The 144,179-nt window shown below is 43.6% G+C and overlaps 1 protein-coding gene across 1 annotated transcript; it reads right to left on the reverse strand.

Annotated features, from left to right (window-relative positions):
• Positions 1 to 23,168: 23,168 nt before the first annotated feature.
• VIT (vitrin) lies at positions 23,169 to 119,845 on the reverse strand (the record flags this gene model as incomplete). Its single annotated transcript, XM_079721354.1, has 13 exons — positions 119,803 to 119,845; positions 110,744 to 110,809; positions 89,249 to 89,405; positions 83,866 to 83,999; positions 79,127 to 79,216; positions 71,437 to 71,628; positions 59,022 to 59,066; positions 57,485 to 57,547; positions 52,299 to 52,446; positions 38,033 to 38,136; positions 33,850 to 34,076; positions 27,279 to 27,792; positions 23,169 to 23,347 (listed from the first exon to the last, which is right to left on the reverse strand). The coding sequence occupies exons 1-13, from the start codon at positions 119,831 to 119,833 to the stop codon at positions 23,169 to 23,171; spliced, it is 1,950 nt and encodes a 649-aa protein (XP_079577480.1). The 5' UTR covers positions 119,834 to 119,845.
• Positions 119,846 to 144,179: the final 24,334 nt, after the last annotated feature.

Consider the following 144,179-nt stretch of genomic DNA (forward strand, 5'->3'; position numbering starts at 1 on the left):
CCCAACTCTGAAACATTCAGACTTTCTTTTATTCCTTTGATCAGCCTTTTAAACAAGCAGGACAATAAGCTCCTTGTTTCTCATTGTTGTAGGATACCTAGGAATATATATCTGATGATTACAATAAAAAAAAATAAAACTTGCAAGCAGACTTTTTTCTCTTAGAAACGTCATTGCTTTCTGGAGGCAGAAATAATTTTACTTTTGAACTTGAAGGTTGTAGATCAAGGCAGTTTTATACCCTTGATGTATGCAAGTTATATACAGCTTGCCTCTGCAGATAATCACATTTTGTGTGAATTTTAGAATTGTTTTGGGAGTACAAAGATTGGCAAGGAATATACTATGAGTCTAATTTACATACATATCTTTCAAAATCTTTTGGTTTTTTTTTTTTTTTTGAAGCATGAGGAGCAGGTAGTGATGAGTTTTATTCTGAATGCTTTGATTCTAACCCCATTCTCAACTCAGATTTTACATATTAGGTATTGCTCACTTGTCACCTAAAAAATAAGAGTTGATGGTTATTTGTTTGCTGCTGTCTCTAAGCTCCTTGAGGCAGGGACCATATTTGTTTTTCTTATATTCCTCAACACTTCTCCTGGTGCCTTACCATATAGAAAGTACTCGATAAATATTTATTGGTTGAGTGATCAGAGAACACATTTTGAAACTCTAAATCTATCCAGATCACCAAAAACAAAGGAAAAAAGCATCCCTGCCAGTCCCTTGGCAATCTCAAATGTATTTAGGTCTGTGGAGCTGACAGTAAGGTTGAGGTCTGCACCCTCCTTGGGGAGGAATTTGGACCTCACCTGAAAGGTGGCAACAGAATGCCCAAGTCAGCACCCTCTTCTGCTACACTCTTCCAGTTTTGGCTGCTTTGGAACTGAGCAAAGCATGTCGGGGAGTAGGAGATCTCTCTAAGCCCTGTTGTGGTATCCCTTCTGTCCCCCTATCCTCCTGAACACCAACCCCCTGGCCTCTGATCCCTTGACGGGGAACTCTCCAGCCTGGAACCTAACCCTGCCTTGACTGTCTTGGGCCCAGACAGGGTCCACCACTCTTTTCCCTTGTGACCCTCAGATGGTCCTGCTTTTCCTGACTGGCATTTTTCTCCAAAGAGGTAGGAAGCTTCTCCCAGTAGAAGGTTGTCAAGAAAGACATTTCTCTGGGGAGCTTGCTTTGGAGTTGAAGAGTCTGGGACAAAATCCCTCAGGACGTTCTTAGGGCTGATTTTGTCTTGAAGATTTGATGGTAATTGTCTGAATGTTTATTACCTCTCCTAGGAATAGTTCTGTGTTGTCTTGGTGTGCTGCTACCACTCCAGCAGGGCCCAGGAGGCTTGAGACCTTGAGCTGAACAGCTTAATTGTTTCAGGAACACTAGTTAGGGACAGGGTATTTATATTTAACAGTCAAACGACTTTTAAATCATTAATAGAATCATCAACAGAGCAGTGAATTATGTGACTATGAAATATTCAACTAAGTAAATCTCAAAATAATATTAAACCTATATATTATGTAAGAGCTGTTATCTCTTTTTTAATTATTGAAACATGATTCCTTTACGATCAGTATAGCACAGAGGAGAGAACAGGATTTTGGCCTGGGCACAGGACATTTATTGGCCATGAGACTTTAGATAAGCTAATCTGAGTTGGTTTTTCATCTACAAGATGGGTATTATAGATCTGCCTACTTAGATTGACTTGAGATAATATATAACACCTGATAAAATGTCAGGCAGTGGCCTTCCCTTGTGGCGCAGTGGTTGAGAGTCCACCTGCCGATGCAGGGGACGCGGGCTCGTGCCCCGGTCCGGGAAGATCCCACATGCCGCGGAGCGGCTGGGCCCATGAGCCATGGCCATGGGGCCTGGGCATCCGGAGCCTGTGCTCTGCAACGGGAGAGGCCACAACAGTGAGAGGCCCGCTTACCGCAAAAAAAAAAAAAAAAAAAAAATGTCAGGCAGTAATAAGTATCAAAGAAATAACTATTATTAACTCCCTGAATTCAGTCTTCTTATCATGTAATTCTGTCACTCTCCTGATAGCTTCTGAAAGGTTTTTTAGGAGAAATCAGGTTAAAATGAACATCAAGAGGAGCCCTTAAATTATACATAAAATATTAGTTTCCTCAATGGTTGAGTGCCTGCTATGTGCCAGAGAGTTCTAGGTGCTGGCGTTCAGCAGTGAACAGATAAAATCCTTTACCTGTAGCTGACATTACAGTTGGGGAAAACAAAAAACAAGTAAGTAAAATACATTGAATATTAGTGATAAGCACTGAGGAAAAACAAAGGGAAGGGAGATGATTTGATGTTAGATTAAAAGTGATACAAATTAATAGTACTATAAATTAATACAGTTAATTAAAAGAACATCACAAAAGAGCAATAAATGAAATAATAAAGATGCATAATGGCAAAACTAATCATATCCCGCCATACCATTTCACTCCCACCTCCCTTGTAGCAGCCTGATGTATCTATTCTTATTCCTACGAATATGTATACACAAACATTGCATACAGGGTTTTGTCTTTTTCTACAGTTACTCTGCAACTTCTAAAATGTAATGTGTATTGTGAGCCCCTTACAAGTCTATACATATATAATCGCTTTTAAATTTCTTAATATACACACACAATTTTATATAAAATGAGATTTTTGGGGTGGGTCAGTTTGCTTTAAATGGAATCATATATATCCTCTGCATCTTTTCTTATCCAACAATGTATGATAAAAATCCCTCCAAGTCTGTCTTATAGCTCTTACTCTTTTTAGTGCTGGGTAATACTGTATGATGATGAAGAAGTTATTAAACCTCTTCCATATTGATGGGCATTTACTTTGTCACCATGTTTTTACTGTTATGGTAATTGTGCCTGTGCACATATTCATGACCATGATGATTTTACTTCTATGGAATAGATTCCCTGGTGTAGGATTGCTGGGTTAAGGGGTATGTCGATTTAAAATTTTTAAATAAATGTTGACAGGTTGTCTCCCAAAAAGGCTGGGACAATTTATATTTCCATCAGTAAATGTATAAAAATACTGTTACCCTTTATACCCATTAGTAAAAACTGTTGTAGCATTTTAAAAAAAGAAAAGGAAAGGAAAAAAAGCCTGGTGGTGGGTATAGTGATTTTGCAGTGTTTTTTAATTTGCATTTTCATTACTACTGTAAATCTGGAAAACTTTCCATATGTTCTTTGGTCATTTGGATTTCATTCATAATTTACTTATTGTATTAGTTTTCTATCTCTGCATAACAAACTACCACAAATTTAACAGCTTAAAACAGCACCCACTGATTATCTCATGGTTCTATGGGTCAGAACTTCAAGCAGGCTTTGATTGGGCTCTCTATTTAGTTTCCAATAAGGCTGGAATGAAGGTGTGTGCCAGGCTGGGCTCTTAGCTGAAGGCTCTGGGGAAGAATTCACTTCCAAGCTCATACATGTTGGCAGAATTCGCTTCCTTGGGATTGTAGGATGGTTGCAAGATGGAGGTCTCTGTTCCCTTGCTGACTGTCAACTAGGGTTGTTCTCAGCTCCTAAAGGCTACCCTCCAGTCCTTGCACATGGTCCCCTCCATCTTCAAAGCTAGCAGGCATTCATCGAACCCTTCTCATGCTTTGACTCTGTTTTCTGCTACCAGCCTTTTTAAAGGGCTCATGTGACTAGGTTAGGTCCACCCAGATAATTTCTGTATGTTAAGGTCAACTGGTTAGTATCCTTAGTTACATCTGCAAAGGCCCTTTGCCCTGTAAATATAGCATTATCATAGGAGTAACAGCAGGGGCAGAGATCATGGGGACCATCTTAGAATTCTGCCTACCATAAATATTCATATTTTTATTTGTACCTTTATATTCATTTTAATTTTCATATTTTTGCTCATGTTTCTATTGTGTTTGTCTTTTATTTAGTTTGTAGGAGCTTTTTGTATATTAAGCCTTCCTACTCTTGGTTGCAAACATTTTTTTCTAACTCTTATAAGCTGTCTATTAACCACATTAATAAGTACTTTTTCCATAGAAAACTTAGCCATTTGGATTTCACTCTTAAGGTGAATTGCATATTTGTATTTTTAAATTCACATTTAAATTTTTAATTCATTTTTATTCATTTTTATTTTTCATTTTTATTAACATTTCACCCATATTTGCAGTCTTTTAAAAAAAATTATAAGTGCTCTTTGTGTATTATAAACTCTTTCTCTTATTATTTGCAAATTTTCTCCAGATCTTTGATTTGTCTATTGACCATATTTATAATATCTTTTCTCATTCAAAACTTTATACTAGTATATATCCTATATATTATTTTATTTTTCAAAATACAGACATTTGTGAATATATAAACATTTTGAAGTATTCTGTGTTGTTTAAGGTCTTCACCCCTGAGTGGCATGTATAGTCTCCTGGAATGGCTTCTGCATTTTATTTATTTATTTTTAATTTGTCTACTCCATTTGGAATTTGTTTTTGTATACAATGCAAGCTATGGATGCAACTTTACTTTCTTCCGAGTGAGTTGCCAATTGTTCTAGCACCCTTTATTAAATAAACTATCTTTTCCCAATGAATTGAAACACCAACTTTGTCGTATATTAAATTTTCACATATGATGAGATTTACTTCTCAATATGCTATTCTGTTGCACTTCTAGTTCTCTTTACATATGGCAGTATCATGGATTCAGTTACAGTGGTTTTCTATTCTGTTTGTGAACAGTGGTTTTATAAAATGATCAGGCAGAACATTTTCCTACTCCACACGCCTGCCTACTGTTCTTTTTACTACTTTTCTTGGCCATTTGAAATTTGTGATCACTTTATCCAATTAGGGGTTGAAATTGCATTAAATTTTCAGATTAATTTTGGGAAATTTGACATATGATATTGTCTTCTAAGAACTAAGAAAATTGTATCATTTTCAGTTTGCTCAGTTCTTGTCTATAGCTTTAGTAAGATTTGAGAGTTTTCTTCATTCAAGTCTTGCGTCTTTTTTATTAAATGTATTCTTATTTCTTTGCCTTTTGGTCATTACTGTGAATGGATTCTTTTTTCCATTTCCATTTCTAAAGGCTTATTATAAATAAAGGAAAAGCCTGTTTTTTTCTGTGTACTTATCTTGTATACAACTTTACTATATATACTTGCTAAATTTTCTCATTAATTTCAGCAGTTTTCACTAGAGTCTCTTGGAATTTGTAGAAATATAATGATGACAAAAATAATTCAACGTTTTTTGCAATGTTTGACAGATTCTTTTCTAGAATCTTTATTGTCTGTAAACTCCATCATAGTATTGAGTGATAACAGTGATAGCAGGCATCTCTGTTATTGATTTTAGCAAAAATAGTTTGAGTATTTAGTTACTTAGAATATTTGTGTTGCTACTTGGTAAATAATCTTTATCTTATTTAAATACATTCTTTCCTGTTTTACCAAGAGATTCTGTTAGGTATAGCTGCTAATTTTATCAAATGTTTTTTCAGCATCTTTTGATGTGGTCATGTGTTACTTTCTTTTAATCTGTTGCCTAGCTGGATTTTGTGTGGAGTTGCTGACATGAAACCACTCTTGTCTCCTTGTAATAAAGCCTGCTTGGTCATAATGTGTTATTCTTTTCTTATAAATCAGTATTCCAGTTGCTAATCTTTTATTTAGAACTTTAGCATGAATATTCATAAGTGAGATTAGTCTATAGATTTCTTTAGTGGATTATTTTATTAGGTGTAAAAAATTATGCAGGTTGGCAAAATATGGGAGTAATCAGAAGGCTTACCCACTGCTGGTGAGAAGGCAAATTTTTTCAAATACAGTTTCCAGTTTATTGGAAAACCATTCGGCAGAATCTACTAAAGGGAAAATATTCATACCATGGAATATAGTAATTCTGCTTCTAGGCATACACCCAATAAAATGCATACATATGTTCACCAAAAGATATGTTTTAGAATGTTTATAGCAACACTATTAGTAATAGCCTCAAACCTGAAACTACCTAAAAGTCCATCCACCTGTAGAATGGATAAATACATTTTTGTGTGTTCATACAATGGAATATGATCCAATGAGAGTGAACAGTTTATAACTATGTGCAACATATGGATGAATCTCAGAAGCATTATGATCAGCCTAAAAAGCCAGATATAAAAGAATGCTATATGCTTTCCTTCATATGAACTACAAAAACAGGCAGAACTAATCTATGCTGTTAGAAGTTAGGAAAGTGGTTATCCTCAGTGGGAGGTAGGCAGGGGAGGAGACAGTGTCTGAAAGGAAGTCTGAGGGGGACTTCTGGAGCGCTGGTAATGTTTTGTTTCTTTATCTGGATGCCTGTTTACGGTGCATTGTTTAGTTAATGAAAATTCATCTAACTTACATGTACACATTTTTTTTCAATAAAAAGTTTTTAGAATAATGCTGTTTCATAAAATGAATTGGGGAGATTTTCATCTTTGTCTATGGTTTAGAATTGTTTATATATGAGATCATTGAAATTACCTGTTAAAGATTAGGTGGAACTTGGCTGAGAAATCTTTTGGTCCTGAGGCCTTCTTTATTGTGTAGGACTGTCTCATGCATTTTGCCTCCCTAGCTCTTGGCTATATACACATATACACGTATATTAAGGTTTATTGCTCACCCCTATTTCCCTCTGCTTCCTTTATTTTCCTCTACATTGAAGTCTCTCTTCTAATTAATATCTTGTTTGATTCTTAGTATTTTCCTCAGGTGGGGTAATATACTCTCTGAATCTCTGGTAAGCCACAGTTCTTTTTTCATCCTAATAGGTAAGTGATACCTTGGTTGGGTATAGTATTTGGGATTACAGCTCTTTTTGTCCAGTGGCCTAAAATACATCATATTCTTAGTTGCAGTTGAGATGTGTGATGCTAACCAGAATCTTTTTGCTTCGCACGTCACTTGCTCTTTTTGTCTGGAAGTAATTTTAAAAAATTCTTCTGGTTAAGGAATTAATGTTGACCTATGATTTGAGATACTTTTCCACTTTCAGGCCACAAATTCCCATCTCATGCATGACCTTTCTCCTTTCCTTTTGTTTTTTAAGTTTCAGGGACTCTTTTGTGTATGTTTGTTGTAATTTAATCTACTTACATGGACCTAATTATTTTTGGAAGTTGTCCCTCACATCCACAACCCTATTTCACTGAAAACTTTTTCTGATCTGTTGGTTTTCCCCCCATCTCTGATAACTTGTCTTCTTGTATGTGTTACTGTCTGTTCATAGGGCTCAGCTGCTAGGAACTATGGTGTGTTCCAGAAGTGGTGGAAGACATGGCAATCTCTGCTCTGAGTACTAGTTGTTTGGAAGCAAATGGGTTGTCAGTGTGCTACGAAAGCCATGGAAGGAAGGCTTTCTGTGTCTAAGCCTCCCGATAATTCTTCCTGCCTCAGAGACATACAGAGGACTCAGTTCATCTCTTAGCTTCTTCTCACCTCCTTGAGGATTAGGATAATTAGTTATGCTCAAGTTGGCCAGTGTTGCTTGCCATGTGAAATGCAAATTGTGAAGATGCCCTACGTATATATGAAAGGCTCAGTTTTGAATGAAGCAAAAGTTACAACAAAGATGATAGCCTGGACTTCCCTGGTCACGCAGTGGTTAAGAATCCACCTGCCAATGCAGGGGACACGGGTTCGAGCCCTGGGCCGGGAAGATCCCACATGCCACAGAGCAACTAAGCCCGTGCACCACAACTACTGAGCCTGCACTCTAGAGCCTGCGAGCCACAACTACTGAGCCCACCTGCCACAACTACTGAAGCCCACGTGCCTAGAGCCCGTGCTCCGCAACAAGAGAAGCCACCGCAATGAGAAGCCCACGCACCACAACAAAGAGTAGCCCCTGCTCACTGCAACTAGAGAAAGCCCACGCTTAGCAACGAAGACCCAATGCAGCCAAAGATAAATAAGTAAATTTATATTAAAAAAAAGATGATAGCCTGCTCACTGTTGGGCTCTATGATTATAAATGGTGAACGGTTCAAGCAAAAGAAGTACTCATTTTTCATACTGAATTCCCCATGGCAACTTGAAGGACAAGGAAGAGAAAATTAAGGTAGATCAAGAACTTGTTCAGAATCTCATCTGAAGATTCCTGGATCAGTAACTGAGGAAGTGTGTTACTCTTTTTCTCCATTTCCCTTACCTTTGAAAACTAACGACACCAATTCTTTTTTTCCCCTCTCCTCGAACCTCATTGCTGCATCCAAACCTCTCTTGTTTTCATGCCATTCGGAAGAGTGTGCAAAGTAGTTTGGTTTCTGATACTATACAGTCAGTGGACAAGTTCTCAAGAATTTGAAAACTCTTCTTAGGTACAAACATGTAAAACAAATGGCAAAGAATAATCTGGAATGAGTCATGAATACTAGCCACCTTATCTATCTTATTCCAAGTGCGTTTGGTCATTATTACTGGACCATTTGTTTTCAATATTCAGACAAAGTGCAGCCCTGCCAATTTGCTTTCTGTTTCTGTTTCAGCAAGGAATGGAATTAGCCTTCATGCTTAAGAAAACCAAACAAATAATGGCCTAAAAATTAGGGGTTATTCCTCCCCTATAATAAGAAGGAGGAGGTTATTGGCATTGGTTGTACATGTTCAAAATGTGAAGAAAGATCCAGACTCTTTTTATTTCTCTTCTGCCATTCTTAGAGTAATTTCATCTTTTTTTTTTTTTTTTTTTTTTTTTTTTTTGCGTTACGCGGGCCTCTCGTGGCCTCTCCCGTTGTGGAGCACAGGCTCCGGACACGCAGGCCCAGCAGCCATGGCTCACGGGCCCAGCTGCTCCGTGGCATGTGGGATCTTCCTGGACCGGGGCACGAACCTGTGTCTCCTGCATCGGTAGGTGGACTCTCAACCACTGCGCCACCAGGGAAGCCCTCATCTATTGTTTGGCTTCAGGATGGCTCCCACAATACCAGTCATGTTATACAAGTTCAAGGTAAGAAGAAGGTAAAAAGGGGGAAGGGCAGTACTAGTTAGGACTTTTCTCCTTTTGACAGTAAAGGAAGTATTCCCAGAGGCCCTCCCTCTGGCAGATTTCCCCACGTATCTCATTGGCCAGAACATTGCCTCCCTACATTTAATGCATGTTGATAAAGTGAGTATCTCACTTCTTCAGCTTCTGGTGGTAGGTGATGGCAAGTGATAAGTCAATTTCAAATGCTGTTAGGTTAGACAACAAACCTTTGTCTAGAAGGTTATCTCTAGATAACCTTAGAAGGGAATCTCCTTAGTCACTCATTTCTATTTTGCATTTTCCCTTATCTTTCCTCTCTCAACCTGATTGTGAAAGGTAATATATGTAATTTGTAGACAATGAGTCCTAATATCCTGATATTCTAATATCTTGAAAATAGTGTCTCCAATCACCTCCCAAATGAGACATTTGCTTCCTCCATAGGACATCACAATCATTCTAACCTTGTTTGTCCATTCCCTGCTTTGAATACACTCATTCTCTGAAGAATGATCAAACATCAAAGCCTGGTAAGTAGGCTTCCTTTCACACAAATCTTGAAGAAATCTATCATCTTGCATATAGCCTTGAGTTTGTCCCAAGGTTGTTGTTTAAATTTGTTGTTTAAGGTTGTTTAAGTTTGATGTATGACTCTTCTTGCATTCTTTCTACCCCAAGAGGATTATCTTTTAAACCTTAGAAGAGGTTGGTTTGTTTTCCGGAAGATGCTAAAAAAAACTTAAGAAATGCCATAAAAAATAAACATGTTTAGGCATAAATACTTTGAGCCAAGCAATTTGAAAAAAAAAAAAAATGCAAAACTTTCTAACCTTCTGATATAAAAAGTGGACTTCCTTTGCTCTTTAAAATTAGACCAAGATGGAGTAACATATTTACACAACTTTTAAAAATAGAGAAAACAACAACAACAGTTTTCAGATATTGAACAGCAGCACAAGACAGTAATCCCTGACAGGAAAACAAATAGTTGCCCCAGCTTTCTGCCTCGAGAGACTGTCCATGACTCAGTAGAGGGAGTTAAAACCCAGGCAGAGCCTGGATTGTCTCTGTGAGTGAGTAGAAAAGATGGAGTTGAGAGTTTGGTGAGTCCAAAGGCAGCTAGAGTTTGCAAGGTGGAATATACAGATCTCTTGAGATCTCAGCTGGGCCCTCCCCAAGTCTTCAGCTGAGTATAAGTATAAGCATGTGAGGAACATATCAGAAGCTGAAGAAAGAGTCACCCAAAAGGTACAGATAGAATAATCCTATGATGTTACATAGGGTTGGGAATAGCTCATGTTTCCACCAGGCATAGTGGAAATACAAAATTTGAGGCATTAGGTAGAGGACTCAGAAGGGTATTATTGCTTCATGACTGTGAAAAAACTCAGTCCTAGGCTAAAGGTTGCTTTGGTTCTGCCATAAAGCTTAAACATAAGACCTGAAAGGATCAAATTATTTTCAAGTCACTTAACTGTGACCTAGAACAAAGCTCAAATATATACATATATGTATATAAATAAATTTATATATATATATTTGTGTATTTATTTAAATATACAAGAATATCTAGCACTCAACAAAGTAAAATTCATAACATTTGGGATCCAATTATCAGGTATGCAAAGTGACAGGAAAACACAACCCAAAATGAGGAGAAAATGTAATCAATTGAAAATGACTCAGAATTAATGCATATGATAGAATTAGTAAACAATGACAATTAAATGTTATAACTATACTGATATGCTAGAAGGCAGTGGAACAACATCTTTAAAGTACTGAAAAGAAAAAAATCCTGTCAACTTGAAATTCTGTACCCAGTAAAATTGTATTTCAAAAACAAAGGCATACAAGAGCCAAAAGTATTCATGAGTAACAGATGTGTTAAAGCAAGTACTCAGGCAGAAGGAAATTGATACTAGATGATAACAGAAAAAAATTACTTCTTTTTAAATCACTTTAAATGATAATTGACAGTTTAAAGCAAAAAATAATATACAGAGGGTTGTAAAATAAATGTAGAAGTAAAATATATGAGAACAATAACACAAAGACTGAAAGAGGGTAAATACAAGTATACTGCTGTAAGATTCTTATACTATGTGTGAAGTAGTATAATATTACTTGAAGACAGACTGTGATAAATTATAGATGTATACTACTGAACCTAAAGCAACCACTTAAAAAAACATAGCTAATAAGCCAATAAAGGAGACAAAAGATAATAATAATACATATCCAGTTAATCCAAAAGAAGACAGAAGAAGGAAAAGAGTAACAAAGAACAGATACGACACATAGAAAACAAGTAACCAGATGGTAGATTTAATCCCAACAGTAGAAGTAAACACATTAAACGTAGACCATTAAATGTAGATGGTCTAAACACCATAATTAAAAGGCAAGATTGACAGATTAGGTACAAATAATGAGACCTTGCCTACATTGAACGCTGTGTACAAGAAATCCACTTTAAATAAAAAGACTCAAATAGGTTAAAAGTAAAAGGATAGAAAAAGATATGCCATACCAAAAGAAAGCTTCAGTGACTATATCAGACAAAATGAATTTCAAGGAAAAGAATATTATCAGGGATAAAGAGGTTCATTTCATAATGATTAAGAGGTCAATTCATCAAGAGAACACAACTCCTAAAAGTTTATGCACCTAATAGCAGAGCTTCACAATAAATGGAGAAAAAAACTGATAGAAAGAAGGGAGAAATAGACAAATCTACAATGTTGGTTGGCAATTTCAACACTCCTCTCTCAATAACTGATAGAACAAGGAGACAGAAAATTAGTCAAGATATAGAAGACTTGGGTAACACTACCAACCACATTGACCTACTTGACATTTATAGAACATTCTACCCAACAACAGCAGAATATACTTTTTCCCCAAGTGCCAAGAACATTTACCAAGATAAACCATATTCTGGACCATAAAACAAGTCTCAATAAATTTTAAAGGATTCAAGTCATACAAAGTATATTCATGGACCACAGTGAAGTTAAATTAGAAGCCAATAAAAGAAAGATGTCTTGAAAATCCCCAAATATTTGGAAACTGAATAACACACTTCTAAATAACCAAAGGGTCAAAGGAAAATTAAAAAGTATTTAGCCTGGCAAGGATGTGGAGCAACAAGAACACTCATTTATTGCTGGTGTGAATGTGAATGGTACAGCCACCGTGGAAGACAGTTTGGCAGTTTCTCACAAAACTAAACATGCTCTTAGCATATGATCTGGCAATCATGCTCCTTGGTATTTACCCAACTGAGATGAAAGTTTATAACCACACAAAAACCTGCACAAGGATGTTTATAGAATCTTTATTCATAACTGCCAAAACTTGGAAGCAACCAAGATGTCTTTCAGTAGGTAAATGGATAAATAAACTATGGTATATCCAGACAATGGAATATTATTCAGCGCTAAAAAGAAATGAGCTGTCAAGTCATGAAAAGACATGGTAGAAACTTAAATTCATATTACTAAGTGAAAGAAGCCAATCTGAAAAGGGCTACATAGTGTATGATTCCAATTGTATGACGTTCCGGAAACTCTAGAGATAGTAATAAGACCAGTGGTTTCCAGGGATTCAAGTGGAGGGGGGAATGCATAGGCAGAGCACAGAGGGTTTTTAGGGCAGTGACACTGTTTGTCTGATGCTATAATGGTAGGTACCTGTCATGATACATTTGTCCAAACCCACAGAATGTGGACCACCAAGGGTGAACCCTCATGTGAACTGTGAGCTTTGGGTGATAATGACGTGTTAATGTACTAAATTTATTGTAATAAATGCACCACTCTGGTGGGAGATGTTGGTGGAGGCATCTGTGTGTGTGGAGGGGGACTGGGAGTGTATAGGAAATCTCTGTACTTGCTGTTCAGTTTTGTTGTGAACCTACAACTCCTCTAAAAAAATAAAGTCTATTTTAAAATATTGGGGGGAAAAGTATTTTGAACTGAATGAAAATGAAACCATACCAAAATGTGTGGGATGCAACTAAAGAGTGCTTAGAGGGAAATTTATATAGCACTAACCTCCTGTATGGGAAAAGAAGAAACCTCTCAATTTGATGATCTCGGCTTTCACCATAAGAAACTAGACAAAGAAGGGTAAAGTGAACCCAAAGTAAGCAGAACAAAGGGAATGATAAAAATAAGAACAGAAATCAATAAAATGTATAAGAGAAAACCAATGGAAACAGCTGATTTTCTTGAGAAGATAAAAGGAAACCTATTCTGGCAGGTTCTTCAGACAAACTCCTGCCCAAATAGATCAAGGAGGGGGCTTGCAACACCAACTCACAGCCAGGAAAAATGACAGGAGAGGTCTCTGAGTAACAAGAAATACCTGTTTTCCTACATGCTGGGAGTGAATCAGTTTCCAAAATCAAGTAAGACCCAGTGTGTTCTTCAGTGAGGAAAAAGCACAGGATTTCTTTATTTTTCCAGGAAAGTTGTTCGGACCTAGTCATTTAAGAAGTTCACATATATACTGTATTTGAGAGTTCTAAAACAGTATTTCTTTAAATAATTCTATACTCCCAGCTTCATACTTTAGACATCCTTCTTTCATCTTCATCCCCTGTTATTCAGAATTTATGAATTTGAACCTTCTTCAGAGCTTCCCTTTATTTATTTTTAAATTTCTTTTTGGTGGAGGGAGAAAGAGATCATTTGCTATGTTTATTCTTGCTTGAACAGACACATTCTAAATTGATCATCAGTGAAGAATAGGATAAACATTCAGGGGCAAATATGTCTATTCTCTTAATCCTGACATTTGAAGAAAATGTATGAGGAACCTTTATATAAAATAAATCAGATATTCAATAAAGGCAGTATAGTTCAGGAATCTAAGGTCATGATGACTATCCCAAGCCAATGAAGTAATGTTTTTCAATGAAACCATTACTTGATCATTTAACCTCTAAAAGCAGCATCATCAAGCAGACCATCAAAATTGTCCCTGGAGAGTACACTGGACATACAAAGACGAGTGAGTCATGGACTCGGCTCCATAGAGTTTTTTGTTGTTTTTTTTTAGTATTTATTTATTTGGCTGCACCGGGTCTTAGTTGCAGCACATGGGATCTTCACTGCGGTGTGGGGTATATTCTAATTAGTTGTGGCGTGCATGTGGGACCTAATTCCCTGACCAGGGATTGAACCTGGGCCCCCGGCATTGGGAGCTTGGAGTCTTAAACACTGGACCACCAGGGACGTCCCCTCCAAAGAGCTTTCTTTTTTTTTTTTTTTTTTAACTCTTCTTTCCTTATATGAAAGGTAGCACACTATATTCTCTTTTGCACTTTGCTTGCTTTTTTAACCCATAGCTTCACTTTAATTTCTTCCATGGCTTTTTTTAGCTTATTGGCTTTCTGTTTTCTTCTATGAGGAGCAAACCTTAAATGACTGTTGTTTTCCCAAAATTACTGCTGCATAGTTTTATTGCATTTACTAAAATCATACTGTACTTACTTAAATTTTTTTTTTTTTTTTTTTCTGAGAAAAGCTTGGATTTAAACCTGCCACTTATCAGATGTGTGACTCTGGGACAAGTAAAACCTGTGAGTCTCTATTTTTCCTTCTAAAAATGGTGCCTTCACATCTACTATCCCAATTAAATCCCTCAAAGATAGAGCCAGGCTCGTGAAAGCCCCTCGGGAAGGCCAGTTTCTCCCCTCCCTTCCTCCTCATCTCTACCCCCTGCAACCCTTAGGCAGCTGCTAACAGCTCCTGGCCGCAGGGAGAAACTTCACTGTGGAGAATTCTGGACCTGGTAACCAAAAGCAACACATTACAAAGACCTCTTGTTTTTAGGAAGCTGCATAATCTGAATGTCTCCAGGTGATTTATTTAGAAACCTCCTTAGAAAAGGAGTCAAACTAAAGTAAAACTAATTTTCTCCATTCCCAGTTTTTTCCAGAAAATAGATTTATTTAAGAGAATTTATAGGCAAAGCCCTATTCAGAAGGAAAAGCTAAGAAAGCTCCCTTTTAGTTCCCCAAGTATGCTTTGTCGAGATGCAGCCTTACTCCTTAAACCATGGAGAGGGGTGAACACTAACTGGGAGCCGACACTGCCCCATCCCTCTCCCATGACACACATTGAGAATCGATTTTAGTATAGCTTGCTTTAAGGACCTTGGCCTCAGAGCCAGTCTTTCTGCATATGGTTCTTCAGGCAGTGTCTCCTACCTGATCTACCCAGGCAACACCTAAGCACCATTCCAGCCCAAAGGCTGCCAGGGCACTCCAGGTGTGGTGAAGGCAGTGTAGTTGCAAACATTCATAGATCTGAAGAGGGAACTCTTTGTTTGCACTTTGCTCCTTAGTAAGAAAAAGTTTTCCAATCACTGGCAGATCATTTGTAGCCGGGGTAGGTGACTGGGGTAGGACTTGGCATTGTTGTGGATATGCAGGATCAGGGGCACCCAGAAAACTTTTGGGGGACAGTGTTGTGGTAGGGAGGGCTTCCTAGGGCATCTGGAAAAAAACAGCTGCTGTCAAGTGGCCAGGCAGTCCCTATGCAATAGGGATCACTGCCATGGCCAGGTGGGTGCCACGCTGCAGTAGGTTTGGCAGGTCAGACACAAGGACCCAAGTGGATGAGGTCAGTTTGCTCCACAGTCAGCCCCCTTGTGCCGAGGACAACACAAAAGCAAAAGGGGCCAGACGACAGGCAACATGACTGGGGACAGGGCACCAATTCTAGAAGGCAGTGAATTCACTTTATAGGCTGCAGCTGTACCCTAAGGAGCGGCCAGGTGGAAAGTCCCCGGCTGAGAAGAATGTTCTGTGAATGCGTCCTACTAGATGGAGAGGTGGACAAAGTGACTGTGACAGCTCCTCACAAACTGCCCGCCTTGCCATGTTCCTGGGATGATGATCTCAGGCCATTGCAACAAGACAAGGGGCAGCCTGCAGCCGAGCCTTGCCCACGCGACCTATGTGGAGGTGTGCAAGGTTGCCAGGGCGCCACGGCAGAGCCATTTTCCTCAGGTGGCCACCCCATCATGTTCCATGGAAGGAAGTGGATATGAAAAAGGTTTTTACCATTGAGTCTGCAGTTGGAGGGTACGCCTGACAGTCCTGAACTTCCTTTCACCCAAGGATATTATCCGCAGATATAATTAGAGTTTGGTCAGAGGAAATTTCTTAGAGCCACTTGTTTCTAAAAGGCTTAGTTTTTGTAAATGTCCAGAGTCCCTTGAAAGTCAAAACAGTTCATTTACCAAATACCTTCTCTTTAAAATAAAAAGGTTGAGGGAGGCTCCACACTGGGACTCCTTCCTTTTCCCCCTTCCTTCTCCAGATGGATATATAGTATCTGCCACTTATTCTGTGTTTAAGGGCCTGTCAGCAGATGGACTAACACTGCCTGAGCTGGTGAGTAGCTCCTACGTAATGATCAGGAAAATAGGAAAAGGGACACGGAAGGCAAAAGGCAACTTAGAACTTCAAGTAACAGTCCAGCCTCCCAAGATCTTGGATTTGATGCTGCAGAGTAGAAAATAGAGTTTTGTGTGTTTTCAGTGATATGCTAGCACCATTCATGGAACATTGGGACTGTGTAACTGATGTCTCAGATTGATTTTACCCTCGTCACCAGAATATCCCTAGGCACCCCCAGCCTGGGTGCAAACGAAGTCATGTGAACGATAATTACTCAGTGGTGTTGGCTGGCCCTCACTGATATACTGCAGGACCAAGTATTTTGCAGGGGTCGGTGAGGGATGCCCCAGATCCGCTCGTGAACAAGCCTTGCCAGGACCGTCTAGGCTGCCACGCATGTGGGCAACTCCCCACTGAGGCTGCCAGGGCTCGACTGGTATTTGTCTTCAGAGACCTTTGCTAACTGGCCAGGATTAGAGTGAATCTGGGATGAAAGGGTTGGTTTTCCACTTCAAGAGAATGCCTCCTCTCTGTAGGTAGAAGCATGTGGGTATTCCAGGCCTTGCATTTAGGTCAGAGGAGCTGGAAAGATCCCCTGGAGTTTCCACACTGTCCCCCAGTTCAATGAGGGTATTCTCCTAGGAGGAAACTAAATTACACCACCACTTTGCCATTTAGAAAACCTCGTCTGCTCGTTTATTTTGCTTGGTGCATGTCTTAGTCATAACCACAGCAGTTTGTAACCTTCGACTTGTCCCTGTTCCCTCTTTGGCTTTAAAATGCCACACAATCCCCCTACTGAGATTGGAAAGAAACTCCCTTTTACTCTAATTTCAAGGAGAACTTGTAGAGTATTAGGATAATTGAAAAAAAAAATCGATATCATAATATCAGCGTACAGGTTTACAGAGGCCTTGGGGATGTCAGACCAACAACAATTCAATTGATTTGGGGTTTTGTTTTGGTGTTTGCACAGTTTCTATGGCTTCCAGAGCCTCACAGTTTCTGTGTCCTGGGCAGTCATGTAAAGGCTCTTTGTTGAGAACTCAGATTCCAGTTTGCCATTAATCTGAATACACCCTGCTCACCTCAACCAAGTGTGAAACTAGAGGAGTCTCAGAAAGGAGCTATTCAGCTGAAATTGTATTTTTTATAAGAAAGTCTCAGCTGCCAAGCCGAGTATAGTGTTTGCTTACTTGGGCAGCTTATTGCCTGTGGGCCCAGTTTGTGTAAGAGGGATGGCAGGGATGAAGTTAAGCTCAGTATTTTTCAATTATAGGACATTTAAAAAACAAAAACAAAAACAAAAAACAAGAAAGAAAGCAAAGCCTGCGTTGAAATTGTGATCTTTCAACCTTATTTGTTTTCCATGTAGATGGTTACTTAAACAGTACTTTTCTCCTCAATTAGGTCTTCATACTAAAAGCAGAGGTGGATCCCAGAGGCAGCACTTCTTCCTCCCTGATGGTCTGAACAGTTTTCAATGGCTAATGGCCTATAAACAAGTAATATCTTATAGCCATTGAGGCCAAGAGAAGTGAAAAGGAGTCTTTGACAGTTACTGGTTTTCTTGGATAAAGCTTCTAAGCAAAACAGGGAGACTGCCGTGCCAGAAGACTCTTATTATTCAGCCTGCATTTGGTTTTCCAAATTCGGGAACTTGTGGACATCAATTTGTCAGCATCCAAGACAATTTAATGCTTCAAGGAACCTCACAAGGTTTTTAAGTGCAAGGTGATCGATAGAATGATGTGAGTGTTCATCCCCAATCAGCCACATCAGCTTGGTTTGCTGGATAGCCCTGCTGAAGGAGGCTGCATGGAGAGGTCAATCCTTAACGGGTGGGAAGTTTCACTCTGTTCCCTCTCTGCAGGGTGGTGCAACAATTTCCAGGTGAAGCTCATTCTGGAGGAGAGGAGAGTGAGAGAGTTACCTGGTCCTCCTGTCCTGCTCTTGTCTTTCCTCTCCTTTCCTGAGACTCTGCCATCTCCCTGACCTTGGAGTTCATGAGTTTCCCCAGGTTCCTTCCAAAAATTCCCCCTTTGCTTGAGTGACTGAGAGGAGAGTTTCTGTTACTTGCAACTGAGAGCACTTTAAATGGCACAGCCTTCCATGGCCTGGCCACTGCCTCTCCCTCCAGCTTCTTTTCCTGACACCCCTGCCTCAGCCTCAAGTTGCATGCTGTCACTGTGTGTCACACTGTCACAAGCCTCCTTGCCTCCCTAAGCATCTTGGGCAGGGACCAGGTCTTATTTATCTTTGTACCCCAGCACCTGTCACAATGCCTGGCACATAATAGGAAGTTAAAACATGTTTGTTGAATGAAAGGAAGGTAACAGAAGTGGGATTTTCATTTCTGCAGGAAAAATGAGAGCGTAAGGTGAGGAACAGAGTTTCCCTGTGGGTAGATACCTGAAGAGGGTTCTGGCCCTAGAAAAACAGTGATTGTAACAGACAGTAATGAACCTCAGAAGGGTTTGAAAGAGTGGTGCAGTCCGCGTGGAATTAGATCCTCTCTCTTTCTCGCCATCGTATCCTGTTTCTCTCTTCCTGAAATATCTCTGCCTCCCATTCTACCAGTGCCATTGTATTAGGGGTTTGGAACTGTCAGGTTACTTAGATTCAGAGTTCTCATTCCCTGCATTCCATGTCCTTGGCGATGTGTGTGTGTTGTGTCCCCTAATGGGGAGGGACTAAGGACATCACTGGAAAATAGGTGGGTCAGGACTGTGCATCCAGAGAGCCTAAGTCTATCTGAGCAAGTCAGGGAAGGCTCCAAAGAGGAGGTGGCATTTGGACTGAGACTTGAAGGATGATTAGGAGTTTAACAAGAGGATGGGGAGCCCAATGTGTTCAGGGAGCTACAAGGACTATGGACTGTAGATTAAGATCACCCAGCTTAAGTGAGGGCAGGTGGCTGTCCAAAGAAGCAGGAGGAGTGATGGGGGGAAGTAAAGTTTGCATTGGATGTTTAACAGACTCCTCACTTTGTACATTTAATAGACCCTGAGATACACTTAGCAGAATTATACATACATTTTAAATTGCCAAGCTTACTAGAGAACCCCCTATGCAGCCACTTTGGTTATTTCGTGTGCCACCATCATAAGAAGCAAAGTCGTTAAGTATATAGACCCTGGAGTCAGGTTGCCTGGGTTTAATTCCCAGATCTGCCTCTCCTAGTCCTATGACCTTGGGCAAGTTACTCGACATCTTCATGCCTCTGGTGCATGATCTGTAAAATGAGAATAATAACAGTACTTCTTGCAATAAATCATAGGGATAAGTGAGTTAATACATGTGAAGCCCTTAGAACAGTGCCCAGCATGCAGCAAACACTCACTAATTGTTCGGCACTTCATGATTATTTCTCTCATGAGGTTGTTTGCAATCGCCAGTCATGCACTCTGTGCATAACCCCATGATATTAATTATATGATTTAAATTGTTCATTTGTGCATGGTTTCCCACTGGACTGTGAATTCCTCACAGCCATTAGTTGAATAAATATCTCTTTCCAAAGTAACTGGATTCATGCATTCAAGCATATTTCCTACTTACTACATTTATATATTGGTAACCCAAGGGAGCACTTCTCTTAGGATGGTGACTAGAAGATAACATTATATTTTGGAAATTCCTCTTTGGGGCTGGAAAATCCTTGGTCACAGAAGCATTGTCTTCTTTATAAAACCATGTTGGTCCCCCTGAGACTGCCGCTGGAAAACTTGCTTCAGGGAGGTTTTGTCCCGTTCAAAGGGTTTAAAGAGCCCAGAGAAACAAGAAATATCTGAACATGGTCAGTTTGGCTGAAAATTTTTAGTAGAGCCTTGTTGCAAAACTTATAGCCAAGAAACCTCTTTCAACGAGGCTTAACTCTCAAGAGATGGGCCAACTAAGATGAGCGGAGTTTAGACATCACTTGCGTCCGGAGAAGCTGGTCGATGCTCCTTGTCCGCTTGTTTTGGTTGACTTGGAGGAGAAAGGGCACGGAAGAGGTTTCCTGCTGAGACCCTGGAATGAAAGATAGAGTTGCCTTAGGAGATTGGCTCCGAGTCTGCAGGACCCAGAGAGCTCCACAAAGGCTGGACCAGAGCCCCCGAGTGTGCAGAAGCAGGTGTGTGTTTGTGGGATGCCCACAAGGCAGTCAGATGAGTCAGGACACTGGAAGACAGGAGATCTGAATTCTAGTTTTATCCCTTCGCATCAGCACAAACTTCTTAAGGCCTGGGTTTCCTTTTTTTTTTTTTCTTTTCTTTTTGCCATTGAAGAGTTTGATGTAGATTGTCTCCAAAGTTCTGTTTCTGGTGTTAAGATTTCAGTGTTGGCCCAGCAGTGCTGGGCACAGTTCAGGTTGAGCAAATTGGCATTTATATGCAAGCCTCCCATGGCACCCATCACCGCCAGGACCCTTGTCTCCACCCTGCTCCGTGGACCTCACCCCGCCCCACCTGCACCGCAGCCTTCCCCCTTGAGCCCCCCCGAGGCCCAAGCCCTTCTTGCCCGCTCTTACCTGAAGCCTGGTTGTCTTCCTCAGCCCCCCGAGTGGGGGCTCCTTGTGCTCTCTCATCCCACGTGTTTCAGGCCTGGAGTCAGGATGGGTCTGCTCCTAGCTCCCTTGAATCCGGCCTCGGCCCTCCAGCCCTGTCACTGCTCCCAACCTCCTCGTCACCTCTGTCCTCTGCTGAGCATCCATGAGCCTGGCTCACTGCTTCTCTCTCCATCCTGACTCCTGTCACCATCTCTGGCGACTTGAACATCCACACGGACAATTCTGACCACACCGTAGCCTCTGAGGACCTCAAGCTCGGAGCGCTTCACCTCTGATGGTCCACACAGCATGTACTCAAATATGTGTTGACAGCATGTCGACAATGGGCACGTTTGAAGAGGTTTCATTTATCTTCAAAATTATGATACCTATAACTAGGGTGACCATATAATTTATTTTCCAAACTGGGACAATGAATGAAAGAGAACACCAAAATAATTAAAATTACGTTATTTTTGGAAATATTTACTTATTGATGACAAATTGGTTTTTAGATTAAGGACCCTGTAAAATAATTATATTCCAAAACTATTTTCCAAAATAAAATTTTTCTTCAAAAAATTAACTCGTGTACATTGAAGCGACATTGAAAAAAAACGTTATATCAATTATCTGCACATTCAAAATCATAGGCAGAATAATTGTTCCTGGTACTTATGTTCTTTAATTAGTTTCCTAGCTTAATCTGTCACTAATAATGTGTCACTGATATCTTTATGAAGAATTTCCTTTTTGAAGCTAGTTTTCGTATTTTGAAGGTTTTGAACAAATCTGCAATTGCTTTCGAAATAAAATCTATGGTTAATAAATTTGAAATTGCTGATACCTTCCTCTGTAGACCACAAAATTTTTAATTGACAATAACTCCTCAGGTATTGAGAATTGGTAAGTTCTATGCAAATTCTGCTAAATGGATGCTATTTTCAATTCAAAATTTCTTATGTAAATATTTTGTCCCAAGTATTGACACAGGTACTGTCTTTTGGCCTCCATTCAGAGTAGCATTCTCCAGCACACATTTTTACAGGATATAACTTGTCAAGTTAGTCATCTCTATTTAGGAGTCTTCTGAATGTTTCCCTATGGTGTATGTAATTTCACATCCTAATAAATGAGTCCTTGGTAGAAGCCAGAAGTAAAAAAAAAGTGGAGTTCAACCAAACCCATGCCAGCTTATTTTAATGCAACTATTAATAACAGTATCTAGTTAACAAATGAAATATGCAAGACAAATGCTAAAGTAAATGGGACTCACAACAACAGGCATAAACAGGGGCACTCCCAGGAAACAGCTCTAAAACTGACCCCTCCGAGGCAGCTCAGTAGTTCCCAATACCGGCAGCATTTCATCAGTACCACCTGCCAATGCTCAGGCTCCCTTCCCAGAGACTCAGCTTTCACTGGATTAAGGTGGGGCCTAGGAACAAGCATTTTACTCTCAAGTGATTCTAATGTGCAGCTCGGGCTGAGAGTGGCTGCACCAGCCTGATGCACCACTTTTAAAGCCAGGTCAGTGTGGTCCTCCAGGGCCATTCCCCAACTGCTCCATATACTGCAGGAACACAGTGATTCTGATAATAGAGAACAGGGAGGTAAATCAGGGACTGCCGTGCTGCTGTCACCTTGTCTCTGCACCCCCGTGGGTGTGCTGTCACCTTGGGCCAGGAGAAAGTGCACGGCAGGTGCTCTGGGGCATAAGTAGAGCAGAGAGGTGGCCCTGCCACAAACCCTGTGAACACTACCCATGACACAGTCAGAGTGATTGCATGAAATCCTGTCAAACATGTAATTAAGCATCTCCTATATTGTCATGACAAAAATGAAACTTGTGGAGAGTTACAGAATTCTAATGGGAAATAAAAATGTTACAAATCTCACAAAAGCTCTAGTTAAGCCTTCGTAAGTGCTGTGTTCTATTCTCAATTTTTATTTTGAAAACAATTCTCAAAATGTAAAATCCCCAGCATTCCCATAACAATGTATTATTTTGGCTCATTCTACAAATTTATGATCACCTTTCTAACTCCGTGTTTCGAAGTATGAAAACCCACACTGGCAAAGAAAAATGACAACGTGGGTTTCCAAGCCCTAAGTGCCTTGCTGCCCCACGTGTGTCCCATAAAGTGTTGGGGGTTGTCCCAGAGCCAGTCGGGAAAGCGGCATCTGCTGCTGCTTTGCCTGCTCTGAATTTAGTTCCGAGGCTGTGAGTTGAACTCTGTACAAATGTTCTGGATGACCTTGGGAACCACTTTGTAGAGGTTGTCGAACTCGTCCACAAAGAAGGCGTGGTCCCTGGCAGGGTGAGTAGCGATGACTTCCAGCTCGTCCTGTGCAGCCCACGCCACGCCTATGGCATAGGTGATCACTCCTGTGGGGACAAAGGGTAGATGAAGCAAGTGTCCCCAAGGGAAAGTACTGAAATGAATCCTTGCCTTCCTGCTGCCCTGTTGGCCATTGTGCTTGAAGGCAACCGAGTCCAAAATCAGAAATGTGCCCAAAGCATGAACATCTGCTGTATGCCAGCAGCAATAAAGTTGGTATAGTTGCTATCTCATAGGAGTTTACAATCTTTTGGAGAGAAAAAACAGGAAAATGGAGTAAATGCATGATAAGAATTTCATGTCCAGGAGAAGCATGGGGATGACATTTGGACAAGTGAAACTTTGGTGAGGTGCAGATTGCACCACATGGCACACACTTGCTCTGTGTGTAGAGGCGCACAAAATTCAGTCTTATATGCATCAAAAGTCGGTTCGAGATCTTTTAAATGAAAATGAAACTATGGGTAGTCAAATCCATTTCACCTGCCTTCACTAATCAAGGTCGTTTTAAGACTTGCAGCATGTCCTCCAAGTGGCACGTAGCCTAAACAGTAAGATGTTTGTCCAAGTTGTACTCAAGAAACTTGGAGTCAGCTGTGAGCTGACCTTAGCGTCAGCTGCGTCTAGCTCAGCTGAGCTGGTTAAGACAGGTTAGGACCACTGATCCTCCAACGGGGCATGCGCGAGTGCCCGCTTGGTGACCTTTAGAACAAGGGCAGAGGCCTGTAGCTTGGTTACGCCTGCGTAGAACAACACTTCCACACCTTTTTCTAATCACACTCCCCACGCCTCAGACCGCCCTGCCCTTGACTTGTTATCCTATAAATACCCCGAGCTCCTTGCCCTTGGGGAGGTAGGTTTGAGGTTGGTTCTCCTGTCTGCCTTGCGAATAAGCTCTCTACTGTAAACCTAGGCAAAAAAACGGTGGCCTTGAATTACTTTAGGCTTGAGGGTGACTTAATAAGCCATAGGCTCCAACCTCATTCCCGGTGCGGGAACCCTGCTTGCACAAGGACCTGGAGAGCTGTGGCCCAGCACCTGCTCCATCACCACAGAAAAGTAAGTGTTTACCGATAAGGAAGTGGCGGGCGGTGTTGACTGATGCAGGAGGTCATGGAAGATGAAGGGGAAAAGCGCTCTTTGGATTCAGAAGAAACAGAAACAAGATACTGGTAGCTTGAAGGGAGCAGCGGCAGGGGAGTAGATGCCAAAGAAAGCAAGTGAGTTGCTGTGAGTTGAGAATGAAAAAGAAATGAAGATGCGGGGCAGCACAAGTGTGGCTATAAAGAGGAGGCAGGTGGTAACCGGAGCTAGAACACGGGGTCAGAGAGAATTATTTCCCTTTTTAGGAAGAGAGGGGCTTGAGCTGGTCTAGATGCAAATGGGAACGAGTATAGTAGGATGAAAGGGTTTGGACTGTAACATGGAGCAGGGAGGAGAGGAATTCGGAGGGCAGGGATCTGTTCTCAGTGGGGAAACAGACTGCCTGCTGTGTGGTTCTTGCCTGGTGAGCGGGAGCTTGACCTATCCCCATGCCCCCTCCAGGCTGGCCAGGGTGGGGTTAGCAAGATGGCCATGAGACCGGAGGGCAGAGCCTGGGTGAGGGTTTCCGGTCAGGCGCCTCTCCTCCGCCAGCCACTCACAGGGCCCACATCGCTCTCTCCAGCACCTTCCAGGTGCCCTATCCTGCTGACTGGAGAGCCATCCACACCTCACGTGGTTCTGGTCTAAGCTGGCCTTTTTTTTGGCCGTGCCACATGGCATGAGGGATCTTGGTTCCCAGACCAGGGATCCAACCCATGCCCCTTGCAGTGGAAGCTCAGAGTCCTAACCACTGGACTGTCAGGGAAGTCCCTAAGCTGTTCTTCTATTGTGGCTCATTGAGCTGAAGTTAAGCTGCCAGTTCCTTCCCTTACTTCTCCAGTGTCTTTTCTCTGAACACTGTCCACATTGGGAAAAGCCAGTGTTGGGCTTTAGACCCCTGCCAAGTGGCTGCAGGAACAGCTTGGCTGCAGAATGGGGCTCAGACTGACTAAGCCCTCGTTTCTGTTCAAAGATGGAAGGACTGCCCCCCAGTAAAGACAGCATAAGCAGTACTAGAGATTTCTACTGGCAGCCCAGCCTCGACTTGGACACTCCCACAGTGCTCAGTGCTTCCATGTCACTTGCATCTATTGGTGCTTGTTCTTCAAAGCTGCCCAGAACATAACAGCCCTGATAGTGCCCAGGACATCTCCCTTGATCTTCACTTCTCCTGACGAGTAGGCCAAGGCTACCCTCTGGGTGAGGTGCAAAGGAGGGGCATCTAGGAAAATGAGTGAGTGGAGCTGAACATGAGTGGGACCAGACGTTTGGAAAAAGCAGGAGAGCCCTGGGCTTGTCGAGAGCTGCCCCACCTGCGTCCTCCCACTCACTTTGGAACTTCGGGCAGGTTGCTTCTGAGCCGTCAAGCATCTTCCCTCTGCTGACATGAGCCCAGGGAGCCCCGTGAAGGCCAGCTTGCGGGCCACCTGCCATCCCACCATTATGAGCGCTCCCCCCAGGGCAAATCACTGGGAAGACCGTCTGAGCCTGGTGTCTGGTTACTTTGGTTTCCAGAAGCCAGAACTGCTGGTTCCTAAAGGCTTTTTTATTTTTACACCCCTCCTTGTTTCAAGAAGGATTAAATGCAGCTTTAAAGAATATGGAAAATCTTGCACCTGAACCCAAGTTTAAGGTAGGCAGACAAGAAAACTCCCCCCACAATGAGTGAGTCTGTTCACTAGTACTTATCTACAGGTTTTTGGTTCACTGACCACGCAGTTTACTTTTGTTATCATTACTATTATTACTATCACTTGGGGTTTTCTCCAGGTTGTTTGTATTTTCCTGGTATTTTGTGGCAGTTTCAAAACTGATCATACATAGATTCTGTCAAAAAGTATTAAATATGACCGATTTTCTAAATACTTACAAAAATACTTTGCTCACTTTTCATGGTTGTAAACTTTCTGTTGCCCTTTTCCAAATTTTCATATGAAAATATCTCTTTAAATATTTTGAATGAAAATTTCTTTGAGGTCTCCCCCAAACCTCCAATATCTGGTTAGCAGTTGCTTACAAAAATAGCACTTTTCTGGGCTTCCCTGGTGGCGCAGAGGTTGAGAGTCCGCCTGCCGATGCAGGGGACGCGGGTTCGTGCCCCAGTCCGGGAAGATCCCACACGCCGCGGAGCAGCTGGGCCCGTGAGCCATGGCCGCTGAGCCTGCGCGTCCGGAGGCTGTGCTCCGCAATGGGAGAGGCCACAGCAGTGAGAGGCCCGCATACCGCAAAAAAAAAAAAAAAAAAAAAAAAAAAAAAAAAAAATAGCACTTTTCTTTTAAAACATCCATTTTCTTCAAATTTCTTTCTTTTTTTTTTTTTTTGTGGTATGCGGGCCTCTCACTGTTGTGGCCTCTCCCGTTGCGGAGCACAGGCTCCGGACGCGCAGGCTCAGCGGCCATGGCTCACGGGCCCAGCTGCTCCGCGGCATGTGGGATCCTCCCGGACCGGGGCACGAACCCGTGTCCCCTGCATCGGCAGGCGGACTCTCAACCTCTGCGCCACCAGGGAAGCCCCCATTTTCTTCAAATTTCTAACACAATTTTGTGGTCTTCCATGGAGATGAAAGCCATGAGTCAAATTCCTCTTCAATGTGTCACATGTTGGCGTGCCCTGCCTCAGTGTGGGACGTTAACATCCACAGTCACCCACAGGCCGTGGTTTGCCGTGACACTGTGGAAGCCAACACGGTGCCCCCTGCCTGACCCTTCTCTGCTGCCCAGTGGGGCCTGCAGTGTGGAACTACACCCCTAACACTCTCCCTGCAGTTCTCAACAGTTTATTAGGTGATAGGCAAAACCAGCGCATAGAGAGACAGTCCCTTCCTTGCCCCACTGGTCCACCAAGCCCCAGAGGGATGCTCAGCCCCAGGCTGGTCAGCAAGACTGGCTCACTCACCCTCGTGATGGGCGACCATGGCCGGTATTCGGACGTCGTCATAGGACCTCCCGTCAGTGATGAGGATCATTAATTTCCTCTTGTTGGGCTTGGACTTCTTGAAGAGCTGTTCCAGGGCGTAGTTGATGGCAGCCCCCGTGCTGGTCCCACCACTCCAGTACCCCACTCTCTTGATGGCGTTGAGGACGTCAGGCTTGGTGCTGTACATGTCGAACCCAAACTCCAGCCGCTGCTCGTAGGTGTACTGCACGGCCCCGATCCGCGTGTCCGTGTCGGAAATCTCAAACTCTTTGCTGAGGTTGGCCACAAACTGGAGAACCGTGCGGAAGTTGCCCGTCCCTACGCTGCTGGAGCCGTCGATGACGAAGCCGATGTCGGCCGAGTTGAAGCAGGTCTTGCTGCAGGCCAGTCGGTCAGTGTCACAGACCCGCTTCACCAGGGGCTGCACGGTCTTGTGGAGGCTGAACCAGTTCTGCACACTGAGGGAGTAGAAGCCGTTCGTTCTGCACACGGCCTGAAAGACAGGGGGAGGCCACCCGCCAGGTCAGGGGCCTGGCCACGACCACTCGCCACAACCCCTGACCCCTAGGGCGGGGGAAGGAGCTGGCAGATGCTTGTTTTCTGCGCCAGGCCTCCTAATGGCACTCTCTCCATCTCGGTTCACCCAGTCAGGTGCTCACTGGGGCAGAGACCCGTCAAGTTATCCCTAGACTCACTCCACGCCCTCAGCCAGGTCTCTGCTTTTGTGGAGAGCCATAAGTCAAGCAAATCCACAGGGAGAGGGAAATCACTGGTTTCAGCTTCATATTTATGCCTCTTCAGGCCCCTCTGTTCATTTGTACTGGCAGCCAGCCATGAAGTTGGCATTGGTGGGCATCAACCCAGGAGAGATTAAAGAAAACTTTAGTCCTGATTGGGAAAACAAAAGACACGCATGAGACATAGCTAAAGAATTGTTTCCAGAGCAGCCCTGCATCCAGCGGGAAGGGGGTTCCACACATGTGTCAGGCACCACGCTAGATGTTCTTAGATTATCTCACTAACCCCCCACCTTAACCCTACAGGGTGGAATTATAACCCCCTTGTCATGAAGGAACAAACTGAGGACCAGCTGTGAAGTGACATCCCTTGAATCCTTGAGGCCGGAACACAAATCTGTCTGCTCGTAGAACCCAAGCTGTGTCCTCTGGACAACCCTGTCTCCAGGCAACTTAATAGTTACTTGTGCCCAAGTTTGTTCCAGAAAAAAACTCAAGGCACCTGCAAATAAACATTGAGCAAGCTGGTCGGTGTGTTCCTGGAAGTGACCGTTTCCCCCTGGCCGCTGCCTCTCTGGGGGATGGGGTGGGTGTGCATGGGTCACAGAGAGAATCACAGACCTGATGGCTACGATCGAAGGTGTATAATTAAAACATTATTTTAAGACAAGAAATGACTTTAAAATGTCCTAGGAAATATACTTTAATTGGTTTGTAAAAACCTAATGGGGTTCATAAAACTTTCCATGGCTTAGGTGGCATATGAGATGGGTGTTGAGGCTGAGCTGAGTTGTAGCCAACAGATGGAGAGGAGGGATTCCCCACCAGGCAGCCTGAGTAAGTTACAGCAGGACGCCAGGTGGCTGTGACGCCAGGAGCTAAGAAGATACGCTGGGAAGCTGGGTTAGGACCACACTCCAGAAGACCTTGGGAATAGGGAATAATGAAGGATTTGAAGCAAGGACCCCACAGGACTGGAAAAACTCGTCATAAACATGAGCTTCATTGTGAAATCTAAACTGGAGAGACCCAGGAGGGAGAAATAATAGATGTAAAGTAGTAGCTTGAACTGGGGAGGTGGCTTTGGGCATGCGAAAGAGTGGACAGATGTGAGATACGTGACATGGGAGCTGACAGGGTGTCCTGGGGTGACTCTGAGACAGCTGTGGGGCCCGTATGTACAGTCCAGAGGAGGAAAGAATTTGGGTGGGAAAGATGATGCACTTGGCATTTTGCATGTAATGTTTAAGGTTCTTGGGGACATCAGGTGGAGACTAGTCAATCAGCTGGAAACAAATGGCTATTGAGCTCCGGAGAGACCAGGGAGGGAGACATATGAGTGTGTCATTGCCTGTGAGCAAAGGTTGAAGCTGTGGCCCTGGGAGAGGTTCTGGAGGGAGAAAACCTAGTGAGAGTGGAGGGGAGGGCCAAGAACTGAGCCCTGGGGAAGTCTACACTTAGGGTACAAGACAGAAAAGAGGAGAGAGCAAATGAAGTAAGAGCCACACCCTGTCCTAGAGGTTAAGGGAGATGAGAATTTCAAGGACAGTGAAGTGCAGGATTCGTGCAGGGAGCTGAGCCCTAGCAGATCTGGAGACATAGAACCCTAAAGCTGGCGGGCATCCCCCCATCCCTCCCTCCTATCCTCTTCCTTTCCTTTTTTAAAAAAATTTTTTTATCATCTTTAATTTCTTTCATCAGTGTCTTATAGTTTTCTGCATACAGGTCTTTTGTCTCCCTAGGTAGGTTTATTCCTAGGTATTTTATTCTATTGCAATGGTAAATGGGAGTGTTTCCTTAATTTCTCTTTCAGATTTTTCAACATTAGTGTATAGGAATGCAGGAGATTTCTGTGCATTAATTTTGTATCCTGCAACTTCACCAAATTCATTGATTAGCTCTAGTAGTGATTCCTTTTAATTCTTTTTCTTCTCTAATTGCCATGGCTAGGACTTCCAAAACTATGTTGAATAATAGTGGTGAGAGTGGACATCCTTGTCTTGTTCCTGATCTTAGAATGCTTTCAGTTTTTCACCATTGAGAATGTTTGCTGTGGGTTTGTCGTATATGGCCTTTATTATGTTGAGGTAGGTTCCCTCTATGCCCACTTTCTGGAGAGTTTTTATCATAAATGGGTGTTGAATTTTGTCAAAAGCTTTTTCTGCTTCTATTGAGATGATCATATGGTTTTTATTCTTCAATTTGTTAATGTGGTGTATCGCATTGATTGATGTGCGTGTATTGAAGAATCCTTGCATCCCTGGGATAAATCCCACTTGATCATGGTGTATGATCCTTTCAATGTGTTGTTGGATTCTGTTTGCTAGTATTTTTTTTTTCTTGCGGTACGCGGGCCTCTCACTGTCGTGGCCTCTCCCGTTGCAGAGCACAGGCTCCGGACGCGCAGGCTCAGCAGACATGGCTCACAGGCCCAGCTGCTCCACGGCATATGGGATCTTCCCAGACCGGGGCACAAACCCATGTCCCCTGCATCGGCAGGCGGACTCTCAACCACTGCGCCACCAGGGAAGCCCCTGTTTGCTAGTATTTTGTTGAGGATTTTTGCATCTATATTCATCAGTGATATTGGTATGTAATTTTCTTTTTTTGAAGTATCTTTGTCTGGTTTTGGTATCAGGGTGATGGTGGCCTCATAGAATGAGTTTGGGAGTGTTCCTTCCTCTGCAATATTTTGGAAGAGTTTGAGAAGGATGGGTGTTAGCTCTTCTCTAAATGTTTGATAGAATTCACCTGTGAAGCCATCTGGTCCTGGACTTTTGTTTGTTGGAAGATTTTTAATCACAGTTTCAATTTCATTACTTGTGATTGGTCTGTTCATATTTTCTGTTTCTTCCTGGTTCAGTCTTGGAAGTTTATACCTTTCTAAGAATTTGTCCATTTCTTCCAGGTTGTCCATTTTATTGGCATAGAGTTGCTTGTAGTAGTCTCTTAGGATGCTTTGTATTTCTGCAGTGTCTGTTGTAACTTCTCCTTTTTCATTTCCAATTTTATTGATTTGAGTCCTCTCCCTCTTTTTCTTGATGAGTCTGGCTAATGGTTTATCGATTTTATTTTCTCAAAGAACCAGCTTTTAGTTTTATTGATATTTGCTATTGTTTTCTGTGTTTCTATTTCATTTATTTCTGCTCTGATCTTTATGATTTCTTTCCTTCTGCTAACTTTGGGTTTTGTTTGTTCTTCTTTCTCTAGTTCCTTTAGGTGTAAGTTTAGTTTGTTTATTTGAGATTTTTCTTGTTTCTTGAGGTGAGATTGAATTGCTCTAAACTTCCCTCTTAGAACTGCTTTTGCTGCGTCCCATAGGTTTTGGGTCATCGTGTTTTCATTGTCATTTGTCATCAGGTATTTTTTGATTTCTTCTTTGATTTCTTCAGTGATCTCTTGGTTATTTAGTAACATATTGTTTAGCCTCCATGTGTTTGTGTGTTTTACGTTTTTTCCCCTGTAATTCATTTCTAATCTCATAGTGTTGTGGTCAGAAAAGATGCTTGATATGATTTCAATTTTCTTAAATTTACCGAGGCTTGATTTGTGACCCAAAATGTGATCTATCCTGGAGAATGTGCCATGCACACTTGAGAAGAAAGTGTAATCTGCTGTTTTTGGATGGAATGTGCTATAAATATCAATTAAATCTATCTGGTCTCTTGTGTTATTTAAAGCTTCTGTTTCCTTATTCATTTTCATTTTGGATGACCTGTCCATTGGTGTAAGTGAGGTGTTAATATCCCCCACTATTGTGTTACTATCGATTTCCTCTTTTATAGGTGTTAGCAGTTGCCTTATGTATTGAGGTGCTCCTATGTTGGGTGCATATAAATTTATAATTGTTATATCTTCTTCTTGGATTGATCCCTTGATCATTATGTAGTGTCCTTCCTTGTCTCTTGTAACATTCTGTATTTTAAAGTCTATTTTATCTGATATGAGTATTGCTACTCCAGCTTTCTTTTGATTTCCATTTGCATGGAATATCTTTTTCCATCCCTTCACTTTCAGTCTCTATGTGTCCCTAGGTCTGAAGTGGGTCTCTTGTAGACAGCATACAGGTGGGTCTTGTTTTTGTATCCATTCAGTGAGCCTGTGTCTTTGGGTTGGAGCCTTTAATCCATTCACGTTTAAGGTAATTATCAATATGTATGTTCCTATGACCATTTTCTTAATTGTTTTGGGTTTGTTTTTGTAGGTCCTTTTCTTCTCTTGTGTTTCCCACTTAGAGAAGTTCCTTTAGCATTTGTTGAGGAGTTGGTTTGGTGGGGCTGAATTCTCTTAGCTTTTGCTTGTCTGTAAAGCTTTTGATTTCTCCATGGAATCTGAATGAGATCCTTGCTGGGTAGAATAATCTTTATTGTAGGTTCTTCCCTTTCATCACTTTAAGTATATCATTCCACTCCCTTTTGGCTTGTAGAGTTTCTGCTGAGAAATCAGCTCTTAACCTTATGGGAATTCCCTTGTATGGTATTTGTCATTTTTCCCTTGCTGCTTTCAATAATTTTTCTTTGTCTTTAATTTTTGCCAATTTGATTACTATGTGTCTTGGCACGTTTCTCCTTGGGTTTATCCTGTATGGGTCTTGCTGTGCTTCCTGGACTTGGGTGGCTATTTCCTTTCCCATGTTAGGGAAGTTTTTGACTATAATGTCTTCAAATATTTTCTCGGGTCCTTTCTGTCTCTCTTCTCCTTCTGAGACCCCTATAATGTGAATGTTGTTGCATTTAATGTTGTCCCAGAGGTCTCTTAGGCTGTCTTCATTTCTTTTCATTCTTTTTTCTTTATTCTGTTCTGCAGCAGTGAATTCCACCATTCTGTCTTCCAGGTCACTTATCCATTCTTCTGCCTCAGTTATTCTGCTATTGATTCCTTCTAGTGTAGTTTTCATTTCAGTTATTGTAGTGTTCGTCTCTGTTTGCTTGTTCTTTAATTCTTCTAGGTCTTTGTTAAACATTTCTGCATCTTCTCAATCTTTGCCTCCATTCTTTTTCTGAGGTCCTGGGTTATCTTCACTATCATTATTCTGAATTCTCTTTCTGGAAGGTTTCCTATCTCCACTTCATTTAGTTGTTTTTCTGGGGTTTTATCTTGTTCCTTCATCTGGTACATAGCCCTCTGCCTTTTCATCTTGTGTATCTTTCTGTGAATGTGGTTTTTGTTCCACAGGCTGCAGGATTATAGTTCTTCTTGCTTCTGCTGTCTGCTCTCTCTCTTCCTTTCCTTTTTAAACCTGGGGTCCTGTCTTTGAAGGAAGGTTTATGTGGAGTCCCACTGTACAAAATATACAAAAAATGGGCTGCTTTGGGGGGATGGGTGTGAGGGCCTGGATCCCCATCTCTTCTGCTCCCATCTCCTGCCAGACATTTCCGCAGAACTGAGGGGCAGCTGAGTTCGAAATCCTGATCTCCTGACTTGATTCAATACCTTTTTCTTGTTTATCAGATTAGTTAACTTGCAGTGCATGTGTTCCCATGTGCATGCTCGTGTGAAGGCTTGCTGGGCTGCCCAGTTGAGGTCCCCTGGGGCTATAGGAGGAGCTCAGGGGAGTCTTTACTGTGAGCTCCTCCCAAGGTGCTGATGCTGGGCCTCAGTTCATCAGGTACATGGTGGTTGTCGTGCGGCGGGGGGTTGCTTTGAGAGGATAACTCCAGGTTCCAGACTTACTAGTCTCTCACTGGAGGCCCTCCTACCTAGAAGTGAGCTTAACACCCATTTGAAGGAAAAAGAGACACAGCCTGGATGGCTGTTACAGCTTTTCAAAGTGCAGGGAATTCTTATGTTCGGTGGGTCTCCCACTTACATACCTTGTTTGCAAAGTTGGGCTCTAGCACGTACTGCTTCTCATATTCAGAGGCACCTTCCATGGTGATGAAGAAAATGTTGATTCCTGACTCTCTTGCAAACCTTGATGCCTCCTCCACCTTGTCTGTGGGCCAGCCATCCACCATCACCACAGCCACGTTGGGAGCACTGCCTCTGTTTCCATTAGATTTGGAAAAGAAGTTCTGAGTCACAAAGGAGATGGCCCGGCCTGGAAGAAAAAGAAAACTCGTGCTTGGAGTGATCATGGAACTGATCATAGCAGCATAAAGATATGCAGAAAAATACTCATTCCCTCCCTTGTTGGCTTGTTTTTCTTTTTTAATCACATTAGCTAGTTTTAGGTGTACAGTTCAGTAGTATTAAATGCACTCACAATATCGTGGAACCATCACCACTAGCTGTTTCCCTCCCATTTCATTTTAAGCCTTTAACTTCTAATTCTCTTATTTTTTTTTTAAGTTTTACACCATTTGCGGCAACCTGGATGGACCTAGAGATTATCACACCAAGTAAAGTAAGTTAGACAAAGACAAATATTATATATCACACGTGGAATCTAAAAAATAATACAAATGAATCTATATACAAAAGAGAAACAGATTCACAGACATAGAAAACAAACTTATGGTTACCAAAGAGGAAAAGGAATGGGGGGAGGGATAAATTAAGAGTATGGGATTAACAGATGCTAACTATTATTCATAAAATAGATAACAAGGATTTACTGTAAAACACAGGGAACAATATTCAATATCTTGTAATAACCTATAATGGAAAGTAATCTGAAAAACTATATAACTGACTCACTTTGCTGTACACCTGAAACTAACTTAATATTGTAAATCAACTGTACTTCAAGTTTAAAAGTTAAATTCAAAAAATAATAAAAGTTTTAAAGACCAGCAAGTAGATGAGAGAAACTTTGATAGGAACAAAAGTGTCCGTTCTTTGCCTGGGTGCTGGAACCAACCTCACTAAGCCCCTGCGCCATTTCCCAGAGTGAGGGGTGGGGGGAGCTGAAGTGACGGGAGCCTCTCCTTGGGCTACGGTGGCTTGGGGTGAGCCCGGTGCTCCAGCAGCCACTGGGTGGGGAAGGCTATATTCTGGGTTCAGTGGAATCTTGTGTCTAGTTCCACCAGGGGCACAGGTCTGGCTGGCTCGGGATGCGCTGCACCCACTAAGAACTAAGAGAGGTGTTCTAGCCCGGCTATGCCGTCTACTGGCCATGTGGGCCTGGGTGGGTCACTCGGGGCCTCTGGGCCTGGGTTTCCGTGACGACAACCTGCCTCAGCTGAGAGCAACAGTTGAGAGGGATAGCACAGCCTTCCAGCATGGCTTTCTCAAGCATATACTTCACACTGTCTAGGGTCTCATGAAATATTTTGGAATCAAGGAGGGTGATCAACTGTCCCAGTTTTCCAGGACTTTCCCAGTTTTAGCACTGGAAGCCCCATATGCCCCTGGGCAAACTGGGATGACTGGTCACCCTAGAGTCAGCATAGCTGCATATAGTAAGGTAGGGCACTTAACCTGGGCTCTGTGAACCCCTGGGGCACTGGGAGTGAGTACCCACAAATCCCCTGAATTTATACACAGTATTTTGTGTATATAAGTATTTATTTGGGTACAAGGGCCATAGCTTTCAAAGGGGTCCCCAATCAAAATAAAAGTTAAGAGCTACCTTCTTAAGACATTAGGGTTAATGACATTACACTCAATGCTCCTTTGGTTTTGGCCAGCATCCTGGCTCCACTGGCTAGTATAATCTTACCTGTCAAATGAAAGGATCAAATGGTTACCTACTCAGTTGCTAGAGAAATGTCTTGGAGAACCCATGTGAGCTGGCTGCATAGAACACAGTTGCTAAGGGAAACATTGGCTGCTGAGAACTGCTTTCACACACAGGGCTGATTTCCCTCAAGGCCCAAGGCACCCAGCAGTCCCCCCTGGTTTAATGTTAACTGCCTGTAGACAGAGCACAGGGAGCCATCAGAAGATCACCTTGACCCCACCAATCTTAAATTTGGAGGTCATGGTCAATTTGTGCTCAATACATATTCCATTCACCTTCCAGCATGTCTTGAAAGCAGAGGCTGGAAATCTGAAAACTACATTGTTGAGACTTCCTTGCAGCTAGTTCTGGATTTGTGTTAGTTTCATGAAATGATGCACACACATGAGATTTGATTCTGCTGTTTCTGCTGACAAGTAGAGTGACTTCTCCAGGGAAGTGTTAGCAGAGGCGCCTATGTTTGGTCACCAGCTTCCTTGGTGTTGAGAATGTAGGGTGCAGAGCATTCAGTTTGTGGCTGTGAATGGAGCAGGCAAGGCATGGTTTTGTAGCTGGCAGCTATAGCAGAAACTTCCTGATCATGGTGGCTTCCTGGCTGAAGCAGATTCCTAAAGAGGCTGTGGTGGCAGAATTGAGAAAGCAATTTCCTGATCTTGGAAGAGGTAGAGCTCCTTGGAGGTCCTGGTTCTGCAGGAAGCCTTGGGAAGCCACCTCCAAAAGCTCAGCATGGAATCCATTTCTTCAGTAATTCTCAAAACCATTTAATGCTCTGAAATAAATCCCTTTCTGCTTAAACCAGCTGGAATGGGTTCAGTTCTCTAAACCCAAACCCAGATCAATACAGGGCAGAGATAGAACATGTTACCCACTGAAAGAAGGTATGCTGATTTTATTAATCCTATCAAAGAAACAGAAAGTCTTCTGAAGTTTTAATTTTTTAAACAATTCTTTTTAAATTTTTATTTATTTTTGGCTGCGTTGGGTCTTCGTTGTTGCACACGAGCTTTCTCTAGTTGCGGCGAGTGGGGGCTACTCTTCGTTGCAGTGTGTGGGCTTCTCATTGCAGTGGCTTCTCTTGTTGCAGAGCACAGGCTCTAGGTGCTCGGGCTTCAGTAGTTGTACCACACAGGCTCAGCAGTTGTGGCTCGAGGGCTCTAGAGTGCAGGCTCAGTAGTTGTGGCGCATGGGCTCAGTTGCTCCGCGGCATGTGGGATCTTCCCGGACCAGGGCTCGAACCCATGTCCCCTGCATTGGCAGGCGGATTCTTAACCACTGTGCCGCCAGGGAAGCCCCTGAAGTTTTAAAGTTTTAAAGTTTTACTCCATGATACATTACTGGAATTTCACTGATCTAAGTATTAAATTGAAAAATCAGACATCAATTCTATCACGTTCCTGATGAGGTAATACTGATTTGGTGTCTTGGATAGCAGTGACTTGGCCAGTGTTTATTTAGACTTGTTCAGAGATCAAAGGCTCTTCATTTGCCAGATACTAATATACTGGTCTACAGAGACAAACACTGAGGTGGAGAGGGAAATAATTAATCAGGTTTACTGTAATTTTGAAGATGATCCTTCAAAGATAGTTCTATTCCCTGTGTACACTCCACGTCAAGCAACTGTGGCTCACTTCTCCATTTCCCTGGATTGCGATGGTACAGACAGGTTCCCCAAGAAGTGGACAGCCTTCCCAGTGCCCCCAAAACCAGACTACCATTTATAAATTAGTACACTGGCATGGGCTCATTGGTGGCCTTTGAGCTTGGTTCGTGTGAAACTGTTTCCTAATGCCTGGTCACCTCTGGGGAACTGATAAAATGGAATTTCTGGATCTGCCCCATTGAGGACTAGATCTTGGAATTCTGGTACCCCACTGCCACCCCACCCCATCACCACCACCAAGGATCAGATAGAGACTCAGCTTGAAACAAAGACCATGTCTCTTTTTGCACAGTTATTACTATAACAGGAGCTGATTAGAAAAAGACTCCCAAGGGCACTGTGGAGCTTCCTGAATGGAACTGGTTACAAATTTTACTTATTTTTATAAAAAAAAAAGTTTTTACAAAATATAATGAAAAATAGTTGATGACTCGGAGAACAGTTGGGATAGTCATGATTGCAGTTCTACTTGTCCTGAAGAAAGCTGCCATACTGAGGAACCAGGCGTGCTAGGACTCTCCAGCATGTGTGTGGTAATGATTTTTGCCCCCTGAATCCATGATAATCCTTGAGGAAAGATACAGATATTATGTGAGTCATTTCTTGATGGATTGTTTTGATCTTTTCCTTTTTCTATCTAGCATGTTAGCAGATGACCTCACAGAAAGAGAACCATGGTAGCAAGAAGATTGGCATCTGGATCACATACCTACATTAGAAAGCCCTCCTCTCTGGGTGATTTTCTCTATGGCTATCTTCAGATCCCGGGAATTCATGTGAGTCTTGAGATTAAACTGGGTAACAGGGTTGTCTCTGAAGATTCAGAACAAGAAATAAAAATTAGCTGGAAAGTTATTACACTTTGAGGAAAGCAGAAATCAGAGCTGATTGTTTTAGATATGAACAGAATGGAAGCTGCTTCAAAGCCTTAAGCTGGTGTTTATAAAATGCCCCACTGTGGACAGAAGTAATGGGAGGACTGGGTCCTCCACAGTGTGTGTAGAGAAGATTGGGCTGTTTCAGGGCTCCGAAGGTGTGGGTTCTAGTTTTGACAATGCTGTTTCCTAGCTGTGTGACCTTGAGAAGTCATCTAATTTCTCTGGGCCTCAGTTTCCTCATTTGTGTTGTGTTGTGTTTGTGTTGTGTTGTTAAAGAGCAGTTATGGGCTTCCCTGGTGGCGCAGTGGTTGAGAGTCCACCTGCCGATGCAGGGGACACGGGTTCGTGCCCCGGTCCGGGAAGATTTCACATGCCGTGGAGTGGCTGGACCCGTGAGCCATGGCCGCTGAGCCTGCGCGTCCGGAGCCTGTGCTCCGCAACGGGAGAGGCCACAACAGTGAGAGGCCCGCGTACCGGAAAAAAAAAAAAAAAAAAAAAAGAGCAGGACTGTTGTCAAGTGGGATTTTGCAAATGTCAGGATGTCCCCAGGCTGCCCCAGACCCTCCTTTCCAGGAAGAGAGTCTCAGCTGATAGCCACCCCCGGGTTACCCCAGCACTGGAACTGCATCTTAACAGCCGTGTCAGGGAGAAGACATCCCTTCATCTTTCTCACTCTGTGGCTCCTGTGACTGGGTGAGAATATTCAATTCTTACCCGGAAGGTCAACATCTATTTTATTGAAGGCTGAAAAAGTTAGCTGATGAGGAGTTGGAGTGAATTAAGTGGAGAAACAGAATGAGAACCCTTCTCTAGAGCAGAGTCTCCTTGGTTAACAGGCTTGGGAGCCGCTGAGCAGGGGGTGTGGAATACCTTCATGACCAGGTGGCAGGTGTGTCGGGAGGGACGAGGGCTCCGTGGGGTGGACGTGTGTGGTCACACGCAGGATGAAGTGGGGATGCACAGTGTAATCACATCTCTCGAAGCACTGACACTCAGCCACTGGCAGCGCTTCGTGCAGGTGTGACCTCTAAGGTCACACGGAGCCCCAAACTCCAAAAGAGCCTGTGCTTGCTTCAATGCTCTGATGCTGCTGTCTTGAAATTCTTAATACTTTTTGAAAATGTGGAACTGCAAATTATGTAGCTGGTCCTGGCTGCAGATTACTGAGTCTTCAAGGAGAGGGAGAAGGAGACCTTTAAAAGCAAGTCTTTCCATAAACACCCAGAGTAGATCCAGGAAGAAGCAGGTTTTGGCAGTTTCAGGTGGGAATTCCCGGGCCCTACAGTGGATTCTCAGCCAGTCCTTTGGGAAACCGGGCAGTGCAGTCACCAGGAAGCCAGTTCCCCAGGACCCGAGAGGAGAGATCCTCTGCCTCCCTCCCCTCCCCTGCTCCGACTCTATTATCCGACCCTCCTAGCTATCACAAGGTTATCTATGTCGGAGGAGAGTTCGGAAAGAGGCTGGAAGGAGGCCTCTCTGTCCACCATCTCATTAGTGAATATGAGGGACACAGGCTGGTTCTTGGGCAAAACCAAAGCAAACTGCCCAGGAGTCCACTTCTCTAAGCGAGAGGTGATGTGAAACTGGGAGGACCAACTACCTTCAGCGAAGACAAGGAAAGTTTAAGACAAGCTCAACTAGGGTGGGTGTTGGGGAAAAATCCAACCAGATGAAAAGCCACCAGGTGAAAACCAAGTTCTAGTTTAGGATTAAACACAAACGAACAACAACAACAATAAAGTGCAGAACAGAGAAATGTGGGCATTCTGGCTGAGCTCGACCTCACCATCAAGCCACATGCGAAGGCTGCGAACCGAACCGAGGCTGCTTTAACACACCCCACTGCTCAGGGCCCAGGGAGGGGGAATCACAGCGAAGGAACTCTAGTACTTTCACGGTTAGTCTTCTTTCCCTTGGGGCTCCAGGGCTTTCCGGTTTCTATTCTCACAGATCAATTTCAGTAACTGCTATACTTGCCTCCCGGCCATCTAGGCTCAAAACCTGGACCCCATCTTTACTTGCTCAGTCATAGGACCCATGGGACCTGTCAGGCACGTCTCCTAAGTTCCTCTATCTGGAGCACTTGCTTTTATCCCCTCCTCTGTGTTTCTGTGCAACCCTCTGAGTTCAGGCCCCCTTACTTCTTGCTGGTTCTATTATGAGTCTCTGTGTCAGTCTCTGCAATGCTGGGTATATGCCTGTCTGCTAGAGAACCCTTCCTCATGTTCAGCTCTAACTGTAAAACTTGGCTCAAAATCATCCGAGACTCCTATTGTTAAACTTCATATTTTGGCTTTCAAAGCCCATCCGTAACTTGATTCCAACCTAGCAGGCTCATACCGTTCTCTCTCTCACCTATATTCTACTTAGAATGAGCTACTCACTATTTCCTGGTTTTCAAGCCCTGTGCCTTTGCTCATTGGTTGCCTCATCTGGGAAACCCCAGTTGTGTCCACCCTCCAAGCTCCAGCTACCTGTCTCCCTGGGCCCTGGCCCCAGCTGACAACCTCTGTGCCTGACTGCTTCCTCTAGCTCATGACACCTTGCACAGTATGTGGTACCTGCAGGCACTCCATTAACAGTATTAAAGAGACATACATTTCTTCTTTCCTCTTCTGTGCATCTCTACCTCTAAATGCTGATGTTCCCGGCAGTGCTATCTCCCTCATGCATCCCTTCTTAATTTATGCACAACCCTGGGGGAGCTCATCAACTTCAGCCACCTGGGGTTCACCGACCATTCATATGCCAACAGCTGTTTTGTGCACACTGGTCGGTCCTCTCTCTTGAACCTCAGAATAAATAAAAAGGCTTCCATACGTCTGGAATACTTCCATACATCTGTGGGCCCTGGGTGTGGTCCACAGGCTCCTTGGCTTTGATATTTCCAAAACTGAAGTCAATTATCTTCCGTATCTGCTCCATCAAACCACCCACATCCCCTTCTGTAGTCCCTCTTCTGACTCATCAAGTCATCCCAGCAATATGCATTCCTGTCAGACCAACCTCTTAAATATTTCTTGTGTCTCTCTCATCCTTTCCATCCTCAAGTTTGGACTATGATCTTCTCTTTCCTGAACAATGGCTATAGCTTCCTACCTGGTCTTCTTGCACCACAGTGGCCTCTGCAGAGGATGTTTTATCCAACAGGTGCTAAGTGCCTATCAGAGGCGGATTAACTTGGATGTTAATGATACTTCTTCCAAGGGGCCTAATTTTGTATTTGTAATTTTGTGTTCTTTTTCTTAAAAGAGTCCCAAGCTACATAAGCTTCAGAGTCCCCAAAGTCTGGATCTACCCTTGGTAACCAAGGAATATGAACTTTTCAGGGACTGGAAAAAAAAAAAAAGAATGAGTTAAAACAACAAAAGTATTATTAGCTATAAAATAGAAAATTGCAAAATTGATATTGACAATAACAACTACATAATTGTCTACCAAACATAATGTTATATATGCCCCATTAACTGGAAAATTTTTTTTTTTTTTTTTTGCATTACACGGGCTTCTCACTGCTGTGGCCTCTCCCGTTGCGGAGCACAGGCTGTGGACGCGCAGGCCCAGCAGCCATGGCTCACGGGCCTAGCCGCTCCGCGGCATGTGGGATCTTCCCAGACCGGGGCACGAACCCGTGTCCCCTGCATTGGCAGGCGGACTCTCAACCACTGCGCCACCAGGGAAGCCCAACTGGAAAATTTTTAACTCTACTTACATTTGAAAATGATTTTGAGGCTAGATTTTCTCACTTTGAAAGATTTCCTGAGTGTGTCTGACGATTGTGAAGAAATCATAGCTGATCATAAATTAAGCATTGCTCATAGACAAATAATTTCAAAAGCAAAAATATAAAATTTTCTTTCAAAAGTGTTTACAGAAAAAGTATTTAAATGTGGAAGCCAGTCACCTAGTCACATCCATAGTGTTTCCCTGCTCATGAGGCTGTCTGAATGTCGATCATTTTGTAGAGTGATTGATCACCTCTTTCCCATACTACATGTACTGTCAAGTCTTGTTATCTGCAATAGTTATGTTATATAAAGTTGCTGCAAACATCAAATTAGCAAGTTCTGAGCCATTGCTCCTAGGGAAAATATGGGATTATGTTCCTGTGGGGCTCTGGTCACATTTTCATCAATAGATCAGTATATAAACTTGTTTTATGTATGTTTCTGTTTCAAGGTACCCAATTTAGTATATAAGTTTCTTACAAATAATTATATGCAAATTTTCCGTATAATGAAATACTAGCTGGGAAGGGTTTAACATTTTCTTGACCCTGGGTAGTGCTACTGTAAATTTTTTGGCTTTCAGTCTCACAGTGCTATCCACTGTGCTTAAAAAAAAAAAATCAGTCATCATTTCATGAATTCCTAACTTCAGCCTTTTTCCATAGCTTCAGCATACATTATAGATATTAGGTACTTTAGCACTTTCTCGAGCAGATCAAATCTGTTGATCACACACAGATCAACAAATTTCCTCTTTTTTTTTTGCTGAATATACCAAATCATCAATTCATTATTATTGAACTCATGACCAACAGCACAGTAAGTTGCCTGAAGGGATTTTATCTAACACTTGCAGTTTCTCCATAAGCACATCACAGCCTTCTTGTGCTTAGAACACTAGGTCGCACTTCAGCACTACACTTGGGGCCATTAAAAATAGTGGTATTGGGGCCTCCCTGGTGGCGCAGTGGTTGGGAGTCCGCCTGCCGATGCAGGGGATACGGGTTCGTGCCCCGGTCTGGGAGGATCCCATATGCCGCGGAGCGGCTGGGCCCGTGAGCCATGGCTGCTGAGCCTGCGCATCCGGAGCCTGTGCTCCGCAACGGGAGAGGCCACAACAGTGAGAGGCCCGCATACCACAAAAAAAAAAAAAAAAAATAGTGGTATCACCAATGAGTAGCAGAAAAATGAGGTGCTAAATAGACTGTGAAAAGGACACTTGTTTACAGTAACAAGCTGAAACTAGAAGGCAGAGCATCGCCTTGTTGAACCTCAGCTGGGAATGTTGTATATTTCATACCCTCTCTGTGCATGTCCACACAACAACTGTGAAAGTGCCATAAGTATTGATTTTGGAGATACAAGTACATCTTAGGGAGTAGGTGAATTTGCAGATATGGGATCTGTAAATCATGAAGATTGACTGTAACCTACTTGTGAACAGGTGCTATGTCCCAGTGTTTCCTATCCCTGGTGCTTAGCATACAGGGGGTAATAGAGAATTATGGGAAGGAAGGAAGGAAGGAAGGGAGGGAAGGAGGAAGCTCAGATGTCCTCTCCTCTCCTCTTAGGTCATCCCGGGTAGAGCTGAACACTCCCCTCTGAGCTCCACACCCCACTCTCTTCCCCTATTACATCATAGCGGTAGATGAATCTATCTTCAGAAGCAGACAGATGAGCTATTCATATACCCAATGAATAGATGCTTTTCATTTTATTTAATGTTATGTCCCTTAAAGATATCGCCTCCCTTACTAGCTGGTGAAGTCCCGAAGAACAGAATCTCTGTCACAGTTATTTATTTTTAATGAATTGAAAGGTTGGATCAGAGGACCTCTGAAACTCTTTCCAGTTGCTAAAATTACGATTAGGAGTAAAGCCGCAGAGCTCATCCACCAAGGGATTTACAGGCAAATGTAATCAAACCACTTAGATGAATTTTACATTAGTATCCCCTGCAAATGGCATAGTGCTTAGACCGTGGTAAACACTCAATAAATCTTTGTTAAAATGTAATGTAATTAAATTATAGGAATGAATGGTAAGTCTTTAACCTGCAGACTGTGGCAGCCCTCAGTACCAGAGCACACGGGTGTATGTGTCCTTTTTTAGGATATATGGGCTGGTGGCCTTTTATTTAAAAGGCACCAGGCTAGGGGTAGGGATTTTTTTTGAATAAAAGGAGAAGCCTTTTATTCAAAAAAAATCCCTACCCCTAGCCTGGTGCCTTTTCAGAGATGAAGATTATTTTAAAAGTTCAAAGAGATGTGCCACTATATTTTAATGTAAGCAACATTTTAATTTGTAATTTTATTAGAAGATCTCATTAAAGGAAAACACATTTTTCCCCTGAGTGATATCAAAGATTTCCTTTGAAAATAAGAGAAGAAAATAAAGATTTACAGCTCAAGGGGAAAATATCAAATTGTTCTATGTTTGGAAAAAGAACTAAGACTAATGAAGAGAAATGACAGGGAGCCAGCATTTGACTACGCATAGAATGGGATAATTCATGCAATAGGAAAGGACTATCCTGCAAGTGTGTGAGAAGAAAGAATGCCTGTTAGAGATGGGCACAGGTGATTCCTAGGAAGGCTGGGGCCTGGGGGCAGGGAACTGGACAGAGCATCAGTGTCTCCAGGCCTCCCTGATGACAAGTCTCGCCTCTGTCACCCTGTTAAACTACACAGGTTACCAGGTCTCCTCCCAGCAGAAGCTCAATTCAGTAGGTCTGGGCTGGGGGTAGGGATTTTTTTAAATAAGGGATCCAGATGAATCCCATCCTTGGGACAGTTTGGGAAGCCCTGGATTTTAGAGGACTTCTGAGGCCCTTTCAGTCCTAAGGTTCCCATTTGGTTAAAGTCCCAGAGTCTATTGGTTTACCCCATAACACTTTGAGTCACATAGAGTGAGCCTCTCAAATGAATTTATATGCCAGTAGAGACACATTAACTAACCGTATTCCCTATAACAAGAACCTTTTGAAACTGTTTCCTACAATAAGGCATCATCACCTTAAGGTTACAATAAAATAAATGACTATCCTTAGCCTTGTAATTAATGCTAAAGTGTGATGATTTATGGACTTAGTCATTGAGATGAACCATGCCTGTGAACTCAGGAGGATGTTCTAGGGTGACCCTGGTTGCCTAAGGGCATGCTGCTGGCTGCAAGTCAGGTGGCAGACTTGTCCCTTGAGGGTATTACCCACTTGGAGTGAAAATGATTCTGCCCCTCCCTACAAAGGACTGAGCATGGGGCCCAGGCCGACCTGCTGAGGGAATTAGCACAGGTAGCCTCTTTTGAAAGGACACTGGCCTTTCTCACATTTCCTAGGATCAGAGCTGCGGAGCAGTCTTATAATCAAATCTTGTTTTTAGAGGAGTAGGGGTTTTTTTTTGGTAATTAGCAACAATAATTCCACCCCTCCACCAAAAAATAGAAAATTAATCTGCAAGCCTCTTCCTGCTGGAGGAAATGTGGATGAGTAATCTGCTGTTCTAAGAATTACTCTGGAGCCAGGGGGCTGTCCGGCTTGCTGTCTGTTACCACGTCGCTGGGCTAGTTAAGTCCAGGGACACGGAATGTCTTGGCAGCAGACACAGTGTTTGGTGCTTCCCAAACTTAGCCGTTTGGCCCGGTCACCTGGGGATTTTGTTAAAATGTAGATTCTTTTTTTTTTTTTTTTTTTTAATTTATTTTTGGCTGCGTTGGGTCTTCCTTGCTGTACACGGGCTTCCTCTAGTTGCGGCGAGCGGGGGCTACTCTTCATTGCGGTGCACGGGCTTCTCACTGCGGTGGCTTCTCTTGTTGTGGAGCACGGGCTCTAGGTGCACGGGCTTCAGTAGTTGCAGCATGCGGGTTCAGTAGTTGTGGCTTGCAGGCTCTAGAGCTCAGGCTCAGTAGTTGTGGCGCATGGGCTTAACTGCTCCACAGCATGTGGTATCTTCCCAGACCAGGGATCGAACCTGTGTCCCCTGCACTGGCAAGCAGATTCTCAACCACTGTGCCACAAGTGAAGTCCCTAAAATGTAGATTCTAACTCTGCAGGTTGGGTGTGAGGTCCGAGGTTCTGCCTTTCTAACAGCCTCCCTGGTGAGGCCGTGGATCCCATTTTGAGTGGCAATGTCTTAGAGGATGCTGTAAGAATCAAGAAAATCAGCAGTGGGGCTGCCAGTGATAAGGGGAAGGGAGAAGAATAAATAAGAAGTCTGGATCAGGCATAAGAAAGGCTGAGAGGAGGGAGGAGGATGGAGCTCCTGTAGCCCTAGGGTGGCAACCTGGCGGGGAGACAGGAGGGGCCCGGGACACAGCGTTCACCAGACGAGAGCACAGCCCCGTGGGAATATTTGCGCCTTCACATTCTGGTTGTGCAACGGAATCACCTGGGGAGTTTTAAACATGAATGACGCTTGGGTCCCACACTCAGAAATTCTGATTTAATCGATCTGAGGTTGGGTCTGGGCATTGGGATTTTCAGATGCTCCCAAGTGGTTCTAACGTGCATGGGGGTGGCCACCTACTTCTCTAGCAGAATGGTCCAGGGGTCTAGGGAGAATGATCTCAGCATGGGTGGGGGGCATTGGGAAAAGCCCCAGCGATGTGCAGTGGGGGGTCAAGGGGAGCCGTTGAGTAGAAGAGTGGTGCAAGTCGAGGGCAGTGTCCTCATTTCCTTTGTCCCTCTGGGAGAATCGCGCGGTGGGGAACAGGAAAAGCATAAGATGCTTGTGTGAGCTGTATTCCCAGCTCATTCAGCTTTGAGACTGTGTCCCCGAGGCCTGTGGCTCAAGGGTTCACCTGCCTTGAGAGAGAAGTGGCAGGGGGGTCTTCGCAAGTGCCATTAGGCCCTGGAGAGCCCTCTCAGGCAGTCAGGTGGCTGTTCGGGTGCTGTTAGTTCCTGTAAAGGCAGAGTAGGCTGAGGGCGTGAGGAGAGGACGGGGCAGCAGTTGGAGAGACCTGTGCTCGGCCGGGTGCTGCCCTCTCACGTGGGAAGCCGAGCTGTCCCTCGCTCTCTCGGGGAGTTGGTGATTCTCACCTTGGCTACAGACTGGAATTACAGATGAAAAGACCAGCTTCTGGGTATTTGCAGGATTCTGGTTTAATAGGGCTGGGATGGGGCCCAGGCATCAGCATCTCTAAAAGCTCCCCTGGTGATCACAGTGTGAAGTCGGGGCTGGGCACTCCCTTCCTGCTCTGAAGTCCTGAGGTGCTGAGACTTGCAACTCCCAGGCCCCCTCCAGCCGGGGCTCATGCCCCAGCCCCTCCCATTCCTTCCTTTGCTGCAGGCTCAAGGAAATGTGACAGAGTGGTCCTCCTCGCTGGGGGTATTAGTTGCCTATCTCAGTTGTAAACTTAGGGGCTTCAACAACACACTTATCAGTTTACAGCTCTGGAGGTCAGAAGCCGGAATTGGGTCTCCCTGGCAGGGCTCTGCTCCTGGGAGAGGGCGAGGGCGAGGGAGAGGGCGAGGGAGAGGAGGGAGAGGGAGAGGGCGAGGGCGAGGGGGAGAGGGAGAGGGCGAGGGCGAGGGCGAGAGGGAGAGAGGGAGAGAGGGGGCGAGGGCGAGGGAGAGGGAGAGGAGGGCGAGGGCGAGGGCGAGGGCGAGGGCGAGGGCGAGGGAGAGGGCGAGGGCGAGGGAGAGGGAGAGGGAGAGGGAGTCATTGCCTTGCCTTTTCCAGCCTGCATTTCTTGGTCAGGGCCCCTTTCCTCCAGCTTCAAAGAAAGCTGTCGCATCTTTCTGACTAATCTTCAGTAGTCACATCTCCCTCCAAATGATAATAGCTGGGAAAGGTTCTCTGCTTTTAAGGACTCAGCTGATTAGACTGGGACACTGGGTAATCCAGGACAGTCTTCCCGTCTCAGGGTCCTTGACTTTGACCACATCCACAGAGCCCCTCCTGCTCTGTGAGGTAACACCTCCAGGGGTTCCAGACGTGGGCAGCTTTGCGGCCATTATTCTGCCCATCACACCAGACCCGACAGCTCGTTGCTTCTCCCTGCTCTAGTTGCCCCACACTCAGTGGCTCAGCTGATCCACGGGAGCCCTTGGGCATCCTTCCCGCTTTTGGGGGCAGGAAGGGAGGCTCAGCTGAGGGTGCTCAGTCAGGGCTGAGTTGGGTGGGCTGTGAAGTAAAAAAGTAAGGAGAGGGCTTCCCTGGTGGCGCAGTGGTTGAGAGTCCGCCAGCCAATGCAGGGGACACGGGTTCGTGCCCTGGTCTGGGAAGATCCCACATGCCGCGGAGCGGCTGGGCCCATTAGCCATGGCCGCTGAGTCTGCGCGTCCGGAGCCTGTGCTCTGCAGCGGGAGAGGCCACAACAGTGAGAGGCCCGTGTAATGCCAAGAAAAAAAAAAAAAAAAAAAAAAGGAAGGAGATGCAGCCCACCTCAGAGCCAAAACAGCGGGCGCCTGTCAGAGAACCATGAGCAAAGAAAAACGGATTTCACTTTGAAATGAAGAGAAACCGATATTTGGCTTTATTCTACAGCTGTTTTCCAATGTTGGTATCCTGGGGTTGATTACAAAGTTCAAAAGAACCTGTGCAATTCTGTTCCATTTATACTGAAATCAGGGATAAAAACAAAATCCTATGGAAGGTCCAGCGGGCATTCAGCCCCTGTGGATCCAGGTGGCGGCTAAAATGTGAGCGGCTTCTCTTCCTTATTCTGTTTGCTGGGCTTCACCTAACAGCGACTTGCTCTGGCCATGCTTTCACCTGGCCTCTTAATGTTCCTGTTGGTTGTAAGCGCGATCACGGGCATGTTGGCTGTTTAACTGTAAATTAGAACACGTATGCAAGATGGGGGCTTGAGCCTTGGCTTTGTCTTCAGCCGTGTCTCTGTCCTCAGTTTGGTGGAAAGCCTCCATTATCAGGAGCTTTCTTGGCAGAGGATCAAAATCTTGAAGTCAATTTGGTTTGACATTTTAGGGATTAACCCAAGATTTAACATCTCTCCTCTCCCCAGTGGTCATGCATTTAGCTGTGTGTTCTTAAGGAAGTCACTCAACCTCTCTGCGTCTGTGTCATACGCTGCGTCTCTTACTGGAGGTGCATGATGACTGTGGAAGGAACGCTGTGGTTGCTGAAAGGTTAACGCGGGCCTGGGCTCTGAGCCTCTGCAGGTGCGGGTGGGGGGATGTGGGAGAGGGAGCATGCTGGCACCACGGGGGCTGAGGGGCTCCCCCTGGTCTGGACCAGAATTAGGAGCCCAGCAGGGCAAGGGGGAAGTTACAGAGGAGCAGAAACCACGAGCCTGGCAGGGGATGACGCTGGTCCACTGAGGAGAGAACGGAGTGGACAAGCAGAGAGACGAGGAGATGCAGGGAAAGGAGGAGGGAGGGAATGACATCACTCTCCCGTCACCTGCCTGCCTGGGTTGGTTTTCTGTTTCCTGCATCTAAAATATCTTTGTGTAGGATGCTTACTGATCAGCATCCAGAGCGAGCATTTTGTACATCAGGTCATTTTTATCCTTCTCGTATTTTTATTTCTTATTTGCCTTCTGTTTCCTGTTAATAGTATGAGTCTTCTAAATTCCAAATTTAAAAGTCTAAGTTCTGCCTGAGCTCTAAGGAAAACCAAGGGAAGGAATCTTCTGGGGGGGTGGTCTCCCATGTGGACCCACGGCAGCGGTGACAGAGGGGAGGCCTGAGAGCAGGAGAAAGTCTGAGCTCGGGAGTCCTCCAACCTTGGCCAGCGCCTTTCCAGCCCCGGTCTCACCTTGAGTGCTCATTCTTGCCAAGGTGGTCATTTCTTTTAGAGCCTTGTTTCCTCATTGTAACACGAGGAGGTGGAACCAGGAGCTTTCTAAGGCCCCACTGCTCTGTGATTCTGAGGGAGCGGGGCTGATTCCCTGTGGTTGTGAGCTGGGCACTAGAATCCGGTGAGAACCCAAAGGACCAGTAGAGGAATCCGTTTCCCAGCCAGCCAAGCACTGGAAAGCCCTTTTCCAGGAACACTGGCCCCATGTCTGCATTGACCTCTGCCCCCATACCCTTTCCTACCCGACCCCCTGCCCTCTCTCGCACTAAGACCATTTGCTGAAGAAAGGACGGATGGGAGCCACCCAGGTGGCTGACATAAAAGCAATTTCGGCTGGGTGTGTGGATTTCCCATCAGCCTCACCACACCTTCCTAATGCCTCTCTCCACCTGATTTTGTTCCCCACATTCCCCTGACGGATGTATAACCTCTGAGCAGCCATCATTTCATTGCTGAGCATTCACCCACCTAATCAGAACCTGAGGCTGGAAGGGAGAGGATGCTCACCCAGCATGTTCACCCAACATTCATTGACTGGATGTCTTCTGAGTACAGAGCCAGTCCCTGGATTACAGAACAACAGGGCTGGCAGAGCCCTAATAAATCATCTGGTCCGACCGGCCTGTACTTTAGAGATGGCAGCTCTTACATGGAGAGGTTAGGTGACTTGCTTAGGGTCACACAGCAGAGCTAAGGCTAGAATTCAAGACGTCCTGTCACCAGGTCATTGTGTTTTCCACTCCACCCCGTGGCCGAAGGAGGGTGAAGATGACTGATCGCTTTGTATGAGCATAAAGTAAAGGAAAACAGACACATTTCCCTTAAGGGCTTTAAATTAATAAGGACCCTGGATGGAAAAAAAGATGAATAGGGAAGGCATTTTTAGAAAGTGACGTTGGAAAGCGTGGAGGTAAACTCTTCCCTGTAAATGGTGATCACATTAGGAACACGTGAGAGAAAATGTCTTTTTGAGGGAAGGAGTCTTTATTGAATTTTTTCCTTCCCTGCTACATTTGTTCTTTAATCCATGTTCCCATCAGCACACAACACAGTGCTCCTGCCATTTTTCTTTTCCTTGACATATTTATCACCTTATTTTCATATTCTCCTATAAACCTTGGTATACACAGCTTTTAAAGCAGCTATTTTTAATGCAAGATGACATACCAAGCTTTGAACCCCCCAATAAAACTGACCGGGAACATCTGGCACTAAAACGCTTACATTTCCTCCCCAGAGAAGCCTGCTATTCATCTGCTAACTTTAAAAAGTAACACAGGAATGAAAATAGGTTGACGTCTTGAAAACAAGAAAACAATGACCAAAACCACGTATTTTCCTATTTCAAGTTAAAATCCTCCAGAACATCTGACATTGAGAATTAACATGTGTAGCAATTGGTTATTTTCATATATTTGGCTCTGACGTGCAACTTAGCTATTTTCCTTCACAGAAATAGAAGATAGTGCTAAATATGTTATTGGAATTTAACTCTAAAAATACAAACATTATAGGTTCTTATGAAAATAAAGCATTTTTTTTCTTTGGACATCTCAAAACTAAATATTCTAGTGTCTGTGACATAACAACCTCGGTTAAAATGCTGTTCTGGGATGTCCCCGGGAAACATTTGAAGGGACCAGAGACGGCCCCAGATGTTGTCAGGTGTGTGTTTTTTACTTTTAAGACTGTGGCTTCTGAGCAAGAGGTACCAAGGCCTAGGTTAGTGTCCAAGGCCGAGGCTAAGTTGCAGGTCTGGGAGAAGGAGGGGCGGGTTGTGCCTGAGATCCTTTGTGGAAAGTGAAACAGTTATCCTGCCCTTAATGGCTCTTGATCAAAAGCCCACCTGTTATTTGAGATTTGTGCTTGTTTACGCCTTTGATTGCCTATTTATTTTCAGTTGATATCTGTATATCTGCTTTAGCAAGAAATCTATTACATCTGAAATAAGATTGACTTATTATCCCCAATGAGAGAAAAGCTGAGATTGGATGTTAGTATGAGCCCTCAATTTCTACCCTACGTAGAATAGTAAAATGGACTGGGGACAGTCACCTGAGTGAGTGCTGGGGGCCATCCCTTCCCCCCCCACCCCAGTCCTCCCCATTGCCGGGTGAGCTTTCCCAGTACCAGTGTAGAGGCCTAAGGTTGTCCAGAGAAAGGAGAAAGCTCAACCTAGAGCACCATGTTTTCTGGGCATCCCACCTATAGGTGGAGCGCAGGAGACCCTCAAACAAATATTCTAATAGTCAGGGTTGAAAGGGAGCCAACCTTGATGAGGAAACTGACCTTGAGAGAGGTGAAGGCCTAGCCCAAGGCCACAGCTTGTTATTGGCTGAGCAAAAACTTGAACTCGGCTCTCTTAATTCCCAAACAAATATTCTCTCTACCAGTCAGGAGTGCAAATGCCATTTACTTTCAAATGTGGATTAACTTGTCCCTCCTTCTGGAAGCCTCAGATTTCTTCAGCTTGCTCCAGTTTCTTTCATTTACATTTGTATCAGGGAAGAGGATGAGTCTGCTATGCTCTAGGATGTGTCGGTATTTTTTTCTGCCACAAAATTAAGCATGGGACATCCCTTGATTTCTGAATTCAGAGCAGCACTTACCCATACTGAACAACACCCATCAGTGGACCAGCAGGGCCAATGTCAAGAGCTTGGGCAACGTCGGACAGGAACTGCTTCTGGATTCGGAATCGACGTTTGCCAATGCTCGCACTCCCATCAATTAAAAATGACAAGTCAATTTTGCAGCCTAAGGAATGGAAAGGGACTCTGTTATTCTGCTTCTCTCTCTCACTGCATTCACTGCTCACTCCCCGCTTCCTCCACCAGAGCCCCCTGAGATGCCAACGAAAAGAAAGTTAAAAAAAATAAGTAGCAAGATGTAAGGTATACTTATTTATTTATATCCATAACTGATTTTCACCGGGCACCAAGGTCCTGGACACTGGGCTGGTACTTATTTCCATGACTGTTGTAGAAGTCTCTGTATCAGCCACAGTTACAGACTTCAGAAGCAGGGACCTCCCAGGCAAGTCTAAGAAGGCCCTCAAAATGGTCTCCTAGTTCAGACCATATAAGTGCAGACCCCCAGATGCGGGCATTCACCCAGCCTGAGTCCCTGGAGCTTATGGTCTTTTACTCTCATCCTAACTTTTTAGAATTGTGTGTTGGCTCTCTATAAAGGTGGGAAGAATCTGCAGGGCCAGTGCTGAGGGGAGGGCAGGAAGTGTAGATTGAGAAATGGATACTTATCCTTCAGTTCCCTGGGTGGGGCAACCATAGAAATTATCCACCTGTATCGACAGATACCTGTTCTTATTTGTGGCTACCTTAGATTTTTGCCCCTTCTTTTAGTTGTAATAAAGACTAGGACAGCTCTGGTTAGGACCTCGGGACCTCTGCAAGTAGATGAAGGTTAGGATGAAGGTGGGGGGATGGTGGGGCTGCAAGCTGGTTCAAACTTTCAAACACTGAAAGGAATTGATGGAAAGCCACGTAAGCAAGTAGAAGTCGGTGTCTTTTTTATTTATTTATTTTTGGCTGCGTTGGGTCTTCGGTTGCTGCGTGCGGGCTTTCTCTAGTTGTGGCGAGTGGGGGCTGCTCTTCGTTGCAGTGCACGGGCTTCTCATTGCGGTGGCTTCTCTTGTCGCAGAGCACGGGCTCTAGGCACGCGGGCTTCAGTAGTTCTGGCACGCGGGCTCAGTAGTTGCGGCTCGCGGGCTCTAGAGCGCAGGTTCAGTAGTTGTGGTGCACGGGCTTAGCTGCTCCGCTGCATGTAGAATCTTCTCAGACAAGGGCTTGAACCCATGTTCCCTGCATTGGCGGGCGGATCCCTAACCACTGCTCCACCAGGGAAGTCCAAGTTGGTGTCTTCTTTGCTCTCGACTGAAATTATATCATCTCAGGATGATAAAACTGATCAGAAGTTCAATGCTGATCAGAAGTTTCTTATTGGGAGGTATATAGTCCCTTGATTAACAAAAAATGAGGAATGAGTTTTTTAACAACTGCAATTTGGGAGACAAAAATATTTCAAAGCAGAGTTCCGTGGGCGAAAAGGAGAGAGACAGTAAAATTAGAAATTTCTGGACTGGAGTGTCCAGGAGGACATGGGGGACAGCTCTGCCCTGTGTGGGAAGGGTGCAGCTGTCCAGACCAGCCTGGATCTCTGAGCTGCCACACGATCGCCCATGAGGCTGCTCTCGACTTCTGTTCTCTGCACTGTGTTGCTTCCATGGGACTGGGGTCCTCCCATTCCCCAAAAGGAGAAGCTCCATGGCAGGGAGGGATATATATATATATATATTTTTTTTTTGAATGAAAGCGAGAAATGAACATGAGTTGATACAGTTTTAAGTAGAATTGTTGAGAAATTTTTAGTAAAGAGTGATACTACAGAATTGGCAGGTTAAGGGAAAAAGTTCTGAGAACATGCTTTATTCTGTTGCTGTGGTGCATGGCAATCAAAACCAGAGGAGAAGTAGGTGATGACAGGGGCCTCTCTGGGCCTGGCTGACTCCGCTCCATCTGGAATCAGTGCCTTGGCTCACTAGGGACCTCGCAAGCGTTGAGACCCTGTGTGCCTGGATGGTCAGGGCCTGCCGTCTCTTCCTGTGCAGCTGGCTTCCCCTGTCCTTTGCTGACCCCAAACTGTCTATGCTCAAGCATGATCCTCGAGATGAAGATTGGAAGAAGCAAATAAAATCAAGAAGCAGAGTTTAGAGATGCCACTAAAGCCTGGGATAAAGCAAAAGAGAAGCAGAACTGCTCTATGGCTTGGCATGTTCCCCACACAGGGCCAACCCTCTCTTTCCTCGGTCTGGGCTTGCGATGTGAATTGCCGCCAGCAGGTGGCAGTGGTGCTCTTTAGGGCTTGCCGCCCACTGGCACCTATGCTGGAAATGTGGACGGACTCCCAGGCTCCACCCCGACCTATAGAAACAGATCTCAGTTTAGCAAGATCCCCAGGTGATTCCTATGCACATTAAAGTTTGAGAAGCACCCCTGAAGAGAGGTTTTCCTTCAGATGTCAGCAGATCATAGTTCAATATGCCTTTTTAAATGAAAACCTTTAAAAAAAAAAAAACTTAATTACAGTAAGGGCCACAGGGGGTTTTCTTTTTAAACGAAGAAGAGTACATGTTTTGTAGCAACTATGTTAGTTCTTCCTAGACCATTTTTTCCTCATTTATTTATTTATTGTTTTGCGGTACGCGGGCCTCTCACTGTTGTGGCCTCTCCCGTTGCGGAGCACAGGCTCCGGACGCGCAGGCTCAGCAGCCATGGCTCACGGGCCCAGCCGCTCCGCGGCACGTGGGATCTTCCCGGACCGGGGCACGAACCCGTGTCTCCTGCATCGGCAGGCGGACTCTCAACCACTGTGCCACCAGGGAAGCCCTCTCCTTATTTTTTTAAAATTAATTAATTTATCTTTGGCTGCGTTGGGTTTTCGTTGCTGCGTGTGGGCTTTCTCTAGTTGTGGCGAGCGGGGGCTACTCTTTGTTGCGGTTTGTTGCGGTGCACGGGCTACTCTTCGTTGCGGTGCATGGGCCTCTCATTGCGGTGGCTTCCCTTGTTGCGCAGCATGGGCTCTAGGCACACGGGCTTCAGTAGTTGTGGCGCACGAGCTTAGTTGCTCCACAGCCTGTGGGATCTCCCCAGACCAGGGCTCGAACCCGTGTCCCCTGCACTGGCAGGCGGATTCTTAACCATTGTGCCACCAGGGAAGTCCCTCTCCTTATTTCTTACATCTTGAACTGTGTTCAAGATTGACGTGTTGATTTCATAGGTTTTAAGGAGGTGAGGTGTTTCTCAGTTTCTTCTGTTCTCTTCACTCATTAGCCTGATGGCTGATATTGGGATCACCTTTGCTCCTCCTTTCCAAGAATGTTTTAATGACAATGGCTCCCGCTCAGGGCATGTGCTCACTGAGACCCTAGTGGCTTTCTCATACAGACATAAAAACACGCTGATGTGGGGGTTTCCCTGGTGGCGCAGTGGTTGAGAGTCCGCCTGCCGATGCAGGGAACACGGGTTGGTGCCCCGGTCCGGGAAGATCCCACACGCCGCGGAGCAGCTGGGCCCGTGAGCCATGGCCGCTGAGCCTGCGCGTCCGGAGCCTGTGCTCCACAGCAGGAGAGGCCACAACAGTGAGAGGCCTGCAAAAAAATGCTGATGTGAAGATGACAACAGCAATACGAAAGGACAGTACTGGGTTATGAAATGTCCAGCATGAGCAATCATTACGGTCACTGAGATTGCAGCAGGAGGAGGAAAAGGTAAGACAGAGTGTCTACAGTAATCAATCTACCAGTTTTCTTAATTGCTTGGTGATACAATTTTATAGACTAATGCTTTTTGTTGGCCAGTATATTAGGCCAGTGTTTCTTACCCCTGGATAAGTATCAGAGTTGCTTATGCAGCTTCAATAAATAAAGATGCCTGGGAATCACTCCAGGCGGTGCTTCTCAAGGGTTAGCATGCAAAGGAATTGCTTGATTCAGTAGATCTGGGTGGGGGGGAGTCTGAGATTTTGCATTTCTAACAAGCTCCCAGGTGATGCCAATGCTGCTGGTCCTCAGACCACACTTTGAGTAGCAAGATCTAGGGAGAGACTGATTCAGTAGGTATGAGTCAGGAATTGGTATCTTTCCTTTTTAAAAATGTTTTCAGGTGGGACTTCCCTGGTGGTTCAGTGGTTAAGACTTCGCTTTCCAATGCAGGGGTTGCGGGTTTGATCCCTTGGTCGGGGAGCTAAGATCCCACATGCCTTGTGGCCAAAAACCCAAAACATAAAATAGTAGCAGTATTGCAACAAATTCAATAAAAACTTTAAAAATGGTCCATGCCCCCCAAAAAAAAAAAAGTTAAAAAAAAATGTCTTCAGGTGGTTCTCACCCAGAGGTGAGTTGAGACTCACAGCCCATTGGTGGCTGACTCGTCGCAACTTTCTGGGAGAATTTGCAGGTGCTCTCCTTGGCTTGCAACACACAGCTCCCTCCTGGTTTTCCTCTTTTTCTCTGGTCCCTTCTTTCTGGTATCCTCAGGTGGCTTCTCTTCCGCCGAGTTAGTCTTAAAGGTCTTCAGGTTTAAGTCGTCTGTTTCTTCTTACTCTATCCTATCTCCCTAGGTCACATTTTCTGTTCTGACAGCTTTGGCCTTGAGCTATGGCTCATCATCTTCCAACTCTAAATTTCTGGCTGGGCCGTCCTTTCAGAATGTCAGATCTGGGTAGTTAACTCTCTGATAGACCAAACATCTTACAGAAGATGATAGATGTAAACACTCTCCTGCCCCAACGTGCTCGGTCCCCAGTAGTCCTCATGGCAGCACCATTTGCCCTAGTTGTCCAAATCATCTTTAACGGCTCCCTCTCTTGCACTTCTACCTCTAACCCTCTAGATTCTTCCTTCTCTATCTCTTGAATTTGCCCATTTCTCTCCATTTACGCTTCCCTCTCTGAGCTCTGTGTACCATCATCTCCACTGGACCACTGTCCTCGCTGGCAAGCGAGTCTCCTCCTTTCATCCGCTTTGTCACCCCACTCCACCCCACCCTGTTGCCATAGCGATGTTTTAAACATCTGATCCTCTCCCCCTCTTGCACATAGATAGTGTAAATCCTTCAAAAGCTTCCCTTTCCCCTTAGAAAAAAGTGACAGAAGAGAGGAGATAAATAGATCCAGGGTAGGAGAGAGGCGGGTTAGGGTGGGAGTGAGTGGGGAGAGGGGAGAGAGAGCAGATCAGATGTCAAAGCCACTATGCGTTTCTAGTTGTCAATTAACTTACTTGGATCTCCCTGGGATACTGGCTCCAAAGACTGTGTGCTTAATTCTTTTTTTGGAACAAATCCTGGAAAGAGCAGTAAAACTTTTGGTGACTTACAAGAACAGGAAGCATCTGGCCTCACCCCAGGGATGGGGACAAAATGGATATTCACACTCAGCTCAAGGGGCGTGGCTTACTAAGTGTACTCTTCTCCATAACACCCCCCGTCTTAAGAGAGAAGAATGAATGCTTACCGACAGCCTACTAGAGACACAGTGCTCCCCTGGGTGCTTACAGGCATTTGAAGTCAGGAGACGAGATTTGTCCCCTACAGCCATAGTTTCCTTATCTGAAAGCATTAAGCACTTTGCCAGTGTAAATTATCCCTCTGTAAAATTCTGAAAACCTTGAGGTCAGGGCGCGTGTCTCACTCATCACGTGAACCTTTCCTGTGGTCCTCAGTCAACATTCAGTGACTGAGTTGATGAACAAAGATGAGTGAGACCGAGGACAGTCTAATGGGGGTTGGGTGTAGACTGGAGGGGAAGAGATGAGACACAAGCAACTCAAACAAATAAGAGGGTCTGTAATGCTTCCCTTCCCCTCCAGCAGTCTGAGACCAGAGTACAGATGCAAAAGGGTTTAGGGCTTGGAGAGGGCGTGTATGTGAGTTGAATTTCAGCCTCAGGGGTCTTCTTTAGAGCTGTTTACCTGGGAGCCAAGTTCACAAATATATAAGGAAATAAAGACAATACATACGAGTCTTTTTAGGCTTGGTAAGGCCAATGAGTTTCTTGGGCAGAGTGAAACTTGCAGCACCAACCAGAAATGAGTCTCCCCATTTCTGGGATGCTGGGTAGAGCCCACTGAGAGTCTCCCCCAGTGGAGGAAGGTGCTAAGGGCTCTGCTCGCTCCTGGCTGTGGTGAGCTTTCTCCTGGCTTGTTCATTTTTTCCAATTTGCAAAGCACATGAGTTCATCTTCCCATTAAAGGTCAGCTTGCTCACATCATTTAAAAAATTCACAAATGGCATTTCTCAGCCAGGAGCTCCGGGAGGGGAAGAAATACATGTCCAGAGGCCGGGATCCTCTCCTCCATCTCCCCCACCCACCCACCCACCAGCAAAATCTGCCCTTGAACCAAGAGTCAGAAGGCCGCATTTGCTGTTGGAGTTTCAAACACTTAACGCAGTAAACAGGGAACAACATTCATTCATGTGAAGGGAAAACCTGAATCCCTTGTGCAAAGAAGGAAGAAGAAACAGAAGGAAGTCAAAGTGTGCTCCCAGACGGACTGAGGGTCTAACTCATTTTGGGGGCCTGGAACTCACTCCCTTCTGCTTTTTTGTCTTCACATTTCCTTCCCTCTTAGTGATCCAGTCTTGTCCCTTACCCAGGCCTCCCTGTAGGAGTTTCAGTGGGCCCTTCGCATGGTCACCAGACCCTAATGTCGGAGGTGACAGTGTTGGAAAGCCATCTCTAGCTGAGCTTAGTCTCTGTGCCACCTGCTGTACGAATCTTGATCTAGTCACGGCCAGGAGGAGGGGCTGCATAATTACCTGCATCTAGAAGCACCGATCCAGGTTTCCACAATTCAGGTTCCCCTGATTTTCAAAATTAAAAAGAAACAAACTCATTACTTAGATGAAACCAGCAGAAGCTCTCAAGTGAACTGCCAGGATGATAATGTTTTCTAACTGTGGCAGAAAATTCAGTAAGGAAGCATGAGACCAGACTTTGGGATGAAGCAACCTGAAATCTGTGGGATTTTCTCATTTAAAGCTCTTAAAGCCAAAGATGAAAATATCTTTACTCTTTTCTTCCTTTCCCTATGCACCAAGAATCACGGAATAATAGGAATCCTGGAATTCAAGGGGACCTAAGAGCTCATTCAATTTGAACCAACCTCCTAACCTGCTTCAATAACGTCTCTACCTAAGCGAGTGGCTGGCTGGTGCTTGGATCCCTCCAGAGACAGGGAACTCATTACATTCGCAACCAAAGTAGTGTATTTCTTCTTGGACTATTGAGACTTTGAGAAAACTTTTCATTGTATCAATATGAAATCTTTATCCATCTATCCAACCTTCCATCCACCCATCCACCCGTCACACTCAATAAGCACCCAAAATATGCCCAGCATCATTCTGGGTACCCTTGCCTTACCCATCTGTTTGTGTTTCTTTCCTTGGAACCACACAGAACAAATCTGGCCCCTTCAGGGAGCAGGCAGTACACTCATTTCCTGAGGCTCTGCTTCTCATGGTGTGCCTCAAGCAGAATAGAGCAAAGTGGCACCTGGCATCCTATCTGTTTCATGCCCTTCACCACAAACTAGTGCTGATGAAGTGGCAGCGGTGGTCGGGAGGGGGAGACGCTTACCCAATCTCCCTGATCTCTTTTGGAGAATTCTGGCTGGGAGGGGCTCAGAGGCAGCACAAACATATTAGAAAGCCTCGTAAGGACACCCTAATGGCTGTTTCTCTCCCTCTCTCCTTGCCTTTAGCTCTCAAGGCTGAGAGCATAACCAACTGTTTGATTTCTTAAAGCCCATCAGCTTTCCAGCACACTGCAATTATTAACACACTCAAGTGAAGTGCTATTTTCCTTTGCATGATTAAAAGATGCCAGGCTATTTTGAAAGATAGTCTGTGTTCTTGCGGGTTCTGGGTTAATGGTGAGAACTGAGGTGAATTTGGCTCAGCCATTAACCAGGTGTAGGACCTTGAGCAAGTCACATGCCCTCGACGAACCTCAGTTCCTTTTTGAGTAACATTAGCAGTGTGGGTGGGATGATCTCCAAGTTCAAAATATTTATGATGTATATGTTTAAACATTCAGCTTCTTTAGCCTCATTACTCTATCGCCACCTACTGGTAAAAATATGCGCTTTGCCCTTTTCCTTAAAAAAAGGTGCTGGTGACGTCTCCGTTTTTGCCCAAGGCTTTCAGGGTGTGAGGAAAGATTAGAATGCTGGAGGCTCTATTACTTTGGCAGGAGATAAACAGTTCTCTGACATGAGGGATTTGCAAGCCTCTTACTCCTGTCCTGGTGGCCTGTCCTGCTGTCCGTGCCACTTTCATTTGTTTGGGACAAGTTTGAACCAAATCGCTTTCATCCAAAAGCCAAAGGCTGAAAAAATATTTGGACAGCTCAGACTTGGTGTTTTGGGATTTGGTAGTAATGAGAAGTAGATTTGTGAGAACATTTGTGTTCTGGCGTTGAGGTCTGAGGGCGTGGTGTGGGGAAAACAGAAGTCAGAAGACCCATCCTGGGTCTACCAAAACACTAGCTCGGGGTCTGGGGGGCTCACCTACCTTCTCTGATCTCCAGTTTTCTCCTGTGTAAAGCCGAACTCATAAGGACTTCTCCTGCCCTGCCTCACATGAAGGTAAATGTGTATAAAATCACTCTGAAAAGTGTAAAAGGTGCTCGTAAAAAAACAGCTAATTATTTTTGTGATAATCCTGGCTCGGTCATCTTATAGATACAGTCAGTGTCTAAGAGAGGTATTGATTTTGAACACGCACTGACCAAGCTCCTTCTGAGCATTAAGTCACAGTAACCCTGTGGGTCAGGTACAGCTATGATCCCACCCTACTGGTGAGGAAACCGATGCACAGGGAGTGGCAGAGCCCAGGCAGGCAGGCTCCACCTGCATGTAATCACCACCTGTTTATCACACGGGAGGCGTCATGGTCGCTTCAGCATCTCAGGGTACTGGGTGAGGCCACGGAAAAGCTAGGCCTGGAACTACACCTGTAACGCACACGAAGCGTGAGGGCCCAGAACATTCCTGTTTTAAGATCCGTGACGACCTTTGCGCTGGTTACAGCTCCTTCTGTTCCCTGCACATCTGGAAGTCACCAGCCCGGGACCCAAGCAGGAGCCCCCTAAGGGAGGCCCTTAGGGCTCTCAAATTTTATGGGGCAGAAGCACAGGTGACCCTTTAGCCCCCTGGCTTCTCCCCAGTGACTCCCGGTGCAGCTTTTAGGAGGTGGTCGTCTAAGAGGCAGCAGCCTCTGGAGCCAGGGGATTCTGCACACCTCCCTTCTGGGGCCTGGCTTCATGCCCCAAGGGCTGCACATTTCCCTTGGAGAACTTTCTCTGGCTGCAGTGAGGTGGGGGCACTCGGAGAGCAGCTGCAGCTGTGCCAAAGGAGCCTCGTGCCTGCGGCCCGACGCACAAGGGCTGTCAGAGAAGGCTGAGGACAGTCAGAGGTTCTGGGCACGGGCCGTCGCGCCGGCGATGCGTCAGCAGTCCCGGGTTGCAGGTGGGTTCCCTCCAAAGCTCCGTGTGGAATATTTGTTTGGCAGCCTCTTCTTATGGAAACATCAACTCCACCGTTAGGTTTCCAGGCCAGTGAAGCTTATCTGATCAAACAGAGCTCATGGTACCGTGAAGCCAGGCAGCAACAGGATGGTTCCAAGGAAAAGTCTCCGAGTTTAGCTTCAGTCACTCCAGTCCCGTCTCAGAGGGTCCCGGTAGGAGGGGCGGGGGTCTGCCTATGGGGGCTGGAGGAGGCCCCAGAATTCTAGAATCTGAAAATATCTGAGTCATCTTTGTAGTTCTAACAACATAGTGTCTGACATAGAGTACGCTCAGTAAATTTTTTTAAAATTAAAGAACAGTTCCCCTGCAGTGGAAGCGGTGGCTTAAACTGGGGACGTGTCAAGTTACACCTGTGGGCAGAAAGCATAGTGGGAGGAGGAAGCAGGAATCACTCGGGGTCATAAGTTCGGTGTCCCGTGGAGGAGAGGATGAAATATTGAGGCCGACGACAACATCATTAGGTCCATACATAGCTGCCTGGGTCTGTTAATGTTTTGCCCTAAACACAGATGGGATATTTAATGGGGCTCATGAAATTCCGTCCCATGTGATGTAATTTTATCAGTGACTGGAAGGGAGACAGGTGGCATGTTCATCAATTTGGTGGATGACAGAGAAGTTGGAAGGTTGTTAATATATTCAATGACAGAATTAAGATTCAGGAAGACTACAGGATTGGGGTGACCTGCTTCTGTAGAAATACCTGAGAAAAAACCCTGGGAACTTGAGTGATTGCCAGTTCAGTAGGAGATGAGCTGATGATGAGACAGAACCTCCCCCCTACAAGGAACTTGGGATGTTTTCATGGAACCAGAGTGTTTAGGGCGAGAGGCAATTCCCCGGGCACAGCCCTTGAGGCATCGTGTCCTGCTCTGAGTGCCCTGTTCTCACTCACTGACAGACTGTGGTTTAGCTCGAGAGTGTGATGCTGAGTCACGTAAGGACCTGTTGGAGGGATGAGAGAAATTTATCCCGGAAAAGATGAGACAGAACGGAGGACATGAATGCTATTTTCATATATTTGAAAGGCTTGCAAATTTATGCTCTTAAAAATATTGAAGGGCTTCCCTGGTGGCGCAGTGGTTGAGAGTCCGCCTGCCGATGCAGGGGACGGGTTCGTGCCCCGGTCTGGGAGGATCCCACGTGCCGTGGAGCGGCTGGGCCCGTGAGCCATGGCCGCTGGGCCTGCGCGTCCGGAGCCTGTGTTCCGCAACGGGAGAGGCCACAACAGTGAGAGGCCCGCGTACCGCAAAAAAAAAAAAAAAAAAAATCGAAGACCCCCAAAGAGCCTCTGTTTGTGTTGGCTACATCTACTGATTTTTCTCATATTAGAAATTAAAACTGTGCATCCTCTCATCTGAAACAGAGTATTAACTATCCATCTATTTCACTATTTATTCACTTAAAAATAACAATAGACCTATCTATTCTAACATTTTTTATGAAAAATAACTGTTTTCTGAAACAAAAGCATTCAATGAGAAGAGTGGTGCATTTCTTCAGTGTCTGACGTAATAGAAGGCAGCTAGAATCTGATGTCAGTCCCTGCAGTCAATCTGTGGTGAAATCTCGTTTTTGTTGAAGGGTATGAAGAAAATCTGGCCTCACACAGTTATGTACGCAGAGAAGTGAGGGCCTCACAGAAGGCCTGAAAGCAGGTCCCCGGACCACACTTTTAGAAGTACTAGTTTAGAAAAATTAGGAGCAGCGGGCTTAAGTTCTAGATAGTATGTCTAACAATGGGACTGGGAAGTTATCCTACACAGGGCAAAGGTCTCTGTCATGCCATAAGGGATGCATTTGTTTGGTGGGAAATTAGATCAGAGGCCCTTTATACAATTCTTTCCAATTCTACGATCTGCTGCTCTTCTAGCTGAGGAATTGGGTGACTTGTCTGAAATGCGTGATTATGTGGGAAGTGAGAGACGGTCGAAGAGTAGCTAAGACCCAGCGTGCGAGTGCTGCCCCGCCTGCGGGAGCAAGCATGGGGCTTCGCCACTGTCCAGGCCTGTGTGCCTTGGGGGAGGAGGGGCCCCAAGGCAGGGGTCCGCGGGGGTCCGCAGGAGGGTCTGAGGCGCTGAAAGCAAAGCTGCAGGGGTGACGGTGGAGGGGGAGGAGCTGCAGAAAGGGGCAGGATTTGAGGGTGAGAAAGGAGCTGGGATCATCTGTGCGGTCAACGAGATAGAGCTTTCGTTAATTACTGGAGCGTGAAGAGAACGGAGGAGAAAGGGAGGCTCAGAGCTACAGACCCAGGGGGAAGGTTATGAAGGGGTATAAAAAGGGAGTGGACTCAGGGTTTCCCTGGTGGCACAGTGGTTGAGAGTCTGCCTACCGATGCAGGGGACGCGGGTTCGTGCCCGGGTTCAGGAGGATCCCGCCTGCCGCAGAGCGCTTGGGCCAGTGAGCCATGGCCGCTGAGCCTGCACATCCGGAGCCTGTGCTCCGCAACGGGAGAGGCCACGAGAGGCCCGCGTAACGAGAAAAAAAAAAAAAAAAAAGGGAGTGGGATCAAATGTTCAAAACAGCCTTGGGTTGCTGGGCAGGAAAGAACACGAGCTGGAGGTCAAAGAAGCGCCTTGTGACCATCATCCCCCAAGCCGAGTCTGACTGGAGACGTGTGTCTGGGTCTTTGCTCTATGTCCCGGAGGCGGGTCCTGAGATGGCACGGGGGGTACCTCTCCAGCTGACCCAAACCCCTGACAGCCCTTGGGTGTCTGGACTGGCAGAGACGTACTCTCGGCACACTGAGAACGACAGAGCAAACAGATGCTTACTAGGGTTAAAACAACTTGGCATGACCTGGAGGTGAGCGGCAGAGGCCAGCAGGTGTGGGGAGAAGGTGTTTGTTAAGTGCAGCAGAGCAGGGACGGCAAGCAGTGGGCAGCCTCGCCAGCTTTCTGGAAAGCAGCTCCGGAGAATCCTGCCCTTGGATACCCGGGGGGGGGTTACACAGGGTCAGTTGATTTACATGCAACCAGCAGTCTGCTTTCTCTTATTTTGCCCCCTGATGAAAGTGCCTTGGAAGTCAGCCGAGCTTTCTGTGGTTGGCCTTACTTTTGGGGGTTGCAGAGGACGCACAGATCCTGGCCAAGGGCACTAGAGGAAGCAGTGCCCCGGGCTTGGCTGCCTGAACTGTCCCACGGGCCTGTTAGGGTCTAAAATGGCCTTGGAGTCCTTGGCCTGCCCAGCGATCTGATCCTTAAGCCCTTTGTCCTGAACAGCAGCTTGTACGTTGCCAGAGGTGCAATTGTGAAGCCATCGAAGCTCTTAGCCCTGTCCAGGGGACCCGGTGGAGCCCCTACTCCCATCTGGAATCAAAACAAAACAGAATGTACAGTCTCTAGGACTCTTTGAACTTGTGGGGGACAGACAGGTATCCCCCAGCAAGAGAAAGGCCTGGACTCTTCTTGTTCCTAGTGCCCCAAGGCTACAAAGGAAATTGTCTCTCAAGTCTGTCAACTCATGGCCCAGGCCCCAAGCAGAGTTTGTGGAAAGCATCTAACCGGGTGAGATTTTTCTTTCTCATCTCTGCAGGCCTCAACAGCATCTCAGAGAAGAGAACTTGTTTCTTCTCTCTGCATTCCCAGTTCTTGGGCCAAACCTTGGAGATGCACACAGAAGTGAAGCAAGGGGAGCCAGGGAGTGTCGTAATTCATAGGAGAATTCCTGGAGAGAGAATGTATTTCTGTTCCTCATATCACAGAACTACTCAGGCAAAACTGGCTCTGCCCTTTCCTGGGAAATGATAAAAATGTCTCTCTTTCTTTGACCCTTGTTCCTCAAGTATAAACCCGAGAGAGTATCCCTTTTCAGGTTTGTAAGAGCCTAGTTACTGAATCCTTAGGAATTTCTATCACAACCTCCACAAAATTGCCTCTGGGGGATGACGATTGTGAAAGCTTTGCTTATTTAACGGCTTCCTTACTTTCCTTACAAGTTGGGCCCTTGAGCAGTATCTTTTGTTGGCATATCTGGTTTAATGCTTTCGGTCCAAATCTGAGTCAAATGACAAGGATTTGGAAAGACAAACCCCATGTAAACAAGCTTAACTTTCGTCAGTAGCTAGAAAGGTGAGTTCAGGTTCTTACCTGAATTAGTTCAGGTTCTTACCTGGATTCGTTCAGGGGCTATTTTGGCTGTTAGTGTAGGTGGTGGTGGACCAGAAATCTGTAATAATATTTGACTGGTCAGAGCATGAATTTTAATCTAACTGTTCTCATTCTTTCCTTGATCCATCCTAGCAAGACATTACCAAGGTCAGAACCAAGGTAAAGTTTGTCCTTGGGTGGTCTGAACCTGCCCTGGAGGAGGCATTGAAATGGAAAAAAAAAAAATGGATTTAACTCAAAACACTAACTGAAAATTCCAGGTAACAGTAACCCTTGTACTTCACAACTGTCAAAGTAATCATGAGTTGACAGTTGACACTTTTACTAAAGTGCCATATTTCTTTATACTTCATTATTCTTTTTTAAAAATTAATTAATTAATTAATTTATGGCTGTGTTGGGTCTTCGTTTCTGTGCTAGGGCTTTCTCTAGTTGCGGCAAGTGGGGGCCACTCTTCATCGCGGTGTGCGGGCCTCTCATTATCGCGGCCTCTCTTGGTGCGGAGCACAGGCTCCAGGCGCGCAGGCTCAGTAATTGTGGCTCACGGGGCTAGTTGCTCCGCGGCATGTGGGATCCTCCCAGACCAGGGCTCGAACCCATGTCCCCTGCATTGGCAGGCAGATTCTCAACCACTGCACCACCGGGGAAGCCCCTACTTCATTATTCTTACAGTAATTCAGCTGTGCCACTCCTGAGGGGGTTAAAGTAATCCTTCAATAGAAATGTCACTTAACATTTAGCAATTTGCTTAAACTGTATTAACATGGTATCGATGCAAATAGCATTAGCTTTCCGTCATTTTTAAGGGTACACAATGGGTTATCCTTAATTACTCTGTGGGAGAATCAAATACACTTCAGCATTCATTATTCACTGGGCAATTTTTCTGTAGCAAGGCTTTAAAAGGGAGAAGGGAGATGGGAGATTCTGTAAAGAGAGATGCAAAGTCCATTTTCGGGGAAAGAGGACCACATAAAAAGCAGCTGAGGGAAAGAACCAAGTTTCATGGAAGGGAAGAGATAAGAGGTCATGTGAAAATATCAGTTTTTCTTAGAATCAAATCTATCTGCCATAACTTTTCATTCCCTTTGTCTTCATTCCAATTATTTGGACACCAACTCAAAATAGCTCTGTTTTCTAATTATAAAGCGAACACAGGCTGACTGTCAAAATATACACTATGGGTAATAAGGAATCATCTGCAATCCCTCTATACAGCAGTGGCTGGTTTACAATTTCGGTATATAGTGTTCTATCTCTTTTTCTATGCACATGTTCTCATGTGCAAAAACATAATTATAAAACATGAGATTGCTACCCATCCTGTTTTGTAGCCTGCTTCTTTGACTTAACAACCTGTCACAGACCAATCTTCTTTTGGTAAGTGCACATATATATATATATATATATTTTTTGCGATACGCGGGCCCCTCACCGCTGCGGCCTCTCCCGCCGCGGAGCACAGGCTCCGGAAGCACAAGCCCAGCGGCCACGGCTCACGGGCCCAGCCGCTCCGCGGCATGTGGGATCTTCCCGGACCGGGGCACGAACCCACGTCCCCTGCATCGGCAGGCGGACCCCCAACCACTGCACCACCAGGGAAGCCCAGTGCACATATTTTAATAGCTGTATAGTAATTTCTTTAGCTGTTCTGACAATGGACGATTAAACCGTCTCCGTCTATTTTTCTATCATGAACAATATCTGTGTCCAGGCTTCCTTTGACTTTGGCTGATAGTTACCTTAGGATATATTCCTGTAAGTGCAAATGCTGAGTCATTTCTCCATACTCGGGCCCAAACTGTGTTTTATCAATTTCCAATGTTAATTGGTGAAAAATGACATCTTACTGTTTACTTTGCATTTATTTGACTCCTGGTGAAGTTGAACGCCTTCTGTTATATTTATTGGCCATTGATAGTTCTTCCGTGGCCTGCCTGGTCATGGCCTTCACCCATTTTTCTTTTGGAATATTTGTCTTACTGTTTTGTAAGACTGGATTTTAAGAAAAACCTTCTCCTGACACCTTAAGGAAGATAAACATTCAGAGATGAGATACATGTTGCTGAGAAGGGAAATTGCACGTGGAAGGGAAGGGCAGTTGTAGATGCTGGTTCCTTCCTGTCCCAGGTTTCACCACTTCCTCCTCCTTAGCTGCCCTTGGTCAGGGGGTGGCTTGGAGTAGAAAGGTGCATCACCATGCCTTGCCACTAGGTAGCGCTCTGCTCCCCTCCCTGGTTTACCCTTCAAGGTGGACATTCTGATGATATGTTAGATCAGCGGTGGCAACCATGGCACTTCTTGAGACGAACCAGACCAGGAAAACAATGCCAGGCGAAGCCACGTTCCACCTTCCAAGCCCGTGGTAGATTCAGCAGGCCCTGCAGCTGGCCCTGAGGCATTCTCCATCTTTTCCAGAACTCTTTGCTCAGCATAGCTATGGACCTCATTCTCCAGGCTGCCCCCTCTGGCCCCGGGATGCAGCACTGCGACCTCCTGGCTCCGCTGGGTGCCGAGGTAGTCCTTGGCAGGCTCTCCCGTGAACAGCCTCGCCTCTGCCCTGTGGGTGGTCTCTGTCACTCTGGCTCTTGGCTCCCGGAGCCCCAGCCTTGACTTGTCCCATGCTCCTCTCTGCCTTGTTAGGTTTGCACATCCGTGGGGCCGTTAAGGGGCCATGAAGTGGTCTTGGTGTCCAGCCCCATCTTCCTTGGACTCCTGCCACCTATATCAGCTCCTCTTCGTGGGCTACGGCTTGGGGAGCCCCTTGCTTTTCCTGCTACAAAGTTTCTATTCTTTCCTGGACTCCCTCCAAGCTCCTGTGTCCTGTCTGAAAGGGCATCTTTACCTCATCATAGAGCGAAGACGACTCACAGACCCCCAAATGCAGGCTGCTCCTGTTCCAGCTTACACTTCTCAGGTGTCCTGCTGCAGGGATCTGGGTGGGATGTGTTCACCAACGTAGCCCAAGACCCTAAAATGGTGCCTGACACACAGTGGGCATTCAAGAAATGGTCCTGAATGACCAAATGGATCAGGTTTTGCTTGCACGCCCCATCTAAAATCACTTCTAGAATCTTTTGACTACAGTCACATATATGAAAGGAAAAAACCACTTCATAAATGCATCAACAGCAACGTGCTTGTCCATCAGCAGAAGAGTTGCTCTCATAATTAACAGAATATTTTCAGCTGTTTGAAGGAATAAAGAAGTTATCTATATATTAAATATTATTTAATATGGTTGGGCTAAAATATCACAGCGAGTATCTGTAGCCAAGCACTAGGACAGGCATTCATGAAAGTAGACTGGTGGTTATCCAGGGCTGGGGGAGGGAAGGCTTAGGGGGACACGGTGAGTGACCATCAGGGGATGTGGGGATCCTATTTGGGGTGATGAAAATGTTCTAGAACTGACTGTGGTGATGGTCGCACAACCCTGTGAGTATACTGAAAACCATTGAACTGTGCACTTTAAATGGGTGAATTGTATGGTAGGTGAAAAGTATCTCAATAAGGCTGTTATTTTAAAAGAAACATAGGCATTCAAACACCAATCTTCACTCTTCTTCATTCCTACAGAAAATCCTTTGAGTAGGCCATACCCATTTTAAAAAGTCTTCTCTTCCTTCCTCCCTCCCCAGTTTGGCTCCTTTCTTAGCAATTAGGGCACAGGCTGCACGGAGTGCTTGCCCTGAATATTTGTCTAGCAGTCTGTGGGGCAGCATGGACGTGGGTGCTGGACCAGGATGAAGGGTGAACACTGATGGGCTGTGAGGCTGCTGCCCAAAGCTCCTGTCCCCAGGCCAGGAATAAGGAAGCTTTGCCAGGCTGGAGGCCACTGCTTCAAGTTGCTTGAGGTTTTCCATAAGCACAGGACCAACTTGTAACAGGATTTCCAAGCTCCTGGTGTAGCCAAATAAATATGCCCTGGGCTTAATTATATGTGTTATGTAAAAACTGACATCCTCTAAGGAGCCACCCACTCACTCAGCTACTCAAAAGTCTTTGAAAGAACCAAGATGGTGGGGGAGTGTCTAATATATTTCAGAAATTATTTGTATGGTATTTTTATTTGGGGACTTTATATTATAGCTTCTTCTATGAGTCATTCATCCAATGTAGTAATAATAATCCCTATTTCATAGAGTTTTGGGGAAGAGTAAATAAAATAATGCATACAGGGTGCCTGGCACAGGGAGAGAACGGACTGTGCATCCTGTTACTGTTGCTTACCAATCACAGCGGGAATTGGCTGTGTCTAAGACCCTCGAATCTTGTCACCCCACTGAGGTCAAGGCAGGTCAGGCCCCTGATTCTGTGCTGCATCGTTAGTGCCTCGGGTGTTCGTTTATGGCAGGGATGCCTCCTGCAAGGGGATTCACGGAGAGCTGGCTGCTGGGGGTGAATCGCGGCTCTGCTGCTTCCCAGCTGTGTGGCTGGGGACCAATTGCCTCACTGACCTACTCCTTGGTTTCCTCCTCAGTACGATGAATTAGTCAAATTAGAAGTAATGTATCTACTTTCTAAGGTTGTTCTGAGGATTTAATAGGTTAATATTTGTCAGGTGCTTAGAAGAATGTCTACCACATTGAAAGTGTTTGGATTTGTTGGATAGAAAGATGACTAGAGAGCTGGGCTCGGACATGGAAGGCGGGGAAGGGGTCGTGCTACAAGGCACTGATGTTAGGAAGCTGGAGGTGAGGCTGAAAGAACGAGTCCTGGGCACTTCCTCCTGGGAGAAAAAAGCGGCACCAGGTGGGAAATATTTGGAAAAAGTAGCTGAGACAACAGGGACGCTCCGCTGTGGAATTTCCCACCCTCTTGCCAGAAGACCTTTAGAGCTGGGATAGGTGCTCATTGCCCAGGAAGCCTGGTGTAGAAGCCTGTGTAAAATGGGTGTTTGGATTATCAGATGGGCTCCTAAGGTCGTATCTGATGTAATACTGAGATTAATTCCAAAGCTGGACTTTGGTAAAACCTAAAACATGATTTAAGAAATGGATACAGGTGGGCAGACAAAAAGCAATCAGAAAAGGAATAAAAACTTGAGCTATCTGGCTTTTCCTAAAGGGATTCTTTTTGTTTTGTTTGCTTCTAATATTTGAAGACTTCCAGGAGTATTCAGTTTGTCCCTTAAAACAAAACAAAACCCAACAGTGTTTACATAGAAATCTATTATCCCTTCAGCTGAACTTTTGGAGAAATGGGGATTTTGCAATGGGAAAGTTTCACATCATATCCTACCTTCCCAAGTACGATTAACAGCAGTCCTATTTTCAAATCTATATTAAGTCCCTTCTACATAGTTTGCTTAGCTTTTAGCTTGGTTCTGAATTATTACTGGGCTCAGGTTTACCCCTTGAATCTGGGAGGGCATGACACACACCCCTGGCCCAGGTCTCTAGCGCTCTCCCCTCGCTCAGCTTAAAAGGTGGGAGATGGGCTCATACACAGGCATTCAGACAAAACTACTAACTCTAAAAACCCAGTCTTCCACTCTTCTAGCACATGACAACGCAGTCTACCTACTGACCCAGCTCCTGGCTTCTCTGGCCCACGGGCTGTGGTCTGAGGCTGCTGGTGGTAGAGCCTGCAGATGGGGGCGGCTTTGGCAAGGTGGTATGGGTGCCTTCAACTGCTGTGGTCCCCAGTACTTGCATCAGGGGGACTGGCTGTGCGGTTGTCCCTGGAGCTGATGGGCTCTGATAGGCTTTTGTGGTCTCACCTGTAAGAAAGTGGAATTACACTGGGTCTTATAAAACAGACGGTAGGCTCTTCAGGGCAGAAATAAATATTTCTTGAACACTAGCTATGAGGAAAGTCCTGTGCTAGCTGCTGTGGAGGAATGTACAATCTGGATGGAGGAATAAGCCAATAAACAAACCAAAGATGAAATAACAAAATAGTTAAAAGACAGCTCAAAACAACATTAACATAGACAAGGCCAAACATGATTAACTGTCAAATTAATTTTCCATACACCAGAAGCAATGGTTCATGAACGTATTTTTTTGCTGTTTCAGTTAGTGTTGGCCTGGGGATAGGGCGTACTTTCAGGGCTTTCATCATTTTAGACAATGTGTCTTAGATGTTCTAGTTTAGATTTGGTTCATGACTAGCCGACTAACTCCTCTGGACCCCAGTTTCCTCATCTATAAAATGGGGTATCGGAACTAATTAGATGGTAAGGACCATCTAGATGATTCTTCTGAATTGTGCTCTTCATCCCCGTGTGATGATTTAGATTGTTTCCATAATTTTAAATGAGTCTGAATTTGTTAGGTTGAGAGCATGGGGACAAGGGGCCCACTGGGCCTTGGCGTTGTATCGAGAACCGTGGGTCTGAGCCAGAAGGAGACAAAACATGGTCTCCAAAGTGAATGGCACCGCAGCCCTGGGAGGGAACAACAGCCACCAGTCACTTGTGTCTGCTGGACCCATGGCAGGTATGCCAACTTCTACACCTGTGCATCTCTATTTGTTTCCTGGGGATGCTATCAAATTACCATGTGCTCAGTGGCTTAAAACAACAGAAATTTATTCTCTCACAGTTCTGGAGGCTGAAAGTTGGAAATCAGTGTCACTGGACTGAGCTCCCTCCAGAGGCTCTAAGGTAGAATCTGCTCCCTGTCTCTTCCATTTCCTGGTGGCTGCTGGTATTCCTTGGCTTGTGGCCCCACCCCTGTGGTCTTCAAGGCAAGCATCTTCAATTCTCCCTCTGCTCCATCTCCATGTGGCCTTCTCCTCTCTGTGGGTCAAATCTCCCTCTGCCTCCCTCTTTTTTTATTTTTTGCGATACGCAGGCCTCTCACTGCTGTGGCCTCTCCTGTTGCGGAGCACAGGCTCCGGACGCACAGGCTCAGCGGCCATGGCTCACGGGCCCAGCTGCTCTGCGGCATGTGGGATCCTCCCGGACCGGGGGACGAACCCGCGTCCCCTGCATCGGCAGGCGGACCCCCAACCACTGCGCCACCAGGGAAGCCCTGCCTCCCTCTTTTAAGGATACGTGTGATTGCATTTAGTCTCCTCCACAACCCTGCCCCCAGACAATCCTGGATAACCTCCCCATCTAAAGATCCTTAATCACACCAGCAAAGCCCCCCTGCCTTCCTCCCCATTCCCCTTTTTTGCTGTATAAGAAAACATTCACAGGTTCCAGGGATTAGGACATGGATATATTTTTGGGGGTCGTTTTTCAGCCTATGACAGCATCCCAGCTCTAGCCTTAACTCTGCTTAGGGATGAAGCGTCTTTGGTCACAGAGCAGCAGGCCGGGGTGGGGGGTAGCATCTGAGATAGAAGGAGCTGCACTCTTCCTGGGAACCACCAAACCTCCTCTTTGACATTGAATAGCATGCTGGGCAGTGTCAGACCACAGCCCTGCCCAGCCATGCAGACAAATGTGAGGTGGCCTCAGGTGTTTGGACCCACTGCTCAGCACTGGCACCTGCTCATTTCCCCACCCTGACGCTATTGCCTCCTGTGGGAGAGCAGGTCAGCACACAGCGCCCTGGGATTGGGTTGGAGTTGGGCCACCCTGTCTGCTCTTGCAGGCATTAGCCCGGCAAGGCAGGAAGTGCATCCCTCATTTACCCTGATGTTTGCTAACAGTTGGTTGCCTTTAAAGCCACCTGGAGACTGTGCCAGACAGATTGCTAAAGAGCTGGCAGTGGCCTCGGGGGTTCAGCCAGTCTTCACGCCATCCTTGGGCAAAACTAGTGTGATTTATGACATTTCCATTACTCTAAAGGAATTGAGCTTTCATAACAAGTCCTAGGGAAGTTTCTAATTTCTCTAAGGTACTCTTCTGTTATACCCTCTGGTAAATGCTACCAGGCAGTAATGCCTCTTTAGGGAGATGCAGGCCCAGGTTCATACAGGGAAAAGCCATTTAATAGAATCACTTGTATATTTTATGAAATAGGATATAATTACTAACTTGGAGAGAAATATATAAATAAACTGACAGTACGTTTTACTTGCAAAGTATTGATTAAACCACAATAATTAAAAATAAAACTTCTACTTGTAAATAGTCAATATTTTTGCCACTTTATACTCATTGGCTATGGAGGATCTGGATTATCTTTTTCTCACACCATTGGCTAATTGTGAGGTTTCTGAATCCCCCCAGTTTGCCTTTGCTGGTATTGCTTTGCTAGAGAGCAGATTAAATATCCTGAGGGCAGCCATTTATGTTACTTGCATAGAACACAGATGTTTTCAAGCACATCTTAAATTCAACCAACAGAGCCAAATCCCTGGTCTTCCACTATCTTCCACACAAGACCTAGTCATTTTTGCCTGCTCTCCTTCACAGAATATAACTGTCTTTAAGAGGGAAATAGAGAAGATACTCTACCCCAGTGCTTCCAGTTCCTTGCTGAGCATAATGCCTGATGTGACCCAAAGTGAATTCTTCACGGGACCAGGTTCTTTTTGAGCAATTTGAAATAAAACCACCAGAATAATTTCTTCGTACAACCTCAGATACATGGAAGTTTGGTGTTTTTTCAACGATTTTCATGGGAAAACATTTCAAAACTTCCCTTAGACTCTTAACCTATTACTCTTTGGACAAGGTCAAGAACAGCTCCAGACAACCACCTTCTCAACAGCACCAAGAGGGCCTCCCAGCTTCCTACACCTGGTCATCATTAGCATCACAGTGGAGGTGATCCAGGGCCCTATTCACAGAGATTCTGATTCACTGATCTGGGCTGGGCCTTGGAAATCTGATTTGAGAACCACAGCCAGCACCAGGCTGGAGTCTTGGCTCCAGCCTTCACCTGGCCACTAGGCTTTCTTCAGCTTTCTGAGCCTGACTCCCTTTGCTGGAAAATGGGGATGGTCAGACCTACTTGGGGGACTGTTGTCACAGGTAGAGATCATGTCTGTAAGGGGGCCACACAGTGCTTGGCACATGGTAGGCCTTCGATAAATGACAGCTGCTGACATCATCGTGATATGCCTCCCTCTCCCCCAGTAGAAAACAGGGCTTTCAGTAGGTGTCAAATGTGAGGTGACTGAAGGAAATTGAAACCAGTTTAGCAGCAACACCTTGGGGTCAGAGCGACAGGGAAGGATTTGGCTCTTCCCATGAGAACTTACAACATGCCTCAGGGTTCTACATGAGGGCAGGAAACTTACTATTCACTGAGCATCTACTATGCACCTCTTTTACAGAAGCATTCACATGTGATATTAATCACAGTCCTGAAAGTGATCCAACTATTCCCATTTTTAAGACAAGGGACAGATTCTCCAAGAGGTCAAGAAACGAGTCTCAGGTCACATGGACAGCAGGTAGTGGAGCCAGGATTTGGACCCACATTTGTTTGATGCCAAGTTCCATACTTTTTCCCACAAAAGGGGAATGAAGTAGAAGTCATGAGTCACTTCAAGATTCCTGAATGGGGTTCCCCTCAGAGGGTGGCCTGAGGTCTCCAGAGTTCTGGTGGAAGTAATCTTACTCCCAAGACAGGGTGAAGGGGTGGCCTTGGAGGGTGTTGGCAGTGAGGGCAGAAGGTCTCTGAACAGTCAAACTTATTACAATAAACTTGGGCTGGATTTTCTTCCAGGGCAAGGCCTGACCAAGGGGAGTCAGGAGGGGGTTTTCTTGACACTCTTGCTCAGCAAGAGTAAAGATTTTCTTTCCCTTCCCTTGTTGCGGTGCCGGCCATGTGCCTTCTCAGCTTTGGGGGAACTTCTACAAACCGACACTTACCTGTTTTTATTGAGTGCAGAGTAGCTTGAGACTCCAGCCGAATACCAGCTGCCTGTGTAATGGTTGCTAACTGCCTTGGGAACAGCGTTTAAATCTCAGGAATGTGTTTTCTCAGCAGGAGCTGCACACGGCAAAGCAAGATGCATCCCTATTTTGTGAGTGAGATAATTTCCCATGAAATAGGGTTGCTATGCTTTGGGGGGGTCGTCCTAACCCGATTTACCTGTTCACTCACATTCTTGGAGAGATCAGGAAGTGTCTTGCAGGGGCATGCTGGGACCTGAGCGGCTGCTGGCCCTCACATCTTCATTTCTTCTGCTTCCTTCCATTTCTAAAGGAATTTTATCACTGAAGGAAGAGTAGCAACAAAGGGAGCCACCCTTTTACGGTTCTCGTTGGAATTTTTTATTTGAATTGGTGAAACTCACTCCATGGTGGGACTGTCACTTGAAAGAGAGGTTCCTCTAATCTTGAAGCTGGATGAGACCCCAGTATCCCTTTTATGTTGGATCCTTATAGCTGAGCTCAGAGTCTGCTGCAGAGCAGGTGCTCACTACATGGTTATTGAATGAGTGAGTGAATGAATGAACTTAAATTTTCAGACTCTGACAACCATGAATAATCTTGTGATAGGAGGCTGATAGTGATACATGGTGATGGTGTCATCGAAGATGGAGTTGTTTTGGTAGAGGGGACAGATGACAGTAGCAATGCCTGATGTTCCGGCTATGGCTTTTGCTAATTTTAAATGTACGTAGCAGCATGGGAATTCCCTGGCAGTCCAGTGGTTAGGACTCTGTACATTCACTGCTGAGGGCCCGGGTTCAATCCCTGGTCGGGGAACTAAGATCCCACAAGCTGAGCAGCGTGGCCAAAAAATATAAAACAAAACAAAACAAAACAAAATAAAACAAAATAAAGTAAAATAAAAATAAAGTACGTGGCAGCAAAGTGTGAGAAGGCACCCTGTCTCCTCCACACTCCTCCTGGCCGTCAGTGAGTCAGGCCTGCTGGGGTGGGCAGTGCTAAGCTGGACCACGGTGCCTGGGGCAGAGAGAGAAGTTTTGAAAATGATCTCTGCTATGGAGGACGTAGAAATCAATGGATTTTATCAACTAAGTTGTCATTTGGCTGTAGTTGTCTTCTCTCCCCTCCACCCACTCTCCCTTCAACTTGACCTGCTTTGAGAGGATGCGATCAGATTTTGAGTGCTGTAGGGGCTGGTCGGAGTGGGGCCCTTGGGCAGGGGCTGAACCTTATCTGAAACGGGGGTGACCCGGCACCCTGCCTCAGGGTCACTGTGTAGGACAGGTGTCTGACACAGAGAAAGCACTTGCTGATTGATGGCTACAGTCACAGGAGGTTGTGCAGCACTCTTCCTGTTGCCCAGATTCTGGCTACGACTAAAGTCAGAGGGCCCCAGTCCCCCTTTCTGCATGAGGAGAGGTGCCACTGAACTTCCTATGGGTGGGGCTGTCCTAGCAGAACCTGCACCATCACCAACCCCACCCGACCCAGGCTCGTCAGCAGAAGGACAGGACCAGAAGAGGGGGAAGGGTCCGAGACCACCTCTGGGGGAGAGCAGTGTTCAGGGTAAGAGGATATTCCCTTCCTTCCTTCACGCTTTGTCCTCCCCAAGCCAGAGGAAGGGGCTTCAGGAGAATCTCTCATCAAGACCACGGGGCCTGCGGGGTGCGGGTGGGGGAGCGGGGACAGGCCCCCGTTTCCCGCTGGCCTTTCTGAGCTGCAGCACCGACAGGCTCACCTGGTGCACTGCAGGAGCGGAGCTCAAAGAGGAAGTCTGGGGGTGTGTTCTGGGAGTCGAGAAGTATTCTCCCTCTCACGGGAAAAACAGGGAGTGCTTGGCATGTGGTTCCTGAAGCTGGAGGGCTTCCTTGAACATGGGGTCTGTTCCTGAAGTGGGGGAAAGGTGCTGCTGGAGGGGCTCAGGAGGCCAAAGGTGAGGCGAGATAGGACAAGAAAGGCGACCAACCTCATCCCCTCCTCAGGTCCCAAAAGGGAAGAGGAGAACCCCAGCCACTCCTGTGACTCTATGTGAAGGTGCTACTGCCAATGGATGGGGCCCCTAACTCAGAGAAAGAGACAGGGCCAGGATACAGTGGAGCACTGCCCCCAGCTCCAGATACCCACACACAAAACCTGCTGAGAAATCACTGAGAGCTTGGACGAGACAACAGAGAGAGCAGGGACACTCTCCCTCCACCAACTGGCCAGCCACTTAAGGAAACCTCTGTGCCCTAGTCCTCTTCCCCGGCCCACACCAGAAGAGGACAGGTGACATCTCAGAAATGGTCCACAGGGCACCACCACCCGCTGCCAGCTTGTGGGCGGGGTTACAGAACAGGTGGTTCCTTGCAATAAAACAAACAAACAAACAAAAACAGGTCTAGATTACTGGAATAATTAAGAAGTCATTAAAGATATAGTTGGAGAGGAACTGGGGTGGACCAAATAGCATTCCCTATTTGAATGCTAAGGTACCTCAAATCAGGATTCTTTATATACACTGAAATTAGCATAAGAAAACATAGGATAATGGTGTAGAGAGGGGTTTCTGAAGCTGGATTGTCTGGATCTGATTCTAAGCTCTGCTACTTACTTGCTGTGTGGCAAAGGGCAAGTTACTAAACTTCTCTGGTGCTGCATTTTCCTCAAACTGTAAATTAGGGCTAAGAGCAGTACATACCCATGGTATTGTTGGGGTGAATAAATATAATAATCAGATAAAACTCTTGGAACAGTGCCTGGCACACAGCGAAAGCTCAATAAATGCTAGCTTTTATTGCCTATTCTTAAACCATATTCACCTTAAGTACATGAACAAAATCAGCTAGCTCTTCAACTTTCTGGAAGTAATGTTAAATCCCACCATAAAACAACTCACAGCTTCTCTTTGTGTGAGAAATCAAAGCATACCTTCCCCCAGAAAAGACAATAATGCATAGTATAGTTCTTGCTTTCACACAGAAACCTAGAAAAAGGTATTTTCCTGTCCTGAGTTTTACTGTACCCCCTTGGTGATTCACAGGAAGCTGGGAGGGCACAACCTCACAGATTGTATTTTTGGCTTGGGTGGTTGAGATGAGCTGCTTGCTGCTATCACATAAGCCACATCATCCTCTTTGCTTCCCTCCATTTCATATGTAAGTAGAGACAGTCTTTTCCCTTTCAGCTGCCAGGGAACATTTCCACACAGAATGTCATGTCATCTTCTAAAGTAACTATACAGTAAAATTCAGGGCAACAGTCATTCTGGATGAAAATGACACAAACTCAGAGATAATCTCAGAAGTGCAAAACAAAAAATAAAGCCTCACTCTTCAGCACATTGACTTCTGTGCCCATGTTCCTGGCATCTGTTAAAATATTACTGGAGTCAGCGGAGCTTGACCGGTTAAGTTGCTAATTTTTATCCTATCTCCTAAAACACAATATTGCCTGTTTACAAAATCAGAAGATTTAAATGAAATCACACCTGGACACTTGCCTGCTTTGGCAGCTGGGCTTTTAGATGATGAATATGTAAGAGATGATGGGTAGGTTACACCCTTTTGGGGTTTACCTTCTGCAAAAAAAAAAAAAAGGAAAAAACCGCAATGATTTATTTCTAGAGCTAGAGGTTTTAGATGGTTGCATTCTGTTAAGTTGACTCCCTCCTGCTGATTTGTTTCTCTTGAGTTCAATGAAATCAGTCAGTCTCCACACCCCTCTCCCTTGCTGAATTGTTGATTACAATGAGAAAGTCAAGTGGCATTATGTTTTCCTGTATCACCTATGTTTTATTAATATTATAAAGGAGGTAATAAAACCTCCATCAGAATTAACAAGAGCAACACTTATTTTGCCCTTGAAGATGTGAACTGGAAGTGAAGTTTTCATATAGGGACTTTCTGAATGTTGAATCAGGTCAGTAGATGAATGGAAAAACCCTCCCCACGTTCTTTTCTTGGTTGCTGAGAGCTCTGGCCATCGGCTGGCTATATGTGAACAGCAACCTCTCACTTCCACAGACCCCGTGGGACCCATTTGAATTCCACGGCACTAGAGAAACTTGTAAGTAGGTAAATAGAGATCGGCCTTGAAAATGACCATTTGTTGTCCACCCAGGGAGTGAAAGTTTAGATACCAGGCGAGGAGAAGGAATGCTAATGTGTATCAGGGAAACCACGGAGGCATAAAGAAGAAAAATGATCAGGGCAGGGGAGGCAAGCCGCAAGCCTGGTGTGACTGAACGTGCCTGAGAAGGCTGCAGTCCGCAGTCCTCCTCTGCCAGGGAGTGCGGCTTGAAATTCCACCAAGGAGCTTCATTCCATACGAAATGGAAAGTGCCACTAGAACGTAGAAGCCCCCCTGAGGCAGGTAATTTGTCTCACTTGGTGGCTGTTAAATCCCCAGGGCCTGGAACAGTGTCTGGGATGTAGTAGATGCTCAATAAGAATAACAGTGGAATTATCTTAGTGCTTAGATCTCTGTTAAAATTTAAATGCTCTTGGGAGGGGTCTCACCTGTTTTTCGATATTTACACATGATAACGAAAGCATTTTAAACTCTCAGCCTGAGGGAATATTTTTATAGGATGGGCTAGGGGAGGAGAGGTGAGGAGTGTCAAAGGGGAGGTGGGAGGTGGAACACAGTCTGGTGCCCAATTTCGCCAAAGGTCCTCCTGGCACAAGGGACTGCAAGAGTCATGAGGCAGACAGAATAACAGGGTCTCAGGAGGGGCTTGGGATTGGGAGCAAGAACATCTAGGTTTCCCTTTCTGTTTTACCATTCATTAACTGCCTCAATATCTGAGACTCTGGGTTTTTTTGGTTTTTTTGTTTTTTAATTCAGAAAATATGGATAATGTAGACCAACTTACCATACAAAGTTGTAGGGATCTAAAGGAAAAAAAGCAGTTAAGAAGTTTTGGAACTATGTATCACCACAGAGATGCAAAGAAGTTATTCTGGTGTTACCTATAAATGTCACTCCAGGTTGGGGCTCATGGGAGTTACTTCACCTCACAAAAGCCACCTGGAAGCAGGGCTGGGCACCTGCATGTCCTCGCCCTGGGCCGGCCCTGCTCCAGGTGGACAGTGAGTGAGGTTATTTCAGACCCAAGGAGGGCGCCTTGGCTGTGGGCCTCACTTTATCCACAGCGCGCGCCGCAGAGACACCAGATCGCTCAGCTTCCTATTCTTCTCGCATCTAAAATCCTATGGTTCTCTCTGTTTCTATTCAGAAGGAAAAGGAGCCTGAGCTCAGTCTTCTGCAATGTGGATCAGGGGACAAATGGGCACCATTAGGAGGTCCTTGCTGGACCTTTCCCATCCCTGAACTATGGAAAGATTGTGCTGAACAAAAACACACCTCCCCTCTCCTGCCCCCTCCCAGCCCGCCAAAGTGAATTAATTAAAGACGCATAGCAACATGTGAAAAGTGGAAATAAAAGCCTAGAGAAAAGTCATGGAGGCATCAGAGCCTTCAGAGAAGGACTCTGAAACGATCCACCAAAACTTATTGGCCAGAAGCCTCTGGACCATGGAGAAACTGCCCTGTCCACCGCCAGCTGAGACCTGTAGCCAGCACTGCACTCTCCTAACTCATCCATTGGAGACCCCTAGCCATTGCAGAAGCACATGTGTTTATTATCATTGGCAGAAAATGTTTCCGGTTAAATGTCACTAGGTTGAATGAGAGGACATGGAAGTTGAGATTTATAGGGAATAATCACAGCAGATTGATTTTCATTTAAAAAATCCAAAACATCTCTACTCTCATGGAATTAATTTTCCTTGTAAACCTCTTTTGGGATTCTTGGATTGCAGGCTAGGCAACAAAGATTGAAACCCTCTTATTTCGCCAGGAGCTACTTGGTAAACATCAATGTGGAGATTATACGTCTATGATTGGCAAATTTGTATTCTAGACCTTAGCATTTTTATATGGCCCCAGTTCTGAATGTTTTGTTACAGGGCAAAGCTTGCGGTACTATGGTTGATAACCTCCTATTATTTGACATAGAAACCTGTGTAATTTGAACCCTAGGTGTGCAGAATTCCACAGATAAGAGGAAACAGGGATTGCTTAAATAGAGAAGAATCTTAAAAGGTCTGATAGCAGTCCTATTAAAACTCTGATCAATGGATAGTAGAGGTTGGGACATGGGGTGTCTAAAGGTGCAAAAAACCCACCCAGATTGGAAGCCCTGATATATTATGAGACATTTCTCTTTTCCTTGCTTTAGTTGGTCTTCCGTAGGTAGTTCTTTCTCAGGAGAGTCACATGGCTCCTGATTTTGTGGGGATGCCAGAAAGGTTTGCTAGAATGTAGTTTAAAATCCTGAAGTGCCTCTTTGGAGAAGATGGGAGATTCAAGGTCCAGTGTAGGGTAAGTATAAGGTGAGGATAGAATGTTGTGTTGTGCTCAAACGCTAATGAGGCATGTCAAAAGCTGGAAGGGCTCCCACTGGCCAAACCTGGAAATTTTGAGCAACAGAAAGAATAATGATGATAATAGACTATAACACATTGTACTTTAAAAAAACAATCTGTGAGTCCATAGTGGTACTTGAAAAAATAGTTGTGGAGAGAGGTGGGAAAGCCCTCTTCCTTGTGTAATAACACTAGCTAATAAATGTGGAAGAAATGACAGAATTAGAACAAAATTTTGCAATTTCTGATGTAATTCTTGCTACAGCAAGGCTCATCGATAGATGTTAAAATCATTGGGTGAAATTTTGGAGGGAGCAAGATATTCATGCTGTTTTGAAGTATCACCCTACAGGTTGCTATTAATTACAAAGTATCTTTACCATGAAGAGATACGGTAAAGTATCCAAGTAATCAAATTTAGCATCAGTGACAAATGGACAAAATGATATTATGTGTCTCCTGATATGGCCATTTGTGATGCTACACAATGGATATGCTATGATACCACCTATGTAGTATCCTTGACAAAATATTTAACCTGAATCCAACCATGAGGAAATAGCTGGACCTGTTTGTGGTCCAGACTGTGGGACATAGTACTAGATGACTGGCTGGGACTTCAAAAATGTCATCACTATTTATGACCAAAAAAGGAAGTGTGGTGGTAGACAGTTCTAGATAAAAGGAGACTAAATAGACATGACAACTAAATACCATGGATGATTTTTGATTGGATTGTAGATCCCCCCCCCCAAAAAAGAAGAAATTACTGTGAAGAATATTTGGGGGATAGTTGGATACAACTGAATAAGAAATTTTTCTTATTATTTCATATTTATTAATATTTATTAATATTATTGTATCAGTGTTAATTTTTTAGATGTGGTACTGTGGTTATTTAGGAAAATGTTTTAGCTCTTACCATATGTGTGCTGAAGTATTAAGGGATAAAGTGTCATCATGCCCACAGCTTATTTTCACACAGTTCAAACAAAATATAAATAGATAGATAAAGCAAGTATAGCAAAATATTAACAATTGGTGAATCTGGGTGAAGAGAATATGGTATTCATTGTACTATTCTTTTAATTTTTCTGTAAATTTAAAAGTTTTCAAAATAAAAAGTTAGGTTGGGGAAATTCACAAAAATAAAAAGAGGGGAGCAGGCAGGTCATGATGATAGTACAAAGACCTTGGTTATCTTTTTACTGTGAAATAGCACAGCCATGAGTTCATTGATATTACCTTGTTGGAAGAAAGGAAAAAAAAAAAGAGGGAAAATGATTATCTATAAAATCCTGTGGAGCCAGATAGTGAGAATGGACTAAACAGTGAACAGTGAAACAATTAATTAAAAAAAAGAAATCTCAAATAAAATTGTAGCTCAGTGTTCTAAAAACCAGTCCCTATCTATCCATTTACCAGAATTCTCAAGGAATAAGCTTCCAGATATGAGGCACATTTGGCATAACTAATGGAGTAGTTCAAAAATCCAGTTATTAAATGTAATTCACTTAACTAAAAGTTTGATTGGACTTACTGATAGCTGCTGTGTGTTTAAAATGAGTAATTGGAGCCTTGTAATATTTCCAGACTTTGTAGTGATTTATCACTTTAATTATAATTCATTGTTTCATGATCTTAACTATCAGAAGAACTAATGCTTCAGATTTTTATGAAATGAGGTGGGCCATAAACTAAAACTAATGGCACACTGAAAAGAGCACATTTCATCCCGTGAGGTCACTTAACCGAAGTGCCAGTTGTAGGGCAGCATTTCTCTAGGGTGTGGGCATACCTGAGACGACAAAGGATTCTCTCCATCGTGGAAGGGATAATGATTGGACACCATTGGAGTAACTCCCTTTATAGCCAGACTGTCCAGCAACTTTCCGAACAAGTATTTTCCCTCCTGAATTATCGAGCACACCACTGTGAAGAGAAAAAAAAAATTTTTTTGAAGAAAGGACAGAAAAATATTGTTTGACATATAACAGACTTTGAAACCAGCCACCATCTTTATTTTTTTTCTTGTTCTACATGTTATACATTTAAAAAAGTTTATTGGAGTATAGTTTATTTACAGTGTTGTGTTTCAGGTGTACAGCATAGTGATTCAGTTACACATATACATATATTCATTCTTTTTCAGATTCTTTCCCTATATAGGTTATTACAGAATATTGAGTAGAGTTCCCTGTGCTATACAGTGGGTCCTTGTTGGTTATCTAATTTATATATAGTAGTGTGTATATGTTAATCCCAAGCTCTTGATTTATCCCTCTCCCCTTTGGTAACCATAAGTTTGCTTTCAAAATCTGTGAGTCTGTTTCTGTTTTATAAATAAGTTCATTTATATCATTAAAAAATTAGAGTCCACATATGGATGATATATTTGTCTTTGTCTGACTTAGTTCACTTATGATAATCTCTAGGTCCATCCATGTTGCTGCAAATGGCATTATTTCATTCTTTTTTATGGCTGAGTAATATTCCATTGTATACGTGTACCACATCTTCTTTATCCACCCCTCTGTTGATGGACATTTAGGTTGCTTCCATGTCTTGGCTATTGTAAATAGTGCTGCAATGAACATTCTCTTTCTCAAGATTGCTTTGGCTATTTGGGGTCTTTTGTGTTTCCATACAAATTTAAAAAATTTTGTTCTAGTTCTGTGAAAAATGCCATTGGTAATTTGAAAGGGATTGCATTGAATCTGTAGATTGTCTTGGTGGTCTAGTCATTTTGACAATATTGATTCTTCCAATCCAAGAACATGGTATATCTTCCCATCTATTCATGTCGTTTTCGATTTCTTTCATCAGTGTCTTATAGTTTTCAGAGTACAGGCCTTTTGCCTCCTTAGGTGGGTTTATTCCTAGGTATTCTTTTTGATGCCATGGTAAATGGGATTGTTTCCTTAATTTCTCTTTCTGATCTTTCCTGATTAGTGTATAGGAAAGCAAGAGATTTCTGTGTATTAATTTTGTATCCTGCAATTTTACCAAATTCATTGATGAGCTCTAGTAGTTTTCTGGTAGCATCTTCAGGATTTTCTATGTATAGTATCATGTTATCTGCAAACAGTGACAGTTTTACTTCTTCCTTTCCAACTTGGATTCCTTTCATTTCTTTTTCCTCTCTGATTGCCATGGCTAGGACTTCCAGAACTACGTTGAATAAAACTGGTGAGAGTGAACATCCTTGTCTTGTTCCTGATCTTAGAGGGAATGCCTTCAGCTTTTCACCATTGAGAATGATATTAGCTGTGGGTTTGTCATATATGGCCTTTATTATGTTGAGGTAAGTTCCCTCTCTGCCCACTTTCTGGAGAATTTTTATCATAAATGGGTGCTGAATTTTGTCATCAATTTTCTGCATCTATTGAGATGATCATATGGTTTTATTCTTCAGTATGTTAATGTGGTGTATCACACTGATTGATTTACAGATATTGAAGAATTCTTGCATCCCTGGGATAAATCCCGCTTGATCATGGTGGATGATCTTTTTAATGTATTGTTGGATTTGGTTTGCTAGTATTTTGTTGAGTATTTTTGCATCTATGTTTATCAGAGATATTCAGCCACCATCTTTATTTAGAGATAGGAAAGCAGGGAGAGTAAGAAAACCTTCACCTTGACCTGCAGCCCAATCCCCAAGAACGATGCTTCCATCACGTGGCTTGGCATCTGACTTCCCACGTTCGATGTCCTTCTCTTTTGTATTACAGGACCTGACCATGCCTCAAATTTCTTTTCTTTTCTTTCTTTCTTTTTTTTTTTTTTGGTACGCGGGCCTCTCACTGCTGTGGCCTCTCCTGTTGTGGAGCACAGGCTCCGGACGCGCAGGCTCAGTGGCCATGGCTCACGGGCCCAGCCGCTCCGCGGCATGTGGGATCTTCCCGGACCGGGGCACAAACCCGTGTGCCCTGCATTGGCAGGCGGACTCTCAACCACTGCGCCACTAGGGAAGCCCCTTTTCTTTGGTCTCTTAATTCCTACTAGTTCTTCCTGAAGTAAAACCTCTTTCCTTACAATTTCCAATTTGGTTTTGTGACATCACAGAATGACTCCAACTATTTCAAGAGGTGGTACCTTTTTAAAAGCAAGTTATTCCTTTTATTTTGGGCTAGGGAACAAAGGTGTGTAGCTAAATTAAACTCATTTAAAAGAGTCCCCAAAGGCTGGAAATTGTTTCTTTAATTTCTAGGATTTTGAAGAGTTTAGATCCTGATGTGATAGTAACTGACATATCTACCTCTTTGCCTCCATTGAAGCAGGGGCTCCAGTATGTCACTTCCTTGCCCCAGAGCCTAACACAGCTCCCTTGGGTAGCTGTAATTTACAGCACAGGGGAGCTAAAAATGTCCTTAGATTTGTTCCCATCAACACCCTTCCTTCCCTACAGGAATGAGCGTTGCCATTTCCTGCCCTCCCACCTTCATGGTGAGTCAACAACTTTCAACACTCAACTTCCCAACAACTTGGAAAGAAAGTGGTAATAATACTTGACATGTAAAGCCCTTAATTGCTTTAGAATCATCCCCGCTAATGGATCTCACTGAGTTCTCCTAGCAAACCTACTGGCTGTGGAGCAGAGGGAATGCTGTTATTCCCACTTCACAGAGACAGGCTTAGACAGGTCGAGGGACTCACTCCAGATTTTGTAACTTCTAAATTGCAAGGTAGGGATTTGAACCCAGGTCTAAATGACCTGGAATCCTGGGTTTGCCCCACTTGGTCACAGTTGCCTCTCAGGGTTCAAAAGCCATGGGCATCTCCCAAAACCAAGTCCTCATTCCTCCATCATGTCTTTGCAACCCTGCCTGCCCTTCTCCAGGCAGCTCTTAGTCAGGGCCCCTCACTTCTTCCAGCTGCAGCCAGGCTGGCCTCTTCTCTCCTGATGGCCCACTTGATTCCCACTCCTGTGGCTCTGTTCATGCTGTTCTTTGCTCTGGAGAACCTGTGCCTTCTCTCCAACACCTCCTTCTCCATGACTTTGCCATGCCCCTTCCCAACAATGCCTTCGAATCTTGTCTTTCCATGGAGGCTCTGATTTTATTTGGTCTTGTGCTACTTCCTAAAAATTCCTTGAGTTAACTTTGTCTCCCAACTAGATTAGAAATTTTGTTATGGGAAGACGGTGTTTTTGCTTCTGCATTAGAAGGCCTGTTGGTGTGCGGACACCACTCATGCTGGCTTGGGAAAGCCAGTTATTAGGCTTCAGGATTGTGCCGGTTCATTTCACAATGGTAGTTTGAAATCAGCCACAGTGGGAGTATTTATACTGCAGATGTTGGTAAATCAATACCCCCCAGCCCTCCATTTAGGAGGGCTGGTTGGTGAACCTTTACCACCACACCACTGGCATAGGCTGAAAATTCAGATTAGTTTTTAAAAAATTACCCCGATTATCCCATGGTCCCTAACTGATAAGTGGGGGAAACAGAAATAGCTCTTATCTTTTTATTCCCCCCCTGGAGAAATTATTCTGCCCCTGGATTTATATTCCATTGTATTGAGGAAATGTCCGTGCACTCATTCTTGTTTAAAAGTCAGAAGCGCTGTAGCTGCCACTCAGAGTGGAAAGTGGGGTTGAACTTCCTTTTTCTCAGGCTGTTTAAAGGGAATGGGGTGGGCCCGGGGGGTTCTCAGGCTGGACGGGGGGGCTGAGATCCCTTGTGACAGTTATATAAGACCCAAAACCCAGACTTTGGGAAAGGCACGGAAACAGAACTCTTGTCTTCTCATGAGATTTTCCTGTTGCAGAAGAGAGTGATGCCTTATCTTGTGAGTGGACTTCACTGGAGGCCGTGCACGTTCCCAGACATTGTCCTAGAGGAGGGCAGATCCTGGGGCAGTCAGTGGTTTATCAACTCCAGGAGGCGACAGAAATCCCAGGGGAGGAATGCACCGGACGCTTGTTCACCACAGGAGATACCAGAGGAGGGAGAGAGTCTGAAAGGCTGTGGTTGTACTTATGAAGCAGATGGGGGCTCAGAGCCATGGTAGTTTGGAGAATTTATATAAATGCAACCTCATGTGTACCCTCATTGAGGTGGAGGCCCTTCATATATATTCTCTCAAAGAACAAAACCAGTTCCACTCCTTTGCATTCCTCAGACACCCTGCATGATGCTGAACATGGCTTTGAGGTTCACCTCCTCCCTGACTCTGGCACCAGGGCACTGGGATAATCTGAGGGTCAGCTTCGTGGCTCAGAGAAAAGGGACTGCCCACAACGAGGCCAGGTTTTGAATGGCTGCCATTCTCAAGGTGGGCGTCTGGTTAGAAAGCCATGCTCTGCATGGAGATGGCCTCTTCGTTGTCCCATCTCAGAGAACTCTCCCCTCTCTCCAGGCCTTGGTCCCACTTTAAACACAGAAATTAGTTCAGGATAAGACTGAGCCAAAATATGATGCCTCAAATATGTTCATTATCCCTTTGGTTTGAAAGAATCAAGGGGATCACTCATAATAAGGGATCTGATTGTCATACTTTGTACGAAATTTAGATCCTTTAAGCTAAATCTGAATTTCTAAACCAAAGTGTGCTCTCTCCAGTTTCCCAGGTCTGACTGCAGGGGACTCTGGCAGGACAGTGATGGGAGGTCCTTCACACATTTTCCACTCTATTCTCTGTCTTAAATCCTGCCTTCTAAAAACAGACTCCGGGCTTCCCTGGTGGCGCAGTGGTTCAGAGTCCGCCTGCCGATGCAGGGGACACCCGTTCGTGCCCCAGTCCGAGAGGATCCCACATGCCGCGGAGCGGCTGGGTGCGTGAGCCATGGCTGCTGAGCCTGCGCATCCGGAGCCTGTGCTCCACAACGGGAGAGGCCACAACAGTGAGAGGCCCGCGTACGGCGAAAAAAAAAAAAATGCTTTACATCATCAAGAACTTTGGTTTCCTCATTATGAACACAAAAGAGTAGGATTCTCCCTCCCACCCCCACCCATTAAGGTGTAAAGAGAAGTCAGCCCTCCTTTCTAGAGAGATCTGAAAGGAGATCCAGGACCACGAACAGATTCTGGGTCGTCCCATGGGATAGGGCTGCCAGACAAAATACAGGATGCTCCATTAAGTTTGTTTGTTCTTGCTTGCTAATCAGACAACCCTGCACCGGTGGCTCCCTGCCCACACCCTGACTGCTCCTGCTTAAGAAGCTCAGTGCTACCCACCTGTGAACCGCAGCAGCACACACGCTGGAGTAGGATGCATAGACGTCAGTGCCATAAACGTGGTACCTGGGGTCTTGGCATCCTGCTGGACATTTCACAATGAACTCGGGATTGATTATCTTTCCAGCTCTCACATCACAGTTGATCTGAGGCACAGCTGGGGATGCAAAATGAGGTCAAGATTACACCTTGTGGTATCAGCTTATATATGGGGTGACTGTTAGGTCATAACTGTTCATTTACTTAATCTCTAAAAGCCAGAGCCTGGGCTGACCCTGGATCCCCTCCGTATAATGAAAGCAATGAGGTAATTAAGACATTCCTCAGACCAAAAGAGCAATCACCATCCACTGCACTTAACCTGCTGAGAGCAAGAACAAGAGGCTCATTCCTGTGTGTATTCAAACAATTCATTGAAGAAGAGAACGCTGGGAAAAGACCTGCCTCCAATGGTCAGAAATGTCAGCCTGAGTCCACAATTAGAGAATACTGGGTATTCAGATGCTCTGGAGCTAGCCCAGGAAAAGAGGAAACTCTCAGAAAACCTCGCAGGAGGAAGAAAGGTATCGGAAAGGGCAAGCGAGAGAGCATGGGCCTTGCGTCGGGACCAGCCAGGACAAGGTGGGCTGCTGCAGCAGAGGCCCCGGGCTGGAGCCTGCCGGGAGCGTGGGGATGGTCAGGGTTTGGCCAGGTGAAGGAGGCTTGAGTGCTTGTGTTCTGTTCGGGAGGTGGAAGGTTTTTGGACAGGGGATATAGATAATGAAAGTGATCTTTTGTCTCAGTCCTAGAGGCTGGGTCCTAGCTCCAGGGTGATGGGAGTGATCTTTGCTCATCTGCCTCCACACTCGGTGGAAAGCTGGGGACTGCCCTGCTAGGCAGCCAGGGGAAGCTCATTCATTCTGTCCTGCCTCCTCTCCGGCTTGGTGACGCCATTGACAGGCTAGCAGTATCGACTAGACAAGGCTGCTGGAGCCCGAAGCTTGCTTAGGCATGAGACAGTGTAGATGCTCTAGTGGCAGTACCTAAAAGCGGGTGTGGTTGCATCTTCCCTGAAAAAAATTTCCCTTGAAAACTCCTGAATGAAAAGGTCTCCTAGAGGATCTTATATTGATGCCTGGGAGCCAGGATTAGATTCTCTAGAAGGGACTCTGAAACATAAGCACTATTCAAAGAGTAAGCAGGCTCTGGAGGGATCTGGAAACCACCAGAAGGGAGGGCTGCCTGGCAGAGATAGGGTGTTTGGCCATAAGAAGGCGAGCATTTGGAGGCAAATATAGCTGTTTCACAAGTAGGACTGTCGTGTGCTATGACATAGAGGACTGAGCTAGAACTAAGGGGGAGATTTTCTACGGAGGCATTTTTTGCCAAAAAGAACTTTCTAGTAAATGAAGTTGTCCTTGAAGGAAGGGGCTGGAAGTATGCAAGCAGGGACTGAACAGTTGAAGAGGGGATGTCTCCACTGGGTGGGAGGTAGAAAGCAAGCCCCGCCCAGTGGTAAGAGTCTGTGATTACAAACATGGATTCAGGATCTCTGCCAGGCCACCCATCCTCTAACTGGGTTACTGAGATGTTCTCAGAGTTGTTAATAGCTTCCAGCTGTATCCAAAATGCACTTTTTTTTTTTAACCCTTATGTATCTGAATGGAGCAGAATTGCATTTCATTCAGACTGGAGAGAGAACTAAAGTTAGAACTCCTGCTCTTTTCCTAAACACCCCTCCCAGACAGTCTTGGTCATGCAGGGCTGGGCCAGCATGAAAGTCCTTCTCCTGGGAGCCCGGGGGCTGAGTGTGATCACAGGCTAAAACAATTTGTGGTCTGCATTAAGGAGGGAAGCGCTGCGCTTAAAATGGTTTTGTGGTTTCGTCCTTCCCACCACAGGCTGCTTCCTCTCCAAAGTTATTTTCTTTTTATCTTTCATTCTTTTAAACCCTGATACTCAAGGCTGCATTGACTATTTTGAGTCTTGGATTATTGTTCTAAAAGGCCAATTTTGGGACTGAAGATGCCTGTGTAGTCTCTCCTTAAATTAGTTAGTTGTTGGATCACTGGGTGTAACTAAATGCTTTCAGCTCTCCTCCCTTCCACAGATCACTGCCCCACTCCCGAAGGCATCTCCTCCCTTAGATGTAAAGAAAATGGAAGCATTCCTTCTCAGCTCATAGTTACATGAAATAGGAAGTGACGAGCTCTGTGACCTGGGATTCAGTTTGGATGTGACTTTGTCACCCTGAGGGTTTGGATCTCCTGGTAGGCCAACCCAACTCTCCTGGAGTTGTAAACTGGGCTCTATCTAGAAGCTTATTGCATGAGTGTCATACAATGGTCGAACTTATTGCAAGACAGGTGCGGATGTGGTAGAGTTTTCCATGAAATAGTTGGTTTAAAAAAATAAGGGGAAAAGTGTTACATGGGAATATTTTGCTTCCGGCTAATCAATTCCCATCCCCCCACCCCGCCCCTTCCTGTAGGGGGAATTTGTTTTCTGTTTTTCTTTTTGCTTTGTCTTGTTTTTACAAAGGCCTGGGCAAGCCCTTAAATAAGATCTGCTGCTTTATCTGCACCCAACTGGATTAGAAGACTTGGTGAATTAGCTCATCCCACGGGGTGGGGGGCTGTAAAATGATATCAAGCACATATGCTCATGCACTTTGGAAGAACAGGGTACAATGACAAAGTTGGCTAAAGGTCAAATATTTGTTCAATTTGTACAGAAAATTCAGCTGGAGAGAGTGAGCTAATTACAATTTCAGAGTAATTGCCAAAATCATTGGAAAGTGTAATATCTTAATCCAGCTGGCAAGAAGCAGTCATTTGCATCTTTTTTGGCTGCTCTTCTTTGAGTATATGGAAACCACGATTTATTCTTTTACAGTATTTTCTCAGTTATTTGTGAAGTAGTCTGTTTTCTTATAACCTTCCAGGAATCTTCCATCCATCCACTTAAAGCTGAAATGAAATGATTTATCTTTGTATTTCCTCTAAATATATTTGAACTATTCCACCTTACGGCTTAGGACTTCCTTTTCTCTCTCTCTCTCTTCTGTCGTATAGGTTCATTTTCTTTTTCTTTTTTATTTAACATCTTTATTGGAGTATAATTGCTTTACAATGGTGTGTTAGTTTCTGCTTTATAACAAAGTGGATCAGTTATACATATGTTCCCATCTCTCTTCCCTCTTGCGTCTCCCTCCCTCCCACTCTCCCTACTCCACCCCTCCAGGTGGTCACAAAGCACCGAGCTGATCTCCCTGTGCTATGCGGCTGCTTCCCAATAGCTATCTATTTTACGTTTGGGAGTGTATATATGTCTATGCCACTCTCGCACTTCGCCCCAGCTTACCCTTCCCCTTCCCCGTGTCCACAACTCCACTCTCTACATGTGTCTTTATTCCTGTCCTGTCCTTAGTTTCCTCAGAAACATTTTTTTATATGCTACATATATGTGTTAGCATAAAGTATTTGTTTTTCTCTTTCTAACTTACTCTGTATGACAGACTCTAGGTCCATCCACCTCACTACAAATAACTGAATTTCATTTCTTTTTATGGCTGAGTAATATTCCATTGTATATATATATGCCACATCTTCTTTATCCATTCATCTGTCGGTGGACACTTAGGTTGCTTCCATGTCCTGGCTATTGTAAATAGAGCTGCAATGAACATTGTGGTACATGACTCTTTTTGAATTATGGTTTTCTCAGGGTATATGCCCAGTAGTGGGATTGCTGGGTAGTATGGTAGTTCTATTTTCAGTTTTTTAAGGAACCTCCATACTGTTCTCCATTCTGGCTGTATCAATTTACATTACCACCAACAGTGCAAGGAGTTTCCTTTTCTCCACACCCTCTCCAGCATTTATTGTTTGTAGACTTTTTGATGATGGCCATTCTGACTGGTGGGAGGTGATACCTCATTGTAGTTTTGATTTGCATTTCTCTAATGATTAGTGATGTTGAGCATCCTTTCATGTGTTTGTTGGCAATCTGTATATCTTCTTTGGAGAAATGTCTATTTAGGTCTTCTGCCCATTTTTGGATTGGGTTGTTTGTTTTTTTGATATTGAGCTGCATGAGCTGCTTGTATATTTTGGAGATTAATCCTTTGTCAGATGCTTCATTTGCAAATATTTTCTCCCATTCTGAGGGTTGTCTTTTCATCTTGTTTATGGTTTCCTTTGCTGTGCAAAAGCTTTTAAGTTTCATTAGGTTCCATTTGTTTATTTTTGTTTTTATTTCCATTTCTCTAGGAGGTGGGTCAAAAAGCATCTTGCTGTGATTTATGTCATAGAGTGTTCTGCCTATGTTTTCCTCTAAGAGTTTTATAGTGTCTGGCCTTACATTTAGATCTTTAATCCATTTTTGAGTTTATTTTTGTGTGTGGTGTTAGGGAATGTTCTAATTTCATTCTTTTACATGTAGCTGTCCAGTTTACCCAGCACCGCGTATTGAAGAGGCTGTCTTTTCTCCACTGTATAGTCTTGCCACCTTTATCAAAGATGAGGTGACCATAGGTGCGTGGGTTTATCTCTGGGCTTTCTATCCTGTTCCATTGATCCATATTTCTGTTTTTGTGCTAGTACCGTACTGTCTTGGTTACTGTAGCTTTGTAGTAGAGTCTGAAGTCCGGGAGCCTGATTCCTCCAGCTCCGTTTTTCATCCTCAAGATTGCTTTGGCTATTTGGGGTCTTTGGTGTTCCACACAAATTGTGAAATTTTTTGTTCTACTTCTATGAAAAATGCCATTGGTAGTTTGATAGGGATTACATTGAATCTGTAGACTGCTTTGGGTAGTATAGTCATTTTCACAATGTTGATTCTTCCAATCCAAGAACATGGTATATCTCTCCATCTGTTTGTATCATCTTTAGTTTCTTTCATCACTGTCTTATAGTTTTCTGCATACAGGTCTTTTGTCTCCTTAGGTAGGTTTATTCCTAGGTATTTTATTCTTTTTGTTGCAATGGTAAATGGGAATGTTTCCTTAATTTCTCTTTCAGATTTTTCATCATTAGTGTATAGGAATGCAAGAGATTTCTGTGCATTAATTTTGTATCCTGCTACTTTGCCAAATTCATTGATTAGCTCTAGTAGTTTTCTGGTAGCATCTTTAGGATTTTCTATGTATAGTATCATGTCGTCTACAAACAGTGACAGCTTTACTTCTTCTTTTCTGATTTGGATTCCTTTTATCTCTTTTTTACCTCTGATTGCTGTAGCTAAAACTTCCAAAACTATGTAGAATAATAGTGGTGAGAGTGGGCAACCTTTTCTTGTTCCTGATCTTGGAGGAAATGGCTTCAGTTATTCACCTTTGAGAATGATGTTGGCTGTGGGTTTGTCATATATGGCCTTTATTATATTGAGGTAGGTTCCCTGTCTGCCTACTTTCTGGAGGGTTATTTTAATCATAAATGGGTGTTGAATTTTGTCAAAAGGTTTTTCTGCATTTATTGAGATGATCATATGGTTTTTCTCCTTCAATTTGTTAATATGGTTTATCACATTGATTGATTTGTGTATATTGAAGAATCCTTGCATTCCTGAGATAAACCCCACTTGATCATGGTGTATGATCCCTTTAATGTGCTATTGGATTCTGTTTGCGAGTATTTTGTTGAGGATTTTTGCATCTATGTTCATCAGTTATATGGGCCTGTAGTTTTCTTTCTTTGTGACATCTTTGTTTAGCTTTGGTATCAGGGTGATGGTGGCCTCTTAGAATGAGTTTGGGAATGTTCCTCCCTCTGCTATATTTTGGAAGAGTTTGAGAAGGATAGGTGTTAGCTCCTCTCTAAATGTTTGATAGAATTCGCCTGTGAAGCCATCTGGTCCTGGGCTTTTGTTTGTTGGAAGATTTTTAATCACAGTTTCAATTTCAGTGCTTGTGATTGGTCTGTTTATATTTTCTATTTCTTCCTGGTTCAGTCTTGGAAGGTTGTGCTTTTCTAAGAATTTGTCTATTTCTTCCAGGTTGTCCATTTTATTGGCATAAAGTTGCTTGTAGTAATCTCATGAGCCTTTGTATTTCTGCAGTGTCAGTTGTTACTTCTCCTTTTTCATTTCTAATTCTATTGATTTGAGTCTTCTCCCTTTTTTTCTTGATGAGTCTGGCTAATGGTTTATCAATTTTGTTTATCTTCTCAAAGAACAAGCTTTTAGTTTTATTGATCTTTGCTATTGTTTCCTTCATTTCTTTTTCATTTATTTCTGATCTGATCTTTATGATTCCTTTCCTTCTGCTAACTTTGGGGTTTTTTTGTTCTTGTTTCTCTAATTGCTTTAGGTGTAAGGTTAGGTTGTTTATTTGAGATTTTTCTTGTTTCTTTAGGTAGGATTGTATTGCTGTAAACTTCCCTCTTAGAACTGCTTTTGCTTCATCCCATAGGTTTTGGGTCATCGTGTTTTCACTGCCATTTGTTTCTAGGTATTTTTGATTTCTTCTTTGATTTCTTCAGTGATCTCTTGGTTATTTAGTAGTATATTGTTTAGACTCCATCTGTTTGTATTTTCTACAGATTTTTTTCCTGTAATTGATATCTAGTCTCATAGCATTGCGGTTGGAAAAGATACTTGATACGATTTCAATATTCTTAAATTTACCAAGGCTTGATTTGTGACCAAAGATATTATCTATCCTGGAGAATGTTCCATGAGCACTTGAGAAGAAAGTGTATTCTGTAGTTTTTGGATGGAATGTCTTATAAATATCAATTAAGTCCATTTTGTTTAATGTATCTTTTTTTTTTTTTTTTGATACACGGGCCTCTCACCGCTGTGACCTCTCCCATTGCGGAGCACAGGCTCCGGACGCACAGGCTCAGCGGCCATGGCTCACGGGCCCAGCCGCTCCATGGCATGTGGGATCCTCCCGGACTGGGGCACGAACCCATGTCCCCTGCATTGGCAGGCGGACTCTCAACCACTGCGCCACCAGGGAAGCCCTAATGTATCATTTAAAGCTTGTGTTCCCTTATTTATTTTTGTTTTGGATGATCTGTCCATTGGTGAAAGTGGGGTATTTAAGTGCCCTACTGTTATTGTTACTGTCGATTTCCCCTTTTATGGCTGTTAGCGTTTGCCTTTTATATTGAGGTGCTCCTATGTTGGGTGCATAAAGATTTACAATTGTTATATCTTCTTCTTGGATTGATACCTTGATCATTATGCAGTGTCCTTCTTTGTCTCTTGTAATAGTCTTTAAAGTCTATTCTGTCTGGTATGAGAATTGCTACTACAGCTTCCTTTTGATTTCCATTTGCATGGAATAGCTTTTTCCATCCCCTCACTTTCAGTCTGTATGTGTCCCTTGGTCTGATGTGGGTCTCTTGTAGACAGCATATATATGGGTCTTGTTTTTTATGCATTCAGCCAGTCTATGTCTTTTGGTTGGAGCCTTTAATCCATTTACATTTAAGGTAGTTATCGATATGCAGGTTCCTATTACCATTTTCTCAATTGTTTTGTGTTTGTTATTGTAGGTCTTTTCCTTCTCTTGTGTTTCCTGCCTAGAGAAGTTCCTTTAGCATTTGCTGTAAAGCTGGTTTGGTGGTGCTGAATTCTCTTAGCTTTTGCTTTTCTATAAAGGTTTTAATTTCTCTGTCAAATCTGAATGAGATCCTTGCTGTGTAGCATATTCTTGGTTGTAGGTTCTTCCCTTTTATCACTTTAAATATGTCCTGCCACTCCCTTCTGGCTTGCAGAGTTTCTGCTGAATGCTGAGCTGTTAACTGTATGGGGATTCCCTTGTATGTTATTTGTTGCTTTTCCCTTGCTGCTTTTAATATTTTAAATTTGTATTTAATTTTTGATAGCTTTATTAGTATGTGTCTTGGCGTGTTTCTCCTTGGATTTATCCTATATGGGACTCTGCGCTTCCTGGACTTGATTGACTATTTCCTTTCTCATATTAGGGAAGTTTTCAACTCTAATGTCTTCAAATATTTTCTCAGTCCCTTTCTTTTTCTCTTCTTCTTCTGGGACCCCTATAATTTGCATGTTGGTGCATTTAATGTTGTCCAAGAGGTCTCTGAGACTGTCGTCCATTCTTTTCATTCATTTTTCTGTATTCTGCTCTGCAGTATTTATTTCCAGTATTTTATTTTCCAGGTCACTTATCCGTTCTTCTGCCTCAGTTATTTTGCTATTGATTCCTTCTAGAGAATTTTTAATTTCATTGATTGTGTTGTTCATCATTGTTTGTTTGCTCTTTGGTTCTTCTAGGTCCTTGTTAAAAGTTTCTTGTATTTTCTCCATTCTATTTCCACGATTTTGGATCATCTTTACTGTCATTACTCTGAATTCTTTTTCAGGTAGACTGCCTATTTCCTCTTCATGTGTTTGGTCTGGTGGGTTTTTACCTTGCTCCTTCACCTGCTGTGTGTTTCTCTGTCTTCTCATTTTGCTTAATTTACTGTGTTTGGGGTCTCCTTTTCACAGGCTGCAGGTTCATAGTTCCCATTTTTTTTCGTGTCTGCCCCCAGTGGGTAAGGTTGGTTCAGTGAGTTGTGTAGGCTTCCTGGTGGAGAGGACTGGTGCCTGTGTTCTGGTGCATGAGGGTGGATCTTGTCTTTCTGTTGGGGAGGGCTGCATCTGGTTGCGTGTTTGGGGTGTCTGTGACCTTATTATGATTTTAGGCAGCCTCTCTGCTACTGGGTGGAGTTGTGTTCCTGTCTTGCTAGTTGTTTGGCTTAGGGTGTCCAGCACTGTAGCTTGCTGGTTGTTGAGTGGAGCTGGGTTTTAGCATTGAGATGGAGATCTCTGGGAGAGCTTTTGCTGTTTGATATTATGTGAAGCCAGGAGGTCTCTGGTGGACCAATGTCCTGAACTCGGCTCTCCCAGCTCAGAGGCACCGGCCTGACACCCAGCCAGAGCACCAAGACCCTGTCAGCCACATGGCTCAGAAGAAAAGGGAGAAAGAAAGAAAAAAAGAAAGAAAGAAAGAAGGAAGGAAGGAAAGAAAGAAAGGAAGGAAAGAAAGAAAGAAAGGAAGGAAGGAAGGAAGGAAGGAAGGAAGGAAGAATGAGAGAAAGAAAGAAAGAAGGAAGGAAAGAAAGAATGAGAGAAAGAAAGAAAGAAGGAAAGAAAGAAAGAATGAGAGAAAGAAAGAAGGAAGGAAAGAAAGAATGAGAGAAAGAAAGAAAGAAAGAAAGAAAGAATGAGAGAAAGAAAGAAAGAAGCAAGGAAAGAAAGAAAAAAGAAAGAAAGAAGGAAAGAAAGGATAAAATAAATTTATTAAAATAAAAAATTATTAAGAATTAAAAAGTAATAAAAAAACAAAGAAAAATTGGACAGACAGAACCCTAGGACAAATGGTAAAAGCAAAGCTATACAGACAAAATCACACAAAGAAGCATACACATACACACTCACAAAAAGATAAAAAGGAAAGAAAATGTCTATATATATTAAAAAAAGGAGAGAGCAACCAAATCAATAAACAAATCTACCAATGATAATAAACTCTAAATACTCAACTAAGATAAACATAAAACCAGAAACAAATTAGATGCAGAAAGCAAACCCCACGTCTACAGTTGCTCCCAAAATCCACCGCCTCAATTTAGGGATCATCCGTTTTCTATCAGGTATTCCACAGACGCAGCGTACATCAAGTTGACTGTGAGATTTAATCCGCTGCTCCTGAGGCTGCTGGGAGAGATTTCCCTTTCTCTTCTTTGTTCGCACAGCTCCCGCGGTTCAGCTTTGGATTTGGCCCCGCCTCTGCGTGTAGGTCGCCGGAGGGCATCTGTTCTTCTCTGAGACATGATGGGGTTAAAGGAGCAGCTGATTAGGGGGCTCTGGCGCACTCAGGCCTGGGGGAGGGAGGGGTATGGAATGTGGGGCGAGCCTGTGGCAGCAGAGGCTGGCATGATGTTGCAACAGCCTGAGGCGCGCCGTGTGTTCTCCTGGGGAAGTTGTCCCTGGATCGTGGGACCCTGGCAGTGGCAGGCTGCACAGGTTCCCCGGAAGGTGGGTGTGGATAGTGACCTGTGCTTGCACACAGGCTTCTTGATGGCTGCAGCAGCAGCCTTAGCATTTCATGCCCGTCTCTGGGGTCTGTGCTGATAGCTGTGGCTCGTGCCCGTCTCTGGAGCTCGTTTAGGCGGTGCTCTGGATCCCCTCTTCTCAGGCAACCTGAAACAATGGTCTCTTGCCTCTTAGGCAGTTCCAGACTTCTTCCCGGACTCCCTCCCAGCTAGCTGTGGCGCACTAGCCCCCTTCAGGCTGTGTTCACGCAGCCAACCCCAGTCCTCTCCCTGGGGTCTGACCTCCGAAGCCGGAGCCTTTGCTCCCAGTCCCCGCCCGCCCCAGCGGGTGAGCAGACAAGCCTCTCAGGCTGGTGAGTGCTGGTCGTCGGCACCGATCCTCTGTGCGGGAATCTCTCCACTTTGCCCTCTGCACCCCTGTTGCTGTGCTCTCCTCCATGGCTCCAAAGCTTTCCCCCCACCCACCCCCCATCTCTGCCAGTGAAGGGATTTCCTAGTGTGTGGAAGTATTTCCTCCTTCACAGCTCCCTCCCAGAGGTGCAGGTCCCATCCCTATTCTTTGTCTCTGTTTTTTCTGTTTTCTTTTGCCTTACTCAGGTACGTGGGGAGTTTCTTGCCTTTTGGGACGTCTGAGGTCTTCTGCCAGCGTTCAGTAGGTGTTCTGTAGGAGTTGCTCCACGTGTAGATGTATTTCTGATGTGTTTGTGGGGAGGAGGGTGATCTCCACGTCTTACCCCTCTGCCATCTTGAAGGTCTCTAGATTCACTTTCATCTCTCTTTGGGTTTCATATCAAACGTGCAGAAATAAGACTTCCTTCAGAGGACAGGTCAAAACTAAGGCAGCTCAAGAAGTGTCCATCTCAGGTCTGAAGGGAGCAGGAAGACACTGATGTGGCAAATAAGACTCAGGGGACGGGGAATGGTGCAACCCCACTGATAACCTTGGTGGAGAACTTAGAAGTCATAAGAAGGTTTACTCCCAGGAGCATTTGAGAAAGCAAGAAGAGGGCCTCTTCCATTCCTTCCTGAGTGGAGTTTTGTTGGTGGAAATGAGAGAACCCTGGGCTAAAGTCGCAGAGATCCTGGGGGAGCCCAGAACTGCTTGAGTGGAAACTGCACAGAGACCTATTCCTCAGCCATCTGCTCTGCTTCCCCCTCATGTGATTCCTCAAGGTTACCTCACCTTCTCATGGCCATTATGATTTTCTCGACAGAGCTCACATTAGAGCACCTCAGAATCTGCCAAGGATTCCTTCCCAGAGGCCCTTGGCACCAGACACAGGGAAAAGAGAACTATTTGCAACCCAGATGGTTAGAATGAAAGGATAACTTTTAGATGCTGCCCACTGAGGTCATGTGTCTGCTGTACTGATCTCAGAGTGTTCCTGGGCAAAACTGGTATTGTTTGAGCCACTATCTTCATGCAACATTGGAATCTTAGAGGCACAACTGCAAATGTTTCTGCTCTAAGTTGGTTCTTCTGCCTGGCCTAATAACAGAGTGATTACTGGGTGATGTCATATACAATAAGCCAATGATGTAGAGGCCAAATCAAACTGTATAATCTGCTTCTTATTTTCCATTCATGTTTTCAGTGAATGTGGCTTTCAAGGCAAGCCACATTGCTTCGGGGAAACAAATTTCTTCATCAATCAGAGGCGGCCATTATAAGCTTGCCTCTTGGCTGTTAATGAGAAAGAATTATTATAACATAAAAGCACTTATGCATAAACAGTTTTGATATGAAACTTAATTTTGTTCTACTGTGATATTCAACTAGAGTAAAATTCTATTTTTAAGAAAATTATGCAAAAATGTTAATTTAATGAAATAAAATGATCATCAAATAAAATTTGAAGATGAATGCTTCCTTCTCCTGACACCAGTGACCAGATCATGTTAATTCTTCCTTGGTAGCAAATTCTTTTGCAAAGCATTCTTTTCCATTTTTCTTTTTTTTTTCTTTTAAAAAAAATATTTATTTATTTATTTGGCTCCGTCAGGTCTTAGTTGCGGCGTGCGGGCTCTTCATTGCAACGTGTGGGCTTAGTTCCCCCACGGTATGTGGGATCTTAGTTCCTCGACCAGGGATCGAACCCATGTCCCCAGCATTGGAAGGCAGACTCTTAACCACTGGACCACCAGGGAAGTCCCTCTTTTCCATTTTTCTTAAAAAGTCTTTGACTATGTTGAATCTTTCTTAAAAATTTGTTTTATTAAATTATAGTTGATTTACAGTGTTGTGTTAATTTCTGCTGTACAGCAAAGTGCTTCAGTTATACATATATATATTCTTTTTCGTATTCTTTTCAATTATGATCTATCACAGGATATTGAATATAGTTCCCTGTGCTATACAGTAGGACCTTGTTGTTTATCCATTCTATACATAATAGTTTGCATCTGCTAATCCCAAACTCCCAGTCCTTCCCTCCCCCACCCACCCTCCCCCTTGGCAACCACAAATCTGTTCTCTATATCTGTGAGTCTGTTTCTGTTTCATTGATAAGTTCATTTGTCATAGTTTAGATTCCACATATAAGTGATATCATATGGTATCTGTCTTTCTCCTTCTGACTTACTTCACTTAGTATGATAATCTCTAGGTCCCATGCTGCTGCAAATGCCATTATTTCACTCTTTTTTAATGGATGAATAGTATTCCATTTTACACACACACACACACACACACACACACACACACATACACATACACATACCTCATCTTCTTTATCCATTCATCTGTCAATGGATATTTAGATTGTTTCCATGTCTTGGCTATTGTAAATAGTGCTGCTATGAACACAGGGGTGCATTTATCTTTTTGAATTATAGTTTTGTCCAGCTATATGCCCAGTAGTGTGATTGCTAGATGACCACGTTGAATCTTTGGTCAAAAGCTGTCGATATCTTTCTGCTGCCTTGAGGAAAAATTCTAAAATCTTTAAGGCGTTTCCACAGTCCCCTCCATGGAACTTCTGGGCTTGCCAGTACTGCCCCTGGGACTTTTCAAACACATGTTATCTCGCACACTTGGCTTGTATCATTCCTTACACCTGGAACCCTTTTTCCTTTCAGCTGTTCAAATGCTACTACTTTTTCAAGGTCCCAGTTTGTTACATTTTCTTTCACCTACTAGACTATACACTCCATGGGGGCAGGAATTTTTGTGTGCTTTGTTCATTGCTGATCAACAGAATGTCTGCTGGATGAATGAAGGGATAAATGGAACCCATGCATTAGCAAGTCCTGCTAGGTTTATTTCCAAATCTGCAATTTCTCTCTGCTTTCGCCTTGGTCCAGTTCACTGACATTTCCTGTCTGGACTATTAACACAATAGCCTCCTAGCTTGTCTTCTTCCTTCCATATTGCTCACCCTTTGCCTCAGTCCTTTCTCCATTGAACAGCCAATGTGATACTTAAAAAATTTAATCACATTTCATCATTCTCCTGCTTAAAACCCCTCATTGGTTTCCTGCTGCCCTAATGTCCAAGCTTTTTAATATGGTCCACAAGGCCCTAAAGGATCTGGTCCCTGTATTCCTTTCTATTTACTCTCTTACCATGGTTACTTGGATGATGAGAAGTTACCAGCCAGCAAAGGTCTAGGAGGACCTTCCAGGCAGAAAGAAGAACCAAGGCAAAAACCTTGATGTGGGAAAGGGCTTGGTGGTTTGAAGAACACAAAGGAGGCCAGGGTGCCTGGAGCACAGTGAGTGGGTTGGGGGGAGGTCCATGATAAGGTCTGGGGAGTCGGCAGGGATCACATCACATGGGCACTGGGTGAATTAATAGCCCCACTGTGACCAAGATGTCAACAGCTGTTTTTGCTAGAACTCTTCTCAGAACTGCACAGTATTATTTTCAGAAGAAATTTCCTTTCTTTTTCTTTCAGGAAAATTCCATTTTTAAAAGTTGGGATACCATTCACGTACCATAAAATAGGTCCTTTTAAGCGTACAATCAGTGATTTATAGTATAGTCACAAGTTTGTGAAACCATCATTATCTAATTCCACATCTTCATCACCTCAGAAAGAATCCCAGTTAGTAATGTCAAAAGAGAGACAACAGGCCCAACATAGAGTCACTTGTGCAAAGCTTGCGTCACCAAACCGAGACAATGCCTAACCTAACTGCAGTTTCATTCTTTCCCAGGAATGTAATCTTAACAAGTCCACCCGGAATTTCCTGGTCAGCACCAGTGAGGTAATCCACCTGACAGACTGCTGTCATCCTCCAAAGGAAGGTGACCTTGCCTGAAACAATCAGCTCTCTGCTAGAATAGTTCCCTGGTTCCCTGACCAGGGATTGAACCCTTGCCCCCTGCAGTAGAAGCTCAGAGTCTTAACCACTGGGCCGCCAGGGAAGTCCCTAAAAGTAACCTACTTTTAATTTAGAAAGGATGTAATACACACTTATTCACTTGACTCTTACAAAACCCTGAGAGGCATATTGTCCTCATTTTGCAGAGAGATAAGTTTATTTGTTCAAGCTCAGGTACCAGGAAAGTGGCAGAGCCAGTCCCTGAGCTCATACCCTCTGGCTCCAGACACAGAGCTTTGCCAGCTCCACCTGGTTGCTTCTCCCATTACTGAAGAAAAGGAGTTAAATGTTTGCTTCCCTACTCTAATCCTATGAGGCTTTTCTGAACTTGAAGATCACTGACAACCACTAGTGGGTAAATATAGGATATGTCTTGTAAATAGGTTGTCTGTCTGGGTGTGTTTGTGTGTGTGTCTGTATACATCTGTGCATGTATCCCAAACACCTGCAAGGCAACTCTTCTAGTGCAATTTTCCTTGCATTCTTTGCCTGTTATTTCTGAGAACTGCCACGGTAGAGCTTATTCAACTGAAAACCTACAACACAGAGAGAGTCCAACTCCCTTCTCACCCACACACCAGAAGGAGGGCTAGAGAGTTAATCCACTTCCTTTTTCATGGTGTGAGAAACGGCACACACATCAATCTGTGTGGAGAACACACTGGTGTTGGTACCAAGTGTCTAAGGAGCAAGCAAACATTGGGGGTTCCTTACAAGTTGCTATAGCTAACGAGATGTGAGCCCAGTGAAGAAGCTGTGTGCTTGCTATACCCAAATCCTACAATCACAGAGCTGTATGTCTTCAACAGTGTCCAATGTACTTAATAACCAAGTCCCAGAACAATTACCTCTTCATGCTGAGGCAGTACCTCTGGGAATTATCCACCCTTTCCCGGTTGATTGCAAAAATCTTTCCATGCCTTACATGGTATTAAGGTTAACTTATTGGAGAGAACTATGTGAATTAAAGGTTATACATTTCACCCCAAGTTAAGACTATCTCAACAGACTCTAATGTAATGGAAATATTTCAGAATGTGGCTTCACTGCCTGTGGGGAATATATTGCTGTTGTTTATCTTGCTGACTGTTGTCTTCATCATGTAGATTTCCTGCTCAGAACCCTCTAAAGAATGGCAGAAAACAAAGCTTCTCAGACTGGCATTGCCTAGTCTTAACCCACCTTCCAGCTGCATCTCCCACGACTCCCCAGCACTTAAACCCAGTCACGCCACTCACTGTTTCCTGACCCCATCTTCCCCATGATATCTGGGCTTAGTGCACCTAGAAAGCCCTTCCACCTACCTCTGCAATTCCACTTATTTTTCATATCCTACCTTAAATGCTCTTTCAAGAAACTAGTATGAATCCTATTGTAGACCCCTTGTTATTCTTTTGTAGCATTCACCACATTTTGCTTTATTTTACAGTGTTTTGTTTTATTGTTGTAGTTCGTCCAACAAATACCTAATGAGTACTCATTATTTGGTCTAGTTGAGAAGACAGACTGTATAAAAAAGCTCTTGGGGCTTCCCTGGTGGTGCAGTGGTTAAGAGTCCGCCTGGCGATGCAGGGGACACGGGAGGATCCCACATGCCATGGAGCAGCTAGGCCCATGAGCCATGGCCGCTGAGCCTGTGCGTCCGGAGCCTGTGCTCTGCAATGGGAGAGGCCACAACAGTGAGAGGCCCATGTACCTCAAAAAAAAAAAAAAAAAAAAAAAAAAAAAAGCTCTTATAATAACGTGCAGTAAGTAGACAGCAGAGGAAGTGTAGTATACACGGGAGCCATCTAAACTGGTTTTTTGTGTGTTGGCAATTGGTGTTGGGTCCAGGAAGGCTTTCCTTTGCATAATTTTATTTTACCTTCTACAAGATCGGGTGCTCACTGAAGTCAGAGACTTTGCAGGATGGCCAGGCAATCATTTGTTGGAGTTAATCATCACAGCTCTCACCTGTGTAGCACTATCTCATCTGACCCCACTTTAGGCTAAGGCCATTGCTTCTGGAGCTCTTCTGGGGCCTCCTTACATGTAGAAAAGCTATTGAGGAGATTTTACAACTTAAAAGCTTTTCTCTCTCTAGCACAAACACTCTGCCAGACAGGGATCGTTGTAGAGTGGTTGGTGGACATAATTTATGGGGCAACATATGATGTGTTTATTACAGTATGGGCTAAAAGCTTCATGAGTTGAAGAGTAGGCATTTTTCAAATGTGGAATCTGACATAAATGAAGTTAATCCTTAAAATCTAGAAGGTATCTTGACTGCCTTAGGAGAAGTGTTTTATGGACACACCTAAACCTTCAACCATTATTTGTAGCCTTCAACAGTCAAGGAAAATGCAACCACATATTGGTCACTTGTTAGAAACTGCTTGAGTAGGTTTAAGCTGACTAAATATACTAGTGAGGTACCTGTGGGTAAGGTCGGATCTATGGCTCCAAAACATAGCAGGAAAATGAGAGCCTTGAAAAAGTCACCTCTGTAAAGAAACTTGGTAAAACTCTCATTCTGTACAGTATGGTAAACTTTACCCTGCACCATACAGCAGGTTAATTTACTAAGACATTAACTTATGCTTATTCTTATTGTATTTTTCCCCTTACTATTCTAAGAAGGTTTTGTGTTCTCCTATCTCTGGAGCTCAAGGTTGCAAGAGGGCGGGCAGGGGTTGCCTGGCAACTCTCCCTCAAGGTTCTGGGAATTAGTTGCTCGGAAGCCTCCTTGTTTGAGGGGATTGGGCTTGGTCAGCCCAAAGAGTGATGGAGAGAAAATGACCTTCCAAGACTGGGAAGGTGGAAGTGGGCAGGTAGGTCCCAGTAAGGGAAATGCCCCTATTCCCTAGCAGCTGCCTTGGATGAACATCACTTTGGAAGAGTACCTGGTGTGGTGCCCCTCTGGGTAGAACCTTCGGCATAGGGCTTCCCCACATTTGCCAAGATCCCACCATTCATGAAACAATGGAGCTACTCAACTACTAGGAATAACATGTGCTTGGACACTGAGCAATACAGGGGCTCTCTCTGAATGTTATAAATTGCATAAGGCTTCCAATGCCTGGAGCTGGGAGGGAGGAAGCCCTTGTAATGATGGAATTTTAATATCTCAGCCCTAGGCAATTGGCAGTCTGGAGTCAGACTTGATTTGATTTAGAAAATAAGATGCTGTGATAAGCCAAGTGACAGAATAAAATTGTACCCAATACGACTGTGTATGTGAGAACAAAATACTAGCTTGGAATGAATGGCCATGTATGGAGCCGTAAGAACTAGTCCCATTTTTTTTTTCATCTTTGCTTTTCCTTTTGTAAAAGCCCCATGCGAAATTATTGTCAACATGTACTACCTTTTTGGCCCAAAGGGCCTCCAGTGGAGCTGAGCAAGGTCCATAAGGGCCCCTGGGGGCCATGGGTAGACCAAAGAAATAGAAAGAAGGAAAAGGAGATGAGAAGATAAAATGAGAAAGCAGAGGAAGTAGGGAGGAGAGAAAGTGACAATTACCTAAAGTAACAGTAACCGTACGCATAGACAGAATAGATGCACTAGTGTGGCATAAGGTCTCAGGCCAAGCCAGAGGAAGAAACTCATGCATTTATTCTTTTTTCTATTTTCCCACATTTCTCCTACTTCCTATTCAGTCAGCCCTTGATTATCTTAACACCTCATCTGCCTCTAGGCAATGGATACTTAATTCCTAAATGGCTAGCTTGCGACAAGGCACTGGAAAAGCATCTGGTGTTGAGCCTCACAGAGACCTGAGTTTCAAATCTGGCTCTGCCAACTCATGGTACCATGTCTGGTCACTAGATCCTCAAGAGCTGAAAGTAGTGCTACATGTGTAGTAGGTGTCAGTAAACTGTCTTCTGGGCAAAAACTCTCAAACGACCTCCTCCTTGTTATTTTACCTTCAGTCCTCTGGGTGGTGAAGACTTTTAGTCCTGAATAAACACTGGTGAAAATTGAGGGCTGGCTAGGAAAGAGGCAGAGGCATTGAAGAGAACCCATGATTTCACATTCACATCTGTAAGCATTCCTGATCTTGGGTACGTCTAGTCCAGCGGTTCTCAAATTTTACCAGGCATCGGAATCACCTGCAGAGTGCAAGGTCTCCAGACTTCTGATCCATGGATCCGCAAATATTGATACCCACCTCCAGAAGGAGTTTAGGGGTCTCCAGGTATACAAAAGACACTCAGGAGGTCCATGTATTTATCTTTCCAGGAGTTAAGAGAAGTTGTAATTGTTCTGTCTTCTACTTCACTGTATAAGTTTGTATGAAATTCTGTCCAGACTTGGTAGATACTTTCATCCTACCTATATATGAATGTCTATCTGTAATGCTTACTCACTAATATACTGTGTACTCTCTCTTCTCTCTTCATATGCTGGGACAAAGGGATTTTTGTTGGGTTTTGTTGGCGGGATTTTTGTTGGGTTTTATTGTTAGGATTGTTTTACTTCCCTAACACAACCCTAACCATTCTACTCTTCTCTGAAAACCACCCTCCCAGTCTAGGCTGATGCAGTTAGAGTTTCTCTCCCAGGAATTTGGCATCAGGGCTGAGAGACATGGTCTGCATGAACCAGGGGGTCGGGGGGTGGATAGTGAGGCAGACATGCAGAGAGAAGCAGAGGCACCAATTCTTGAGATCTTTCCACCTGGGGTACAGTCCCAGTGAGTGCGAGCTGCCCGCCCCACCTTGGGTTCTGCGAGACACCTCATGTCATGTGAGCTACCTCATGTACTGCCAAAATCTCCTTTTCTGCTTAAGCAAATTGGCCTTGGATTTCTGCACCTAAATAATCTGCACTGAGATATTCCCCATTGCCCTCATTGATGAACTGCAGATTCCTAGACACAGTAACAAAGCTCTTCACGATCTGGTGCCTGCTTACCCCTCCATCTCTTATCTCAACACATGTGCCTCCCACTCTATACCTCAGTCATATGGAACTACTTTTTAGCTCTTTCTTTTCTTCATGGGCTTAGGCATGCTTTTTCTTTCTGCTTGTAACACTCTTTTCCCCTTATCTTTGCCTGGTCAATCCTTATTAGGCCTTCAGATATCAGTGTAGGTGTGTCACTTCCTCCAGGAAGCCCTCCCGGATACATAGCTTTTTTCTCCATATTCTTGGAGTACCTTTAGCTCCCGAGTCCTAGCACTTACATAAGACACCATAATTGCCTGGTGACTTGTCTTTCTTCCTCTCCAGATTTTGAGCTCTGTGAGGACACAGTCTGAGTCTCAATCGCTGTTGTATCTGGGTGTCTAACTGTACCTGGTACTTGGCCAGCACCCAATAAATACTTGTCAAGTGAATGAACGATGTGCCTCCCTTGCTATCAGTCACCTGCCCCAGTGGCAGATTGACAAGGTTGAACAGAAAAAATGAAAATTACTTTTGCCTCAAGGTATAGATTACAATTTGGAAATACTCCTGAGGTAAAGAATCAGGTATCGCCATAGTTTGTGAATATCCTATTACTTTCATTTTATATTTTTCCCCCTTATTTAATGACCATGACAGAGTTTCTAATTAGAGAAAAGGCCTCATGCATACATTGATTCAAAAGTGCTGTATCACTAGGGAGATTTTGAGAATAAGGTTAGAATTTAGCATACCAGAAGTTGAATCCATTTGAGATCTCTCAAAGAGGTTTGCCCTTGGGTCGTTCAGCACAGACTTTCATAGTCACTGAAAACTGTTGTCATGGTAATCATGGAACCTTTTATGATTTTTGTAGACGAGTTAATGAAGATACTGGAAACAGCCCAAAGGAATTCATACTTGGGTGTGCATTTGTCTCCATATTAACCCAATCACTGTTTTGAACACACATCTGCCCCTGGCCTGATTCTCTTGGCTCTCCTTCCTGACAGGAATAAATAAACAACTGATTCCTTTTTAGTATTTCAGACTAGGAGGCTGTGGATGGCTGCCCTTTTGGTCTCATTTCAACAGGAAGTCCTGCACAAAGGGCTTAAAGGAACAGAAGAAAAAAAAAATGCTGTGTGAAACAAATCTCTTTTATTTCAAAATTTTAATGTTGCTGATTTAAGGCACCTAAATCTAATGCCTATACAGAAGTTTCTTTTGTAGACAGCACAGAGCACTGAATATACCTAAAATCTTTTTCTTATGGTCCTTCATAAATATACCTTAATTCAAGCGTCCATCAAGTCTACAGATTTACATACAGATAGCTCAGTGTGCTCACAAGATTTGAGTGTGAGATTTTCCATTTATGTCCTGTCCTGCTAGTTCTTCCCCAATATCCATTCTCTCTTCTTTCCTAATAATAGTACTCCTTACTTTTAGCTAGGCATGCAGATGCTTGAGATCAAGACATTTCCCATTCTCCTTGAATTCTGGCCAATGGTATTTAAGTAGAAGTGGTGTATTTGACTTCCTGGACTTGTCTTTAAAGGAAGTAAGTATGTGCCTTTCTTCATCCCTTCCTACTGACTGGAATGTGGACATGATGGATGGAGTTGGGGTAGCCATTCTGGACAATGAGTTGAGAGCCACATTGAGAAAAGCAGAATGACAAGATAGAAGGAGTCTGCGTCCCTGAAGATTGTGAAGCTCCCATAAAAGCCCAGACTATGTTTACAGGAGAGAGAAAGAAACTTCAGTCTTATCTAAGCAACTGTTATTTTGGCTTTTCTGTCATCTAACCTTAACTATCACCCAAAAATGAAATTAATTATTCCTCTTTCCACTGATTGGGTGTGAAACTTTTCTGTGAGATTACCCATTGATTCCAGGGCACGCTGGAAGGTGGGCAGGTTTGCTGGATTTTTGCATTAGCCAGACTGAATTTTCTGGTATGGGGAATTGAGACAGAATGGCAGAAAAATACCTACTCCAGCTTAGGCATAGAGACATAGTGTCGCCTGGTCTTTGTATGTGAATTTTGAATTTTTCTAATATAGTAGAACCACGTATCTACCCTAAAATAAGAACTCTTACTTCAAATGCTTTTTGGAATGAAGTAGATGACAAATAAGAATAACTACTAATTAGTCTGAGTGCAAAGTATTGAGATAAGACACACACACAAAAAAACCCAAAACAGAAAAACCCCAAACTTTCCAAATTACCTGAAACAAGTGTAACAGTCCTCCACATGGGAGATACAAGTCTTGTACCAGTGAGGAACTGCAACTTTACTTACTGAATTTGGGCCTTTTAATCTTCTTTGTCATTTCTTTATTTGAGTGTATTCCAGTCACCAGCAAAACTACACGAAGAAAATGCAAAAAATCTAATCAATATTATTTCACCTAAATGCTTTCTCTCTTTTGACCTTTATGTTTGCTTCAAGCATATGTTAAAGTATTCTCGTTAGTAGAACTAATTTTCCCTTATTTTATGGTTGGGGAAATAAGATGTATACTTTGTGCTTTTCTTAGCCTCTGCTGAAAGGGCCTTTTAAAAATACTTCTTGGATATCTGTCCCGTGTTTTGCTGTCTTTAAATTTCACCACACCAGCTCCACCATCTCCACTTTCCAAAGGCAGGAATGTGGGTCTCGCGAAGCCCACTGATTTGCTTGGTGCCAGGAATAAATCATAGAGGTAGGATGAACACCCAGGCCCTCCCGGTTCTCTCTCTTCTGTTCCACACTGAGTTTCCAAATGGCCAGTTTCCAAATGCCCAGAGAGCCGCATACGCATGCGCGCGTTTGCATTTGAAGCGCGCGCATGTGCGTGCGAGAGAGACGGAGGGCCTGATGAAGCGCGTCCGTACAAAGCCTCAGAGGAGGACTCTTGCAAGACAAGGAGGAGGGAAACTGGGGAGACGAGAGAGACTCCTCACAGGGTATGGTGCGACCTGACTGTCCTTGGTGGTCCTTCCAGCCCCAATTGGTGCAGCGCCCCCTAGAAGCCAGCTGCAGGTAGGTGAGCTTCCTTCTCAGAAACGGAGCAGAACCTGGATACTGCTCTTCGGGAAGCAAAACAATAGGGGAAGAAAGGGGAACTCTTTATGCCTTTAAGTTTAAAGTCGCATTGCTAGTGTGAGCCTTGTGTTTTTTTTTTTTTTTTCCGGTACGCGGGCCTCTCACTGTCGTGGCCTCTCCCGTTGCGGAGCACAGGCTCCGGACGCGCAGGCTCAGCGGCCATAGCTCACGGGCCCAGCCGCTCCGCGGCACGTGGGATCTTCCCGGACCGGGGCACGAACCCGTTTCCCCTGCATCGGCAGGTGGACTCTCAACCACTGCGCCACCAGAGAAGCCCAAAGCCTTGTGTTTTTAAAATATAACATTGACCGAATTTTTCTTATTACCAAAATAATACATGTTCCTTGTAGGAGAGTAAAAAAAAACACTCAAAAACAGTACTACAGAAAATAACGGATGAAAGCAAAAAGTATAATATTTTCAGGCTTTTTCTATATATATGTATGTATTGTACTTTGAAACAAACATTTGATGATGCTTATACTGTTTACAATGTGTCATAAACTTATTTCTACTTAAGGATATAGAAACATTTTTTCTTGTCATTTAATATTCCTCTCATAATAATTTTAACTGCCTACAAAATATTGCAATTCATGGACATACCATAATTTAGCCAATTTTTGCATGGATTCCTTATTATTGCCTTAAAATTCCAAATAGGGTTTCTTGTCTGAAAGATATGCCCACTTAAATTTTTGATATATATTGTGAACATTTCTCATAGCAATTTTTTAATAATGTCTGAAAATGCTCACTTCTCTGTACCTAGACTAATTCTACCTATAAACAGAAAAGCCTGTTTTTCCTTTCAAAAGGCTAGTCAGTCTCTATTCTTCTTCCTTCCTTTCCAGGCCTTCTACCTTACCCACCCAAAGATGATACTGCTCTAACTTACCTCCATTTTAGCTACTTTTTTGAGAAACCCACTTTCTGGATGGAGTTGGAACTCTGGAGGTGAACATGAGGCAGCAGAATAATTAAAATAGGTATTTTACTTCCTACTCTATGTTTTCTTTTTTAACAGAACACAGATGCTTGATTAAAGCCTAAATCAGGACTTAGGCATTCTTGAATTGGTAACTGTCTTTGAAGGAAAAAGTGGCAATGTCACCAAGTGTTTGTTAAGAAATTTTTTTATTTATCTTATGATTAACTAGCTGAGCTGTGCCAGTGATGTAGCTCCTGAATTATCCTGTTTTGACTATTATCACTAGTTGAGGCCTGGACAGTTGACATACCATGTCCTGCAAGAACAGAGCCATGAAAGAGAACTGAGTGAAAACCAAACGTCTAGCCGAGTAGAATGAAGGCAGACATTTTTTAGGTGTTATTTACTTCTGGGGTTTGCGTAGGGTGTGAATGTCCTGGAGGTCTGATTTTTATAGTAGGCTCTGTGTCATTTAACTCTGTCCAAAGACCGCATCTTCATTTTATACACAACAGTAAATAACTAGAATATTTTTTAAAAAACAAGTACGAAATAAATATATAGAAAAAATTAATGCGCGTAAAGCAGAGGGAGTAAGTGAAATAGTAGTAAATTTGGGTATCAGTTCTTGCTGGGAAACCAAATACTGTCTTTCTGGGGCTGTGTACCCATGGCACATGGTTTATAAGTCTTGGTATCATTAGGACTATAAATATTTCAGTAAGACCACCCCATCACTCACATTTTCTCGCCCAAGACCCTCCAGGCTGAAAACATGCAGAGCTGGGTTCAGTTTTAAGCAGTGGTTAATAAAGTCATTATTTTCAATGGTACACAGAGGCCCTCCCCTCAGCTTAGATGCTTGTTAATTAAAGCTCCCCAGAAGCCACTCCTCAAGGGGAGGGCTGGTCAGTAAGGCTGCAGATGTGCTTGTGCCCTGAAGCAAGTCATTCCTCATCTGCAAGACCTCTCTTGCTACCTTGGAAATGGTGACTTGCATGTGGAATTTGGGTGAGAGAAAAATCAGTCTTGTGTTCCTGTTCTCAGGAAGCCTGGCAGAGCACCGAAATGGATGACAGATACTCACTTCAAAGTACAAAGCAGAACACAGGTCTGAAAGCCCTTCCATGGGAGTAGTTAGTTATCTGGCCACAGCTGAGGCCGTTAGAGTCTAGAGGCCTTGAGGAAATGAAGGCTAGAGTCTGAAGTTCCAAGGCAACCATGATTTACCAACTCTGCAGCAATACTTCTCAATTTTTAAAAATTCAATGTTCCAGCTTTGAGTAACATGAAAAGTTCTCACCTTTCGCTAGTCGTGTTTGAAATTTCAAACCACATTAAATATTGAATTTATTTTTTCAAATAAAAATTTTCCTCTGCTCTGTTTCTCCCTACTGTGGCCATCAGTATGATTAAGATAGCTGAGGTGCAATTGTTTTAAAATTCAATTTAAGTAAATTATCGTCCACATAATTTATAGAGAAAATACAAATGAGTTAGCCTGAAACAATGTTCAGTCTCATTAATGATAAAAAAATGCAGGCTAAAGCAAAATGACAGGATATTTTCTCATAGTGTGTACTGAATATTGAACACAAGATTATACTTAATCCTGGCATGGATTTGGGATTAGGGCAGTCCAGTACACTGTTGGTGGAGTCATTCTGGAAAGCCATTTGGTAATACATTTCAGTAGCCTTAAAAAACATTTATATTCTTCGTCCTAGAAAATATATACCTAGTGATATATCCCAAGTTGTAATCAGAGACATAGACAAGGATAATAATATTATTATTATTTATTATACATTAGGGTAATGTATAATAAAAGGTGTTCAGGGCTTCCCTGGTGGCGCAGTGGTTGAGAGTCCGCCTGCCGATGCAGGGGACACGGGTTCGTGCCCCGATCCGGGAAGATCCCACGTGCCGCGGAGCGGCTGGGCCCGTGAGCCATGGCCGCTGAGCCTGTGCGTCCGGAGCCTGTGCTCCACAACGGGAGAGGCCACAGCAGTGAGAGGCCCGCGTATCGCAAAAAAAAAAAAAAAAAAAAAAAAAAAAGGTGTTCATTACAGCATTATTCCTAATAGCAATCGGAAATAATGAAATCTTGGAAATGTCCCAACAGTAGGGGAATACTAAGCATTTATTACAAATGATATTAGCAGAAGATTAAATGACCTGGGAAGTTCTCAGCTCTAACCTTAAGCATGATTCTGACAAAATTAGAATATACGCAGAGAGAAATACCTGGAACAAATATACCAAAATTTTAATAATGGTAGAATTATAATTCCTATTTTATATTTTCTGTATTTTTCCCATTTCATAGTAAAGTTCTTACACATAAATAGTCTATGTTTTATGTAGAATGTTTCTTTTCGAATTAGAAAAAGACAGTTGTTATTTAATTTGGTCATATTGAAATCAGATAGACTTACAATAATGAAAAGTGCTTTCTAAGATCATTGGCATGGTTAATAGGCACTTGTGTTCCACTTTTCCTGTCAGTATTAAGTCATTATCAGAATCCATTTATTTTCAAGAAAAGACATGAAGTACCAGAACATTTAACCGCTTATCAAATCAGTAAGTACTTACTGAATACTTACTACATGTCTAGAACGTTTATAGGAATGCTTCATTCTAGCCCATAAACTTCTTGTTTGATCCCTTAGTGCCACTCAAGATACTAACTCAGGTGGTGTTGACAGGGACTCTCCTTCACCAAACTTTAGTCAGGCTCCTCTAAGCCCTCTTCTCAACTAGGCTTTGACCTTGGGCTTCTGTGTCTGTCCTTGTTGGGCCTGCATCACTTAGTTTCAGCAAGAATCTTGTTTAGAGAGAATCCTCCACCCTTGATATGTGATCACCCTGGTCTGCCTTTAGCAAGAATCCCCTGATTCCCGTGAAATCTCCTCTTAGTAATTTCCATTCCCTGACCCCTGCAAGCCGCTCCTTGGCTATGAATCCCCACTTTTCCTTGTTATATTCGGAATTGAGCCCAGTACAATACTGAGGTCTCCTTTCCCCTATTGCAATGGTTCCTGATTAAAATCTGTTTTTACTGCTTTAAATACTGTCCAGCTCTTGTTCTCTTTAACAGTGGCCACAATGCCTTCCTGAAAACTGATTTATAAAGCAGATGATTTAAAATCAGCTCAAATTTCCCCTATGCTTTGCTTTCGACTTACTTACTCAATTAAACATCTAGCATGAAATATATCAGAGCTTCATTGCAGAGACAGGATAACTTATTCTCTGTAATCACATAAATCACAAAATTATGCTTCAGATCATAGAATATTGAAGCTGGGAGGAGCTTTGGAGGTCATCTTTTTATTTTGTAGAAAAGAAACCAAGGTCAAGGTTGACATCTCAGCTAAAGCTGCTTTGGAGGGGGAGGGGTTAGAAGTTGGAACCAGAATGCAGGTTTGCAGGTGCAGCCTTAGGCTTTTTATGCTACTTTCTCCCCACAGTGCAGTCATTGATTATATGTGGTGCTCCGATGACAGTGGGCAGCGTACAACTCTGCTACATCATAAATTTACACATATTTAGAGTGACCATGCTAGCTCTGATATATACCGATTAGACACTTAATTAACATTAATTTAGAGGGCTTTTGGGGGATCTTTGGATGGTTCTCTGTGATATTGTGATTTATGATAAATATATATTTTGGTGTTCCGGCCACAGTTCCTGCCTAACAGCTCCCAAAACCCTTGGAATGTCCTGAGTGATAAGAGCAATGGGAGCACCTTTTGTTATAATGTATATATTTTTTACTGGAGTAAAATTGCTTTACAATGTTGCATTACTTTCTTCTGTACAACGAAGTGAATCAGCTCTATGTATAACTATATCCCCTCCCTCTTGGACCTCCCCCCCACCCATCCCACCCCTCTAGGTCATGACAGAGCACCGAGCTGAGCTCCCTGTGCTCTACAGCAGGTTCCCACTAGCTATCTATTTTACACGTGGTGGTGTATTTATGTCAAACCTAATCTCCCAATTCGCCCCACCCTCCCCTTCGCCTCCTGTGTCCACATGTCTGTTATAATATTTGATTTCTTGTCCTCAGTTTCTGAAATCAGAGCCATAAAGGTGAAATGGGTGTCTTGTTTTTCATAACAAGCCCCTTTCAATCACAACTGAGTTTATGTTAATGAGGTGGCTTTTGAAAATCCCCTAAAGATGAGGGAGCTGGTTGCCAGGGAAACCCACCGTGAATAGAGAGTTGGAATTTTCAGTCCCATCTCCTGATTTCCCAGGAGGAAATAGGGGCTGGAGGTTGAATCAATCACCAATGGCCAGTGAGTTAATCAATCATGCCTATGTAATGAAGCCTCCATAAAAATCCAAAAGGAGAGGGTTCAAAGAGCTTCCAGGTTGAGGAGTGAGAGCTCGTCCATGTGCCACCGTGCTGGGCCCAAATTCCACGGGGACAGAAACTCCTTTGTTCAGGACCTCGCCCTGTGTATCTCCTTATCTGGCTGTTGATTTGTATCCTTTAATATCCTTTGTAATAAACTGGTAATCTAGTGAGTAAACTGGTTTCCTGGGTTCTGTGAGCTGCTTGAGAAAATTAATCAAACGCAAGGAGGGGGTCATGGAAACCTCTGCTTTATAGCCAGTCAGAAGCACAGGTGATAACCTGACTTGCAGTCGGTATCTGAAGTGTGTGTGCGTTGGGTGGCGGGGGGCGGTCTTGTGTGAGCCCTTACCTGCAGGATCTGATGCTGTCTCTGGGTAGAATGGTGTCAGAATTGAGCTGAGTTGTAGGAAACCCAGCTGGTGTTGAGGAATCACTTGGTGTGGGGAAAAAATTCACACATAGGAATTGGGTGCAGAATCAGACTCTGAAACCTGAAAAATCCAACATCCCTGACAAGAATAAATTTATTTAGCAATATTTCTTGAGTGCCTGTGAGATGTGCTGAGAACTGAAAATGCAACAGTGAGCAAGACACAGCTCCTGCTGTCAGTATCGTACAGTGTCAGGGGAGGCAGCCTCATGACGAGGTGAATGCCATGCAGTCGTGACTAGAATCAATACAGGGCACCAGGGAGGCCCATAGGAATAGGGTCTGATCAAATGGAGAGCAGAGGAAGCTTCCTGGAGGGCCAGTAGGGTGTGTGGGGGTGAGAGGAAGAACATTCCAGGACAGGGAACAGCATAGTCAAAGACCTGGAAGGAAGAAATGACTCGACCTTCAGGGGAATGAGAAGGTCACTTCCCACGTCCCTGGAAGCCAGGCTGGGCTCTGTGGTAGGGAGGAGAGCAGGAGAGGACGGCAAGAGCCATATGAGAGAGGCCTTGCCAGCAAGCAAGGCGCTTTGAGAGATGTGGGCTCCGTCATAAAGACAAAGGGAAAACACTGAGTGTTAAATCAGGAGAGTGGGATCAGATATGGGCTTTAGGGAGATTAATTGGGGTGTGGTAGAGAATGAGTTAGAGGGGTAAGGATTTGGGGCAGGGAGGCTGTCACAGTACTGAAGAGGTTTCGGGGGACTTAAGGGAAATGACCCTGGGATGGAGACAAGCAGATGAATAAGAGAGATGCCAGGGAGGGGCGTATAAGGACTTAGAGAAGAGAATCTGCGATAGGAGTCTCCCTTTTCTACTTTGATTTCTTGCTTTGTGAATGAGCAACCCTGAGGGGAAAACGGTTTTGCAGAAGGGCAGGCTGAGAGGGGCAAGACAAGCAAGGACAGTCAAGTTCTTCTTGGTTCCATGATGTGGGGGACATGCCAGAGTGTGAACCAGCCTCAGGGTTTCTGTGTTTGGTTTTGTTTGTTTTACAGTAGCTAAATCCTTCCTATTCCTAACCCCTGCCTCACCCTCATCCCACCCTGTGTTCACCCCTACTAACCTATAGGTTAGTCTGGGGCTGGGGGGAGATAGCCTCTCAGAAGGGCAAGGTGGAAATGAAGGACCCTGTACTCACGAGAATATTCCTTAGCAAGTTGGTGGTGGAGTCAGGACCAGAACCTTATCTTCCCTCTGACTCCCAGCCCAGTCTCCTTCAACCATGCTGAGGGCCCCTTGCCTTCCCAGCTGTGTCACCTCTTTCTCTTCCAGTCCTCAATTCTGCCACTGTAGATTCCCTCTGCACAGACCTTGCACATTCTGACTATATTATGGGTTAAATTGTGTGCCCCCCTCCCTGAATTCATAGGACTTCTGTTGGACTTCATGTTGAAGTCCTAACCCCCAATACCCCAGAAGGTGACCTTAATTGGAAATAGAGTGGTTGTAGATGTAATTAGTTAAATTTAACTAACTTAATTAGTTAGGATGAGGTCATCCTACTGGAGTAGGTTGGGCCCCTAATCCAATATGACTGGTGTTATAAAAAAGGGGCAGTTTGGATATAGACACAGACAAACACAGAGGTGAAGGTGTTTGGATATAGACACAGACAAACACATGTGAAGGTGAAGGCATAGATTGGGGTGATGCCAAGGATTGCCATGGATTGGTAGCAAACCACCAGAAGCTAGGAGAGAAGCATGGAACAGGGTTCACTCTCACAGCCCTTTGAAGGAACCAGCCCTGCTGACACCTTGATTTTGGACTTGTAGACTCAAGAATTGTGACAGAATAAAATTCTGTTGTTCTAAGCCACCCAGTTTGTGGTATTTTGTTATGGCAGCTCTAGCAAACTAATACTGACTATCTAAAAGGCCTTTTATACCCTTCTGTGACAATAGTTTCACAGTGACCCACAGGATCACTCTGCCTGACACAGAGTGGCCACAGCACAGTGGGGTCAAGATTAACCAAAGATTACCCTTGGGCTTAGTGCTAAACCCATCAGCACTTTTCTTTCTTCTGGTTGACCTGCTGCTCCTTAAGGGCCTACCCCAAATTGTGTTCTCTGTTGATAATATAAGTTTAAAGTGTTTCATCTCTAAAAGTATGAGTTGCCAATGGTACAAGTAAGGCCGTGTCAGTGATAAGAATTTTTTTTTTTGAGAAATTAAGAAATAAGTTCTCTAAATTCAGAATCTGTAAATATACTTTATCTGAAATATTTGCTAGTTGCTGAATAATACACACACACAAATATGTGTGTATATATGTGTGCTTAATATATAATATGTAGACATACATATGTATACATATGTTTGCTTTATATAAAAAATATATAGACATACATTCTGAATTTGATCTACATTTAACATTCTCACTTAAACATTTCTCCAAAATGTTTATCATAAAAAGATACACTGAACTGTTTATATGCTCTGTCTTGGTTTAAATCTTTTGTTGGCAAGATTCTTTGGACATTAGGAGAATGTTAAAAGCGTATCCAGATACACATATAAAAGTACTTACCAAGGAACATTTCAATAACAGATGCCTTCATAGTGAGGACAACAATCCCCGTAAATAACAAAATGGCACCCTAGAGAGGAAGAAACAATAACATCATCATATTTCAGCCAAGAGTTCTGAATTGGATGCACAGAGTGTAGGGCGGGGCTGCCTCATTTTGCATTGCCCTCTGGAGTCTTAGGATTTCAAGCTGCGGCTTTCTGTAAACAACTCATGGTGATCAGCTGTGCTGGTACCCAGAGGCTATTCTCAGAAAACCTGTTCTAGCCACCAGCCTCCTCTTCTTCAGAGATTTGGTCTTAGACTAAAGAGGAAATAATTCCACAGTTTTCAGAATATGTTCAACCAGTCTTCAAGTTAGGACAAAAGCCACACTTATGGTATTTAGAGAACATTTTTAGATTACAAATTGTGGGGTTTATTTTTTGTTTGTTTGTTTTTAATAAATTTATTTTATTTTTGGCTGCATTGGGTCTTTGCTGCACGCAGGCTTTCTCTAGTTGCAGCGAGTGGGGGCTACTCTTCGTTGTGGTGCGTGGGCTTTTCATTGCAGTGGCTTCTCTTGCTGCGGAGCACAGGCTCTAGGCGCGTGGGCTTCAGTAGTTATGGTGAGTGGGCTCAGTAGTTGTGGCACACGGGCTTAGTTGCTCCGCGGCATGTGGGATCTTCCTGGACCAGGGCTTGAACCCGTGTCGCCTGCATTGGCAGGCGGATTCTTAACCACTGCGCCACCAGGGAAGTCCTACAAATTGTTTTAGATTACAAAAACAATTCACTCAATAAATATTTATTAAACTCTTATTGTATGTCTAGGGATGAGGTGATTAAAAGTAAATTAAAAGATAGTTCTTGCTCTTAAAAGACTTATAGTTCAATAGCAGTGAGAAAACATACCTGGACAGAAATAACCATAACATTAGAGAGTGTGCAGGCCCCCAAAGGGAGAATAAGGGGAGTTTATGGACCAGTGGTTCTCAAACTTTGCTGCATATTAGAATCATATGGGAGTTTTAAAAGGCCCTGATGCCCAGGCTGCATCTCAGACTAGTTGAATCAGAATCTCTTGCAGGTGGGGTCTAGGCATCAAGCGTTTTCGAAACTCCACAGGTAATTCCAATCTGCAGCCAAGTTTGAGAACCAGTGGTTTAAAGCAAGGCTTCCAAATCTTAATGTGCATGTGAATCACCTGGGGATCTTGTTAAAATGTAGATTCTAATCCAATAGGTCTGGGATTGTGTCAGAGAGTCCCCAAGAGGTTAGGGAATTTAGAGGAGGGAGAGATTATGTCAGCTGTGGGAATAAGAGGAAGCCTCTTGGAGGTGGCAGCAATTGGGTTAACTCTGAAAGATGAAAATAGGAGATGAAGTGGCTCCAAGTCGGGGGGAACAGCATCAACAGAGGCTCAGAGGTTGGAAAGCAGAGTGGATACAAGGATGCTGTTGAAGCAAGATCTTTTTTGACCCACCTCCTAAAGAAATGGAAATAAAAACAAAAATAAACAAATGGGACCTAATGAAACTTCAAAGCTTTTGCACAGCAAAGGAAACCGTAAACAAGATGAAAAGACAACCCTCAGAATGGGAGAAAATATTTGCAAATGAAGCAACTGATAAAGGATTAATCTCCAAAATATACAAGCAGCTCATGCAGCTCAATATTGAAAAAACAAACAACCCAATCCAAAAGTGGGCAGAAGATGTAAATAGACATTTCTCCAAAGAAGACATACAGATTGCCAACAAACACATGAAAAGATGCTCGACATCACTAATCATTAGAGAAATGCAAATCAAAACCACAGTGAGGTACCACCTCACACCTGTCAGAATGGCCATCATCAAAAAATCTACAAACAATAAATGCTGGAGAGGGTGTGCAGAGAAGGGAACCCTCTTGCACTGTTGGTGGGAATGTAAATTGATACAGCCACTATGGAGAACAGTATGGAGGTTCCTTAAAAAACTAAAAATAGAACTACCATGTGACCCACCAATCCCACTCCTGGGCATATACCCAGAGAAAACCATAATTCAAAAAGATACATGTACCACAATGTTCATTGCAGCACTATTTACAATTGCCAGGACATGGAAGCAATCTAAATGTCCATCAACAGATGAATGGATAAAGAAGATGTGGCACATATATACAATGGAATATTACTCAGCCATAAAAAGGAATGAAATTGAGTTATTTGTAATGAGATGCATGGACCTAGAATCTATCATACACAGTGAAGTAAATCAGAAAGAGAAAAATAACATATGCAAATGCACATATATGGAATCTAAAAAAACAGTACTGATGAATCTAGTGGCAGGGCAGGAATAAAGATGCAGACGTAGAGTACGGACTTGAGGACATGGTGGGGGAAGGGGAAACTGGGACGAAGTGAGAGACTAGCATTGACATATATACACTATCAAATGTAAAATGGATAGCTAGTGGAAAGCTGCTCCATAGCACAGGGAGATCAACTCGATACTTTGTGACGACCTAGAGGGGTGGGATAGGGAGGGTGGGAGGGAGACGCAAGAGGGAGGGGATATATGTGTACTTACAGCTGATTCACTTTGTTGTACAACAGAAAGGAATACAACATTGTAAAGCAATTATACTCCAATAAAGATATATATATATGTGATGCTGTTGATCCATAAGGGGTTCCCTCTTCTCTTAAGGCTACGGGGAAACCCTAGAAGGTTTATTCATACCATCATTAATTGCACATATGATCCCCTTTGAAAAGACAAGGAAACTAAGGCTTAGAAAGGCAAAATGTCATACCCGTGGTGACCAGGCAGTGAGTAGGGTTAGAATGGAGGTGGGAGTAGGTGGGAAGGATCTGCCCTGGGCTTAGGCAGATAAGGAATAACATTGTCTGTAGAGAATTTAAAGACTTAAAGTTGGTCTGCTCTTTATTATCCTTGTAAACTAGCAATTCTAAACAATGTCAATGATAAAGCACTCTTCCTCCCACTACGTCTGCTCCACCCATGCCACAGCTGCGTGGCTTTTAGGCTTTAGCTGGCATTCATAACCCTACCCGCTGCTCTGTCCACGGGTATGCTAGGAAAACTGCTGTCTGAAAAAAAGCCCCGATTTAGCCCATTTGTCAATTTCTGTGGCATAAATCCTCCCACCGTGGCTGATGTTGAAGTCACCAAAGTGACGTCACTGCATGGAGATTTGGAAAGAGATGAACAATCTGGTACCAGCTAGGTCTAGAACAAGCTTGTATTTAATATGTAGATACAGTGCTGTGCAGAGTTTATTAACAAAAAGCAATGATTAGATTATGGTTGAGGTAGTAATACAAGCAGTCAACTTAAATAAAACTGGTAGATGAAAGGCTTTATTACAAACAATTAAATTAGGCAGCAAGAGTAACCCAAGACAGAACCGATCACTTTGTTAATTTCCAGCAACAGTTGCAATGTGTTAAATTTCCCAATTAAGGTAGTTGACCCCTGGCTAAGTAAAAGGCAAATAACCGTCTTTATCTTCAAAATAGAAATAGTCACATATATGATTGGCAATTTGATACTTAATTAGCTGGGTCATATTTTGGAAATAGTGTGATGACACATCATTTTTTGGTCTTATATTAATTAGAGGAGCTGCAGATCAACTCACATGTTTTCAGGCCTAAAAATTTAATTCTCCTGTTGGGATAAATGCAGTATATCAAGCTACCCTACCCAACCCACCTAACTAGTTCTTCTGGTTGGCTGTTACCATATAGCATTGGACATTTTGTCTGTGAGTCATCGTAGATTTCTCTTTCTCTCGTACCCCACATCTTTCCCATCAGCAAAGCCTGTTGGCTCTACATTCATAATATATCCAGAATCTGACCACTTCACATCACCTTTACCATTGCCACCTAGTCCAGGTCATGCCCTCTTTCACCTGGATTAAAGCAATTAGCCTCCTAACTAGGTTGTTTCCTTCTTCTCCTACAATCCAGAGTCCACACAGCAGCCAGCGTGATCCTGCTCAAAGTAAGTCAGTTCATGGCATTCCTCAGATCAGAACTTCTGTGGTTCTCTACTTACTCAGAATAAAAGCCAAAATCTTGGCAAGTGGCTCAGGACCCCAAAAGATTTGGCCACCATTGGCCCCTCTGACCTCTCCTCCCTCCATTCTCCTCACTTATTAAGCTCCAGGGCACACCTCTCCCCTGAGGGTCTCTGCAGTTACTGTTAACTCTACCTGGATGCCCTTCCCCCAGATCAAACGTGATTTACTCCCTCATTTCTTTCAAGTCTTTGCTAAACGTTATCTTCCCTTAAGATGTTCCCTAATCACCAAATTTAAAATTGTAAGCCCTCTCCCACCCACCATCAATTGTACACCCTATCCTTTCCCCACTATCTTTTCTTCCCGTCACTTAATCACCTCTGACATACTCTATACTTTGCTAATTGTATTTGTTTATCGTTTGTGTTCTCTACTGGAATGCAAGCTCCATGAAGGCAGGGGTTTTTATTTGATTTTTCATGTGTTCAAAAAATATACTTAATCCATGAGTGAGTACTTAGGGCTCTTTCCTTTCCCTAGGAAATAAAGAAAGGAAACAAAACAAAGGGAAGACAATCTGTGAATACTCTAAATCTACTGAACTGTATACTTTCAAAGGTGTATTTTATGGTATGTGGGTTATATTTCAATAAGCATTATTGTTAGTCAACATACAAACCAAAAGGGAAGATAGAATTTCGGAGAGAAGGGCTCTCAGATCTGTCTTACAACTTTAGAAGACACGATAGACCCGACCTTTACACAAAGGGATGAATGGATAAAAAAACAGCAGGATTCCAGGAAGCATTCTAACTCCAGAGGAGATATCCCCCAAGTGCTGACTCATCAGTAATGGAACTCGACCAGAATCACTCTGGTCTCTTGGAATCAGAATGTTTGAGGCTTCTTTCTTACCACTTGAATTTCTCTCCTTGCTTGGTTCATTTACTAATACATTTAAAATGTAAATGTGCTTTTTGAAATGTGTGAAAAAAATTCAGACCTCTCTCAGCCATTCCAGAAACTGGGGATAAGAATGACCACCAGCACTGTTAAGCAGTTTCTGGAGGCAGTTCAATGTCAAGGAGCTGTAGGGTGCACAGCAATGTTGGAACCTTAATATCTCATGTGCTCACCAGGGTTCTAACAAAAACAGAACAATAAGGGTTTCCAAAAGAACATGTTACTGATTCATAAATGTATGAATTGTGCTGTGAGATGTAATATAAACAGTCCTGAATATGAAGTTCTGTTGGGGCAAATGAAGGCTGATTGTGAAATAAAAATATACATAATGTAACTAGAGTAGCCAGCCAATTTAATTAGATCTCTTGTTGCCTGGAATTAGAAAAGAGCCGATTATTTATTGGTAATACATGATAATGCTGCTTTATATTTTTATGGTTCTTCACAGTGTTTTTTCTCCAATTTTTAAAATTATGGTAAAATACAAAAACATAAAATTTGCTATCTTAACTATTTTAAAGTATACAATTCAGCAGTATTAAATACATCCATAATGTGCCATCATCACCATTAGCCCTCCATTAAGAACTCTTTTTGTCTTGTAAAATAGAAACTCTATGCCCATTAAACAGTAACTCCCCTTTCCCCAGCCCCTGGCAACCAGCATTCCACTTTCTGTCTCTATGATTTTGACTTGTCTAAGTATGTCATACAAATGGAATCATACAGTATTTTCTTTTTGTGACTGGCCTGTTTCAAATAGCATAATGTTCTTAAGGTTCATCCATGTTTTATCGTATGTCAGAATTTCTTTCCTTTTTCAGGCTGAATAATATTCCATTGTATGTATATACCATATTTTCCTCATCCATTTATCTGCTAATGGGCACATGGGTTGCTTTTGTGTTTTAGTTATTGTGAATAATGCTGCAATGTACATGGCTATAAAAATATTTCTTTGAGACCCTGCTTTCAATTCTTTTGTGTATGTATCAAGAAGTGGAATTATTAGATCATATGGTAATTGTATTTTTAATTTTTTGTGGAACCTCCATACTGTTTTCCAGAGTAGCTGTACAACTTTCCATTCCTACTAACAGTGCACAAAAGGTCCAATGTTTCTATATCCTCCCCAACACTTGTTATTTTCTGTTTCTTTTCTTTTTTTTTTTTTTTTTTTGTGGTACGCAGGCCTCTCACTGTTGTGGCCTCTCCCATTGTGGAGCACAGTCTCCGGATGCTCAGGCTCAGTGGCCATGGCTCACTGGCCCAGCCGCTCCGCGGCATGTGGGATCCTCCTGGACCAGGGCACGAACCCGTGTCCCCTGCATCGGCAGGTGGACTCTCAACCACTGCGCCACCAGGGAAGCCCCTCTATTTCTTTTGATAGTAGTAATGGGTGTGAGGTGGCATATTATTGTAGTTTTGATGTGCATTTCCCTAATGATTAGTGATGTTGAGCATCTTTTCATGTACTTGTTGGCCATCTTTATATCTTCTTTGTAGAAATGTCTATTCATGTCCTTTGCCCAGTTTTTAATCAGATTGTTTTTTGACTGTTGTTGAATTTTAAAAGTTTTCTATATATTCTGGATATTAATCCCTTATCAGATATATGATTTACAAATATTTCTTCCCATTCTCTGGGTTGCCTTTTTACTCTGTTGATAGTATCCTTTGGTACACAAAATTATAAAATTTTCACGAAGTCCAATTTGTTTGTTTTTTCTTTTGCTGTTTATACCTTTGGGTGTCATAGTCAAGAAATCATTGACAAATCCAATGTTATGAAGCTTTTGTCCTATGTTTTCTTTTAAGAGTTTTACAGTTTTAGGTCTTACATTTAGATCTTTGATCCACTTGAGTTAACTTTGTGTATGGTATTAGATAAGGGTCCAACTTCTTTCTTTCTCCATGTAGATATCCCCTTTTCCTGGCACTGTTTGTTGAAGAGACTGACTTCCCCATTGAATGGTCTTGGCAAAAAAATCGTTTGACCGTATATGTGAGGGCTAATTTTGGGGCTCTCTATTCTGTTCCATTGGTGTATATGTCTGTGTCTATGCTAGTACCACACTGTTGTTTTTTTTTTTTTTTTTTTTTTTTTTTGCGGTATGCGGGCCTCTCACTGTTGTGGCCTCTCCTGTTGCAGAGCACAGGCTCCGGACGTGCAGGCTCAGTGGCCATGGCTCACGGGACCAGCCGCTCCGCGGCATGTGGGGTCTTCCCAGACCAGGGCATGAACCCGTGTCCCCTGCATCGGCAGGCGGACTCTCAACCACTGCGCCACCAGGGAAGCCCTACCACACTGTTTTGATTATTATAGCTTTGTAATAAGATTTTTAGATCAGAAACTATGAATCCTCCAGCTCTTCTCTTCTTTTGCAAGATTGTTTTAGCTGTTTGGGGTCCTTTGAGATTCCATATAAATTTTTGTATGTTTTTTTCTATTTCTGCAAAAAATGTCATTGGGATTTTGATATTGCATTTAATCTGTAAATTTCTTTGGGTAGTATTGATATCTTAGCAATACTAAGTCTTCCAATCCATGAACATGGGATATGTTTCTACCTATTTGTGCCTTCTTTAGTTTCTTTCAGTAATGTTCTGTAGTTTTCATTGTACAAGTCTTTTACCTCCTTGGTTAAGTTAATTCCTAAGTATTTTATTCTTTTTGTTACTATTGCAAATGGAATTTTTTTCTTAACTTTTTTTTCAGATCGTTCATTGTTAGTGCAACAGTGATTTTTGTGTGCAACTGACTTGTGTGTGTTGATTTTGTATCCTACTACTTTGAATTTATTTATTAATTCTAACAATTTTGTTATGGAATCTTTAGGATTTTGTACATACAAGATTATATTATCTGCAAACAGAGATAATTTTATTTCTTCCTTTCCAGTTTGGATGACTTTTATTTCTTTTTCTTGTCTAATTGCTTTGGCTAGAATTTCCAGTACTATGTTGAATAGAAGTAGTGAAAACAGGCATCCTTGCCTTGTTCCTGATCTTAGAGAGAAAGCTTTCAGTTTTTCACCATTGAGTATGACATTTGCTGTGGGTTTTTCATAAGTGTCTTTTATTATGTTGAGGTTGTTTTCTTCTATTCCTGGTTTGTTGAGCATTTTTATCATGAAATGGTGTTGAGTTTTGTTAGATGCTTTTCCTGCATCCATTGAGGTAATCGTGTGTTATTTTTCCCCTTCATTCTATTAACATGCTGTATTACATTAATTGATTTTTGTATGTTTAACCATCCTTGCATTACAGGAACAAATCCCATTTGGTCATGGTGTATAATTATTTTAATATTCTGGTGAATTTAGTTTGCTAATATTTTGTTGAGGATGTTTTGCATCCTTTGTTTATAGGGATATTGTACTGATATGGGAAACTGTAGTTTTCTTTTCTTGTAGTGTCTTTGGTTTGGTATCCAGGTAGTGCTGGCTTCATAGGATAACTTAGAAAGTGTCCCCTCATTTTCAATTTTTAGGAAATGTTTGAGAAGGATTGGTGTTAGTTCTTCTTTAAACGTTTGGTAGAACTCACCAGTGAAGTCATCAGGTCCAGGGCTTTTCTTTGTTGTAAGATTTTTGATTATTGATTCATTCTCCTTACTAGTTATAGATCTATTCAGATTTTCTATTCCTTCATAATTTAGTCTTGGTAGGTTTTGTGTTTTTAGGAATTTGTCCATTTCATCTAGATTATCCAATTTGTTGGTGTACAGTTATTTGTAGTACTCTCTTATAACCTTTTTTATTTCAATAGCAGTGGTTGCTTCAGGGAAAGAGAACTGGGTAAGTGGTGATCAGGAATAAGAGTGAGTTTTACAGTTTTGTTCTGTTTAAACCTTTACCCTTTGCACATATGTTAATAAATCAGAAGTTAATAAAGTGATCTCTTGGGAAGACGTAACATATACAGACAGTGTTGATATCAAATGATAAGCTACAGTAATCTCCTAACCCTCTCCTTGCTCCTTGCTTTTCTTGCTCCAGGTCATCCTTCCCTTCAGTTGGAAAGGATCAGCTTCCTAAAGCACAGGTCTGACTATGCATTCACCCCCTCAGAATTCTTCTTCACAGTCCATTCATTCTCTGTAGAATAAAGCCCAAATTCCTTAGTGAACTTTTCATGAAATGTCCCAACTTACTTTTCACACCATCTTGCTGCAGTTCTCTTCTGTAATCCTTTGCTTTGACCCTAGCACACCCTGGGATTTCGGTCCTTTGTCTACACCCTGCACATCAGGGTTTTGGCTCATGTTCTTATTACTGTTCTATTTGGAATATGTTACTGCCCCTCATCTGCCTCTCAGAAGCATATCCATCTTTCAAGGTTTGCTCATGGGCCACTTCTATTTAAATCTCCCTGATCTTCTAAAGTCAAAATTCACCTTCATTCATACATGCCTTTAATCATTCAAAAAAATTTTGTACATGCGCACTATGCTTGGCAGAGAGCAAGAAGGTGCAGGTCCTATCATCAAGTTGCTTTAAGTCTTCTAGGAAGAAACTGATGTGCACTTATCGTAACTAGCATTAATGGAGCACATACTAAGTGTCAGTAATATATTAACTCAATCTTCACAATAACCTGATGAAGTGGGGGCTATTTTTTGCCTTAATTTGAAAAGTAAGGAATTGGAAGCACACAGAGGATAAATACTTTGCCCAAGGTTTGCAAACCTGGAAACAAGAGGTGCTGGAATTCAAACCAGGCATTATGAGTGCAGAGATCTGGTATTTCATTTCACTACTTGCCATAGATGTTTCATAGTAAACAAGTGTACTTCCCTCATCTACATTCTGATTTAATTGGTCTGAGTTGAAATCACTATTGTTTTAAAGTGCCCCAGGTGACTCCACTGTGCAGCCAGAATTGAGAACCTCTGCTATTGAGGATATGGTGATAGCAAAAAGGATAGATGACTAAATAGGCCTGGGGCATGAGGATTGGAAGAGGCTTGAATTAATTTAACTGGAGATTGGAAAACAATGAGTGGTGAGGGAAGGACAGGACATAAGAGACGGAGGAGCTTCAGGAACTGGGAGCTGCTGGGCCAGGCTGGGAGAGGAATCAGACTGTTAGAGAGGAAAGAAGGGGCCATGTCAGCCTTGAATGTCTAAAGAATGTGGAATTAATCCTTTAGGCAATAGGGAGACATGGAAGGCTTAAAAATTATTTTTGCATTCATCATTTTTAATAAGCCTCCTAGAGGCTTACATGAGCCATTCAGAGAAAATCTGCCTTAGTGGATGTGTAGGATTTATGTAACACTGGTGTTTGTCTGATCTACGGTGCTATGTGGAGGAGCACCTAACAGTACCCTTTGTCCACAAGGCAGAAAGAGCCAGTGTTCATTTGGAAGCATGTAATAGTTACGACAGGCTTGTGCCGTATTTCCAAAATGCCAAAAATCCCATCAGGACAGACATCTCTGAATGGGGAGAGGCCATATCTGCAGGCTTGCTTTCTCCATCTCTGCCAGATATAAAGCCTCAGCCGCTTGTCAGTGGATGTGGGTTGATCTGGTGAGGATGCAAAAAGGAAGGCTGCCACTAAGAGGAGCTTTTACAATGTGGTGGTGGTCTCAGCCTGCACATAAAACTTTATGCAGATCAGGAGCTGCCGACTGGAGTGGTGAGCAGCCTTGCTGAACGTCAGAAAAGTGACCTAATAGAGCCAATCTGCAAGGACTGGAAAGTGAATTACAACAGGAGAAAATCAGACTTCTATGCAGTAGATGCTTGATGCATTTTTAGAAGCCTAAGGAAGCCACAGAGAATAAAAAAAGGAGGTATGGAGAAACAGATAAAGATGGGGAAACAAGGTTTCTAAATTATAACATGCCCAGCCTTGCCTAAAATCATAATAAGTTCACAGACACGCCAAAACACACCACCAGACGCAGCCCTGCCCACCAGAAAGACAAGGTCCAGCCTCATGCACCAGAACACAGGCAACAGTCCCCTCCACCAGGAAGCCTACACAACCCACTGAACCAACCTCACCCACTGGGGGCAGACACAAAAACAATGGGAACTATGAACCTGCAGCCTGCAAAAATAAGACCCTAAACACAGTAAGTTAAGCAAACTGAGAAGACAGAGAAACACACAGAAGGTGAAGAAGCAAAGTAAACACCCACCAGACCAAACAAATGAAGAGGAAATAGGCAGTCTACCTGGAAAAAAAATCAGAGTAATGATAGTAAAGATGATCCAGAATCTTGGAGATAGAATCGAGAAATTACAAGAAATGTTTAACAACGACCTAGAAGAACTAAAGAGCAAACAAATAGTGATGAACAACACAATAAATGAAATTAAAAATTCTCTAGAAGGAATCAATAGCAGAATAACTGAGGCAAAGAATGGATAAGTGACCTGGAAGATAAAATAGTGGAAATAACTACCACATAGCAGAATAAAGAAAATAGAATGAAAAGAATTGAGGGCAGTCTCAGAGACCTCTGGGACAACATTAAACGCACCAACATTCGAATTATAGGGGTCTCAGAAGAAGAAGACAAAAAGAAAGGGACTGAGAAAATATTTGAAGAGATTATAGTTGAAAACTTCCCTAATATGAGAAAGGAAATAGTCAAGTCCAGGAAGCACAGAGTCCCATACAGGACAAATCCAAGGAGAAACACACCAAGACACATATTAATCAAACTATCAAAAATTAAATACAAAGAAAAAATATTAAAAGCAGCAAGGGAAAAGCAACAAATAACATACAAGGGAATCGCCATACAGTTAACAGCAGATCTTTCAGCAGAAACTCTGCAGTCCAGAAGGGTGTGGCAGGACATGTTTAAAGTGATGAAAGGGAAAAACCTACAACCAAGATAACTCTACCCAGCAAGGATCTCCTTCAGATTCGATGGAGAAATTAAAACCTTTACAGATAAGCAAAAGCTAAGAGAATTCAGCACCACCAAACCAGCTTTACAACAAATGCCGCAGGAACTTCAATAGGCAGGAAACACAAGAGAAGAGAAAGGCCTACAAAGACAAACCCAAACAATTAAGAAAATGGTAATAGGAACCTACATATCGATAACTACCTTAAATGTAAATGGATTAAAGGCTCCAACCAAAAGACATAGACTGGCTGAATGGATATAAAAACAAGACCTGTATATATGCTGTCTACAAGAGACCCACTTCAGACCTAGGGACACATACAGACTGAAAGTGAGGGGATGGAAGACGATACTCCATGCAAATGGAAATCAAAAGGAAGCTGTAGTAGCAATTCTCATATCAGACAAAATACACTTTAAAATAAAGAATGTTACAAGAGACAAGGAAGGACACTACATAATGATTAAGGGATCAATCCAAGAAGAAGATATAACAATTGTAAGTCTTTATGCACCCAATGTAGGAGCACCTCAATACATAAGGCAAATGCTAACAACCATAAAAGGGGAAATCAACAGTAACACAGTAATAGTAGGGGACTTTAACACCCCACTTTCACCAATGGACAGATCATCCAAAATGAAAATACATAAGGAAACACAAGCTTTAAATGACACATTAAACAAGATGGACTTAATTGATATTTACAGGACATTCCATCCAAAAACAACAGAATACACTTTCTTCTCAAGTGCTCATGGAACATTCTCCAGGATAGATCATATCTTGGGTCACAAATCAAGCCTTGGTAAATTTTAGAAAATTGAAATTGTATCAAGTCTCTTTACCAAGCACAATGCTATGAGACTAGATATCAATTACAGGAAAAAAACTGTAAAAAATACAAACACATGGAGGCTAAACAATACATTACTAAATAACCAAGAGATCACTGAAGAAATCAAAGAAGAAATCAAAAAATACCTAGAAACAAATGTCAGTGAAAATATGATGACCCAAAACCTATGCGATGCATCAAAAGCAGTTCTAAGAGGGAAGTTTATAGCAATACAATCCTACCTCAAGAAACAAGAACATCTCAAATAAACAATCTAACCTTACACCTAAAGCAATTAGAGAAAGAAGAAGAACAACAACCCCCCCCCCCCAAAGTTAGCAGAAGGAAAGAAATCATAAAGATCAGGTCAGAAATAAATGAAGAAAATGATAACAAAGATCAATAAAACTAAAAGCTTGTTCTTTGAGAAGATAAACAAAATTGATAAACCATTAGCCAGACTCATAAAGGAAAAAAAGGAAAAGACTCAAATCAATAGAATTAAAAATGAAAAAGGAGAAGTAACAACTGACACTGCAGAAATACAAAGGATCATGAGAGACTACTACAAGCAGCTATATGCCAATAAAATGGACAACCTGGAAGAAATGGACAAATTCTTAGAAAAGCACAACCTTCCAAGACTGAACCAGAAAGAAATAGAAAATATAAACAGACCAATCACAAGCACTGAAATTGAAACTGTGATTAAAAATCTTCCAACAAACAAAAGCCCAGGAACAGATGGCTTCACAACCGAGTTCTATCAAGCATTTAGAGAGGAGCTAACACCTATCCTTCTCAAACTCTTCCAAAATATAGCAGAGGGAGGAACACTCCCAAACTCATTCTACAAAGCCACCATCACCCTAATACCAAAACCAGACAAAGATGTCACAAAAAAAGAAAACTACAGGCCCATATCACTGATGAACATAGACGCAAAACCTCAACAAAATACTAGCAAACAGGATCCAACAGCACATTAAAAGGATCATACACCCTGATCAAGTGGAGTTTATCCCAGGAATGCAAGGATTCTTCAATATATGCAAATCAATCAGTGTGATAAACCATATTAACCAATTGAAGGAGAAAAACCATATGATCATCTCAGTAGATGCAGAAAAAGCTTTCGACAAAATTCAACACCCGTTTATGATAAACACCCTCCAGATAAAAGGCATAGAGGGACTTTCCTTAACATAATAAAGGCCATGTATGACACACCCACAACCAACATAATCCTCAATGGTGAAAAACTGAAACCATTTCCACTATGATCAGGAACAAGATAAGGTTGCCCACTCTCAACCACTATTATTCAACATAGTTTTGGAAGTTTTAGCCACAGCAATCAGAGAAGACAAAGAAAAAAAAGGAATCCAAATTGGAAAATAAGAAGTAAAACTGTCGCTGTTTGCAGATGACATGATGCTATACATAGAGAATCCTAAAGATGCTACCAGAAAACTACTAGAGCTAATCAATGAATTTGGCAAAGTAGCAGGATACAAAATTAATGTACAGAAATCACTTGCATTCCTTTACACTAATGATGAAAAATCTGAAACAGAAATTAAGGAAACGCTCCCATTTACCATTGCAACAAAAAGAATAAAATACCTAGGAATAAACCTACCTAAGGAGACAAAAGACCTCTATGCAGAAAACTATAAGACACTGATGAAAGAAGTTAAAGATAATACAGACAGATGGAGAGATAGACTATGTTCTTGGATTGGAAGAATCAACATTGTGAAAATGACTGTACTACCCAAAGCAATCTACAGATTCAATGCAATCCCTGTCAAACTACCAGTGGCATTTTTCACAGAACTAAAACAAAAAATTTCACAATTTGTATGGAAACACAAAAGACCCTGAATAGCCAAAGCAATCTTGAGAAAGAAAAATGGAGCTGGAGGAATCAGGCTCCCTGACTTCCAACTCTACTACAAAGCTACAGTAATCAAGATAGTATGGTACTGGCACAAAAACAGAAATATAGATCAATGGAACAGGATAGAAAGCCCAGAGATAAACCCACGTACATATGGTCACCTTATCTTTGATAAAGGAGGCAAGAATATACAACGGAGAAAAGAAAGCCTCTTCAGTAAGTGGTGCTGGGCAAACTGGACAGCTACATGTAAAAGAATGAAATTAGAACACTCCCTAACACCGTACACAAAAATAAACTCAAAATGGATTAAAGACCTAAATGTAAGGCCAGACACTATAAAACTCTTAGAGGAAAACATAGGCAGAACACTCTGACATAAATCACAGCAAGATGCTTTTTGACCCACCTCCTAGAGAAATGGAAATAAAAACAAAAATAAACAAATGGGACCTAATGAAACTTCAAAGCTTTTGCACAGCAAAGAAAACCATAAACAAGACAAAAAGACAACCCTCAAATGGGAGAAAATATCTGCAAACGAAGCAACTGACAAAGGATAAATCTCCAAAATATACACGCAACTCATGCAGCTCAGTATCAAAAAAACAAACAACCCAATCCAAAAATGGGCAGAAGACGTAAATAGACATTTCTCCAAAGAAGATATACAGATTTCTAACAAACACATGAAAGGATGCTCAACATCACTAATCATTAGAGAAATGCAAATCAAAGCTACAATGAGGTATCACCTCACACCAGTCAGGATGGCCATCATCAAAAAGTCTACAAACAATAAATGCTGGAGAGGGTGTGGAGAAAAGGAAACCCTTTTGCACTGTTGGTGGGAATGTAAATTGATACAGCCACTATGGAGAACAGTATTGAGGTTCCTTAAAAAAACTAAAAACAGAACTACCATGTCACTTAGCAATCCCACTACTGGGCATATATCTGGAAAAAAACAGTTCAAAAAGAGTTGTGTACTACAGTGTTCACTGCAGCTCTATTTACAATAGCCAGGACATGGAAGCAACCTAAGTGTCCATCAACAGATGAATGGATAAAGAAGATGTGGCACATATATACAATGGAATATTACTCAGCCATAAAAAGAATCGAAATTCAATTATTTGTAGTGAGGTGGGGTGGTTGGACCTAGAGTCTGTCATACAGGGTGAAGCAAGTCAGAAAGAGAAAAACAAATGCCGTTTGCTAACACATATATATGGCATCAAAAAAAAAAAAAAAGGTTCTGGAGAACCTAATTGCAGGACAGGAGTAAAGGCACAGATGTAGAGAATGGACCTGAGGACACGGGGAGGGGGAAGGGGAAGCTGGGATGAAGTGAGAGAGTGGCATGTAGATATATACACTACCAAACATAAAATAGATAGCTAGTGGGAAGCAGCCACATTGCACAGGGAGATCAGCCCGGTGCTTTGTGACCACCTAGAGGGTTGCGATAGGGAGGGTGGGAGGGAGACACGAGGGAGGGGATATGGGGATATATGTATATGTATAGCTGATTCACTTTTTGATACAGCAGAAGCTAACACACCATTGTAAAGCAATTATACTCCAATAAAGATATTAAAAATAATTTTTAAAATAAGTTCATAGTCACTGAAAAAAAACAACCGTATACAGATCATGTTCCTCTGGGCTCAGCCCATAACACTGCATTTCCTGTTGCCATGACATCCGTGGTCACTATTACAATCCCCAGGATTCTGTCAAGGAGAGAGAGAGAGAAAGCCAGAGAGGACAGTAGTTTTTCTTTCTTATTTCCCTTCTTTTTCCACTTCTTTCCTTTTATCTCAAAGAAACACCAAAAGAAAAGTGCAAGCCAAACAGGCAAGGGAGGCAGGGGAAATCTTTGCCTTTTCTCCATATGTTGGCTCCTAAGGATGCACCAGGCTCCTTGAAGATGTGCCCTGAGTCAAGCTACCTGGACCGAACACTCTTGGTTGCCTAAGCAGAGCACCTGCTTCCCTGCTTCCTCCTTCATAACACAACCCAACTTGGTAAATGGAATAAATGTAGCCAGAGGGTTCAAAGGAAGCTGGTCCATCCCCAGCTCCTGGGGAGGATCCCTATTCCAAGTCTATGCCAAGGATGGTTTTATATATATATAGTCCCCCTTGCTGCTGATTGCTTCAGGACCGCAGGCTTGAGCCCATCATCACAGGGCTCTCTCCAGTTGATCGTGACTATTCATGGGTGGGCTGTGTCCCACGATGTATCAGACAGACAGGAAGGAAAAACTTGAATCGTATGTTTTTCAGGGTGAGGTCGCCTCTCTTGTTGGAAATGAACAAGGGAGCAGGTTGTTCCAGGTATGCTGGCAGCCATGTTGTGACCACAGGGCAAGTTAGTCTGAGGAAAAAGCCAGCACACAAAGGAGGAAGGCAGCCAGATGAATCAGAGAAATGGAGCTGGAGCTCTGATTGTCTTGTGTCTAGAGGCTGGGCCTACCTCTGGACCACCTGTTCTGTGAGATAAAATTTCCCTTTCATTTGGGCTTGATGCTGAAAGATTATTCCTGACTGCTGTCTAACTCACAGTGCCTTTCCATACAGTGAATTCAACCAGGGAAGACTGTAATGATATGTTTATTTCAGAATCTGCAGAGTGTTTTCTCAACAGTTCTCTCATCCAAACTACCTAAGATCCTCTTGAGGCTGTAGATAGACATTATTATTCCTGTAACTCAGAGCAGTGAAGTGACTTGCCTAAGGTCACATGGCTCAGATCTTCTCTATTTTAATCTTGTGCTCTTTTTACTATATCAAGGTCCTCACGTGACTGTTACTGTAAATTCTGAGCTATACCACAATTTATTATATAATATTATTATAAAGTAAAAATTCCACTCATTTGTATAGTGTCTTTCACTTTTAAAAGACTGGTTACATCTGTGCTTTAATCTCACAAGACCCCTGAAGTAAGCGGTTCAGATATTATAGTCAGATGCAGAAATAACAATCGCTGAAATTAAGAGACTCAGCTGGTCAAAAGCCTATGATCTGGAAAAGACAAAACAAAACAAACCTAGGCCAATCAAGATCTTTCTTGGGATTTTGCAATTATGACCTTGAAAAGTGGGAGCCAAGCTGAAGGTAAGGAGAGATGGAGAAGAGAAAGCACGGGGCCCTGGGAGAATCAGGGAGAGGAGTTGCTTATTTCCTGGCCACATCCCAGGTCCCATATCCAGTCTGAAGGAGGCCCAGCTGGACTCAGTCTCTGGTGCATAACAGAGTAAAAGGTTTTTCGAGCCCTGTTACTCCAGCCAGTTTGAATTGGTTGCTGTTCCTTGAGGCTTCGATCAAAATGCTTTTCATATTTGTTGTTTAATTACGTCTTGTTTCCCTGAAATGATTGGGAGGGAAATGAAGGCACGTAAAATGAAAAGGCCATGTGTGCTTGTCTTTTGGTAGCCTGGAAGCAGGGGTCTCCAGAGAGGCCTTATCCACCTCTGGAGCCAGGCTCTAGGTAGAAGCGTATCAAAGAATCCCAATAACTGTGGTAGCCACTAAGAAAGAAGAACACGGCCTGCATGCATGGGATGCTCTGGGAGGAAAAATGAGAGAGGGAGACCTTGGAATGACGCTGTCAGAAAGTCCCTGTGGACTTGCCGATATAGTTATGACCATGCTTCACAACCAGGGCTGATTTTAACCCCTCAGGAAAGATTTGTCAATATTTGAAGACATTTTTGGTTGTTACAACTTGGAGCGGGGGATGCTATTGGCATCTCGTGGGTAGAGCCAGGGATGCTGCAAAACATCCCACAGCACACAGGACAGCCCCCCACAATGAAGAATTATCCAGCCCGACGTGCCAATAGTGCCAGGGTTGAGAAACTCTGATTTAGGAGGGTGTTTATTTTTCGGTGTATGTATCAGAATCTTATGCTTGTTGATGTTCCAATCTAGGAATTTACCACAAATATTATATTATAAATGCTTGCTTTTGATGACTAAAGTGTGTACTACTAAGGATCCCTATCTCCAGGCTCATTTTTGATCACTGCATCACTCAGGGCAAATCCTAAAGCAAAGATACTCACTCCTGGGCAGTTGGGTGGATTATAAAGAGCTTATGGGGCTTCCCTGGTGGCGCAGTGGTTCAGAGTCTGCCTGCCGATGCAGGGGACATGGGTTCGTGCCCCGGTCTGGGAAGATCCCACGTGCCGCGGAGCGGCTGGGCCCGTGAGCCATGGCCACTGAGCCTGCGCGTCCGGAGCCTGTGCTCCGCAACGGGAGAGGCCACAACACTGAGAGGCCCGCGTACCGCAAAAAAAAAAAAAAAAAAGAGCTTATGCGTGTGTTCGATGACTGATATATGCCCATGCCATTAGATTCATTGATCCAAGTGGCATGTTTCTACATGTCACAAAACCAAAAAGGGAAAGCCTTTTCTGGTACGTGTGTTTCAGACCATTATTTTGTACCTCATTAAGAATCTGACATATGGTAATGCTTACCCCACATCCACAAAGGCTTCAACCAATAGTGATTTCTAGTGAGACTGCAAACAGTAATTACGTTTCTGAAGTGGTAGTTTAGATCTTATATTGCCAGTGGGAAAAAATACTAGTTTGCAGACATGTCCCCAGATGAGCTCCTTCCAAGAGTTATTTATCCTCTGTGATGGGAGGGGGGCACAAAGAGCAGTAAATCTGGGGGAAGGACAGAGGATCTCAGTGAAAGACGAGGTGGACAATGACTGCTCCTCTGGACACTGTTCTCGCTTTCAAAGATTCTCCTGGAAGCTTTGGAAGATGAGTTTCTCTCATCAGAAGCTTCTTTACTTAATGTGTTTGACACTGTGGATTAGCCCTCCCTCCTCCCAGTGAGTTTTCTCCCTTGGGCTCTGAGGTTTGTGGTTGCCAAGGGGCCGTCCACTGTGATCTGGAGCTGGCTCTTTGGTTCAGTCCAACTGTGATCCCCAGAGCCTTGACTGTCCCGAACACTCTGTGCTTTTTGGTCTGTCTTCAATTTTGAGGCCCAGAAAAATATTTTCAAGTCTGGCACAGCCTTCCAGCTGAGGTAGGAAGGAAGATGAGGGTGTGTCTGCAAGATCCATAGTATCTTCCTGTCTGCCTCTGGGTAAAGAGTGGGTTCGTCTCAGATGACAGGGTTTTAGGTCTCCTCGTGCTGCTGGGAGGCAGGCGTGGGGCTGCGGGTCAAGGTGCATTCCTGAATCCCAGCAACCAGAGGCTTGGGGAGAGTGGAGGGGGTCGAGGAGGGCAGTGACTGCGGCTGAGCTGTTGAGGGCTGTGGAGGATTAAGTCCCAGAAATTAGAGGGGACCAGCAGAAAGAGAGTCATTTAGAAGCAGGAGACCCAGCTTTCCAAAGGGAGCCGCGTAGCCTCATGCTCCAGAGGCCCTCTCCGACCTTTCCAGCTCTTCCAGAGCCTTTGAGCCCTCCCGACAGTCACGGCAGAGCTGTCTAGTGGCCTGTTAACACGAGATGGGATTGGTCCTTTGTTCCTCTTCATGGAAAGTTCTAGAAGTTTAGAGTCCTATAATAATATCATTTGTTGAATGCTCACCATATGCTACACACTGCGCATGTTGTGATCTTATTTATCATGGTGATCTTATCAGGTAAGTACTATTGTGCCCATTTTTCAGGGTATGAAATTGAGGCTCAGAGAACTTTAGTAAGCTGTCCATCTTCAGTAAGCTATAGGTAAATTATGGCATGAACATGTAGCAGAACCAGAATGCCATTCCAGGCCTCAAACGTCTAACCCCACTCACTACCCCATTTTACTGCTCTAAAGATGGTTTCACCTTCGTTTTTGTCTTGATGCATCTATCCTAGGCTTTTTGAAATACTCTGTTGACGATAGTTTAGATGTACACCGTGAAATACATACTTCGTGTGATAAAATTGTCTTACCTATAAAGATTAAGAGATTTTTTTGTTTAAGAGTCATATTTGGGCCTGAACTCACACACGGCTTTCTCTCTCTCACAAATGTTATTTAGGGTAAAGTGATGCACCAGCCATATTTTTAAGTTTAACCAGACATAACACACCCATCTAAATAAACATTTGAGAGTATTGTAATTGCCTTTGTAACGGGATGTTAAAATGGGATGATCCTTTATCTTAGTTTCAGCTGAGACTAACAGCTAACTACTTTCATGTTCTGAAGTGGTCTTCTTGAGGCTCCTCTCACCACTGTCTGAAGTGGGTGGGAGTGGGGAGACCACCGGCTCCCCTTCTGTGTCTGGGGAGGGAGAGGAAGAGGGAAAATACCAACAACTTTTCCTAAAGAAACTCTGCCTTCTGATCTCCAGCTGCCCTCTCGGCTTCTACCACCACTTATGTTGTCTGGAGGAATGCAGATGGCTGAGGACCCCGGTTCTTGGTTACTTCCTTTGGAAGTCCAACTTGGATGCCTGGTGACCCCAGTTGAAAAGACTGAGTAGTTGCATCCCTTGGGCTTGAGGGCATTGTGCACTGGGGTCTGACTCCTGATGAGGACAGGAGAGGGAATAGCTCGTGACAAACAAGACTAGCTGCGTGAGAGTCAGCCTGAGGTTGCGTTAGGTCCTGCCCAAGCCGGGTGCAAGGAGAGCTCAGGAGATGGCAGCAGAAAGCCACTAGAGGTCGATTGCCAGCTGCTCAGGGGCTGAGGATGGAACCGTAAGCCCCCAGCCAGAGCAGATTCATATGTAATGACATCTGGGACCTGCAGTTGAGGGGTCCCCGGCAAAGTCGGGGGTATCTCTGAAGAACCCATGGAAGTGCTTCCATGGGGACAAGAAACAGCTGTACATGCCTGCCAAGCCCAGGGAACCCTGGATGCCAGCTCAGAACAGTACCAACCAGTAAGGACCTCTGTCACCTTTGTCTCTCCTCTCTGCACACTCTTCCACTCTGGACATGAAGAAACTACCATTAGCAGCCAAGGGGAAGGGTGGTAAAGGCGCAGAAGCAGAGAAAGAATGAAGTCATGCCCCTTCCACTGCAGAAAGCAAGCCTGGGGGTGGGGGAAGAAACTGTGAATGCCATTTTCAAGTTTTTAAGTATTACCTAAGTATTACCTCCACATTAATGACTGAACTGAGATTGTTTGGGGCTGTAATGTGAGCACGCTCTTTTAAAAAACTCCGAGCATGATCTGCAATATTAAGGGACCTGCTCAGATTTCATCCAGGGCAGAAGCAGGAGCTCCCCACAGGTAGTGTGTGAGTGGGCACCCGGGGCATCTCGGGAAAATCCGGGAGCATTAGGATGGCACCCTCTGTGTCTGCTTTCCAAAGGACACCCTGGATCTCACCTCCTGTCTTCCTCACTCAGCCTGCTCCCAAGCATGGTCCAACCTCAGGGCCTTTGCATTTGCTTTTCCCCTATTATCCACATAGGTTGCTCCCTGGCTTCCTTCACCTTTCTCTCGGTTTAAATGTCCCTTTATCAGACATTTCTCTAACCACACAATGCAAATCATCACCCCTCTGTCCAGCCCCCTTATCCTACTTTCTTAAGTTTTTCATAGCCCATATCACCACCAGACCTAGACCTCTTATATGTATTTGTTTATTGTGTGGTCCCAGACTGGCAGCTCTAGGAGAATGGAGACTATCTTGTTCACTGTTCCCTGTTCTTCCGAAGCACATGGAATTGTGGATGGCACATGGCGGTGGCCCAGTGGATATTTGTTTTGCTGTCATTGAATATCTCTGCTTCACCAGACCCCTTTTACTGTTCAGAGTACAGATTTACTCACTATGTTATAAAAGTGAATCCAGTCCGGGCAAGTTGACGTGTACCTTTATATCAAAAGCATGTTTTCGCTGTCTGGGATACAAAGGAGCCCAGAGGAGGGAATTCACTTCTCACTGAGATGTCAGTGACCTGATCTCTTGGAAACTATACATTGGGTTCCCCCAAAGGAATAGATTTTCTTTTTATTTCTGAGAAGAAAAAAGGCAGACATAATTCCTTCTCACTAGAGCCCGAAGGGTGATTTTTATGAATCTTTACCACATGTCCGCACAAACTTTAGCCTTTCTCTCACTGAGGGAAAGAATTTGAGCAATTCTTACTAGAGTCTTGTCAATGCAGAGGGCTTTATCAGGGAAAGTGATTTTCTGAAGTAGTCTGAGTCATAAGGAAGTACAATTCTTTCTGTGACTTGTTGCCAGTTTAACCCTAGAATGAAGATAAAGGATACCTTTTGGGGACTGGCTACTCAAAGAACTTGACAATGAGGTCTGCTCCTTGGCCTTCCCCCTGAGAGTCAGGTCTTCCCAACACATCTGCAAAGTGATTCTGAAGTCAGGAAGTTATTCAAGAATGACAGAAATAAAAACCCTCTCTTCCTAACAGCCTTCTGTGACTTTCATGCCTCCATGCGCTTCCATCAGTATTCCCGGGGAGTCTATACTTACAAGGAGGAATGAATTTCTTAGAAATTTGACTTGGCTTGAAAACAGTATTTTTAGGGATGGCAAAGATTCATTTGATGCAGTGATAGAAAAACCAGGACCATGTGTAATTGTTGCCTGGCAGGTTAAGAATACGAGCTCTGAAGCTACACTGCTTGGGTTTGAAGTTGAGCTCCATCACTTACTGGCTGTGTGACCTTGGACAACTTACTTCTCAGTGTCTCAGTTTTCTCATCTGTATAATGGGAATCACCAATAACCACCCATCTCCTATGGTAGCTGTTAGGATTAAATGAGTTAATATGTGAAAAAGAGCTTAGAATAGTGCCTAGCACATAAGGCTAACTCTTTAAGTGTTGGCAGTATTTATTATTGTTGTTTTTGGGGTGGTGGTTAATCATGATTACTATCATCATCATCATTCTCATAACCATCCTCTTGCAAAACATGGCCCATTTAGACTTTAGGACTTGCAGAGGTAAAGCCACCAGTCGAATCTCTCTCAGTAAGATTTGCCAGGATTAGCTGTGGCTTCATTTTAGGATTCTTGGTGAAGGAACCACATGGCTTTATGACTATCACTGGGCTAAATTCTCCTAGGGCCCCAAAAAGGAAGCAATTCTGTAGTTTTCTTCCTGCCTTCTCTGCTCAGAGATTTTTAGGGATCTTGGGCCCATTCTCATGGAAATCTTCTAGGTGATTTTGGGACACTTGGCTCAATCGGATGGCTAAGGAATGATGTCTAGCATTCTTAAAAAGAATTGAAAAAAACGTCTTGCAAAGTGATAAGGAAGCAGAAATGGGCCTAAATATTTGTTTTTAATTATAAGACCAGAATCAAACACAAATGACAAAATATTCTCTAAGCTGAATCTAAACCAAATGAATTTTTGTTTTGTTTTGTTTCAAGACCCTGGCCTGTGAATTTGACTCAGGAAGGATTCTGGCATCTGTCATCTTAGTTCACCTTTCTCCCTCAGGGTATAAGCACTAGAGGAATGTGGCAGTGGATTCCATTCACATCTGCCGTGTGAGAGATTTGCCTTTTGCAGGTTGCCACACGATGTGCAGATTTTATGGGTCTCAACTGAGAGCATCGGCTGGTGCCTGCTCCTTGCACTTCCCAGGCAGCCCCGAGCATTTCCCATAGGCAGTCTCTCAGGATTTCTTTAAGGTTTGCAGTCTGTTGGAGTGGAAAAGTTTTCTCGTTGGTTAAAAACAAACTCTGAATCCAGTATCCACAACTGTTTGTTTCGTGGTAACCATAGGAAAATGCAATAACAAAACTGAAATAGTCTTTGCTCTATTGTGAATGCAATTTTGGCCCTTCACCTCCTGGTCTGTAAACAGGAATT

Source organism: Hyperoodon ampullatus, assembly GCF_949752795.1.
Source record: "Hyperoodon ampullatus genome assembly, chromosome: 15".
Classification (NCBI taxonomy): Eukaryota; Metazoa; Chordata; class Mammalia; order Artiodactyla; family Ziphiidae; genus Hyperoodon; species Hyperoodon ampullatus.